Here is a 119,008-nt window from a genome sequence, read left to right on the forward strand (position 1 = left end):
AAGAGCTGTTCATTAACTTTCGTTCGTAGTTTTTGCTGATCTTCGCGGACTTTTTCGAACCCAGCGTAAGTTTCAAATTGGAGACTACTTAAGGCAGCATTTGTCTCTGTTTTCAAAATTTCTAACCCTGCATTTGTTTCTGCTTTTGAGTCTGCTAATCCTGCATCTGTTGCTATCTTTAAATTCGTTAACCCTGCATTTGTTTCAAATTTTAAATCTACTGTTTCTGTTTTTAAGTCTGCTAACCCTGCATTTGTCTACTTTACGACTATAGTGAGTTGCTTCAATACTGAAAACTCACTGTCTGACTCTTCGCCATCGTCACCTGTCACCATTTGATGAAACTTTTGCCTTTCGAGTCTTTCGCGTGGCGTCTCACCGACTTCCGTGAACAGTGCGGACGCACTTACATATATTCTTTGTGTTGGAAACTGTCCCGTTTGGTTCAAAATTACTACATTTGGTTCAACATACCGAAGTTGCTCGTCCTCTGATTGTATTTCTGACCCACTAGACCCGCCATTTGCTTGCTTTCGTGCATTCTCAGTCTGTGATACCAATCGTGAAGCTGCTACCATTCCCTCTGCACTATCTCTACGTTCCGTTTCGTGACTCGCACTCGATGCTTTTTGTTCTAGGTCTATCTTTATCTTGCCAAGATCTTCAGTTTGACCTACCTGCGACACTCTCCGTTCTTCCACCATGTCTGATCATCTCGCTAACTTCTTTCTCGAATTGCGCTTATTTACACATCGTTAGCAACACCATTCACTGTGTGTGGATTTTCAAACCCAACCCAACAACGCTGTGAATAACTTCGTGCACGCCAGCAATGTCATGCGCAAGCTACTTCTACACAATGACAAGTGTTCTTCTACTTGCTAATATAATTTTTCTACACTCTGCATCAGACATTTACTGTATTCTGTCCACTAGACATTTACATACATTGGGTAACCTCGTCATAAAGCAACATACAATTTTTTTATTTTTCTTACTAATTTGACTAATTGCCATCCAGGCAGACCAATTGCCATCCTGGCAGGGTCACCATTTGTAAGGTGCAATATTCTGTGGTTTACTTATTCTAGGATTCAAGACACTGTGTAAGTTGAAATGACATGTTTAATGTCGCAAAATTAGCACAAAAATACACACTTTTCAATGTGACAACAAAGATGTAGGTGTAGGTGAAGCGGAGGGGGGGGGGGGGGGGGGGGGGGGAATTTGTGTCTCCCAAGCCTCCAGGTGATCAGCATAACCTGTATCTTTTCAGGGTTGATGGTGATGCGCCAGCAACAGGCCCAGGTTTCTGTGTCATCCAAAACCCTTTGTAGCCTATGAAACACCAGGTCCTTCTTCGCATTATGAGTGTAAAAGGCTGTCTTGTCAGTGTGCTGTGTGGTGTGCACCAGGGGGCCTGTGGGGGTGTATGCAGTGTACAGACTGTACAAAACGGGTCCCAGGACCGATACCTGTGGCACCCCAGCACAAATACGCCTTTTGGTGGAGGTGACTGTTTCTACCTTGACAGAGAAAGTTCTGTTCATGAGATAGCTTTGGATTAGCCTGACTACGCCCCTTGGGGACCCCTGTGTGTATAACTTGTATAATAGCCAAATGGTTCAAATGGCTCTAAGCACTATGGGACTTAACATCTGAGGTCATCAGTCCCCTAGACTTAGAACTACTTAAACCTAACTAACCTAAGGACATCACACACATCCATGCCCGAGGCAGGATTCGACCTAGCGTCACGCAGGTCCAGACTGAAGCGCCTAGAACCGCTCGGCCACACCGGCCGGCGTATAATAGCTCTTTATGCAATATTGAATCGAAGGCTTTGGCTACATCAAGTAGCACTATCCCACACTAGTCTCTGCAGTTGAAGCCCCCTGCGGCTGCCTCCACCAGTCTCCATGGTCTGTTGTGGAGCTCAATGCTTCTGCCGGAATCCGAGTTGGATATCAGGCAATAGTCGCTCGTTGGTGATGTGATCTCGTATGGGTATTAGCAGGAGGAGCTCATAGAACTTGCTGAGAGTTGGCAAGGAGGAATCGGCATGTAGCGCTGCGGGAATAAGGGGTTTTTCCCTGGTTTGTGTATCACGACTACTTCCGCGAGCGATATTAGAGGCGACAGTTTCTCGTTATCACTCCCAAGCTGTACGTTTGTAAGACATCTCGTACCGTTGGAGTGCTACCCATTCTCCCACATCGACCTCTGGAATCACTGGGTTGTGGTCGGAGGACATTCTGTTGATTGTCCTTGCGGACACAAACCCTGTGTTCCTTCTAGTGACGGCTATGTCCAACACGGTCGGGCTTACCTCCATATTTTGGAAAATGTGTGGGTCGACCGGACCCCATGTTTCGAAGTGGTGATCACGCACTAGTAGTTGCAGTTTGGCTCCTGCTCTGGAGGTTACTCTATAGTTACAATCGGGGTGTTTGACACTGAAGTCGCCTCGTATTAGGAGTTTGTCTTCAATTTTCCCTGGAGCAGCTATGTCTCCCTCGTCTATCTCGTTTTGTGGGGGTCGGTAGATTGCAACAACTGTTAGGAGTCCGGTGGCAGTGGTTACTTCCACCACCACTGCTTCAATTTTATTGGTAGCTGGTAAGTATACCTGGTAGCGGGGAATCCCTCTTTTTATGTATATGGCCACTTTTCTAACTTGGGTTGGCCTGTCTTTATCGTAGCTAATGTATTTGGGAACTGTCGCTTTTTTCCCAGTTTTAGGTGGGTTTCACACATCATGCATATGTCGATGGAGAACTCCTTCATGAGTTATCTGAACTCGACCTCTTGATTAACAGTGCTGTCTGCGTTAAAGATGCACATTGTCAGGCCTTAGATATCTGCTCGCCTATCCATGATGGGGTTTTGAAACTACTGAGGAAGTCGCAGAGGGGAGCGACTGCTGGACTGCTGCCTGAAGGGAAATGAGAATCTGAGTATTCTGCCTCTGGGCCTCTCTGAATTCCTTCATCATCTCCATGACAAGGTTCATGGTCTGGACCATAATGCCTAACAACTGATCCGACGGGGTGGACTGAGTGTGGGGTTCCCTAGAACTTCCTCTGTCTTGGTGGACCTGGTCCTTGTTCTGTTTTTCCCAGTGTTGTTCTTGTGTGTGCGTCTGGTGTTGTAGTGACTGGCCTTGTTTCGATTTCTCGACATTTCCGTGGTTTTTTGGTGGTTAGGTTAGTGGTGTTTAACGTCCCGTCGACAACGAGGTCATTAGAGACTGAGCGCAAGCTCGGGTTAGGGAATGGGGAAGGAAATCGGCCGTGCCCTTTCAAAGGAACCATCCCGGCATTTGCCTGAAACGATTTAGGGAAATCACGGAAAACCTAAATCAGGATGGCCGGAGACGGGATTGAACCGTCGCCCTACCGAATGCGAGTCCAGTGGGCTAACCACTGCGCCACCTCGCTCGGTGCTTTTTGGTGGAGAAACCACTTCCATGTACGTAGCCCTTGGTGTGTTGGGCCTTGGTTTTACCCAAGTTTTGTCTGTGTGAGTTGTCCTGTATTGTCTCTGTGTGGTTTGATGGGTTGGTGGTGTCTTGTTTTCGTGTGTGGGGGAGTGGCCTTCGCACCCTTTACGTTCTGTGTCTCTTTGACGTGGACTTCAGAGCCTCGGTACACTGCTGTGTGGTTCTTCCAACACAGCGCGCACCTTATCTGCGAGTCCATGTGTTTCACTGTACAAGTCCTGGTGTCATGGAGTTTGGCGCATTTTCTGCAGCGCACGGACATTTGGCAATGGGCGGCTATGTGATACAGTCTCTGACACCCGAAACATTACACTACCTTGTTCTTGCAGCGGAGCGGCTCCGTGGTGACAGGGACCGCTAGAACAACCTTGATCTCACGCCTGTTCTGGGGTGTGTCTGGCAGAGTGACTTGGAACAATGGCCACTTACTCTCTGCCCCAGTTTTGCTCATCTGCTCAACGGTTCTTACAACAAATGCCTGGGCAGTCACGTAAATAATACCAATGCCACACGCGCCTAGGCCATCCCAACAAATCAGGACTGGAATAACACTGCTTGGAAACTAGACACAATGAGAAATACGAGAGACCAAGATTCTGGCCCCCACCAGCTTCTACTGCGACAGCATCTTCAAGGAGGCCATTGAAATCCGCGCCACGGACAATCTCCTAAACCGAGACACAGATTTTCAACTCAGCAAGGCAGGGAAATCATTACTTAGCTCCGTCAAGGAGTCACACCTCAAGCGGGCACAAGATCCTGCCACGACGGCCGCCGGGGACACTCCACGGGATTCTGCATCTTCCACCACCCGGCGCGACGCCGAGGGCGGCGCGGACCTGGGTCGGCTCCCGCAAACAGATTGTCGGCGACCGCAGCAGAAGCGCGGCCGCAATCGGATCGTCGGCGCAGGGAATCGAAGCCCGACTGACGGACATAAATAACATCGACAGTGAGTATGCTCATCCGAACGCGAGGTCACCGAATCACCCAAGAGGATAAAGGAGGGTGTAACGGAACCTATTAAAGGCTTTACTTTACCGAAGTATGCGATACCCTCCAAATTCAACCAGTTTAACGAGTATTTATGATTATAGAAAAGTTATTATGTATGTTAACAATGATTGCATAACATGTCCCCATAAACAGTCAACCTATTAAATTATACTGAATAACTGACCCACACAAAAGTTAATATCACTTGATCACTGATACACCAAATGTCATCATGTAAAAACACTAAGTTCATCTTAAATAATTAATATGAAGTACGAATAATAGTGGCCAACTTACGTATTTTGGATCTCCTTAAATAAAAATCACCCAGTTAAACCTATTTGTTCACTAGGAGCATTTTCACTCAGTATTCACGTAAACACTCCTATTTTAGACGAAAACTAATGTAATTCTTAATAATTCATGTTATTTACTTATTAATGCAAATTAGAGAAGTCAATTGACAAACTTCTAAAAAACGCCCTTTTTGTAACAAAGAATTATTCTGTCAAGTTAACAAATCTGTCTGTCATTTTAATAACCTTTTAAATTACGACACTCGATATAAATTAATAACTTTTCTGCACAAATTACGATAACAGATGTACATGTGACTTATAAACTGTATCTATTTTTAGTAGTTCTTTGACAAGATTATAAATACAAACAGCAAGAAGGGTCGGGAGCGGAGTCTGAACGTCACTTTGGTAAAGTGTATGTGTGTTATTGTTCGAGGTGGGTAAACATTGCAAAGACAATGTAAAAGACGTGTTATTTTGTGTTGTGTCATTTTCTTTGGTGGACTGTGGAATTAAGATGGCCACCAGAGTAATAAATATTTGAAGTTTAAATATTTGATGGTTTCGCTCATTATTTATCATCAAAAGCACATCAAAAACACGGGACCTCATCTTTCTACCCTTAGACAACCAGATTTAGAGCCAGCATTAGCATCGAGACACAGCAGCGAACCAGCAAGCAGCAGCGATTACAATTCATTTTAATGGCGCCAACCTAACATCAAGTGCTAACAAGCTCCGTAAATGGGAGTGAAATAGTGCGATTATGGCAATATCTACGACTAGGCGACCATTATAAGGAACAGCAGCCATGCTGCTTACCCTCCATCATAATCGTACCACTTGCCAGTCCGCTCTTTTGTGCAGTGAGTAGTGCGGACAGACTATTCCATCAAAACCACCTGATGATGGAGAATAGGTTATTCGCCGAAATATCTTGGGACTTCAACGATTGCATCCGGCTGGACACCCTAGAGCCCTGGAAACATTTCATCTGTCTTGTTGCTCCACTGTCTTTGGCTATGTTTGATCCCTTCTTGTTCCAGCCCCATATGTTGTGATGCAAGTTAATGGTGCTGAAGTTCTCTTAATGTTTTACGAAAATATGCAGTTTAAGAGGAACATCACAATGAAATGTCGTCAAAACACTTTCTTCCCTTTTCCCTAAAATCATGTTTCATCAGTTCGTTTGTGTTTTGGCTACTTTATGTATGTGTGATTTTAATTTGCGTATTTTGATTATATTTTGGTGTTACTTAGTGGATGATTGAAGGAAATACGGTTTGTAAATGTTTTAGAGAACCTTGGGACCGTGTTTCCGATCGGTAAATATTGCAGCAGTTCCTGTAAGTTCATTTTCGACATAACCCCTAGTAAATATAAATCATAGGTGAATGAAAGGCATTATTAGGCTCCAGAATGGGATTTTCACTCTGCAGCCGTGTGTGCGCTGACATGAAACTTCCTGGCAGATTAAAACTGTGTGCCGGACCAAGACAGGAACTCGCGACCTTTGCCTTTCGCGGGCAAGTGCTCTACCGTCTTTTCTTATTTTTTTTTAGTTGAGCTCATTTTTTTATGTATTGTTCGTTGAATTTGTTTGGGGCTGACGTCCGATGACACCCGTTCAGGTTCTTCATTGATCCGTTCACTCAGTTTTTTTATTACAGAGGGTAGCTAACCCTCTGACCGAACACGCTGAGCTACCGTGCCGGCAGTCCGTCGGAGCTACCCAAGCACGACTCATGCCCTGTCCTCACTCACTTCTGCCAGTACCTCGTTTCCTATCTTCCAAACTTTACAGAAGCTCTCCTGCGAAGGCAAAGGTCCCGAGTTCGAGTCTCGGTCTGGTACACAGTTTTAGTCTTCCAGGAAGTTTCATTATTAGGCTGTTAATAACATCAATTATATTTCCAAGGGTAGAATATCATGCATTGCCTATGTGCCACCCACCCCCAAAGTGGCACTTGATATAGTAAAAACATTATTGAAACTTCCTGGCAGATTAAAACTGTGTGCCGGACCTATACTCGAACTAGGGACCTTCACTTTTCGCGGGCAAGTGCTCTACCAACTGAGCTACCCAAGCACGACTCACGCCCTGTCCTCACAGCTTCACTTCTGCCAGTGCCTCGTCTCCTACCTTCCAAACTTAACAGAAGCTCTCCTGCGAAACTTGCAGAACTAGCACTCCTGAAAGAAAGGATATTGCGGAGAAATGGCTTAGCCACAGCCTGGGTGATGTTTCCAGAATGAGATTTTTCACTCTGCAGCGGAGTGTGCGCTGATATGAAACATCCTGGCAGATTAAAACTGTGTGCCGGACCGAGCGCTTGCCCACGAAAGGCAAAGGTCCCGACTTCGAGTCTCGGTCCGGCACACAGTTTTAATCTGCCAGGAAGTTTCATATCAGCGCACACTCCGCTGGAGAGTGAAAATCTCATTCCGGAAACATCACCCAGGCTGTGGCTAAGCCATGTCTCCGCAAAATCCTTTCTTTCAGGAGTGCTAGTTCTGCAAGTTTCGCAGGAGAGCTTCTGTAAAGTTTGGAAGGTAGGAGACGAGGTACTGACAGAAGTGAAGCTGTGAGGACGGGGCGTGAGTCGTGCTTGGGTAGCTCAGTTGGTAGAGCACTTGCCCGCGAAAGACAAAGGTCCCGAGTTCGAGTATTGGTCCGGCACACAGTTTTAATCTGCCAGGAAGTTTCATATCAGCGCACACTCCGCTGCAGAGTGAAAAACTCATTCTGGAAAAACATTATTGGCTGGAATACCTTCATCTGTGTTTTTTGGCAACCTGGTTCCAATCATTCTATCCGACGCATTTCCGGCGTTGATGAAGATGAGATGAAATAATTAGGGCTGGACAAACCACTAGTCCCTGAGAGAAGATCAACACTGCTACGAATAGAAACCAGGACCCTGTGATCTGGAGGAGATGTGTACCTTGCTAAGATGATAAATTATTAACAAACTTGTAAAACGATAGGCGATGTCAGTGCGTTCTATGAAACCATCAGTAACATAAATTGAGATTTAAATGACGTCAGTTTTTACGTACTTTAGATGTGGAGATATAATTGTAGCACATAATAAACTTCGTCGAACAATTTAGATGTGAAAAATATTTAGGGGAGATAACAATATGACATTTGGCATAAACACTGCATTTTTTGTAACTTAGAAGTTTTTTGCATACGTTTTGGCTTGGAAAGAACATTATGACACCTGACAAGCATCATAGGATAATTTAGGTATGAAAAATAATTAATTTGAGACTCCAGTGTGCCCTAAGACATGTGAGGCACAGAATTCGCACTTTGCAGGTTCACTAGTGCTGCTTAATCTGTAAATTCGTGGCATAAACAATGTGTGCCTGCCTGTGTGTGTGTGTGTGTGTGTGTGTGTGTGTGTGTGTGTGTGTGTGTGTGCGTGTGTGTGTGTATGTTTGTGTTTCGATCGTTGAGACACATTTGAGTACAACTAATATTTACTGCTGCTCATGGGCTACATTATGATTTCATTTTAATATTCGTTAAAATACTATGCTGTGAATGGTTGTTTCATTTTAATGTTACACTGATATGGGCTGGAGAGCGAATGGGAGGGAAATGGTGGGAAAGTAAGACTGTGACTGGAATTTGAGGATGTCACTTGTCATGTGATAGGTAGGGGGTAGGAGAGGGGTGGCCACCATCTTGCATCTTTGTGTTTATCATCACCTCCTACAACTTCAGCACCGTGAAAGCAGTGGCGATTAACGGTGGAAGCATGAACTGTGAAACTCTATAACTACCTTTTCAACATTAAAAACACACCTGTTCAATCGGTGAGAGTCATGCAAAACTTTCTTTGAACTATATGGATGACCAAGATTGAGATGAAGTTATCAACCTGGCTGACCCACAGAATATTAAGGTACGAGATGTCCACAAAATATCGGAAATCTACAGTCTTTCCTGTATGACACTCATGTAAAAGCTTCACTTTTCTTATAATTTGAGTTATTTTCATAGCCAGTAATCAGCCTTTCACGTCATGTGCAAATATCGATTGTTGGTGTGTAACTTATCATCTACGTTGCAGTAAGTGGTCTCTACAGCCAAAATCAGCCATACTCATTTATATTTTCTCACAGCTGCGACTGAATCCTACTCCACTTCATTAACAGGTGATGTAACCTTCGAAGTCCATATGCCTGCCTTAATTAATAACGTTCATCTGAAAATTCAGTTAAGACTGACATCAAATATTAAACTTACATTCACAGTCATAAAAATCGAAATGTTCTACAGTTACAGAGGAATGAGAGTCGTGGACTACATACACCAATGACATTAGGTATTTATTCTATTTAAAATGTTAAATACAACACTCATTACAGCATTTCACTGTATGTGATTGAAGAATCACTGAATCTTCTAACAGCAATATTCCAGTACTATAAAAACTATTTAGTCCAGACCTGCAGTAGAGTGGCAGAAATAAATGAAACCACAGAACGAAAAACAGACAAAACAGTTATATGTATAGGAATTCAGAGAAAAAGTTGTAGTACACAGTTTTAAGAAGCTATTGTGATTACAATAAAAGAAGCTGTGAGAACAGATGGAGATGAGAAGTTTATATTTGATGACAATTTTCGAAACGAAATTCGGAAGAAATGAAAAGGGAAAAAAACCAGAGGTAAGGCAACATAAACTGAAATATGGTAATGGAGGATAGATTAGAATTCTTCTTGTGTTTGATTATTAAGAAGAAGAATGCCACAGGATATCCACAGGAAATGAACTTTATTCGGTGCAACAGCGAACTGACTTTCATATAGTGAAAAGAAAGTAACTAATCTATTCGCCAATAATTTCCTTCGTGATTTCATCCAGTGTCTTGTTTCTCGTCTCAATAACGCGGAAGAAGATCCAAACGGTGGCGAGGAAGCAGATGCCAGAATATAGCCAGAAAGTGGCGTCAGTCCCAATGGCGCCTACCAAGTTGACAAATGTCTTTGAGACGATGAAGGCGAGTGTCCAGTTGGTGCCACCACAAATGGAGGCGGCGATACCCTTGATCTCTCCTGGGAAGATCTCCCCAATGACGACCCAGGGCAGGGGGCCGGCCCCTAGAGAGAAAAAGAGCAGGTAGAGGCACATGGACAGCAGGGGGAGCCAGCCGATGTGGTCTGCGGTCTCTGGATCGCTGTTCTTGAGGTTGAAGTACACTCCCATTAAGAGGAGGCATATGCCCATGCCACTCATGGACAGCATCATCCATATTCGCCGGCCTGCGCACTCTACCAGCACTGTAGACAAAAAGGTCGCCAGCACCTGCAACGCAAAGAGTCATCAGTATTGTCTAACACATACCTAAATGTGAACACCTAAAGCTATAGCGCAGTGCGTGGGGACGTCAGTTAGTGCAACTAACAGAAGACAGTTTACTGTAGCGAAGAAAAAATTGATATATTACAAGTACTAATAATACTGCCATCGTCTTTTAACATTTTTTACCTCATTTGGCATCCAATTAACAACATCCTGATTTAACTTCCGGTTTTTCTAGTAATTTTTCATTACATCAATGTTCTGTTGTTTTCGAACTTCTGACCAAACGGCTCTGAGCACTTAACTTCTGAGGTCATCAGTCCCCTCGAACTTAGAACTACTTAAACCTAACCAACCTAAGGACATCACACACACTCATGCCCTAGACAGGATTCGAACCTGCCACCGTAGCGGACCAGCCGCACAGTCCATGACTGCAGCGCCTTAGGCCAAACCTTTTCACTTAAATCACCTAAGTACAAAAGACAGCTCTGCCAATACACTGTCGTTTTATACCTTGTGTACGTGATACTACCGTCATCTGTATATGAGCATATTATTATCCAATTACTTTTTTCCCCTCCAGTGTACACTGCTAAACCAATCTCACCGTGAGACTGAGTGCCGCCTTGGTGGTAACGCTGTAAGGAAAGTTTATAAACGGAGCATAAACGAATTGTGAATTATTCTAACGACGATGGGGTTCGCAAATATGGAAATCCTCAGACATGAGAGACTTCCACGAAGGGCAGATGCTACGGCCCGCCTCTTCGGAACGAGCACATCGGAGACACCGAAGACAGTCGGCATCTCACGAGCTACTGTCCTGAGCGTCCATGTTGTAGCATGGTGAAACTAAGAGAAGACGACATGAAGCTTACCACAGAACGTGGTTATCGGACGCTTGCCCGCTCTGCAAATCAGGATGTGCAGCCGTCTATGCCACATTTGACGGCAGAGTACAATGCTGGGCAAGCACAAGTACAGGGTGATTACACACTACTGGCCATTAAAATTGCTACACCACGAAGATGACGTGCTACAGACGCGAAATTTAACCGACAGGAAGAAGATGATGTGATATGCAAATGATTAGCTTTTCAGAGCGTTCACACAAGGTTGGCACCGGTGGCGACACCTACAACCGATTTCTCATACACAAAGACCAGTTGACCGGCGTCGCCTGGTGAAACGTTGTTGTGATGCCTCGTTTAAGGAGGAGGAATACGTATCATCACGTTTCCGACTTTGATAATGGTCGGATTGTAGCCTATCGCGATTGAGGTTTATCGTATCACGACATTGCTGCTCGCGTTGGTCGAGATCCAAAGACTGTTAGCAGAATATGTGATCGGTGGGTTCAGGAGGGTAATACGGAACGCCGTGCTGGATCACAACGGCCTCATATCACTAGCACTCGAGATGACAGGCATCTTACCCGCGTGGCTGTAACTGATCGTGCAGCCACGTCTCCATCCCTGAATCAACAGATGGGGACGTTTGCAACACAACAACCATCTGCACGAACAGTTCGACGACGTTTGCAGCAGCATGGACTATCAGCTCGGAGACCATGGCTGCGGTTACCCTTGACGCTGCAACACAGACAGGAGCGCCTGCGATGGAGCACTCAAACGACGAACCTGGGTGCACGATTGGCAAAACATCATTTTTTCGGATGAATCCAGGTTCTGTTTACAGCATCATGATGGTCGCATCCGTGTTTGGCGACATCGCGGTGAACGCACATTGGAAGCGTATATTCGTCATTGCCATGCTGGCGTATCACCCGGCGTGATGGTATGGGTTGCCATTGGTTACACATCTCGGTCACCTCTTGTTCGCACTGACGGCACTTTGAACAGTGGTCGTTACATTTCAGATGTGTTACGACCCGTGGCTCTGCCCTTCATTCGATCCCTGCGAAACCCTACATATCAGCAGGATAATGAACGACCGCTTGCTGCAGGTCCTGTACGGGCCTTTCTGGATACAGAAAATGTTCGACTGCCACCCTGGCCAGCACATTCTCCAGATCTCTCACCAACTGAAAACGTCTGGTCAATGGTGGCCGAGCCACTGGCTCGTCACAATACGCCAGTCACTACTCTAGATGAACTGTGGTATCGTGTTGAAGCTGCATGGGCAGCTGTACCTGTACACGCCATCCAAGCTCTATTTGACTCAATGCCCAAGCGTATCAAGGCCGTTATTCCGGTCAGAGGTGGTTGATCTGGGTACTGATTTCTCAGGATGTATGCACCCAAAGGGCGTGAAAATGTAATCACACGTCAGTTCTAGTGTAATATATGTGTCCAATGAATACCCGTTTATCATCTGCAATTCTTCTTCGTTTAGCAATTTTAATGGCCAGTAGTGTAATTAAAGTTAAACTTTCAAAACGCTGTGTAAATAACACCAGTAGTCAGAATCACTTCAAATTGCAACGGAGTATTATCGGAGAAGGGGGAAAACGTATGGCAGAAAAAAAAATTGTGTGAAAATTGATCAATAAATGGCGCTGTATGTGTCAGAGTACGTAAATGAAAACACTTGCCATTCGCACGACCCATTGAAATTGGTATAAACACGCCGGGTACACGGCTTCTCCTTCTTTCGCGCCTGCAACGTTCGCCATGACTGTCCCAATGCAGGATCGAGCTCTGCTTGTAAAGTTATATTACAAGAATGATGACTGTGTACACGTAGCTCTGCAGAAGTTCCGAATGCTAAAGTGTTTGAAGGCGTTGGTCCGTTGACAGCCATGGCTCAGGAGAAAATGACTTGGAAATTCGAAAAGACGGGTTCTTTCGGTGTGCAACCTAGTAGAGGGAGGAAACGAATTGATTCGAGGTCAGTGGAAGCAGTGGCCACAGCAATGCAGGAGGAGACGAGTGGTGTGCAAACGTGTAATTGACGGAGAATTGCCCGAACGTTGGACAAACTCGTGATCACGGTGGGTAAAATCCTACGAAACATCATTGTGCCCCAGTTGCTTCCTCTTGACCTGCCAGGAAGAGAAATCTTTACCTTAGAATTTCTTGTTCGCATGGATGTGGACAAGGATTGGCCGTGGAAGATTTTGTGGACAGACGAAGCACACTTCCATCTGGCACGTTATGTCAATACACAGAACTGTCGAATATGGGCAACGGAAAATCCAAACGCAAATCAACCAGTACCACTTCATCCTGAAAAGGTCACTGTGTGATGCGGCTTTACGGCATCATTTATCATAGGGCCATATTTTTTCGAAGGGGCAGATGCTGCTGTAGTGTTACTGGTAAGCGCTATGAGCGTCTTTTGCGCAACCACGTCATTTCAGCTCTCCAACAGCGTGGATGTGTGGATGGGATCATTTTTACGCAAGATGGCGCACCTCCGCACATTGCATATGCAGTTAAGCAGCTGCTGAAGCACCATTTCGAAAATGCTAGACTTACCAGCCGCCATTTCTCTACAGCCTTGCCGTCCCGATCACTTGATTTTAATCCGTGTGACTTTTGGCTGTTGCTCTATCTGAAAGATGTTGTGTTCAGTGTTCCGATTGCACTGAAGGCACTGAAGGCACACATTGCGCAACACATAATGAGCGTGACCTCGTAGACACTTCGATCAGTTGTGGGACATGCTGTTTCTCGATTTCAACTTGTTGCAGAAAACGGTGGAGTGCAAATTGAACATGCCAGTCACACGGAAATTAATAATCCGATTAGATTTTGATTGATGATTTTTATGCGGTCTTTGTCATCAGGATAGTTAAAAACCGATGTGATTGATGCTTGTTATGCGGTGTTTGGCCTCGGTACAATTAAAAACCGACTTTTCCCATCCCATGTGATATGACCTTGCCGTGGTGCATTGGCTTACGTAACTAACATATCACACCTGTACTCCCATGCACACTGAGTAGTACAGTTTGTTTAACGTCAAACCTACACCTTAGGCATTTTTGTATGATTCATTTGTCATTTGTAGTCGACGAATATTCAATTATGCTTTCAGCGTCATCTATTGCTACATTTTGTACCTATTTATTTTTCTTCTGCCATACGTTTTCCCCCTTCTCCGGTTATATTCCTCTGGAATTTGACGTCATTCTGACCAGTGGTATTATTTCTACAGCGTTTTGAAAGTTTAACTTTAATTACAATCATCCTGTATTTCGGGCACAACGTTCAGCACAAATTGTTAAATATTGGGCTCCACAGAAAATGATCCCCACGTATTAACATATAACCTCTGACATGCATTTATTTAATGTTTTTATTGGTATCCCGTAGCTTTTTGTACGTAATTTCTTGGACAGTTTCGGTGATTAATGTTGCAATAAAGGAAATCTATTTGAGCCGCTACGTTTTGCGGACCCCCACGTGATACCCAATGCTAGCTGACACCTCGTACGGTACCGCGTCGCGCGCTAGATACGGAATATCCGCATGAACCACGCCGCGCATCTTCTGCGCATTTCACCTCCATAACTTCGCTATGCAAGATCAGCCACCGGCTGTTGACCTACCTACAAGCATGCTTATCAACCGCGTCATATTTAAGCCGTCACTATTCTGGCAACAGAGACCGGTTTCATGGTTTGCGCAGCTGGAGAGTCTGTTCATGCTTGCTCACGTAACTGCTGACGACACAAAATACAGCTACGTTGCCGCTCAGCTAAATGAGCTCATGGCTACTGAGGTGCAGGACATTTTAGCATCGCCACCGAGCACCGATCGTTAGATGTCCTTCAAGAATACCTTGATCATCCCCCTGTCGCAGTCTGAGACAAAACGGCTAGAAAAGTTACTACGTACTGGCGAGCTAGGCGACCACACTCCTCTGTAGTTACTACGCCTCCTGCGGACTCTAGTGAGCAACACCGTCAACGGCGACATATTACAGAATACCTGAAACTTCCTGGCAGATTAAAACTGTGTCCCAGACCGAGACTCGAACTCGGGACCTTTGCCTTTCGCGGGCAAGTGCTCTACCAACTGAGCTACCTAAGCACGACTCACGCCCCGTCCTCACAGCTTCAATTCCGCCAGTACCTCGTCTCCTACCTTCCAAACTTCACATAAACTTGGTAGAGCACTTGTCCGCCATAGGCAAAGGTCCCGAGTTCGAGTCTCGGTCGGGCACACAGTTTTAATCTGCCAGGTAGTTTCATATCAGCGCACACTCCGCTGTAGAGTGAAAATTTCACTCTAGATACAGAATACCTAATTTCCGTGCTTTCCATCTGATGTGTAGAAGATACTGAAGGTATGCACTGGTGATCTCGACGCGTTCGCACTGACAGCAGATCGCATTGTGGAAATGTACCCGTCCGTTTGTGTTGCAGCTGTTAGTCCACAGCCTCAAGTAGATAATACTCCAGACGCATTGCGAGCACAGATTGCTGAACTTGTTCCATCAGTCCCTGCCTTGCAGACACAGCGTTCCAGTCACCATACACATCACTATCATTCAGTGAGAATACGCAGCCGCTCACTTTCCACTGCGAAAGTCAGTTGGTACCACTCACAATTCGGTTCTGGGGGGTGGGAATGCAGTCCCACATGTGCGTGTGTCGAGACCTGTGTAAGGCTTCTTATAAGAACGACGGTTACCACTGCTTCCCTAGCCTGCCGTTCGCCTGACATGTCGCCCATCGAACGTGCCTGGGATACGGTCGGTCGGCAACTTCTTCGTTCAGGTCCTCTTGCAGCCAGCCACATATGACGCTTTGTGGACGCGGCTACAAACAGCTTAGCAGGTCACTCCCCAGCAGAATATTCAGGCGCTCTTTGATTCCATGCTACGACGTCTAGTGATTCTGATTGCAGCACTTGGTGACATTGCTCCGTACTGAATTTCCAAAGTCACGGTGCGTGTACAGATCTGTAATGCTAATCATTTGTGTTTGTGTCATGTTCCTAATCGGTAGAATAAGTTTCATTATCACGTTCTCGGTCTTGATGTTTCACTTTTTCCAAAATTAGTGTATTTCGAAAAAGACTTCAAGGAAATCGCATTGTCCATTTTACAGCTGATTCGGTTATTTTCTTAAATAAGCTCTTTAGTACATCCAGATATCAGGTTTTAGGAATATAATGACAAACATCATCGTGTTGATCTGTGCGTCATACTGTATGTCCATGTTTTAAAATGAGAATCAAAATCTGGTTTATTACTGCTTACATTATAATATTCGCTAAAGCCAATATCTGAAGATAGCAAGGATTACCGCACCATCTGTTCAACAGCTTATGTGTCCAAATAGCTGAAAACAGGCTTTAGCGAGGTAAAGGCACCAGAGAGACAGTTCTGACGTTGCGGTTGATATGGAAGCAAGACGGAAGAAAAATCAAGACTCATTCATAGGATTTGTCGACCGGGAAAATGCGTGTGACATTGTAAAGTGGTGCAAGATGTTCGGAATTGTGATGAAAATAGGGATACGTTATTGGAAAAGACGAGTAATACGCAATATATACAATGATGAAGAGGTAACAGTAAGACTGGAAAAACAAGAACGAAGTGTGCATAAAAAGTGGTGTAAGAACGAGATATAGTCTTTCACCCCTACTGCCCACTGTTCAATCTATACACCAAAGAAGCAATGACCGAAATTAAAGAATGGTTCAACAGAAGTATTAACATTCATGGTGAAAGATTATCAATCATAAGATTCGCTGATGCTATCCTTAGTAAAAGTGAAGAAGAATTACAAGATCTGTTGAATGGAACGATCAGTCTAATAAGTATAGGATATGGACTGAGAATAAATCGAAGAAAGACCAAAGTAATGACAAGTAGCAGAAATGAAAACAGCGAAAAAATTACATCAGAATTGGTGATATGAAGTAGATTAAGTCAAGGAATTCTGCTACATAGGCAGCAAACTAACCCATTACGGACGCAGCGGAGATGACATAAAAAGGAGACTAGCCCCAGAAAAAAGGGCATTCCGTACCAGGATAAGCCTACCAGTACCAAACATCGGCTTTGATATAAGACGTTGGGAGCACAGAAACGTACGGTAATGAAGCACGGACTATGTGAAAACCAGAGCAGAAGTGAATCGAAGAATTTGAGATGTGGTGCTACAGAAGAATATTGAAAGTAAGGTGGACTGATAACGGAAGGGATGAGGAGGTTCTGGAGAGAAGCGGCTAGGAACGGAATATCGGCGAATAATTTCCATGGTAATAGAGGGAGCGGCAGAGAGAAAAAAATGGAAATAGTCATTCTTGATGTTTTATTCAGCTACAATAAATCTGAACTTTGTGCTCGACCAGAATAAAAGTGGAGTACGATAGCTCGGACGGCCTGCATGATTCGATGTCGCTAGTTACAAATAATGCTTGTCTCTAAAGCACTGAGTGGTCAGCGCGTCGGTCTGTCACGCCAAGGGGCTGGGTTCAATTCCCGGCTGGGTCGGAGATTTTCTCCACTCAGGGACTGGGTGTTGTTTTGTCCTCATTATCATTTCATCATCATCAGTGGAAGGCAACGGAAAACTACCACTGGAATCACTTCCCTAGACGCTCATGCGGTGGACCTCTCTGACGAGGCTTCCCCCCTGCCGTAAGGTAGAACACAATGTTTTTTTAAAGCATTTGGCAGATTTATCAAATACTAAAAGTGGGCATTTCCTCATCATTTTTCTACACGTCATCATACTCCATCCGATCAGGCCTTGAAGGTCCAACGGTACCGAACGACCGCCGTTTCATTGCCAGCCCATAGGGGCATGTGGTCATGACACAGCCTTCTCACATACAAAGTAACAAGACATACGCCTGTGATATTTGTAAGGGATACAGGTTGTGCTTACCTGTACGACGCCGACTATGATGGCACAGTCGCTGGGGTCCATTCTGCTGCCCGCAGATACAAAGATGGACACAGAATAGAAGATAATGATGTTGATACCGGACAGTTGCTGGGAAAACTGTAGTCCCAAGCCGATGCCCAGGCAACGCCCTGCTGCGTGTGAGACGAACATATCCTTCAACTTCCCCTTACGCGCCCTTGCGTGGGCCACTGTCTGCAGGAAACCAAAAAAATGATGATTATTAAGAAACTTATGGATTAAGTTATAGACGTCGTTTCCAAGAAATCTCACATTCGTGGACAAAGTTACTATTACTACAAATTTTTAGTTTAATTTCTCGTCTGTGTTCTTTTATAAGATGGGAAGTACGAGCCGTGGCTGTGATCTGGTGGCCAAACCATACCGGTATTCACCATGAGTGATTCAAGAAAACCACGGAAAAGGGTGCTTGTTATAATAATTGATTATCACCATCAATACAAATGCCTACTGCTAGGTGTCATTACCCGCGTAAACGCTTTGAGGTCGTAAAGCACTATTGATGACCAAACGTCAGTTTGGTAACAATTTTTTTCTTAAGGTTCTCTCCTGCTTATGATACGGAAGTGCACACGGCTTGTATAAGACAATGAAAACGGTCATTACGTACTATAAGCGGACGATCTGGACATGTGTCCGCCAGAAAAAGGAGATTTGTAAAGATGGTTGTCATGAATTGAGAGATATATATGATGACTTTTGAACATTATTAAGGTAAATACATTGTTTGTTCTTTATCAAAATCTTTCATTTGCCAACTATGCCTATCAGTAGTTAGTGCCTTCAGTAGTTAGAATCTTTTATTTAGCTGGCAGTATTGGCGCCCGCTGTATTGCAGTAGTTCGAGTAACGAAGATTTATGTGAGGTAAGTGATTCATGAAAGGTATAGGTTATCGTTAGGGCCATTCTTTTGTAGGGATTTTTGAAAGTCAGATTGCGTTGCGCTAAAAATGTTGTGAGTCAATTTAGTGATGATCAGAATAAGAAAAGAGAAAACTATTTGAATACGTTGAGTTTTGCTCAGCTGTTTGAAAACCAAATAACGTAGAAGTTTACCAGCACAGTCATTCATAATTTTTCAAGGGGATATTTCAAATGCTTGTCAGAAGGATATTAAGAAAATAAAGTCTGAATGTTTGAAATTATATGAGGATTAAAGTTTTCTGACAGAGTGGATTCAGTAGAACTACAGGTAGAGGAAATACTAACATAGGAAACAGAGCAACGTCTGGTGGCTCTTGAAATACTACTGTACAGCATGCTGTTTCAGTTGACTCCGCTTTCCTCAAATGTCGTCAGTTCTTACGTTTGGTCCAGACAAACAAATTCACCAATTAGAGTTATTCACCAATTAGAGCTCTGGAATGATTTTGAGAATGTTTAGCCAAAGGCATGGTCAGAAAGAGAGAAAATTTCTTCCATAAGAAGTAATTTGTCAGGAGATGCTTTGCGATGGTCAGCTGACGCAATGATTAGATGCAAAGTTCTTTCTTAATTTTAAAGTGCATTTATTAATGAGTACTGGTCACATATCAAACAAAACGATGTTCTGAGAGAATTTTGGAGTGGTGAAAAGTTTGCTACAGGTCGTGAATCAGTAAAAGAGTTCTCTAGAAAGCGGGCCTCGCGGCTGTTACATCTGACAGAAAAGATGAAGCGGGAAATGATTATCATGGGACCAGTAGGTAAACTGTCTTGCTATTAGCAGAAAAGAATCATTTCCGCTCATAGAGGTGAGTGGAAAGATTAGCTGCTGTTGAGGAGCAGATACAGAATAATAATACGTCTTCTAGCAGTCATGTAAACAACCGAAATAATGGCAGTGCAAATGTGGATGTTAGAAGTATAGAGGTTTAGAACACACAATCTGATTTTCGTTGTCAAGGCTGTGGTAGAGGAAAATGAGATAGACAGCCACTGTGCCTTCGCAGTAGTTATTACGGCGAAAAAGAAACGTAAATAATGTGCCTTTGAGACAAGGCGGAGAGCCGAACGCTACCCTATCTGATTCCGAATCGAATAAACGCAATAGGCCGCGCTTGGGAAACTAAGTCCCGTCTATGAGGAAACTGGCGCTCACCAGGTGGAAAGACTTTAATGAGGAACGTGTTCAGCCTACAATAACTCACGCATTATAAAAACTAACATCCTGGGGTAACAGTGCGTTGTGTTCTTGATAGTGGCAGTGAAGCAAATGCTTTGTCTCATGCATTCTTTGATTCTATTTCTCAGAAGAATGAACTAACTGTCGTGAAAGTAAGTGGTTTAAGAATAAAAGTTGCTACTGGAAAAGCTTCTAGACTATTACAGCACGAACCTTTGACGCCGATTGGTATAGGTAACATAATAATCATGCACGGTTTAAGTGTGTAGACTGGTACAGATCTTTTAACGACATAGCAAGGAAAAATTTACTTTGATGAGAGCCACTTAAAATTAACTTTACTAGATTCTCGGGTGATTACAGGGACTTTCATTGCAAATTATGTGGGTACTAATAATGAAGCATGGGAACTACCTATTACAGTAATAAGGAATAAGGGATATTTGCACGCCGGCCGGAGTGGCCGAGCGGTTCTAGGCGTGCGACCGCTACGGTAGCTACGGTAGCAGGTTCGAATCCTGCCTCGGGCATGGATGTGTGTGATGTCCTTAGGTTAGTTAGGTTTAAGTAGTTCTAAGTTCTAGGGGACTGATGACCTCAGAAGTTAAGTCCCATAGTGCTCAGAGCCATTTGAACCATTTTTTGATATTTGCACGAAAATACTGAATTTGGTAATAATGTGCAAGATGCTAATGTGGAAGAGATCTTAATCCTGTAAGAAATAGAGGCTAAAGTACAATCAACAAATCAAATTTCGGTTAAAAGAGCTTTGGACAGAAAAAGACGGCTTGACTCAAAACCTTCGCCCACTAGTTTTAACATTGGTGAACTAGTGTTAGTCAAAACTAAAGAAAAAACTGAGAAAATTTCAGCGAAAGCAAATAAATCTATGCGGGATGAATCTTTATTTTTCTTTCAAGTTTCATTCTCTTCTTCTGTCCACTCTATAGCAAGTAAGGAAAACCGTTAGTTTTAGCATCTTCATAGTAAGTAATAACTTATTTCCACAAATGGCTATACCCTTATGATGAGTTGCAAGGGAGTATGAGAGGTTGTCTGCAGTAGTAAATTCTAAATGTTAAAATGGCAGTAGGTAACTTATGTGCAACAATGATAGAAAAATAATGGCAGAAGTAAATAAATAATAAATGATATCCACAAAAAGGATTAGTAGCAGTAAAATACAGATACTTTCCGCTAAGAGAAGTAATTGAAGATGAAAATTTCTAGAATCTGAAACAGTAAACTCTGCATAGATTAATAATCTTCAATTGGAAGTAAGATTGTCTATAGATAAGAAAGGGTAATAAAGTGGTGCCACTAGTGGTAAGCCAAAGCGTTTCGACATCAATTAAACGAGATGGGTGGGGGTGGTACGAATATCGCACCAAAATACACTCCTGGAAATGGAAAAAAGAACACATTGACACCGGTGTGTCAGACCCACCATACTTGCTCCGGACACTGCGAGAGGGCTGTACAAGCAATGATCACACGCACGGCACAGCGGACACACCAGGGACCGCGGTGTTGGCCGTCGAACGGCGCTAGCTGCGCAGCATTTGTGCACCGCCGCCGTCAGTGTCAGCCAGTTTGCCGTGGCATACGGAGCTCCATCGCAGTCTTTAACACTGGTAGCATGCCGCGACAGCGTGGACGTGAACCGTATGTGCAGTTGACGGACTTTGAGAGAGGGCGTATAGTGGGCATGCGGGAGGCCGGGTGGACGTACCGCCGAATTGCTCAACACGTGGGGCGTGAGGTCTCCACAGTACATCGATGTTGTCGCCAGTGGTCGGCGGAAGGTGCACGTGCCCGTCGACCTGGGACCGGACCGCAGCGACGCACGGATGCACGCCAAGACCGTAGGATCCTACGCAGTGCCGTAGGGGACCGCACCGCCACTTCCCAGCAAATTAGGGACACTGTTGCTCCTAGGGTATCGGCGAGGACCATTCGCAACCGTCTCCATGAAGCTGGGCTACGGTCCCGCACACCGTTAGGCCGTCTTCCGCTCACGCCCCAACATCGTGCAGCCCGCCTCCAGTGGTGTCGCGACAGGCGTGAATGGAGGGACGAATGGAGACGTGTCGTCTTCAGCGATGAGAGTCGCTTCTGCCTTGGTGCCAATGATGGTCGTATGCGTGTTTGGCGCCATGCAGGTGAGCGCCACAATCAGGACTGCATACGACCGAGGCACACAGGGCCAACACCCGGCATCATGGTGTGGGGAGCGATCTCCTACACTGGCCGTACACCACTGGTGATCGTCGAGGGGACACTGAATAGTGCACGGTACATCCAAACCGTCATCGAACCCATCGTTCTACCATTCCTAGACCGGCAGGGGAACTTGCTGTTCCAACAGAACAATGCACGTCCGCATGTATCTCGTGCCACCCAACGTGCTCTAGAAGGTGTAAGTCAACTACCCTGGCCAGCAAGATCTCCGGATCTGTCCCCCATTGAGCATGTTTGGGACTGGATGAAGCTTCGTCTCACGCGGTCTGCATGTCCAGCACGAACGCTGGTCCAACTGAGGCGCCAGGTGGAAATGGCATGGCAAGCCGTTCCACAGGACTACATCCAGCATCTCTACGATCGTCTCCATGGGAGAATAGCAGCCTGCATTGCTGCGAAAGGTGGATATACACTGTACTAGTGCTGACATTGTGCATGCTCTGTTGCCTGTGTCTATGTGCCTGTGGTTCTGTCAGTGTGATCATGTGATGTATCTGACCCCAGGAATGTGTCAATAAAGTTTCCCCTTCCTGGGACAATGAATTCACGGTGTTCTTATTTCAATTTCCAGGAGTGTATATGTAAATAATGAGGTGAGTAGGCTTACGAAGATAACAGGGAGAAAGAAGCGTCAGAATATATAAATAAATCAAAATAGGGAGAAACAGGAGAAATGAAGTCTGTAGGCTGACTTATATAGTAAAATGGAGGGAAAATTGATGAGGAATTCCCTCACACCTCGTGGAAAGGTTGATAATTGCGTAATTTTGCTTAAGGCAGATAGTCATTTAACAGATAAAGATTGACACATACAAACAACAATACAGGTAAGCAAATGTGTTAAGAAATGCTGATTGTAGTGTAATGTTATAATAAAAACAGCCCTTTCATTATGTGTGTCTGAAACCTAAGTAACTGCTGTTAAACAAATGACTTCTTTAGCATACTAATCCATGCAATAATGAACCATATGAAGATAGAATATATCATGGTTACTCGATTCTCTAAGTAAAGCAACAGCTAATGAAATAAATTGCAGACTATCATAAGTGCGACTATTTAAATCCTATGTTGACTTTCAGAATATGATATCTACAATTTATATACAAAAATTGAAAGTTTTGTGATTCAGGCATAATAATGAAATAAAATGTCACTATTTTGTGAAGTATCGTATTGCCAATAATCATTCTGAAAAAGTTAATAATAGTTTTCCAACTAATAAATTTTAAGAAAAATTTAAAAAATTCTTTCTAGTAACTTCTCCATGGTTATTCAAATTATGGAAGGAAAATAGAATATAGAATGTGTTTTGTTCTCCTTTAGATGTAAGCTGAGAACAGAAGCTTAGGCTATGTTACATGTTTCTCACAGACCTGGAGGCATCATGAAAGGCACCCTACAAGGTGTATTGGAGAAGGAACAGAGGAGGACACATACAACTGTGATTCCCCCCCCCCCCCAAATTCCCTTTCTGAATAGAGTATCGTGAAGAACACCGTATATAGTGACTGCCCACCCCCTGTCTTCAATGTTTTAGTGAAAGTAGTTTGCATGGACGCACACCACAGTGCCTAAGATTGAGATTAAATAAGTTGTGAAAAGCTGTGAAAGAGTAAAATGTTTTATGTGTTTCTCCTTCAGGTAAGGACTAAAATCTCTAAATCACAAAATTAATTTTGTAATAATTGAAAATTTTATTTCGTGTTTCTACGTTATTTCATTACATGATTAGTAGAAGTCCATTATGTCATGTTTTTCTGTGTATGCCCTATTTATCGTTAATTTTGTGGATTTAGTATTAAGGAAAATTTATCTAAAATCAACTTAATTTAAAAGAGGGCAGCTGTAGTAACATCAGTTGTATCTAATATTTAATTTTGTTCAAATATATTTTTTTCGCAAAAAATAGGCATGAAGTGGCGAATCAAGCGCTGTATCTTTGTGAGAGATACAGAGGAGAGTGAGTGTGCTGGAACTTACCCCAGTTAACTACTACCAACGCCACATTGTCATTATGTTCCCGTGCATAGATTACAAAGTATTGCGTCATAATCTGAGAGTGAAATTAAAAATTAAAATACCTTTTTCAAACTTTGTTAGTGTATGATGTTAACATTGTGAAGTCTCAGAATGATCTAATCAATATGTTTCGCTAAATGCGTTATTTTAAGAAAAAAATAAGTGGCGCTTAATAATGAAGATAGAAGTCTAACAATTTTTTCAGAATCTGAAAATTTATGTCACAATCAAACGTTGTGAGTTTCAAGTTGATCGGTTCAATATTTTGGTCAAAATTGGTGCTTTTACGAAAAATTGAAGACACTAAATATTAGACTCAGAAAGATGAAAATTCATATGTAGTCTCAGTTTGATATAAAACCACTAAATATGGAACAGCAATACGTTACCTCTTTTCTGAAAGCAATTTGGTTTTATTGACGATACAAATACACCATATTGTTCCCCACACTTTTGGTTACAAAACCCTATCTTTCAAGAAATCGCTCTAAGCACTATAGGATTTAACATCTGAGGTCATCAGTCCCCTAGACTTAGAACTACTTAAACCTAACTAACCTAAGGACATCACACACATCCATGCCAGAGGCAGGATTCGAACCTGCGACCGTAGCAGTCGCGCGGTTCCGGACTGAGTGCCTAGAACCGCGAGACCACCGCGGCCGGCGCTCTAATGTCTTTCACTACAGAGAATAAATTTGCTTTGACCAGTATTGTATATTATGTTTTAGATTCCTTGTGTATTGGTTAACAATGTTAGAATAAGGAATAGAGAATTTTCCATTTCTGTGTATTGTTAGTACTAGTGAAATCCGTTGCTTTAGTTTCGGACATTTTGTTTATTAATGCATATGTTGTAAGTGATTTCACTTTATTCTGAATGACGAGTACTTAATTTTAGCTTGAAAGACAGACCTTCATGTACTAACAGTGTTAGTAAAAGGAAAGTACGAGGGTGAATGTGCACCGCCATAAAGAAATTAAACGTTCATTCGCAAGAATTAGGAGAAAACTACATCTGTAAACCAAAATACTTTGAGGATGTAAATGATGAAGAAATAGCAAATTTTATAAGAAAATTTAATGGTTTGGAAGACTAGAATGGACAATAATTGCGTCTGACAGGCCTCATTACAATACCCGAGGTTCACAGAAGGCGAACAAGGAAGGACGAAGATGAAGCACACCTTCCAGAGTATAATTTGAAGTACAACGCAAGAGCGAAATGTGACGACGTTATACGATAAGTTGTTAAATGCAGAAAAGCGTTCATGGCATAACAACAAAGTGATGATTGATGAAAGTTTAGAAATGTATGAAGTTGTACAAGTTTCCTCGTGATGAAAGGTGTAAATATGGCCGTAGGCCATGGAAAATTAAGGAAGAAGTAGAAAAGGCAGTTTATGATCACACTGATCTACTTAAAGGTAGATCACAGCATTACAGCAATGAAAAGACCAAGAATTTTTACCTTCTAGAGGAACTTTCGGGGAATAAAGTGTACGAAATATTCCAGGACAAATATCCAAAACTTGACCTTTCATATGAAACGCTTAGAACAGTACTCAGCACGAAATTTAATATAGCTATTGGCATGCAAGGAGTGGTACATACTCACCCTGTGATAAATACACTGATGAGATGAAATTCTGAATGCAAGATTATCTGAAAATTTGGATTTATGACGCGAAAAAACTAAGCCTTGGTATAAACTGCTAAGATCACCAGTGACCACATGATACACAAAGTCAAAGATAAAACATTTTATTCCAGAAACAGAAATGCTCGTTTAAGAAGCCGAAATTCTAATGATACCGAGACAAATTGCATGGACTACCGCAAAACTTTATGGTTATCAGGTACTACAGTAAGTACTAATGACATCTACTACAAAAGGCAAATGCCTATTTACTTTTTCAATATTCATCAGCTTCAAAGTGCAAGTTCAGTGTTCTATACTTGCACTTAAGATACTGGAAGAAAAGCGCCGAATGAAGTTGTTTCCTTTTTAAATCACCTTGTAATAAAATTATTGAGCAGGGAATTCAAACACTTTTAAGTTTTTTGTGATTCGTGTTCAGGTCAGAATAAGAATAACTGTTCTATGTTAATTGCCTAGTGAATGAACTAAATATTTTCCCTCTTGGGGGATCTTTTTATGTAGTACGATAAGCGTATCGGGGTAATTAACATAAAGCAGTAGCAGAAGTTCCAGTGGACTGGGTGCGGATCATTGATTGAAGCCCTATGTAAACCTAAACCATTTTATGCTGCGCTGGTCAGTCAGGATTTGAAAGAAAACTGGGAATCATTTATAAAGAAAGAATATTTGAAAAAATGCTGAAAAGACCCTTTCAGAGCGGTAATCAACACAAAAAACACAGCTCTGCCTCATTCAGTATCGTGAAAATTTATAATGGAGTTTGGATTTCATAGATGGTGAGCGCTTCACAGTGACTTCAGGAGCAGCTGGCTAGAGAATATGATTACATAACGTGGTAAAATTTGAAAATATTATAAAATATTATTTAGAATATTTTTATAATAATAGTAATAATCATTTGTCTTTGCAAGTCCTCTAACAATATCGAAAGAAAAGTGTCAGGACCTCTAGATTTTGAAGGAATATTAAGGACAAGAGGAAGAGAGTTTTACACAAACCTTTTACACTAGGCTTACAATTACATATTGGGACAAAGTGATATTTTACTTTATTCTCATTACCACTTTATTACATGGCGTTAAAACATCAAAGACAAATTATTTAAAAAGAACTATCTTTATTGTTTCAAACATCGTATTTCATTACAAAATATTCTTACAGCTAATGTTTAAGAAAAAGTACACTTTTACTTGCAATATCTTCTATTCCGCTACATACAAGTGGCGCATTCGTCTTTTTTTACGCATGACTTTACTTTAAATATTACGCCAATAAAACTACTATTTTAATATTTAAGTTATCAGTTTATATTAACTTTAATGCATATAACCATCCTTCCAAACAACTTAAGTATTTATTAATTTTATCCATTAGTGCTCTTGAATTTCTCTTTCAACCTTTACTATTTCTGTCTTGAAAAACTTGTTCATGTAGGCAAAGCAATCTTTTTCTGGGCTCTTGATATGTTACAAAATTAAGGAATACCTTTTATGATGCTAGAGAGAGCTGCATAAGGTAAAACCTGTAGGGAAGACAGAGACTGGAATATATCAAACTGAGGACTGCAGGTGTTAAATCATACAGGGAGATGAAAAAGTTGGTACAGCAGAGGAAGTCGTAGCATCAGCAGCAAACGAGTCACAAGACTGACAACGATAAAACCGTAAGGTACTATCTGCGATGAAAATATGCTGTTCATATGGAGACGGAACTTTGGGCTAGCCCGAGAAATTCATTCGAATGCAACACAGTTGACCAGAATATTGTGATAAGGCCATGAAAGCCTACATTTTACTAACGTGAATGGTTAACACGAAACACAATGTGGATGATCCGTTACATAGTACGGTGAAAAGCCTGCTTACCTCGGTCATCTCAGCGAGGTCAGCATTGATATCGGCGTTGGCGCCACCACGCAGCCACCGCAGCGCCACCGTCGCGTTCTCCGTCTTGTCCTGGCTCAGCAGGAATATCGGCGACTCCGGCACGAAGAAGAAAAGCACGAAGAATAAGATGGGCGGGATGGAGCACAGCAGCGACAGCCACATCAGATTCGACCATTTACCCACCACGTAAACATACAGGATGCCTGCAGGTGGTCCACAACATGTAGCCCTCCACCCATCTTCATCAGAATACCACACTTATCTTATTATAAGGCACAGCTTTAATTTTTCCTACATAATACCACCTTTCCTACGGAGGAACTATTTTACTTTCAGAAACGTCTGTTGGTTTTATTTACCTTACTGTGAGAGGACCCGTTAAAGAATGGAGAGGACATATACCAATTATGAAAACGTGAGCCCATGCCTTTTACTGATTTCTGCCTTACTGCTATGGTATTCCTGCAAAAAATGTTTTCTCTTCTATACGTGGCTGTTCATCTATAGTACTATGTCGTTTCAAAACATTATTTGACGTAGTTACAAAAAATTTCAAAAAGTTGTTAACCAGTAGGCCCTAAATATAAAACTCTGACCAGATGCTCATATATATATATATATATATATATATATATATATATATATATATATATATATATATATGGTGTTACAAAAAGGTAAGACTAAACTTTCAGGAAACATACCTCACACACAAAGAAAGAAAATATCTTATGTGGACATGTGTCCAGAAACGCTTACTTTCCATGTTAGAGCTCATTTTATTACTTCTCATCAAATCACATTAATCATGGAATGGAAACACACGGCAACAGAACGTACCAGCGTGACTTCAAACACTTCGTTACAGGAAATGTTCAAAATGTCCTCCGTTAGCGAGGATACATGCATCCACCATCCGTCGCATGGAATCCCTGATGCGCTGATGCAGCCCTGGAGAATGGCGTATTGTATCACAGTCGTCCATAATACGAGCACGTAGAGTCTCTACATTTGGTACCGGGGTTGCGTAAACAAGAGCTTTCAAATACCCCCATTAATAAAAGTCAAGAGGGTTGAGGTCAGGAGAGCGTGGAGGCCATGGAATTGGTCCGCCTCCACCAATCCATCGGTCACCGAATCTGTTGTTGAGAAGCGTACGAACACTTCGACTGAAATGTGCAGGAGCTCCATCGTGCATGAACCACATGTTGTGTCGTACTTGTAAAGGCACATGTTCTAACAGCACAGGTAGAGTATCTCGTGTGAAATCATGATAACGTGCTCCATTGAGCGTAGGTGGAAGAACATGGGGCCCAATCAAGACATCACCAACAATGTCTGCCCAAACGTTCACAGAAAATCTGAGTTGATGACGTGATTGCACAATTGCGTGCGGATTCTCGTCAGCTCACACATGTTGATTGTGAAAATTAACATTTTGATCACGTTGGAATCAAGCATCATCCGTAAAGAGAACATGAGCTCTAACATGGAAATTATGCGTTTCCGGACACATGTCTACATAACATCTTTTCCTTATTTGTGTGTGAGGAAAGTTTCCTGAAAGTTTAGCCGTACCTTTTTGTAACACCCTGAATATATATATATATATATATATATATATATATATATATATATATATATATATATATATATGGTGGTCCTTTAATCGTGACCGGGCCAAATATCTCACAAAATAAGCGTCAAACGAAAAATCTACAACAACAAAAAAACTGCAAATAACGGGGAAAACAGAGGTGCTATGGTTGGCCCGCTAGATGACACTGCTATAGGTCAACCGCATATCAACCGCGTTTTTTAAATAGGAACCCCCATTTTTTATTACATATTCGTGTAGTACGTAAATAAATATGAATATTTTAGTTGGACCACTTTTTTCGCTTTGTGATAGATGGCGCCACAAACATATGGCTTACAATTTTAGAGGAACAGCTGGTAACAGGAAGGTTTTTTAAATTAAAATACAGAACGTAGGTACGTTTGAACATTTTATGTCGGTTGTTCCAATGTGATACATGTTACTTTGTGAACTTATCATTTCCGAGGACGCATGCTGTTACAGCGTGATTACCTGTAAATACCACATTAATGCAATAAATGCTCAAAATGATATCCGTCAACCTCAATGCATTTGGCAATACGTGTAACGACAATCCTCTCAACAGCGAGTAGTTCGCCTTCCGTAATGTTCGCACATGCATTGACAATGCATTGACGCATGTTGTCAGGCGTTGTCTGTGGATCACGATAGCAAATATCCTTCAACTTTCCCCACAGTAAGAAATCCAGGGACGTCAGATCCGGTGAACGTGCGGGCCATGGTATGGTGCTTCGACGACTAATCCACCTGTCATGAAATTGCTATTCAGTACCGCTTCAACCGCACGCGAGCTAATATGCGGGCATCCATCATGTTGGAAGTACATTGCCATTCTGCCAGGCAGTGAAACATCTTGTAGTAACAGCAGTAGAACATTACGTACGAAATCAGCATACATTGCACCATTTAGATTGCCATCGATAAAATGGGGGCCAATTATCCTTCCTCCCATAATGCCACACCATACAATAACACGCCAAGTTCGCTGATGTTCCACTTGACGCAGCCATCGTGGATTTTCCGTTGCCCAATAGTGCATATTATGCCGGTTTACGTTACCGCTGTTGGTGAATGAAGCTTCGTCGCTAAATAGAACGCGTGCAAAAAATCTGTCATCGTCTCGTAATTTCTCTTGTGCCCAGTGGCAGAACTGTACACAACGTTCAAAGTCGTCGCCATGTAATTCCTGGTGCGTAGAAATATGGTACGGGTGCAATCGATGTTGATGTAGCATTCTCAACACCGACGTTTCTGAGATTCCCGATTCTCGCGCAATTTGTCTGCTACTGATGTGCGGATTAGCCGCGAAAGCAGTTAAAACACCTACTTGGGCGTCATCATTTGTTTCAGTTCATAGTTGACGTTTCACATGTGGCTGAACACATCCTGTTTCCTTAAATAACGTAACTATCCAGCGAGCGGTCCGGACACTTGGATGAAGTCGTCCAGGATACCGAGCAGCATAAGCAGCATACATAGCACACATTGATCACAATAGCCATACATCAACACGATATCGACCTTTTCCGCAATTGGTAAACGGTCCATTTTAACACGGGTAATGTATCACAAAGCAAATACCGTCTGCACTGGCGGAATGTTACGTGATACAACGTACTTCTACGTTTGTGACTATTACAGCGCCATCTATCACAAAACGAAAAAAGTGGTCGAACTAAAACATTCATATTTCTTTACGTACTACAGGAATATGTAATAAAAATGGGGGTTCCTATTTTAAAAAACGCAGTTGATATCCGTTTGACCTATGGCAGCGCCATCTAGCCGGCTAACCATAGCGCCATATGGTTTCCCCCTTCAAGCTAGACGAGTTTCGTTCTTTGTAGTTTCTTCGTTTGATGCTTATTTCGTGAGATATTTGGCCCGGTCACTATCAATGGACCACCCTGTATTATATATATCAAAAAAAGGTTTGCATCATCCCAGTTCCCAGAACTCCCGAAGATAGACATTGACTGTGGATATTATATCACTTACAAAGTCCCTTCGACTGTTCAGAGATGTCACTAAACGACGTAAACAACCATGCATGAGGAGCGCCTATAAGACGGAGGGGGTCAGACAGCCGATCATTTTGAATCATTCCACCAGGAAGGAGGTACACGGCTCGTGTTGTCTGTAGTTCAACTATGCCTATCCAGTGAATACCCCGGTTTGATCGTGTCTGCTTTGTTACTTTGTGCCAGGAGGGGCAACCAAAGCGATGTTTTTCGGACATGGGGGAGATACAGAGAGACATGCCTAGCTCAGGCCGCCCAAGGGCTACTACAGCAGTGGATGACCACTACCTACGGATTATGGCTCGGAGAAACCCTGACGGCAACGCCATCATGTTGAAAACTGCTTTTCATGCAGCCACAGGACGTCGTATTACGACTCAAACTGTGCGCAATAGGTTGCATAATGCGCAACTTCACTCCTGACGTCCATGGAGAAGTTCGTCTTTGAAAACCACAACACCAGCGTGGTACACATGGGTCCAGCAACATACCGAATGGACCGCTTAGGATTGCCATCACGTTCTCTTCACCGATGAGTGTCACATACACCTTCAACCAGACAATCGTCGGAGCCGTGTTTGGAGGCAACCCGGTCAGGCTGAACGCCTTAGACTCACTGTCCAGCGAGTGCAGGAGGTGGAGGTTTCCTGATGTCTTCGTGTGGCATTATGTTGGGCCAACGTACGCCGCTGGTGGTCATGGAAAGCGCCGTAACGGCTGTACGATACGGGAGTGTCATCCTCCGACCGATAGCGCAACCATATCGGCAGCATATTGGCGAGGCATTCGTCTTCATGGACGATAATTCGCGCTCCATCGTGCACATTTTGTGAATGACTTCCTTCAGGATAAAGACATCGCTGGACTAGAGTGGCCAGTATGTTCACCAGACGTGAACCCTATCGAACATGCTTGGGAAAGACTGAAAAGGGCTGTTTATGTACGACGTGACCCACCAACGACACTGAGGGATCTACGCTATATCGTCGTTGAGGAGAGGGACAATCTAGACCAACAGTGCCTTGATGAACTTGTGGACAGTATGCCACGACGAATACAGGCATACATAAATAGGTGTTAGAGGTACCGGTATGTACAGTAAACTGGACCACCACCTCTGTAGGTCACGCTGTATGGAGGTACAACATGCAATGCGTGGTTTTCATGAGCAATGAAATGGGCGGAAATGATGTTTATGTTGATCTCTATTTCAGTTTTCAGTACAAGTTCCGGAACTCTCGGAACCGAGGTGATGCAAAACTTTATGTACACTACTGGCCATTAAAATTGTTCACCACGAAGATGTGCTACAGAAGCGAAATTTAACCGACAGGAAGAAGATGCTGTGATATGCGAATGCTTGGCTTTTCAGAGCATTTCAGAGCATTTACACAAGGTTGGCGCCGGTGGCGACACCTACAACGTGCTGACATGAGGAAAGTTTCCAACCGATTTCTCATACACAAACAGCAGTTGACGGCGTTGCCTGGTGAAACGTTGTTGTGATGCCTCGTGTAAGGAGGAGAAATGCGTACCATCACGTTTCCGACTTTGATAAAGGTCGGATTGTAGCCTATCGCGATTGCAGTTTATCGTATCGCGACATTGCTGCTCGCGTTGGTCGAGATCCAATAACTGTTGTCAGAATATGGAATCGGTGGGTTCAAGAGGATAATACGGAACGCTGTGATGGATTCCAACGGCCTCGTAACACTAGCAGTCGAGATGACAGGCATCTTAGCCACATGGTTGTAACGGTTCGTGCACCCACGTCTCGATCCCTGTGTCAACAGAGGGGACGTTTGCAAGACAACAACCATCTGCACGAACAGTTCGACGACGTTTGCAGCAGCGTGGACTATCAGCTCGGAGACCATGGCTGCGGTTACCCTTGACGCTGCATCACAGACAGGAGCGCCTGCGATGGTGTACTCAACGACGAACCTGGATGCACAAATGGCAAAACGTCATTTTTTCATATGAATCCAGGTTCTGTTTACAGCATCATGACGGTCGCATCCGTGTTTGGCGACATCACGGTGAACGCACGTTGGAAGCGTGTATTCGTCATCGCCATATTGGCGTATCACCCGGCGTGATGTTATGGGGTGCCATTGGTTACACGTCTCGGTCACCTCCTGTTCGAATTGACGGCACTTTGAACAGTGGACGTTACATTTCAGATGTGTTACGACCCGTGGCTCTAGCCTTCATTCGGCTCCCCGAAACCCTACATTTCAGCAGGATAATGCACGACGGCATGTTGCAGGTCCTGTACGGGCCTTTCTGGATGCAGAAAATGTTCGACTGATGCCCTGGCCAGCACATTCTCCAGATCTCTCACCAACTGAAAACGTCTGGTCAATGGTGGCCGAGCAACTGGCTCGTCACAATACGCCAGTCACTACTCTAGATGAACTGTGGTATAGTGTTGAAGCTGCATGTACAGCTGTACCTGTACACGCCATTCAAGCTTTGACTCAATGCCCAGGCGTATCACGGCCGTTATTACGGCCAGAGGTGGCTGTTCTGAGTACTGATTTCTCAGGATCTGTGCTCCCAAATTGCGTGAAAGTGTAATTATATGTCAATTCTAGTATAATATATTTGTCCAATGAATACCCGTTTATCATCTGCATTTCTTCTTGGTGTAGCAATTTTAATGGCCAGTAGTGTATATATATACTGACAGAAAAACACCAAAAAGTAATTAATGTAGAATAATGAAATTTCGAGAATACATTTAAGTGTGTAACACTGCAAGATCGCCACGCAGACACTCATGCATAATGTACTTTTGTACAGGGGCTGGATATCAGTTTGTGGTATGGAGCTCATTGCATGTTGCATTTCGTCGGTCAGTAGACTAACAGTTAATTCCGTTTGTGGGTGACGCTGAAGTTGTCGTTGGATGATGTCCCATATGTGCTCGATTTGCTGATAGATCTGGTAATGGAGCAAGCCAAGGCAACATGATGACACTCTGTAGAGAATGTTTGGTTACAGAAGGGGTATGTGAGCGAGCGGAATGCTGTTGGAAAATACCCCGCTGAAGTGCTGTTCATGAATGGCATCGCAACTAGTCGAATCAGCAGACTGACGTACAAATTTTCAGCCAGAGTGTGTGTGATATCACGAGAGTGCTCCTGCTGTCATACGAAATCGGATCCTAGACCGTAAGTCCAGGCGCAGGTCCAGTGTGCCTAGAACGGAGACAGGTTGGTTGCAGTCCCTCAGCTGGCCTCCTTTTAACCAACGCGCGACCATCACTGGCACCGAGGACAGCTGCTTTCACCAGAAAACACAACAGACCTCGACCCCCTGCCCTCTAATGAGCTACCGTTTAACACCATTGAAGTCATAAATGAAGGTGGTTTGGGGTTAGTGGAAAGCACGCTATACAGGGTGTTACAAAAAGGTACGGCTAAACTTTCAGGAAACATACCTCACACACAAAGAAAGAAAATATGTTATGTGAACATGTGTCCAGAAACGCTTACTTTCCATGTTAGAGCTCATTTTATTACTTCTCTTCAAATCACATTAATCATGGAATGGAAACACACGGCAACAGAACGTACCAGCGTGACTTCAAACACTTTGTTACAGGAAATGTTCAAAATGTTCTCCGTTACCGAGGATACATGCATCCATCCTCCGTCACATGGAATCCCTGCTGCGCTGATGCAGCCCTGGAGAATGGCGTATTGTATCACAGCCGTCCACAATACGAGCACGAAGAGTCTCTACATTTGGTACCGGGGTTGCGTAAACAAGAGCTTTCAAATGCCCCCATAAATGAAAGTCAAGAGGGTTGGGGTCAGGAGAGCGTAGAGGTCATGGAATTAGTCCGCCTCTACCAATCCATCAGTCGCCGAATCTGTTGTTGAGAAGCGTACGAACACTTCGACTGAAATGTGCAGGAGCTCCATCGTGCATGAACCACATGTTGTGTCGTACTTGTAAAGGCACATGTTCTAGCAGCACAGGTAGAGTATCCCGTATGAAATCGTGATAACGTGCTCCATTGAGCGTAGGTGGAGGAACATGGGGCCCAACCAAGACATCACGAACAATGCCTCTCCAAACGTTCATAGAAAATCTGTGTTGATAACGTGATTGCACAATTGCGTGCGGATTCTCGTCAGTCCACACATGTTGATTGTGAAAATTAACATTTTGATCACGTTGGAATGAAGCCTCATCCATAAAGAGAAAATGAGCTCTAACATGGAAATTAAGCGTTTCCGAACACATGTCAACATAACATCTTTTCCTTATTTGTGTGTGAGGAAAGTTTCCTGAAAGTTTGGCCGTTTTTTTTAACACCCTGAATATATATATATATATATATATGGTGGTCCTTTAATCGTGACCGGGCCAAATATCTCACAAAATATGCGTCAAACGAAAAAACTACAAAAAAAAAAACTACAAAGAACGAAACTTGTCCAGCTTGAACGGGGAAAACAGAGGCGCTATGGTTGACCCGCTAGATGACACTGCCATAGGTCAAACGCATATCAACCGCGTTTTTTAAATAGGAACCCATATTTTTTATTACATATTCGTGTAGTACGTAAATAAATATGAATGTTTTAGTTGGACCACTTTTTTCGCTTTGTGATAGATGGAGCCACAAACATATGGCTTACAATTTTAGAGGAACAGCTGGTAACAGGAAGGTTTTTTAAATTAAAATACAGAACGTAGGTACGTTTGAGCATTTTATGTCGGTTGTTCCAATGTGATACATGTTACTTTGCGAACTTATCATTTCTGAGGACGCATGCTGTTACAGCGTGATTACCTTATATATCACATTAATGCAATAAATGCTCAAAATGATATCCGTCAACCTCAATGCATTTGGCAATACGTGTAACGACTTTCCTCTCAACAGCGAGTAGTTCGCCTTCCGTAATGTTCGCACATGCATTGACAATGCGCTGACGCATGTTGTCAGGCGTTGTCTGTGGATCACGATAGCAAATATCCCTCAACTTTCCCCACAGTAAGAAATTCGGGGACGTCAGATCCGGTGAATGTGCGGGCCATGGTATGGTGCTTCGACGACCAATCCACCTGTCATGAAATTGCTATTCAGTACCGCTTCAACCGCACGCGAGCTACACTCCTGGAAATTGAAATAAGAACACCGTGAATTCATTGTCCCAGGAAGGGGAAACTTTATTGACACATTCCTGGGGTCAGATACATCACATGATCACACTGACAGAACCACAGGCACATAGACACAGGCAACAGAGCATGCACAATGTCGGCACTAGTACAGTGTATATCCACCTTTCGCAGCAATGCAGGCTGCTATTCTCCCATGGAGACGATCGTAGAGATGCTGGATGTAGTCCTGTGGAACGGCTTGCCATGCCATTTCCACCTGGCACCTCAGTTGGACCAGCGTTCGTGCTGGACGTGCAGACCGCGTGAGACGACGCTTCATCCAGTCCCAAACATGCTCAATGGGGGACAGATCCGGAGATCTTGCTGGCCAGGGTAGTTGACTTACACCTTCTAGAGCACGTTGGGTGGCACGGGATACATGCGGACGTGCATTGTCCTGTTGGAACAGCAAGTTCCCTTGCCGGTCTAGGAATGGTAGAACGATGGGTTCGATGACGGTTTGGATGTACCGTGCACTATTCAGTGTCCCCTCGACTATCACCAGTGGTGTACGGCCAGTGTAGGAGATCGCTCCCCACACCATGATGCCGGGTGTTGGCCCTGTGTGCCTCGGTCGTATGCAGTCCTGATTGTGGCGCTCACCTGCACGGCGCCAAACACGCATAAGACCATCATTGGCACCAAGGCAGAAGCGACTCTCATCGCTGAAGACGACACGTCTCTATTCGTCCCTCCATTCACGCCTGTTGCGACACCACTGGAGGCGGGCTGCACGATGTTGGGCCGTGAGCGGAAGACGGCCTAACGGTGTGCGGGACCGTAGCCCAGCTTCATGGAGACGGTTGCGAATGGTCCTCACCGATACCCCAGGAGCAACAGTGTCCCTAATTTGCTGGGAAGTGGCGGTGCGGTCCCCTACGGCACTGCGTAGGATCCTACGGTCTTGGCGTGCATCCGTGTGTCGCTGCGGTCCGGTCCCAGGTCGACGGGCACGTGCACCTTCCGCCGACCACTGGCGACAACATCGATGTACTGTGGAGACCTCACGCCCCACGTGTTGAGCAATTCGGCGGTACGTCCACCCGGCCTCCCGCATGCCCACTATACGCCCTCGCTCAAAGTCCGTCAACTGCACATACGGTTCACGTCCACGCTGTCGCGGTATGCTACCAGTGTTAAAAACTGCGATGGAGCTCCGTATGCCACGGCAAACTGGCTGACACTGACGGCGGCTGTGCACAAATGCTGCGCAGCTAGCGCCATTCGACGGCCAACACCGCGGTTCCTGGTGTGTCCGCTGTGCCGTGCGTGTGATCATTGCTTGTACAGCCCTCTCGCAGTGTCCGGAGCAAGTATGGTGGGTCTGACACACCGGTGTCAATGTGTTCTTTTTTCCATTTCCAGGAGTGTATGTACCGGGCATCCATCATGTTGGAAGTACATTGCCATTCTGTCTGGCAGTGAAACATCTTGTAGTAAGAGCAGTTGGAATGAAGCCTCATCCGTGAAGAGAATACTTGCACTGAAATGAGGATTGACACATTGTTGGATGAACCATTCGCAGAAGTGTACCCGTGGAGGCCAGTCAGGTGCTGATAGTGCCTGCACACGCTGTACATGGTACGGAACCAACTGGTTCTCCCGTAGCACTCTCCATACAGTGAAGTGGTCAACGTTACCTTGTACAGTAGCAACTTCTCAGACGCTGACATTAGGGTTATCGTCAACTGCACGAAGAATTGCCTCGTTCGTGGCAGGTGTCCTCGTCATTCTAGGTCATGGGCTGGAATGTTCCGTGCTCCCTAAGTCGCCGATCAATTGCTTCGAACGTCTTCCTGTCGGGACATCTTCGTTCTGGAAATCTGTCTCGATACAATGGTACCGCGCCACGGCTATTGCCCCGTGCTAATCCATACATCAAACGGGCATCTGCCAACTCCGCATTTGTAAACCTTGCACTGACTGCAAAACCACGTTCGTGATGGACACTAACCTGTTGATCCTACGTACTGATGTGCTTGATGCTAGTACTGTAGAGCAATGAGTCGCATGTCAACACAAGTATCGAAGTCAACATTTCCTTCCTTCAATTGGGCCAACTGGCGGTGAATCGAGGAAGTACAGTACATACTGACGAAACTAAAATGAGCTCTAACATGGAAATTAAGCGTTTCCGGACACATGTCCACATAACATCTTTTCTTTATTTGTGTGTGAGTAATGTTTCCTGAAAGTTTGGCCGAACGTTTTTGTAACACCCTGTAGATCATCTGGCTCGAAGCGATCCTTGAAGTAACCGATTTGTAACAATGCATTTTCTCAGTTTGGTGCCAACTACGGCTCAAATTGTTGCTACAGATGCATACAATGCGACAGAGCCATACACAGAACATGATGGTCTTTACTCTCGGTAATACCACGTGGCCGGCCAGAACCAGGCCTTTCTGTGACCGAACATTCTCGTGAACAACGCTGCCAGCAATCGTGTTTAGTGGCTACATTCCTACCAAGCCTTTCTGCAGTATCGCAGAAGGAACATCCATCTTCTTGTAGCCCTATTACACGACCTCGTTCAAACTCAGTGAAGTGTTGATAACAGCATCTTCTCGACTAATAGCAGTCCTCCACGTCCAGTCTCAAAGGTGACGAACGCTCATGACCATTACAGTCCGTATTTAAAGCAAACCTGATTTTCACGCTCATTTTGGCGCTACTAGCGCCAAATTTGAATTTCATCTTTAAGATGTAGAAACACTACTGCCAACTGTCCTTTATGTCATACAACTCCTTCTTGGTGTTGTGATTCTTTTTCCCGTTGGTGTATAAAGCGCAAGTGTCGTTAACAAAAATATCGAAAATTTCGGATGGACACAGACTACATATTTTTTAAATATATAGGGTAAATAAGTACATATGCAATACATGAAAGGCAAACGTTAATAGCAAAAATCTGGAAGTTTACTTGAAACTTTTACATGATACTTTAATAAACATCTGGATGGACATGGGAAATAAATCTTTTAATATATATATATATATGAAAGATTCACTTCCCATGTCCATATGTCCATCCAGATATTTATTAAAGTATCATGTATCACATATATACCGGGTGATCAAATTTATACTGACTTTTTGATCACCCAGTATACATAACATAGAAACAATATTAGCAAGAATCTCAAAAAGTTATTGACCGATTGACACGACATTTCATCAAGAACTCTTAAAGGTTTTATGCTAAAACCGACTGTGAAAAATAATACTGTGCTGCGAAAACGTGTGGTTTAACTTTCATTCTTGAAGTCAATTTTAACTACGATAGGAGGATATTTTAATCATTTGACGAATTGTTTCTCCCAAATATTCTTTATCCTTATACACGAAAACGTGTGGTTTAACTTTCCTTCTTGAAGTCAATTTTAACTACGATAGCAGGATATTTTAATCATTTGACGAATTGTTTCTCCCAAATATTCTTTATCCTTATACACAATGTGCTGTTTTGTTTTCTTCTTCACAGTTGGTTTTAACAGAAAACAGGAAAGTTATATTTATGGACCGCCAGCTTATGATCAGAATATTACTAAGGAATCAGTATCATCCGAAGCTTAAATCCTACCTGTTCATACATTAAAAAAAGTGTGTGAAATATTGTCGTGAAAGCTTCTCTCCTCACAGATACTGCAAGTGGGGCGATCTTTCTCATACCAACGGTCCCAACCGATGTAGCCCCCAATCAAAGCTTTGTCTGCAACAACAGAATATAAGGCTCGAGGACAGAGAGAGAGTGGGGGGGGGGGGGAGGGGGGGAGGAAGAGATGGACAGAGGGGGAAAGAGGATACAGGATACGAGCAGAGAGAGATGGGAGGAGGAGCACATGGTCAGGGAGAGGAGGGGAGAAGAAGATGGAAGTAGAGAGATGGGACAGGAGAAAATTGATAGGGGGAGGGTGAGGAGGGGGTGGACAGAGTGAAAGGGGGAGGAGCTAGATAGAGAGGGGGGGGAGAAGGAGATTGTGATGCATATCCAACTGCAATACATGTTTAGGAATTGCGAATCACTGCAGGGTTTACTAGTTCACTATAAATACGATGGCCACGCTGAGCTCTAAGTTATTCATGAACCATCTAACCCCTGAAGTTAAAATGATAGACGCCCAGATTAATCCTGGACAAGGTAAGCGCCCTAATTCGGTACGACCTTACGGTGACGACTAGCTTTGTTTTATATTCAGTTCCAAACCTAAAATATCTCAGATACCACATGCTAAGGTACATTAGGAGTGTTAATAAGCTAAATAGGTCTAACAAATTATAAAGATAAAGCGATGCTGACAGTTGATTAACGTAGGATGAACAGAAAATTAAAGAATACCATTTTTTGTTTTTTTAACTATGATGGTCCCGTTCCTATATATTGTGGAAAATGTAGACAGTTCGCTTATGGCTCAGCATTGGGATACCTTGTGCTTTCAGAGATAATCTGCTAACGAATCGGTTCCTAGCCAGTCAGGCGCTACAACTTCTCCATTAAACAGAGTAAAGAAAGATGAGTTGATTCTGGGTTGCCTTTACAGTAGAACGAACCCAGAACCGAACTGGGGTCGATAGGCTAGAGTTCCATCATGTAAGTTGTCTACTACCAAAGACAGGACGGACTGCCGTGAACCAAGATTTTCGACGCAAGTGACACTGGCTCCTTTCGAACACTGAAGTCATGGCGTCAAGTGTGACTCGAAAGTCTAAGCCCTCACACAAAGGTAATGTGAATACCAAACTAGCACTCCCTGTTCCTGAAAGCACTGAAGCCGTCAGCATTTTGCGCCTCATAATATCCCACAAGACCCGACTTCCGCTTCATCCGGAGTTCTCTTCACAACCACTCCATCCTATGTCCTCTTCCCAGCAGCCTTCAGCTAATGTCCAGCAGACGCTACGTGCCACGACTGAGTTTATTTATTTATTTAGCGTATGGCTCATAACATCACAGTAAAAATTACAGAAACAACACGATTAAAAAAGCACAGATGCATAAAGAGAACAATAAATAACAGTTGATATATAAGGACACAACCAATTGTAAATTTATTCTCACAGAAGAGCAATCACAAACAAACGTCCAGCTTAGAAAATATATAGTTGATTGCCTCTTGGGTCGCCATTAGGAAATCCTGTGGGTCACCCTCATATGCCCTTAGTGGGCATTCCTGCAAGATGTGTTTGACCGTCTGACTCTCAGCGCCACAGTCGCAAACGGCCGAAGGAAGTTTACCCCATTTGTGTAAGGAGTCGGCGCATCTCCCATAGTTGGTTCTGATGCGATTATGAGTTGACCAAACTTTGCGAGGGCAATCAAATCCTTTTGGTTTACTAAAGATGCCTCAGCAATTCCTCTGCGACGTCTAGGTTATCACCGTCGCTGGCGGCGCAGTGTACCTGTGTATTGATATTGACTTGTCTGGACAGTTTAATAAACAACAATTGATTGGTGGACCAAAAGTTTTTCGTGGACTGCGTCTGAACTTCACCTGTGATGTACAAGCAGTGTTTGGAGGCAGTATATGGCTTACGTTGGCTGTTGTTTGGGGCAATCACGCAGACTATCGTGGCCTTGAACCATTTCCAGATGCAAATATTATTACTTGGAAGACGTGGAGTATAGCTGAGACTACAGGACTGTTGACTAAACAGCCTTATGGTACTCGTGTTCCTAGTATGCCATTTGTTTTGTCTACCAGCAGAAAGAAGAAGTTGAATGCTGATGAGTACCTGTATATACGGGCGAAAGTCGGCAATGGCAATTGTAAAATAAAGATCAATGGTGACTGTATGTTGTATTATAGTAAAACTAAGGCCCGTGTGCCCATGGGCGCCGCCATGTTGGCCAAAGAGCTTAGCGCCACAGATAAAATACTCAAAGTCAGAGACCGAACGAACAATTCCTGCCACACATCACAGTGAAACAGAACGGCTGAATTTTTTGGTGGGTACTGTGTGGTCAATCCGCGGTCTGGCTCCGAAACAGTGGCGCGCAGGCCAAATCAGGATATGGGAGAAAGGGCGGGAGGATGTCATCATAGCCACCATCCAAACAGAGAGAAATTGAAAATATCGAAGCTTTTACAATGAATCTAGAGGAGTCAATGTAACGTCTCTCTGTTAAAATAAGTGGAAAACTTCGCTTTTGCCGCTGAAGCTTCATCTCGTGTACGCCGAACTCGCCGTGTAGGCCACCTAGGAATGTGTAGGTATACCGCCTGGACGTTTTTTTGGTAGATCCCTCCGGCTGTTGTGCCGAGAAGGCTAATGGAAACTCTCCGTCGCCTTCCCCAGAAAGGAACAGAAGAAAACAGTTACAGCCCATGGCCAGGCTTACAACATGTTTTTCATGTAGAGTACAGAATATGAACGGACTATTGGCTGTTGATCACATAGAGCGATATTGGGGAAATGAAATAAAATACGTGCTCCACAGAACACTTATTCTGCGCACTGGTACGAGCAGTTAGCATGTGAATCAGACAGGGTAGTCAACATGGTACTGTTACAAGTCAGACATATATCTGTTCATGTAAGATGTATGGCATTAATGAAAGTCTTTCAGCTTTATACTCCATCAACAGTCATTCAAAAATACATATACAGACGGGTCCAAAAAATGTATCCACTGTTTAAAAGTCCATAACTTGCAAACTAATTGACGGAGTTGTCTCATTTTTGGTGAAAGTGTAGTTTAAAGTCCAACTTAAAGATATCACTGTAGGTGTTCGAAATGGTCACCATTAACATCCACACAAACGATGCCGCCGAACTGCAGCACGAACTACTGACAGCAACGTGTTCAGTTGGATATTCGCACATGAATGTACGATGGATTCTCGAAGTTCATCTAATGCGCGTGGCTTTTGTCGATAAACGACGTCCTTTAGCGTTTCCCACAGGTAAAAGTCCAGAGGAGATAGGTCTGGGGAACGTATTGGATACTCCACAGCACCTCTACGGCCTATCCATCTTCATGGTAGATTTTCGTCCAGATACGCCCTAACACGATTTTGGTAGTGGGCTGGGGCACCATCTTGTTGAAAGTAAATTCTTCCGTCTCCATACAAGTCTCACATGGCAGGTAAAATGGAAGTCTGAAGCTTTTGTAGGTACACCTCACCGGTAACTGTGCCGTCAAAGAAGAATGGCCCAATCAAGCCCCGGTAAGACAATTCACACCACACATTTACTCCTGGCAAATTCACGGCTTTGTCTACATGGACGTTCGTATTTTCGGTGGCCCAGTAGATGCAATTGTGGCGAATTACTGTACCATTGAGTTTGAACTGTGGCTCATCTCTGCAAACTCTTCATCGTTGCCCACCATGTTAGTAAACCACTCGCAGTACTCCATTCTACGATCTGGGCCGTCGCTCGTTCATTGCGTGTAGCAATCGTGGGATGTAGCACTTCCACTTTGCTGTCTTCAAAATTCGCCGAACACTTCAGCGACTCACTCCAGTTACACGGGTACACTGTCTCACAGACTTCTGTGGTGAGCGAGTGAATTGTTGTAAAACACGACGGGAGTTAGCTGGACTTGTTACTGTTACAGGTCGTCCAGATCGTTGTTTGTGTACATCTTTGACACAGCGTTCGGCTTCGAATTTGTCTCGAATGCGACGAATCGTTAAACATGTCGATGGCTCTGTTTGATACTCATTTCGCCATTGCCGTTGAACTTCATTAACGTTTTCGTACTTAAAATACGACTTCAAAACTGACTTCCTTTCATCGAATGTAAGTCTTGTTCCAGCCATGTTTACTCGAGTAACTAGGTGCAACTAAATACGAAACACTGACTGTCTGGCGACTGTCATCTGACAAAACAAAACAACGCAATACAACGCTTATGTGGCGATTGCCGGAACTACAAACTATTACACTACCAAAGATGAGACAACTCCGTCAGTTAGTTTGCCAGTTATGGACTTTTAAACAGTGGATACATTTTTTAGAGCCCTCTGCATAACTCCGGCAGCACCTGGAAGATATTATACTGGAGGTGCATAAAAATAGGGAACCACCAAAAGCACAATACACTGTAGGAATACCGTTAGCGTTTAAAACAGCTTCTAGCCATCTCGGGATGGTGGCCGAGGAAGATGTGACACTTCATCCTCGTGCACACAGGACCAGTTCTGAATGACGCGAGCTGTGAGAACAGGCAGCTGGGGTCTTAGAATACAGTATCACGATTGGGGGACAAACATTGAACCATGGCATCGAACTGATCAGTCAAAATGGTCACGAACTCCTTGAATGTAACGCGATCCAGCAGAGCAGCAGTGGGGCCCATGGAATGCCACGATATGACTGTCCAAACCATCACCGAATTCTCATCAAATTTCACTCTTGGGACATAAACTCGGCCAGAAATTGGTGTGTGAAACACGATTCATCCGACAAAATCACTTTTTTCCTTTGATCCCCATTCCAGGTTGTATAGCTTCGACACCACGTTTTCCTGGTACAGGCATTTGCATTACTGAGGAGTGGTTTTGGAATTCCAGCTCATCCTGAAATTCCTTGTTTTTAGAGCTCCTTTTGGGTTGGTTTGGTGTTGTCAGGGCTGCGAGAGCGACAGCCACGTCTGCAATGACTTTTTCAACCATCGGCCTCTTATTTTTCGTCGCAGTCCTCTTCAGTGACCATCCGTCAGTATCACTCAACACATACTTCCGTCCGCGTTGTGACTTAGTGGATGATGTTTTTCTGATTTTCTCTTATACTGCATGGTCGGAAATTCCTGTTACAAACTTCAAGGACATGTAGAGAGTAGTGAGTACATAACATTCTGAATAGGAACCCATGTCCGGAAGCCGGCAGGAGTGGTCGTGCGGTTCTAGGCGCTACAGTCTGGAACCGAGCGACCGCTACGGTCGCAGGTTCGAATCCTGCCTCGGGCATGGATGTGTGTGGTGTCCTTAGGTTAGTTAGGTTTAAGTAGTTCTAAGTTCTAGGCGACTGACGACCTCAGGAGTTAAGTCGCATAGTGCTCAGAGCCATGTTCGGAAACGTATCGTTTCCGTTCTATGACAGTTTCAATGCAGATGATTATCTCATCCACACCCACGTGAGGAATGTACTTAGGCGTGACCCAGTACAGTTGTTGTAATCCATTTGAAAAGAATACTGACTCGTTCCGTTATTATTTACGCATTTGCATTACACCGTACACCTTATGCTTTACATTAGTCGACAACAATAAGAACCCAACATCTACGGCACCAGCCGCAACGTACCGATGCATTACAACAGCGACTCGATGTGACGACCACCAGCGTTGTTACACACATTCTACCTCCGAAACATGTTCTGGTACACTCTCTCCATCCCACCTGTGCAGTCCATTTAAAGAACAGGGAGGCAAATCTTGAATTAAATGTAATATGGAGAGGTGAACGTCTCGAGCATTGAAAAACGCCCGAATATCTTGGTGTCACGTTGGATCGCAAACTGACCTACAAACATCATTGTAATGCCACAAGGGAAAAAATCTCAACTAGAAACAACATCATCAGGAAACTAACCAGCGGATACTCGGGTGCAAACCCAAAAGTCCTGAGAACTTCAGCCCTTACGCTCAGCCGCGGAATACGCCGCTCCAGTATGGTCTGCATCAACACACGCGAGAAAAGTTGATGTCGTGGTGAATGAAATGGCACGGATTGTTACCGGATGCTTGAGACCAACCCCAGTGCACAAGATGTACTTAATCATGGGGATCGCACCGCCCAACATACGACGTGACATCGCTGCCGAAGCCGAAAAAACCAAGCAAGAAAAGGACATGCGACATCCTTTATATGGACACCAGCCTGCTGACCGACGGCTTTGTTCGAGGAAGAGTTTCCTGTCACGTACCCGTGCCCTGGAAGGGTCGGCTGCAGAGAATCGTTTGAAAAGGTGGGAAATAGACCTGAGAGACCCCCATAAAGATGTAAAAGAAGAACTGGCGCCTGGTGGAGACCTACCATACACAGTCTGGAGAACCCTAAACCGTACGAGGGTAGAAGTGCCAAAGTGCAAGACAAACCTGCAGCAATGGGGTTTCCTAAAAGAGAATGAGAACACACTCTGTCTGTGTGGTTCTGTCCATGATCATCAACACCTGCTTATCTGTCATATTTAGACCAGCCCTGCACAATGAATGACTTATGGGAGGCAAATGACAAAGCCATATTGGCTGCTGATTTTTGGAAGTCTGAAGTCTAGTTCCGGACACGGAAAGTAAGTAAGTACCTGGTGTCTCATTAAGGTCTTGTGCAGCGCCTAGAACTCGTGCCAGCAGATCTTCCTCTGTCTCTACAGGTGTCTCATACATTAGGCTCTTCATACGACCCCACAAGAAGTAGTCCATAGGGGCTAAATCCGTCATTTGTGGCGGCCACGCGGTTGGACCACCAAGGCCTATCCATCTTTCACCAAGCCGTCTGTTGAGATGTCCCCGGACAACGAGTGAAAAGTGAGGTGGTGCTCCATCATGCTGAAACCACATTTCCTAACGGACATTCAATGGCACAGCTTCCAAGAACGGGTCCATTACCGTCACGGCCCCTGGCTGCGATCACAACAGAGGCCAACAGCGCGTGGTTACAGTCACCGCGGTACAACCGAGCAAAGCCTAGCGGGCTGACGTCCGAGCGTCCACTGGCTACCTTCGTCGCTGCCGAGAAAATTAAGAGCGGAAGCAAACTGGCCCAGAAGGCCAACAACCAATGTATTACTGTTGATCAAGAAATTTTGTTATTCTGTTATCAAGAGCCATCCGTAGACAAACACCCACCATCCTCTTCCTTAAGCCCAGAAGAGAACCCACCTTTGAATCTGGTGACGGACAATGGAGTCTCATGGCTGTTTACACTGGTATCTGGAAAACTGTTGAAGCATCGTGGAGGACGGGCTTTCCGGAATTAAGGGTCAGCAGTGTGGAGCACCTACAGCAGCGGTCTGCCACGCAACAAAGAAGTGCCGATTTCTGTTATTTTCGTTTCGAGCCAGGTGGGTTGTCCCTTTTCCTGTCTTTTGCTGGATCACTTTTGTATTCTTTCGGTTACTTTCAAAAAATGGTTCAAATGGCTCTGAGCACTATGGGACTCAACATCTTAGGTCATAAGTCCCCTAGAACTTCGGTTACTTTCCTCTTGATTAAACTGTACTTATGGAGAAGGAACTTTCAGCTGCTAATACTATTGAATAACTTAGGGATCAGATAGAGAAATGGTACTGCTGTTTACCTCGTTCTCAGGGAAGTGAAGATGTTTTTACCTTTTTGACAATTTGGCTACAGTCACCAAATTGGGGAGGGGTTTAAGGAGCATTTACTACGCGCTGCTAGACTGAAGTTAACGGGAGATGCTAGAGTACATGTCATGTGTAATGAGAATCTGAGGGAGGCTAAAACATTTGACGATTTTTAGGAAGGGTCAATACAGAGATATCGGAAGAAGAACACGGTAAGATACTGCCGGAAACAGCTTACAAGGCTTTTTTGTAAGCAGAATTAATGGACTGAAGGTTTCGCAGACAGTATTCGTAAAATCAGTGTAGGTACCTATGAGCTCACGGATGGTGATAGGGCAAACTCGGTAATTTTGCGAGAAGCAGAGCAGAGGGTTCATAACGCATTTTTGAGGGGGCTACAACCGAAAATGTCAAGAAAGATTCATTTGGAATTTCCTAAGTATTTGAGTGAAGTAGTGTATATTGAATTTTCATTAGAGGAAGTTGAGTCATTGGGTAAGTCACCGGACGTTGTGTAGTATGGACATAATTTGTTTTCGCTGTGGACGAAGGGATTATGTACAAAAAGATTTCAGACATCAACGTTGCAGCCAATGTCAAAAATTTGGTCATTTAGCCCGGCAGTGCTGTAACAGAAATCAGCAACAGCAGAAATTTCAGTCTCAGGATAAATCTTACGCGCAGCAGTTAAACGGCGCAAGGAGCGGATTGTCCACTGTGCCACGCTCCCATGCTAAAGGTTCAGTGGCGTAGGTGGAGGGCGTGTAAATTCACTTGGTGCTGGAGTGCTGAAGTTTCAAGTGGAGGAACTTTACTTCCAAGTGGATACAGAAGTTCTTCCAATGGTAGGTACGACATTATTCTCGGACTCGACTTTCTGGTTGCACGCCACACCATAACTGACTTGGAACGGCATCGGTAGAAGAGCTGGATGGAACTTTGTTTCAACTAGGCTCTTCAACCACAATACTTTCAACATAGCAAGGTCCACTCCACGGCCAGGGGAATACCGGGTCCCTTAAGGTCAATTCGAGTTATCACGATCGAATGAAAAGAGGTTTGTGAATTTGTATGTACTGACGGTTCGAATACCACTGAAAATGATCCTAATTTCTTGGAAAGAGTGATAACGTGTGACGAATCTTGGTTTTTCACTTATGGTCCAGAAACTAAGCGCCAATTCACGCACTGGAAGGCCCAACTTCACCGAGAGCGAAAAAAACTCAAATGAGCAAATGAAGCTTCAAAGCGATGGTGGTTTTTTTCAATATTTATGGAAATGCGTACCTTCGCTGGCTTCCTGAAGGTCAAACTATTAATCAGCATTACTACCTTGAGGTTCTTGCTCAACTTCGTGAGACAGTAGGAAAAAAACGACCGGAACTGTAGAAGAACAAGTCATGGGTTCTGAATCAAGAGTACGTACTCATACCGCATTGTCTGCTAAGAGACTTCTAGCGTTGCCTGACCTAGCAGCACGTGACTTTTATCTATTCCCCAAGGTCAAATCTGCATTAAAAGGTAAAAGATTTCAATCCGTTGAAGCAGTGAAAGAAAAAGTGGCACGCGTCATCAAGGAACTCATAGCACTATTTCCATCGATGAAAAATCCGCGTGAAGAAATGTAAGGACACAGGATGGGAGTATAGTAAAGGTGACAATAAATAAATACGTTGTAGTTGTGGTGGTGGACTGGTTTTATGCAGCTCTCCATGCTACTCTATCCTGAACACACCTCTTCATCTCAGAATAACTACTGCAACCTATATCCTTCTGAATCTGCTTAGTGTATTCGTTCCTTGGCCTCCCCCCCCCCCCCCCTCCGCCACCTCAATATTTCCCTCCAGCGGTAAATGAATGATCCATTGATATCTCAGAATGTATCCCATCAACCGATCCCGCTTCAAAACAAGTCGTGACAGAAATTCCTTGTCTCCCCAGTTCTGTTCAGTACCTTCTCAGTAGTTACGTGGTCCACTCATTTAATCTTCAGCTGTCTTCTTCGGCGCGACACTTCAAAAACGTCTATTCTCTTCTTTTCTAAATTGTTTGTCGGTCGTCCGTGCTTAACACCCATATATGGCTACACTGCAGACAAACAGCTTGAGAAAAGACTTCCTCGCACTTAACTCTGTATTAGATATTAACAAATTTCTCTTCTTCTCTTTCTGCCATTGTCAGTCTATATTTTGTGTCCTCGCTCCTTCGGCCTGCATCACTTATTTTACTGCCCAAATAGCAAAACTCATCTACTACTTTCAGTGTCTCGTTTACTAATCCAATTCCCTCGGCATCACCTGACTTAATTCGACTATATTCGATTATCCTTGTTTTGTTTTTGTTGATGTTCATCTTATATCCTTCTTTCAAGGCACTGTCCATTCTGCGCGTCCAAGTTCGTTGCTGTCTTTGACAGAATTACAGTGTCGTCGGCAATCCTTGAAGTTCTTATTTCTTCTCCCTGGAATTTAACTCCTATTCCAAATTTTTCTTTTGTTTCCTTTACTGCTTGCTCAATATACAGATTGAATAACATACGGAATAGACTACAACCCTGTCTCACTCCCTTCTCAACCACTGCTTCCCTCTCATGCCCTTCGACTCATATAACTGCCATCTGTTTTCTGTACAAGTTGTAGATTGCCTTTGGCTCCCTTTAGTTTATCCCTGCCACCTTTAGAATTTGAAAGAGAGTATTTCAGTCAACATTGTCAAAAGCTTTCTCTAAGTCTACAAATGCCATAAACTTAGGTTTGTCTTTCCTTAACCTATTTGCTATGGATGTCGCAGGGTCAGTATTGCCTCATGTGTTCCTACATTTCTCCGAAATCCGAACCAATTTTCTCCGAGGTCGGCTTCTACCAGTTTTTCTATTCTTTCGTATGGAATTTGTGTTAGTATTTTGCAAGCATGACTTATTAAACTGACAGTTAGTTAATTTCAACATCTGTCAGCAGCTGCTCTCTTTGGATATGTATGTTTCTGAAATAAAATGTTTTACAGTAAATGTCGCATTATCTTAGAGCCACACTTCCTACTTCGAAATTCGATTTCCTCCTTGTCACTGGTTAAACTGATTGATACAGATTTGGATAGGCACACTAACACGCTGCCAAATGCGTCTCGTCAGACTGGACCCCTGTTTTGGATGTTGCGTATGCGACACGTGTTACAAAATTTAGGTTTACCTGAAGTGACCATGAACTGGAAAGAGACGCCTTGTGTATGTAAGTAGGTTGTTTACGTTTTTATGTTGGTAACGCCATGTAGCGCTCTATATGAAAATCAGTGACTGTGCTGTGTGCAGTCTGTGGCTGGTTTTCATTGTTGGAATTTGCTATTGTAGTGTTGGGCAGTTGGGTGTTAACAGCGCGTAGCGTTGCGCAGTTGGAGGTGAGCCGCCAGCAGTGGTGGATGTGGGGAGAGAGAAGGCGGAGTTTTTAGAGCGGATGATCTGGACGTGTATCCATCAGACACAGTAAATTTGTAAGAGTGGATGTCATGAACTGATATATATATTATGACTTTTGAACACTATTAAGGTTAACAGATTGTTTGTTCTTTATCAAAATCTTTAATTTGCTAACTATGTCTATCAGTAGTTAGTCCCTTCAGTAGATAGAATCATTTATTTGGCTGGCAGTAATGGCATTCGCTGTATTGCAGTAGTTCGAGTAACGAAGATTTTTGTGTGGTAAGTGACTCATGAAAGGTATAGGTTATTGTTAGTCAGGGCATTCTTTTGTAGGGATTTTTGAAAGTCAGATTGCGTTGCGCTAAAAAATATTGTGTGTCAGTTTAGTGTTGATCAGAATAAGCAAAGAGCAAATTGTCTGAGTACGTTCAGTTCTGCTCAGCTGTTTGAAAATCAAATATCGTAAAGACACAAGATCAAATCGATCTTCAGGCCTCCAACGAAAATACGTCAATTGCTGAGACCTGTTAAAGACGCTGTAGGTCTCAGAACACCTGGAGTTTAAGAAATACCTTGAGTGTGGCCAGAAGTACATCGGACAAACAGTGCGCACTGTGGAACAACGCAGGAAAGAACATGAGAGGTATTATCGCCTACGCTATCCAGAGAAATCTGCGTTAGCTGAGCATGCGTTAGAAAACGGTCACCACATAAAATTTGACGATACCTCTGTCGTGGCTCGCACTAACGGCTTCTGGGACAGTTTAATACAGGAAGCTATAAAAATAAAAATTACCACAAACACCCAGCTCAGCGCTGCGTGGGATCCAGCGATCGCGCAGTTGAAGAGGGCACATCGAAAGCCGACTCAAAACGTGCCCATATATGGCAATGTCACGGGCACCAGTGACGTCACAGCCGGCAGCTAGCGTATATAAGGGAGCACCAACAGCCCACTGGCAGTCATAATACTTGACAATGGCCAAGGAGTGCTTGGCCGAAAGCTCGTGTAGTTTTAACCAATTGACGCGGTTGGAAACCCGAGAACATTTTACTCAAATAACGTAAGGGGTAAACTATCAGCACAGTCATTTATAATTTTTCTAAGGGGACGTTTCAGTGTTACAAAATTTAGGTTTACCTGAGGTGACCATGAACTGGAAACAGACGCCTAGTGCGCCGCGGATTTCCTTCTCGGAGATCTCTCCAGTGTAGACAGGACAGGCTGTGCAGAAGGCGCCACCACAGAAGCCAGTGATGAAGCGGCCCACAAGCAGGACCCACGCGTCCTTGCAGAAGGAGAGAAGCATCCAGCCGAGCACGAAGGGCGGCGCCAGGCAGAGCAGAGGCAGCCTCCTGCCCACCCTGTCCAGCGTGAAGGACCCCATCACCATGGCAGCCAGTGCGCCCAGCGGCATGATCCCGCCACACCACGAGACGGTCTCTTCTGACAGCTCCAGCTCTTTCTCCAGGAGGGGGCCTGCGGGCGACGACCAGCCCAGCACGGTACCCAGACAGAAGCCGCCCAGAGTCGCTGCAGCAAACACTCAGTGTTACCTGCAAATCAACTGAACGTCCAGCTGGGTAAGAGAGCCAACAAGAACATACACTACTAGCCATTAAAATTGCTACACCACGAAGATGACGTGCTACAGACGCAAAATTTAACCGACAGGAAGAAGATCCTGTGATATGCAAATGATTAGCTTTTCAGAGCATTCACACAAGGTTGGTGCCGGTGGCGACACCTAAAACGTGCAGACATGAGGAAAGCTTCCAACTGATTTCTCATACACAAACAGCAGTTGACCGGCATTGCCTGGTGAAAGTCTGTTGTGATGCCTCGTGTAAGGAGGAGAAATGCGTACCATCACGTTTCCGACTTTGATAAATGTCGGATTGTAGCCTATCGCGATTGCGGTTTATCGCATTATGACACTGCTGCTCGCGTTGCTCGAGATCCAGTGACTGTTAGCAGAATATGGAATCGGTGGGTTCAGGAGGGTAATACGGAGCGCCGTGCTGGATCCCAACGGCCTCGTATCACTAGCAGTCGAGATCACAGACATCTTATCCGCATGGCTGTAACTGATCGTGCAGCCACGTCTCGATCCCTGAGTCAACAGATGGGACGTTTGCAAGACAACAACCATCTGCACGAACAGTTCGACGACGTTTGCAGCAGCATGGACTATCAGCTAGGAGACCATGGCAGCGGTTACCCTTGACGCTGCGTCACAGACAGGAATGCCTGCGATGGCGTGCTCAACGACAAACCTGGGTGCACGAATGGCAAAACGTCACTTTTTCGGATGAATCCAGGTTCTGTTTACAGTATCATGATGGTCGCATCCGTGTTTGGCGACATCACGGTGAACGCACATTGGAAGCGCGTATTCGTCATCGCCGTACTGGCGTATCACCCGGCCTGATGGTATGGGGTGCCATTGGTTACACGTCCCGGTCACGTCTTGTTCTCATTGACGGCACTTTGAACAGTGGACGTTACATTTCAGATGTGTTACGACCCGTGGCTCTACCCTTCATTTCGATCCCTGCGAAACCCTACATTTCAGCAGGATAATGCACGACCGCATGTTGCAGGTCCTGTACGGGCGTTTCTGGATACAGAAAATGTTCGACTGACGCCCTGGCCAGCACATTCTCCAGGTCTTTCACCACTTGGAAACGTCTGGTCAATGGTGCCCGAGCAACTGGCTCGTCACAATACGCCAGTCACTACTCTTCATGAACTGTAGTATCGTGTTGAAGCTGCATGGGCAGTTGTACCTGTACACGCCATCCGAGCTCTGTTTGACTCAATGCCCAGGCGTATCAAGGCCGTTATTACGGCCAGAGGTGGTTCTTCTGGGTACTGATTTCTCAGGATCTATGCACCCAAATTGCGTCAAAATGTAATCACATGTCATTTCTAGTATAATATATTTCTCCAATGAATACCCGTTTGTCATCTGCATTTCTTCTTGGTGTAGCAATTTTAATCGCCAGTAGTGTACATTTTGTGTCATCTATGGGACAGCAGAAAGTCTATTATCCGATCACACACCTCAGTGTTTCACCCTGGCAAGAGACTAAGTGCTCTCGTTAGATGGCTGGGCATCAAGTGATGGCCAACCAAACATGGTGCTTAGCGAGAAACTGCCTAAAGTACGGGCAGAAAATACAATGTTCCGTCTACAGGCCGTTGTAATAAACACTCATGTTAAGAAAGAACAGAACACCTCGAACAGCTGAAATAGGACGTTCATATTCACACGACATATACTTCAGAAATGATTAGCATTTCAGTGACCTCGCTTCAGCATGTATTCTGTTGCCTTGTAAGCACATTGTGCGCCACGGGCCCTGATACGTGGTGACATCCGCGCATATAACGAGCGCATGGCATCCTGTGGTATAGCCATCCATGCAACACTCACCTGGTTCCAAAATTCATCTGTGGTGGTTGGCATTGGGTCACAATGCTGCACCTGTCGTTTCACTGTATCCCATTTATTTTCGACATTTTGGGACAAGACTGGTGATCTGGCGGGCCACGGCAAAAAGCTGACATTCCATGACACGAAGAAGGCAAGCGTTCATGCAGCAGCATGTGGTCGTGCATGGTGTTGCTGAAAATTGGCACCTGGTGTGTTGCGCAGAAAGGGTATTGCCACAGCTTGCGAAATGTCATTCACATAGGTCACACTGGTCACAGTGCCTTGGACACGCACCAACTGTGATTTGTGGTTGCACCCAACAGCACCCCACACCGTTAGGCTTTGAGTTGGCGCTGTATGTCTTGTGCGAATGCAGTCACTATGATGCCATTCTCTCTGTCTGTGCCGAACCAGAATGTGGCCATCATTTTCAAACAAACATAACCTGGAATAATCCGAAGACACTATCTGATGCCATTCGTGTCCTCCGTGAGGTCACCGAGCGAGATGGCATAGTGATTAATCCACTGGAGATTAGATTAGATTAGGTTAGTTCTTCGTTCCATAGATCCGTGCTGAGGAGATAATCGTGGATGTGGAACATGTCAAATGTTTTTTAAGCTGAAATAACAATACTAATACACTCCTGGAAATTGAAATAAGAACACCGTGAATTCATTGTCCCAGGAAGGGGAAACTTTATTGACACATTCCTGGGGTCAGATACATCACATGATCACACTGACAGAACCACAGGCACATAGACACAGGCAACAGAGCATGCACAATGTCGGCACTAGTACAGTGTATATCCACCTTTCGCAGCAATGCAGGCTGCTATTCTCCCATGGAGACGATCGTAGAGATGCTGGATGTAGTCCTGTGGAACGGCTTGCCATGCCATTTCCACCTGGCGCCTCAGTTGGACCAGCGTTCGTGCTGGACGTGCAGACAGCGTGAGACGACGCTTCATCCAGTCCCAAACATGCTCAATGGGGGACAGATCTGGAGATCTTGCTGGCCAGGGTAGTTGACTTACACCTTCTAGAGCACGTTGGGTGGCACGGGATACATGCGGACGTGCATTGTCCTGTTGGAGCAGCAAGTTCCCTTGCCGGTCTAGGAATGGTAGAACGATGGGTTCGATGACGGTTTGGATGTACCGTGCACTATTCAGTGTCCCCTCGACGATCACCAGTGGTGTACGGCCAGTGTAGGAGATCGCTCCCCACACCATGATGCCGGGTGTTGGCCCTGTGTGCCTCGGTCGTATGCAGTCCTGATTGTGGCGCTCACCTGCACGGCGCCAAACACGCATACGACCATCATTGGCACCAAGGCAGAAGCGACTCTCATCGCTGAAGACGACACGTCTCCATTCGTCCCTCCATTCACGCCTGTCGCGACACCACTGGAGGCCGGCTGCACGATGTTGGGGCGTGAGCGGAAGACGGCCTAACGGTGTGCGGGACCGTAGCCCAGCTTCATGTAGACGGTTGCGAATGGTCCTCGCCGATACCCCAGGAGTAACAGTGTCACTAATTTGCTGGGAAGTGGCGGTGCGGTCCCCTACGGCACTGCGTAGGATCCTACGGTCTTGGCGTGCATCCGTGTGTCGCTGCGGTAAGGTCCCAGGTCGACGGGCACGTGCACCTTCCGCCGACCACTGGCGACAACATCGATGTACTGTGGAGACCTCACGCCCCACGTGTTGAGCAATTCGGCGGTACGTCCACCCGGCCTCCCGCATGCCCACTATACGCCCTCGCTCAAAGTCCGTCAACTGCACATACGGTTCACGTCCACGCTTTCGGGGCATGCTACCAGTGTTAAAGACTGCGATGGAGCTCCGTATGCCACGGCAAAGTGGCTGACTCTGACGGCGGCGGTGCACAAATGCTGCGCAGCTAGCGCCATTCGGCGGCCAACACCGCGGTTCCTGGTGTGTCCGCTGTGCCATGTGTGTGATCATTGCTTGTACAGCCCTCTCGCAGCGTCCGGAGCAAGTATGGTGGGTCTGACACATCGGTGTCAATGTGTTCTTTTTTCCATTTCCAGGAGTGTAGTATGAGTATATACAATACATTATTTTTTAAGCTGAAATAACTATACTACTAGTATGAGTATATACAATAAATCATTTGTTTCTTTTAAAAAATTCATCAATGGAGTAGAAGGAGTTGGCCACTAGTCAGTCTTTCAGGCTCCTTTTAAACTGATCTTTATTTGTAACTAAATTTTTTATGTTTGCTGGAAAATTATTGAAGATGAGTGTTCCTGAGTAGTGGACCCCTTTTTGAACTAAAGTAAGTGCTTTTAAGTCCTTGTGCAGATCATTTTTGTTCCTGGTATTGTATGTATGAACTGAGCTGTTTGTTGGAAAAAGAGATATATTATTTAGGACAAATTTCATTAAGGAGTAAATATACTGAGAGGCATTAGTTAGTATGCTCAGTTCTTTGAAGAGGTTTCTACAGGACGTCAGTGAATTTAGTCCACAAATAATACGTATTACACGCTTTTGGACTCTGAAAACTTTTGTTTGACTTGAAGAGTTACCCAAAAATATTATACCATATGACATTATGGAATGAAAGTAGGCAAAGTACGCAAGTTTTTCATTAGTTAGTATACTCAGTTCTTTGAAGAGGTTTCTACAGGACGTCTGTGAATTTAGTCCACAAATAATACGTATTACACGCTTTTGGACTCTGAAAACTTTTGTTTGACTTGAAGAGTTACCCAAAAATATTATACCATATGACATTATGGAATGAAAGTAGGCAAAGTACGCAAGTTTTTCATTTTTATGTCACCTATGTCTGCTAACACTCGAATTGCAACACTCTGATTCGGAAGGATGACAGTTCAATCCTGCGTCCGGCCATCCTGATTGAGGGTTTCCGTGATTTCCCTAAATCGCTTAGGGCAAATACAGGGATGGTTCCTTTGAAAGGGCACGGCCGACTTTCTTCCCCATCCTTCCCTAATCCGACGAGACCGATGACGTCGCTGTTTGGTCTCCATCCCCCAAATCAACCCAACCCAGTGACGTTCCATATGGTGGGTCTAACCCCCTCATCTCGTATAGGATACCTAAAGGATGCTCCATTCTCGGAATGCTATACAACAATTCAAGCATATTAAATTAGTAGTTTTATTTCTATAAATCAGATAGACAATACTTAACTTTAATGCACAAAGGTGTCGCAAGCGACGGGCGACGTGCAACGTAAATCCCAGTCCTTGCTATACACAATGTTCAAACAAGCAAGACTGTCACACGGTTTGTTTATCACTGCTAACTGTTCTTGTAGCACTCTCTGCTAGGCCGTGCTGTGCTCTGCGAATACGTTCCACTAATGTCCGCTACTGAGCACTAGTGTCCGCTAATGTCCGCTCGAGGCTGGCATAGGCGGCAGCTTTTATTCGCTTCTTGTAGGTGTCGCTCCTGTCGTGGCGCGGTCCTGATCAGCGCACCATTGGGGGACGTCGTTTCACCTCCGTCTCTGATCTTGCGTTCTTCGTCGTCGTTCCAGCGCCAGAACATTCCTCCCCATAAAGCGACGGACCGTCGTCTTTTAGGGAGTGCGACCACGGCGGGAGGATGCAGGATGGAGACTCACAATGTGACACCTTTCAAACTCGGCAGGTGCTGATAACTCCATCTCACACGTGTGTGGGCGCAACGTCGGGCCGGAAGCTGTGGTTGCAGGGGACGTCAAGCTTCTGGCGGTACCCCGCCATCCGGCCTGCGCTCTGGAGGAATCGTCCCCCAGAAAACGACCAGAGGGGTACGTTTCCACCTCCTGTTTCCATGAACCAGATGAAGAAGGTTGCGACTGCTGCATTGTGGGCGAGTCCAGCTCCATCGGTAGAACGAGAGAAGGCGAAGGCTCCGTCTCCATGGGATCGTCCCGCGGTGTGGTAGTGAAACCCTCTATCGTCTGCTGTGGCCGCGTTGCCCTCTGAACCCGTGAAACTGGGGGTAGAGAAACTGAAAGATCATCGTGGACACGACAGAGGCGAAGTTGATTTTTATGGCAGCGCTGTAAGCCATCGAGATCTGAAATAAGGAACATGCAAGCGCAAAGTACACGGACGATCTTGCCTCGCACCCACCGTCTGCTGTCGCTGAAAACACTCTAAAAGACAATATCATGCGACACGAAGCGATACTTGCGGCCTTCCTTCGGCACCGGATGCTAAGGAGGATGGAGCAGGTCTTCAGTGTCCGATGGCGGCGGCCGTGAAGCAATTCCGCCATTGATGGTCCATCTCGTGGGTGCGAGCGATATGAGGCCAGAAACAGTGTTTGATCCCTGGTGTGTGCGGACCAAAGTTTGGCCATCCGCTGCTTGAATGTCCTGACAAAACGTTCCGCTTCGCCGTTTGACTGTGGATGGAATAGTGCACTAGTTAGATGCCGTATGCCATTGCGTTCACAGAAGGTTTCAAATTCATTTGAAGTGAACTGTGGTCCGTTGTCTGACACTATTACTTCAGGTAAACCTTCTAGACAAAAGATCGATGGCACCTGAATTGTGCTACGTGACGTTGTCGAGTTCATTGGCACAGCAAAAGGGAAGATGCTATACGAGTCAACCACAATCAACCAGCGGGTGTTCCGAAATGGTCTCGCAAAGTCTATGTAAACATATTGCCATGGTGATTGCGACTTAGGCCAGGCAGAGAATTTCTATGGCGGAGCGGACTGATTTTCCGCACATGCGTGACACTGTGACGTCATTGTTCTATTTGGGCGTCCATACCCTACCAAGTACAATGCCGACGCGCTACCTGTTACGTACTAACAACCCCCCCTCCCCCCCCCCCCCCCCCGTGTCCATGGTGAAGTAACTGCGTAACTGTATCACTTCTCTTGTAAAGCGCCGACCGGGGTGACCGAGCGGTTCTAGGCGCTAAAGTCTGGAACCGCGAGACCGCTACGGTCGCAGGTTCGAATCCTGCCTCGGGCGTGGACGTATATGATGTCCTTAGGTTAGTTAGGTTAAAGTAGTTCTAAGTTCTAAGGGACTGATGACCTTAGATGTTAAGTCCCATAGTGCTCAGAGCCATTTGAACCTCTTTTTTTTTTTTTTCAAAGCTTTTGGGGTCAACAAACGTGATTGGCCACTGTCACTCTGAACAACAATCACACCTGTCTATACAGCGAGGCTATGCCGACGTACAAAGTATCGGCGTACTAAGGAATTCTCTATGTAATGCAAGGAACGAGGCCAAGATGTGCGAATGTAGTTGAGCAAAATGTTCAAATCTGGATCAGCTGTACAATTTTATTATAGTTCAGCGGAAAAGATTTAAGCAATTTAGAATCCTGAGCATTGATGTGACAGCAAAATGCAGCAGAAGCGTCTAAGTCTGTATCAGAACCAATCGAAAAACGTGAAAGCTCGTCCGCATTACCATGTTGAGCCGCCGGACGATACACAATCTCGTACTGGTATTGAAACAACGACGAAGCCCATCTTTGCAATTTTTGGGCAGTTCGTACAGGAACCTGTTTCGTCGAATGAAACAAGGACTGCAAAGGCTTGTGATCCGTTACTAAGTAGAATTTTCCGCCATATGGGTACTGGTGAAATTTGGTGACACCGTACACAATAGCCAAGCCTCTTCTTCAATTTGTGAGTAGTTACACTGAGCTTTGGACAACACTTTTGATGCGAAACCGATAGGTCTGTCTTTATCATCAATTCTGTGCGAAAACAATGCACCAATTCCGTAAGAGGAAGCGTCAACTTGCAATACAACTGGTTTGTCAGCATCAAAGTAAACTAAGCAGCGATCACTGAGAAATGCATCTCTAAATTTTTGTGAAGCTACCTGCCACTCATCTGTCCAGACAAAGGCGACATTCTTGAGACGCAAGCGATGCAATGGAGCTGCGATTTATGCAGCATTCGGTATTAACCAAATATAATAGTTCATTTTTCCTAAAACGTACTGCAATTCTGTGATACTGCGAGGAACTGGAAACTCTCATATGGCTAAGATATGCGACTGAAGAGGATGTACACCTTGACTGTTTATGACATAACCAAGATACTGCAAATCAGGTTTAAAAGATCACACTTGTCCAGTCTACACTTTAGTCCTGCATCAGATAATTAACGAAAAATTTTAAATATGTTCTTCAGGGGTATGACGTACTACTACAATATCGTCCAAATAGTTTGAACAGTTTGGCACTTGTGCAGTCAGCTGTTCCAAATACGGTTGGAAAATGGCGGGTGCGGAAGCACTGTCAAAAGACAAAAGCAAATATTTTTAACAAGCCCTAACGAGTATTTACTTACTACGCACACTTTTTGAGAGTCTTCATAGAGCGGTATTTGAAGATATGCGTCAAGCAAATCAATTTTTGAGAAGTAGCGTCCAGCGCCTAATTTGTCCATGAGATCATCTGGGCGTGGCAATTGATAAGTATTAATCACAGTTTGTGGGTTGACTGTAGACTTAAATACACTATATGATCAAAAGTATCCTGACACACCCAAAAGCATACGTTTTTCATATTAGGTGCATTGAGCTGCCACCTACTGCCAGGTCCATATCAGCGACCTCAGTAGTCATTAGACTCGTGAGAGTAGAATGGGGCGCTCCGCAGAACTCACGGACTTCGAACGTGATCGGGTGATCGTGTGTCACTTGTGTCATACGCCCGTGCGTGAGATTTTCACACTCCTAAACATTCCTAAGTCCACTGTTTCCGATGTAAGAGTCAAGTGGAAACGTGAAGGGAAACGTACAAATGGTTCAAATGGCTCTGAGCACTATTGGACTTAACATCTGTCCCCTAGAACTCAGAACTACTTAAACCTAACTAACCTAAGGACATCACACACATCCATTCCCGAGGCAGGATTCGAACCTGCGACCGTAGCGATTGCACGGTTCCAGACTGAAGCGCCTAGACCGCGGACACGTACAGCACAAAAGCGTACAAGCCGACCTCATCTGTTGATTGACAAAGACAGCCGACAGTTGAAGAGGGTCGTAATGTGTAATAGGCAGACATCTACCTAGACCGTCACACAGGAATTCCAAACTGCATGACGATCCACTGCAAGCACTACGACAGTTAAAAAGTTGGATTTCATGGTCGAGCGGCTGTTCATAAGCCACACATCACGTCGGTAAATGCCAAACGACGCCTCGCTTGGTGTAAGGAGCTTAAACATTGGACGATTGAACAGTGGAAAAACGTTGTGTGGATGGACGAATCACGGTATGGCGATCCGATGGCAGGGTGCGGGTGTGGAGAATTCCCGGTGAACGTCATCTGCCAGCGTGTGTAGTGCCAACAGTAAAATTCGGAGGCGGTGGTGTTATGGTGTGGTCGTGTTTTTCATGGAGGGCCCTTGCACCCCTGGTTGATTTGCGTGGTACTATCACAGAACAGGCCTACATTGATGTTTTAAGCACCTTCTTGCTTCTCACTGTTGAAGAACAATTCGGGGATGGCGACTGCATCTTTCAACATAATCGACCACCTGCTCATAATGCACGGCCTGTGGCCGAGTGGTTACACGCAATAACATCCCTGTAATGGAGCGACCTGCACAGAGTCCTGACCTGATTCTTACATAACACCGTTGGGATATTTTGGAACGCTGGATTCGTGCCAGGCCTCACCGACCGACATCGATACCTCTCCTCAGTGCAGCACTCCGTGAAGAATGGGCTGCCATTCCCCAAGAAACTTTTCAGCACCTGGTTGAACGTATGCCTGCGAGAGTGGAAGCTGTCATCAAGGCTAACAGTTGGCCAACACCATACTGAATTCCAGCATTACCGATGGAGGGCTCCACGAACTTGTAAGTCATTTTCAGCCAGGTATTCGGATACTTTTGATCACATAGTGTAGTTATTTTTGTATGCGTCTGGACTGTGGGACACTTGATGTGAATGTGGAGAGGTGACATTCCGGACGAAAATGTGTGAGTATGGGTTCCGTGCGGCGTTACAGCTAGCTGCGCGGGTCTTCAAAATGGTTTAAATGGCTCTGAGCACTATGCGACTTAACTTCTGAGGTCATCAGTCGCCTAGAACTTAGAACTAGTTAAACCTAACTAACCTAAGGACATCACACACATCCATGCCCGAGGCAGGATTCGAACCTGCGACCGTAGCGGTCGCTCGGTTCCAGACTGTAGCGCCTAGAACCGCACGGCGATAATATGAAACGAGATGCCTTTCTCTGAACCTTTTCGAAGTTCTCCGTCAATGCCATTTAGTAAGGTTCTCATACCACACAACAGTACTCTAGCAGAGGGCGGACAAGCGTAGTGTAGGTAGTGTCTTTAGTGTGTTTGTTGCAGCCTCTAAGTGTCCTGGCAATAAATGCAGTCTTTGGGGTTCGCATTCCCCACAACACTATCTGTATGGTCGTTCCATTTTAAGTTATTCGTAATTCTCATCGCCAGATATTCGTGTTACTTATAACGTAAGTGGATTCTTATCAGCACTCATATGCATATCCTCAACGCTTTAGTGTCACCTGCACTTTAACAACATCTAGATTTCTTATATAAATCATTGATCTTATGATGACTTTACTAGACGGTAAGTGACTGAATCACCTGCAAACGATCTAAGATCGTCTCCCAAATAATTTATTCAGATTACGAACAGCAGCGAGCCTTTAATACACTCCTGGAAATTGAAATAAGAACACCGTGAATTCATTGTCCCAGGAAGGGGAAACTTTATTGACACATTCCTGGGGTCAGATACATCACATGATCACACTGACAGAACCACAGGCACATAGACACAGGCAACAGAGCATGCACAATGTCGGCACTAGTACAGTGTATATCCACCTTTCGCAGCAATGCAGGCTGCTATTCTCCCATGGAGACGATCGTAGAGATGCTGGATGTAGTCCTGTGGAACGGCTTGCCATGCCATTTCCACCTGGCGCCTCAGTTGGACCAGCGTTCGTGCTGGACGTGCAGACCGCGTGAGACGACGCTTCATCCAGTCCCAAACATGCTCAATGGGGGACAGATCCGGAGATCTTGCTGGCCAGGGTAGTTGACTTACACCTTCTAGAGCACGTTGGGTAGCACGGGATACATGCGGACGTGCATTGTCCTGTTGGAACAGCAAGTTCCCTTGCCGGTCTAGGAATGGTAGAACGATGGGTTCGATGACGGTTTGGATGTACCGTGCACTATTCAGTGTCCCCTCGACGATCACCAGTGGTGTACGGCCAGTGTAGGAGATCGCTCCCCACACCATGATGCCGGGTGCTGGCTCTGTGTGCCTCGGTCGTATGCAGTCCTGATTGTGGCGCTCACCTGCACGGCGCCAAACACGCATACGACCATCATTGGCACCAAGGCAGAAGCGACTCACATCGCTGAAGACGACACGTCTCCATTCGTCCCTCCATTCACGCCTGTCGCGACACCACTGGAGGCGGGCTGCACGATGTTGGGGCGTGAGCGGAAGACGGCCTAACGGTGTGCGGGACCGTAGCCCAGCTTCATGGAGACGGTTTGCGAATGGTCCTCGCCGATACCCCAGGAGCAACAGTGTCCCTAATTTGCTGGGAAGTGGCGGTGCGGTCCCCTACGGCACTGCGTAGGATCCTAAGGTCTTGGCGTGCATCCGTGCGTCGCTGCGGTCCGGTCCCAGGTCGACGGGCACGTGCACCTTCCGCCGACCACTGGCGACAACATCGATGTACTGTGGAGACCTCACGCCCCACGTGTTGAGCAATTCGGCGGTACGTCCACCCGGCCTCCCGCATGCCCACTATACGCCCTCGCTCAAAGTCCGTCAACTGCACATACGGTTCACGTCCACGCTGTCGCGGCATGCTACCAGTGTTAAAGACTGCGATGGAGCTCCGTATGCCACGGCAAACTGGCTGACACTGACGGCGGCGGTGCACAAATGCTGCGCAGCTAGCGCCATTCGACGGCCAACACCGCGGTTCCTGGTGTGTCCGCTGTGCCGTGCGTGTGATCATTGCTTGTACAGCCCTCTCGCAGTGTCCGGAGCAAGTATGGTGGGTCTGACACACCGGTGTCAACGTGTTCTTTTTTCCATTTCCAGGAGTGTATTTCCCTGACGATCGCCAAATATCACTCCTCCTTTTCTCGATTACTCTCTGTCAGTTACTACTAACTGCGACCTTTGTGACAGGAAATCACGAATCCAGTCGCCCAATTGAGACGATACTCCATAGGAACGCAATTTGATTAGAAGTCGCTTATGAGGAACCGTATCAAAAGCCTCCTGGAAATCTAGAAATACGGAGTACGCGAAGGAACTTGCCCCCCTTCTTGCAGCGGTGTACCGTAGGTCTCTAGAAGAGCGCAGCATTCCAAAAGATTGGAAAAGGGCACAGGTCACCCACGTTTTCAAGAAGGGACGTCGAACAGATGTGCAGAACTATAGACCTATATCCTAACGTCGATCATTTGTAGAATTTTGGAACACGTATTATGTTCGAGTATAACGACTTTTCTCTCTTGCGGTAGCGTTCTCGCTTCCCAGGCCCGGGTTCCCGGGTTCGATTCCCGGCGGGGTCAGGGATTTTCTCTGCCTCGTGATGACTGGGTGTTGTGTGATGTCCTTAGGTTAGTTAGGCTTAAGTAGTTCTAAGTTCTAGGGGACTGATGACCATAGATGTTAAGTCCCATAGTGCTCAGAGCCATTTGAAGCATATTGAACGACTTTTCTGGAGGCTAGAAATCTACTCTGTAGGAATCAGCATGGGTTTCGAAAAAGACGATCGTGCGAAACCCACCTCGCGCTATTCGTCCACGAGACTCGGAGGGCCATAGACACGGGTTCCCAGGTAAATGCACTGTTTCTTGACTTACGCAAGGCGTTTGATACAGCTCCCCACAGACGTTTAATGAACAAAGTAAGAGCATATGGACTATCAAACTAATTGCGTGATTGGATTGAAGAGTTCCTAGATAACAGAACGCAGCATGTCATTCTCAATGGAGAGAAGTCTTCCGAAGTAAGAGTGATTTCAGGTGTGCCGCAGGGGAGTGTCGTAGGACCATTACTATTCACAATATATATAAATGATCTTGTGGATAACATCGAAAGTTCACTGAGGCTTTTTGAGGATGATGCTGTAGTACAGTATATCGAGAGGTTGTAACAATGGAAAATTGTACTGAAATGCAGGAGGATCTGCAACGAATTGACGCATGGCGCAGGGAATGGCAATTGAATCTCAATGTAGACAAGTGTAATGTGCTGCGAATACACAGAAAGAAAGATCCTTTATCATTAAGCTACAATATCGCAGGTCAGCAGCTGGAATCAGTTAATTCCATAAATTTTCTGGGAGTAGGCATTAGGAGTGATTTAAAATGGAATGACCATATAAAATTAATCGTCGGTAAAGCAGATGCCAGACTGAGATTCACTGGAAGATTCCTAAGGAAATGCAGTCTGAAAACAAAGGAAGTAGGTTACAGTACACTTGTTCGCCCACTGCTTGAATACTGCTCACCGGTGTGGCATCCATACCAGATACGGGGAGAGCAGCGCACTTCGTTACAGAATCATTTAGTAATCTCGAAAGCGATACGGAGATGATAGATAAACTCCAGTGGCAGACTCTGCAAGAGAGACGCTCAGTAGCTCGGTACGGACTTTCGTTGAAGTTTCGAGAACACGCCTTCACCGAGGAGTCAAGCAGTATATTGCTCCCTCCTACGTATATCTCACGAAGAGACCATGAGGATAAAATCAGAGAGGTTAGAGCCCACACAGAGGCATACCGACAATCTTTCTTTCCACGAACAATACGAGACTGGAATAGAAGGGAGAACCGATAGAGGTACTCAAGGTACCCTCCGCCACACATCGTCAGGTGGCTCGCGGAGTATGGATGTAGATGCAGATGTTGATTCTCTGTTGATAGAACTCATTACTTCACCAGTGTAAAGAGACAGTTGTATTTCACAAGAACGGTGTTTTCTCAATCCATGCTGTGAGTCAATAAGTCATTTTCTTCGAGGTACTGCTTGCAGTAGCCCGAAAATTTGAACTGGCGGAGAGCACACAGGCACTGTTCTAAACACACAGCCCGCGGAGTGATATCAGCTTGATTCTTGGACAGCATGTGATTCGCAAAGCTAAAGTAGTGCTTCCGATTCTGGCATTGCTGTCGCACGTTTTTGTGATGCTGTCTGGGGTACCATTTCAGAAGAGGCCACCTATGTTCGAAGTCAACCTGCAATAACCACTAACAGATGGCAGAAGGCAGCAGTAGCAGTGAAGGGTATACAAAGCATGTCGGGAAACTGTGGGGCCCAGGCCGGAAACAGTACGACCTTGTCATAATGAGAAAACAGAACGATTTTCTAACGTCCAAAAGAGCATGATCACTGGCTTTCAGACAGAGAGTGAAAGCATTTCCCAAACGGCTGAGTCTGTAAGCTTTTGATGTGCCACTGTGGTAAAAATATACCGAGCATGACAACAGTGGTGCACCACAGGGCACAGATGACAGAAGTGAACGGAATGTAGCGGCACCATCGCTTAGGATAAGGAAAGTTAGTTTTGTGCAGTATTCTGAGCACAAGTTACGGCCAGGTGCAGGCTGAATCGCAGTGAGTTATGCATACCAACAGTAGAATAGAGGCCACAGAGCCGTCAAATTGCTGAAAGCGTATACATAGAAATTTTGCATGTCGCAAATCACAGCCAGAAGGGACCCACTGGCCAACCTAGCGTGTTATGATTACGTGACGCGAAGTGACACATATGGCAAAACAGAGGTGCACAGCCACATATAAGTGGGTGTGGGTTTCTAACGAGATTCATTCAAGTGTGGCTGCTCTGCTGGACAGTGGGGCGTGTCAAAACACCAGCTACACGCAGCAACAGATGGGACGCAAGCGTCCAAGTCCACGGTGGGTAGTTGGTTCGACCCTCTGAGGCCGACGTGGGGTCCCTAGGCAGCCAGCCTGCAGCGGGACACTCTTTGGCTCACTACCAAGGGCAGTCTCCCGGGCTCCAACATGCACCAGTGACATCCGGGATGAGGGTCGCAGATTCAGCCACGGATCACAGGTGCTTGTTGTCGCCGCATCCTAAGCCACACTGGCGAGCGAACATGGTGCTGACCATCTTGCAGCTGTCAGTGGGCTGCTCGGCGGCTCCTCAGAGTGACACGGAGGCAACAAGGATGGGGACACTTGAGTCAGCAGCCAGCGCATCCTGACGCCAGTGGAATTCCATGGCTGGCCAAGGCTGGCTTGACACAGCATTGCATTGCACGGGCCACTGGGGCGCTTCCTCAGCATTGTGGGGCCCAGTGACGCAGACTGAGAGGAAGAGGGACACTGTAGCTGGAAACAATAAATCACGTAGAAGGCTCAAGCTAATCTTAATACGGTGCCCTCTACCTCTTCCAGCCTCATTTGGTCATCCTGATACATTCTGTGGCAGAAGTTGCCACTACAGACGGGTGCGGAGATCTGTACGGGCGAATAGACGTGCAACTGTTGCGCAACCCATCACCCAGATGAACCTAGGAGCTACCCACAGTGTCCCCTCAATGACCACTACGCAAACGTTGCTGTGCATGGACCTCCGTAGCAGGCACGTGGTTCATGCACCCAAGCTGACTGCTGTTCTTTGCGACGGAACTTACGCCAATACCGCAAATGGACATCCACTGAGTGGCGAATGGTAGCCTTTCTGTTCGCAGCATTCTCTGGGTGATGTAGTTCTGGAAGGCACAATGGATCAACACAAGTATGCACCTGTCCTTGGGGACCATGTCCAACCCTACATGCAATTTGTTTTTCCTCAGCAAGATAGCATCTACAAGTAGAACACTGCAAAGTGTCATACAGCTTGCAATGCACGTGCGTGATTCGAAGAACAGCATAATGAGTTTACAGTACTCTCTTGCCGATCAGACTCTCCGGACACTTACCCAGTCGGGAACCTGTGGACAACTTCGATCGGGCTGTTCGTGCCATGGATCCTCAACCGCGAAACCTAGCGCAGCTGGCTAAAACACTGGCGTTGGCATGGCCCCACATCCATGTCGGTAACTTTTAGAACCTCATTGACTCTCTTTCTGCACTCCTCGTAGCGATCGACACTGCAAAAGGTGGTTATTCGGGCTTTTGACGGGTGGTCACATTGATGTGACTGCTCAGTGTATACCAGTCACATCATCCCTCTGTGACGACTTTGAATTAATTATTTTATACACTATGTGATCAAAAGTATCCGGGCATGTGGCTGGAAATGACTTACAAGTTCTTGGCGCTGTCCATCAGTAAAGCCGAAATTCAGTATTGTGTTGACCCACCCTTAGCCTTGATGACAGCTTCCACTCTCGCAGGTATACGTTCAATCATGTGCTGGAAGGTTTGTTGGGGAATGGTTCAAATGGCTCTGAGCACTATGGGACTTAACTTCTGTGATCATCAGTCCCCTAGAACTTAGAACTACTTAAACCTAACTAACCTAAGGACATCACAAACATCCATGCCCGAGGCAGGATTCGAACCTGCGACCGTAGCGGTCTCGCGGTTCCAGACTGTAGCGCCTAGAACCGCTCGGCCACCCTGGCCGGCTGTTGGGGAATGACAGCCCATTCTTCACAGAGTACTGCACTGAGGGGAGGTATAGATGTCAGTCGCTGAGGCCTGGCACGAAGTCGGCGTTCCAAAACATCCCAAAGGTGTTCAGTAGGATTCAGGTCAGGACTACGTGCAGGTCAGTCCATTTCAGGGATACAATTGTCGTATAACGACTCCGCCACAGGCCGTGCATTATGATCAGGTCGATCGTGTTGAAAGATACAGCCGCCATCACCGAACTGTTCTTCAACAGTGGAAGAAGGTGCTTAAAACATCAATGTAGGCCTGTGCTATGATAGTCCCAAACAAAACAACAAGGGGTGCAAGCCCCCTCCATGAAAAATAGGACCACACCACAACATCACCGCCTCCGAATTTTGCTGTTGACACTACACACGCCGGCACATGACGTCCACCGGACATTCGCCATACCCACACCCTGCCATCGGATCGCGACATTGTGTACCATGATTCGTCACTCCACACAACGTTTTTCCACTCTTCAGTCGTCCAATGTTTACGCTCCTTACACCAAGCGAGGCGTGTTTGGCATTTACCAGCGTGATGTTTGGCTAATGCACAGCCGCTCGACCATGAAATCCAAGTTTTATCACCTCCCGCGTAACTGTCATAGTACTTGCTGTGGATCCTGATGCAGTTTGGAATTCTTATGTGATGGTCTAGATACATGTCTGCCTATTACACATTGCGACCCTATTCAACTACTGGCGGTCTCTGTCAGTCAACAGACGAGGTCGGCCTGTACGCTTTTGTGCCGTACGTGTCCCTTCACCTATCCCCTTGACTATCACATCGGGAACAGTGGACCTAGGGATACTCACGAATGTGGAAATCTCGCGTACAGACGTATGACACAAGTGACACCCAATCACCTGACCACGTTCGAAGGCCGTGAGTTCCGCAGAGCACCCCATTCTGCTCTCGCGACGTCTAATGACTGTTGAGGTCGCTGATGTGGAGTACCTGGCAGTAGGTGGCAGCACAATGCACCTAATATGAAAAACGTATGTTTTTGGGTGTTTCCGGATACTTTTGATCACATAGTGTGTTACTTAAGACCATTTCTTTTCTGTTGTAGCTGGCCTAACAGAAAAATCTGATTGGAAACGGTCTGCTGCAGTCGCTTGGTATCGTTCCAGATACTAGAACGTCAAGATGCATAGAAAATATGCCCAGTAATCAGAACAATAAAGATGGGATTCCGTTGCGAATGGACTAGCCACATGACTGCCTTACGTAGAGGGACGTTTGATTACCTCATACAGAAATGATTATGCGATTAGACTGACCACATGATTACTTTATCCGACCTTTGTTGTCATCACTTGTGATGCCTTACTTGAAATAAATAGACTTAATATTTCCGCAGTGTATCTGAAAATTATAGCACAGTACTTTCGCGTATCCGCTTCACAACCAAATTATAGTGTTAACCTGAAAAAGTGGTAACACAACGTACGTACATACCCGATAGAGCGGCGAACAGCTGAGGCAGCCTCCTCCTAATCAAAGAAGGTTTGTCCATGACTGCCACAGTGATTAACTCCTTTTTTTCACTGTCTGAAACAGATATTACACACTCCTTAAAAATCAAATCTGATGGTACAAAGAAGAAAGTTACACTTAACAAATAACAGGCCATAAGATGCTATGATGACTTCTTAACAAATGGACTATGCAATAGTTGTTCTTCAATGAACTGAGAGCAGAAAGTCTGAGTCAGTTTTCTTTTCTTTTTAATTCCAGTGTTTTCTCAGGTTTTCCGTTCTTAAAGTAGTTGTGTTACGGCCGTAGAACAGTAACTTATCGATATACGTCGAGAATAAGAAAAAATAATAAAAAATTAAGATCTCGCAAGGTTTTACATTTTCATTGAAATATTGACAACGTATGTGTGAAAACGCTACACAATTCACCAAAATCTCTCGTCTGCAACTAATTTTTTTTTTCCTCTTAACCTTTCCCTTCCTGCAGGACTCGGAACATTGTGGCCCATGGAAAGCATCTATTTGATCTCAAAAATAATTTTGTGCTATCACTATAAGACTGGTCAAAACAGTTGCCTTTTTTTCTTTTTGGAATGTGTTCTTTAATCTCATTGACAACTATATATTGACATTAACCAGTAAAAACATTTACACCACAATGTGTGTGAAAGTTATGTACAACACACTGGTTATGTACGCAAGATAAAACTTTTATGGTTACCTTATGTTTAATAATTTATGATGAACTCTAAGCAAGTAGTTAACTTGCAGATATCCAGAAGTTTGTGAAGCTGTAATGTGAATGGGATATTGTTTATACAGATTGACAAAAAATGTTTCAAATGGCTCTAAGCTCTATGGGACTTAACATCAGAGGTCATCAGTCCCCTGCACTTAGAACTACTTAAACCTAACTAACCTAAGAACATCACACACATCCATGCCCGAGGCAGGATTCGAACCTGCGACCGTAGCCCTGATGTCAACAACAGTTCAAAAAACTTCCGTTATTCATTGCTTACCTATTACGCTATCATCTATAGGGTCCTGTATCTGATGTCTGGTAAATATACACACCGAGGTGACAAAAGTTATGTTCAAAAAATGTTCGAATGTGTGTGAAATCTTATGGGACTTAACTGCTAAGGTCATCAGTCCCTAAGCTTACACACTACATGACCTAAATTATCCTAAGGACAAACACACACACCCATGCCCAAGGGAGGACTCGAACTTCTGCCGGGACCAGCCGCACAACCCATGACTGCAGCCCCAAGACCGCTCGGCTAATCCCGCGTGGCGACAAAAGTTATGAGATAGCGTTATAAAAGAGCCGGGAATTGTCGGAGCTGTCATTTCTACTCATGTGAAAACGTCTCCGACGTGGTTATGGCCGCACGATGGAAATTAACTGACTTTGAACGCCGAATAATGGTTGGAGCTAATGACATGGAACATTTCATTTCAGAAATCGACAAGGATTTCGATATTCGAAGATCAACGGTGGCAAGAGGAATACAAGGACAGTTATCCAACAGACGTTAACAGGTACTATCTCGAAATTCAAATTAACGAGAGAAACTTCAGAAGCGTTTCAAATCCATATGGGTGTTCGCCAAGAAAATGGAGTCTCCCCTCTCCTATTTAACATAATTCCGCAAAAATTTGAGAACATTTCAGAAACATCATAAAAAACATACTCCTAAACAAAACGCCACGGAAAAGATTACAGAAAAATAAAAGATCTTGAGAACGCAAGAGTGAACACGGCTAGCATATGAAGAGAATTGCAGACTCAAGGCGAGCTACGAGAGGAAATCGGCAGTCTCTGTTTCAAAGGAATCATCCCAGTATTCATCCTTATCGATTTAGAGAAACCACTAAAACACAAATATTGATAGCGGGGAACAGATTTGAACCCTGCTCCTCCGAAATGTTTTTAGATGTAGTTTTTTTTTATCTTAGGTAGGAGAATATGCTCATAAGGTTCTCGTTTTTCTTGCACGTTGCTCAAGAGAGCTTCGAGATTTATATGTCAAGCAATAAGTAATCATGGTTCGCAGTTGATGTTGGCAGTTCTTTTGAGGATCGATAGGACATTTGTATATTTACAATCGTCTATGAATGTTTTACTCGGCATTTAAATTGTTATGATAATCACTGACGAAGTGTTTCGTATTACGCTGGTGGCATCATACAGTCGTTTCTATTCATGCACGAAACTTGCAACGTGGTTTATGGGGACGATTACTTGTTTTAAAAACCGTATTGACTGTTTCTTTCGCTTATCAAAATATCCCATTATTATTTCTGGAGACCATCGGTTCCATTTTCCTGCAAGACATCATCAAGCTCTTCCACGCAAGTTTCACCACGAGCTATTTCACATCGAATGGCAACTTCTACGAACAGCTGGAAGGCGTCGCCATGGGTAATCCTCTTAGTCCAGTTGGAGACCAACTTCATCAGGGAACATTTCGAAGTACAGGCACTGGAGTTGGTACCTTTAAACCTAAGGTGCGGTACAGATAAGTCGATAACACCTTCGTTGCGTAGAGCCATGGTGAGTAGCAGCTCACAGACACTTGAACAGCCTTCATGCCAACATAAAATTTACCATGGAAGTAGAAAAGGACAAACAGCTACCCTTTTTAGATGTGCTGGTCGCAAGGGATAGTGAAAACCTGGGACACAGCGTGTACCGCAACCAGACACACACGGGCCGATACCTGTTCATACTGTGAAATCAACACATGAGCCAGTAATCAGTATGATTAATACGCTCATAACGCGAGGAAGACGAATATGTGAGCCGCAGCGCGTCAGACGCGAGGTGCAACACCTGGAAAGCGTTATGAGGTGCAATGGGCACTCCCCCAGTCATATAAGACGTGTAACAGAGTCAAACAACCGGCGAAGCGACACATTGGAAAAGAAATGTCGGGCACGGCCTTACCGCCATACTTCCCAGCGTTACGGATAAAATCGGCCGTATATTGCTCAAACACGGCGTAAAGACTATTTATAAATCGACAAAGAAGATCAAAGGGTGTATCAGATCAGCAAGGGAAGAAAGGGACCCACTTGCAATGTCGGGAATACCATGCACAAGAGGAAAAGTTTATGTTGGAATGACTGGACGAGTCCGCAGCTCGTGGTCGTGCGGTAGCGTTTCTCGCTTCCCGCCCCCGGGTTCCCGGGTTCGATTCCCGGCGGGGTCAGGGATTTTCTCTGCCCCGTGATGACTGGGTGTTGTGTGATGTCCTTAGGCTAGTTAGGTTTAAGTAGTTCTAAGTTCTAGGGGACTGATGACCATAGATGTTAAGTCCCATAGTGCTCAGAGCCATTTGAACCATTTTTTTGACTGGACGATCAATCAACACCAGGATCACTGAAAATAAGCGGCATTGCGGGTTGGGGCAGGTGGAGAAATAGGGCGTGGCAGAGCACGCGCTGTGTGATGCCGACCACACTGTAAAATTCGCCGTCACGGAAGTTCTGACTGTAGATGGTTCAAATGGCTCTGAGCACTATGGGACTTAACTTCTGAGGTCATCAGTCCCGTAGAAATTAGAACTACTAAAACCTAACTAACCTAAGGAAATCCCACAGATCCATGCCCGAGGCAGGATTCGAACCTGCGACCGCAGCGGTCGCGCGGCTCTAGACTGTAGCGCCTAGAACCGCTCGGCCACTACGGGCGGCCCTGACTGTAGAGCTGTATGAGCTATTGCACCCGCTTGTTCAGAGAAACTATAGAAATACACAAACATGACAACAGCTTCAAGAAGAAAGCCTCAAGGTGAACGAATCCTGGACCCGTTGCAAGTAGCAAGAGGAAACCTCAACGGAATTTATCACAGAAAAGCCCTTGGACATTGGCGCGCTAGGTACATACAGTCTGCGGCCGAGAGCTCGACTCCAGTCTACCACCAGCAATGGAGGGTGAAGCTTTGACAATGCCAGCCACTCCTGCTAGCAAAACGTCAGGAATATCATCAGACAAACTTTAGCCAAAGAACCCGAGGAAGAAGCCATCGGGTAGTTTGTCATTTACAACTTTGTCCAGTTTTAGTAGTTTTGTTTCACCGATATGGAGAAAAATATGTGTTACAAAGTTCGACAGTTTGGTGAGATTTATTTTTCAGGCCTTCCTAAAATCCAAAAAAATTATTGCAACAAAATAAGAACTAAGAAAGCAACTGGCTTGAATTAAGGAAGGTAATTAAATAAACCTGTCACACACTTATTAACGTATCTGTTCAGTGGAAGCGTATGAGAAAGTAAACCAGATCACAACAAGTACATTTAACACAATGTTCTCTAAGAAAGGTAAGTACATCAAACTGATGCACAATTACTTGCAATTTTAGTAGTATGCGAGGAAACAAAATAATAACATATTTAATACAATATTCCTAGCAAATGTATGCTATATTTAGAAATAATAATAATAATGGAAACCAAACAACGTCTTTTTTTTAATAAACCGCCCACGAATGTTCCTGTTTTAATTAAAGAGAGTTGTTTCCTACCGCTTTAATCTATCGAAATAACTGTTTTCCTCTTTCCAATGGCTGATGAAAATGATAGTAAAATTTAACTCTTTCACTGAATAGTCGGTATGGTTGGTTGGTTGGTTTGGGGAAGGAGACCAGACAGCGTGGTCATCGGTCTCATCGGAATAGGGAAGGATGGGGAAGGAAATCGGCCGTGCCCTTTCAGAGGAACCATCCCGGCATTTGCCTGGAGTGATTTATGGAAATCACGGAAAACCTAAATCAGGATGGCCGGACGCGGGATTGAACCGTCGTCCTTCCGAATGCGAGTCCAGTGTCTAACCACTGCGCCACCTCGCTCGGTGAATAGTCAGTATATATAACTTCTTTATATCGACATGCATTGTCAGTCAGCTATTCAGAGTTCTAGGAAGTGGAATAACGTTTCCAACAAAATCACAAACACGTTTATCCCTCTACAAACAAAATAGCTCTGTGATCGTCTTAGATGTAATGCACGCGCTTGTAACTTCCATCATTAATGATATCACTATGCCAGAACACGCTACCGCAGAGCTATCTGTTGAATTGTAAACCGGGTTGCAGAATTTAACAATAAAATGCTCAAGTGCACTTTGTCATAAAGTAACGCCTTAGTCGCAAAACAGGCCACTTTTAAGCTACTATGTTCCATTTATTTACGGTAAATAGCATTTTAATTCGTACTGTCTGCCTTTACAATTGTTGAACTTGTTTTTAGGATACATGATTCGTTTCCTTTCCGAGAAATGTGTTCTTAAAACATGTCTTTGGCCATAATAGCTGTAATACGGATTATTTTTTCCCATTGCAGTAAATTCTCGTAATAGAAGCAGTGTATCGCCGATGCTACTATGTCAGAGTCGTCCTGTTGTTTACGTCGTTTGTCGTATGTTCTCTGCTTCATTGGTGAAACACAATGGCTAATAATGCAGTTTTATCTTTACCCCGCATGAAGTGAATTCACTGCAACATTCGCAAGTAATACAAATTATGCAGAATATGGGTACATCTAAAACAAGTTACTATCACGTGAACCTATTGTGATTCGTCAGGTTTATGATATGATCTCGTCTTCATCCAACCTGAAAAAGTACTTATGAGAATGTTACCGATGCTGGGAAACCCACATTTTAACGTAAGGTCTCGATTTGAACTCGCTCCTTCTCATATGCACAAATTGCTGGAATATAGGTTTAGGAGTTAGTAACAAACTTTGAAATAATACAATCGCTATCTCAAGGAGCGTAATGCTGATCCTTGTCTAGTTTCCAGCTACCGGGAACTGTTTGTTACCTAAAGAGTCGCTTATGAATTAGTTCAGGGGCAACTTCGTTTGTATATCTCAGACTACTGGTTATTACAAATGCCGTGAAGGAGAGATACATTTCTTATAGCACAGCTGCATGCTAGCATTGTAGCTGTACTTCGTCACAATGGAGCAGACTATACAATGAGATGTACATATCGAATGACTGTGGAAGTTGTTATTTCTTCTTAACGCCGAAAACAGTGCGCTAAAAGATTCTTTCTAAACTGCAGGCTATTGCTGCGTCGTGTACTACTGCACACAGTAATTGTATTAGGCTCAACGTAGGAAAAGACATTCGTCAACAAAGACAAATAAACTGAATGAAAGACCAGCTTGTTAAAAGTTGTCTCATACTTACGTTATGTTCTGCTGGTGTAGAACTGGTATCCCAGCAAGTCACCAAGGTACGATTATAGCTCTTTTTTAATCTTCAGTTTACAATTAACCGTTAGTCGTTTTGTAGTCTAAAATGACGATAATTCTTTTACTCTCCCCACTTTCACCAAGGCATTCGTTGTTAAAGATAAAAGAAACGAGAAGCATGAGATACAGGGTGCTTTAAAACAGATTATTCTGTAGTATTAGTGAAGCTTCGTCGATGGCATCATCAGTTTGGCCAAACACTGTTTTAAAACCTCCTCCTCAAGTGCGCTGGGGCAAATGATTTAAAAACTTTTCCTCTTGCACAATTCTGGGCAGTTCTTGAAAAATTACAAACATTTGCTGACCCCCTTCATTTGTCACGGAACTACGAATCGAAATGTCAAAGATATACACAATGCTACGATGCGTTCGTTGATAGTCGTCTGTTCTACCGCGAGCTAATGTCCTCACTTATTCAAGATCGGCGTTTAAATCAAACGCTACCTTCCACACTGTATCTAAGATATGATAGCTGCAAAATCGCTAGTTCGCATAGTAATTCTATTAATTCAGAGAAATGAAGATGGCGTTAGTTACAATATTCTTGTGCGTTATATTGCGCGATAAATGAAATTGTAAAATATTCCTATGTTTAGTACTAAATCACTTATGCCTCAAAGTGTTGTATGGAAATTTGCACAAAGAGTTATACTCTCTAAAATTCTCATATAATACGCTTCTCATGCAATGCATCGGAAATTACTACTGATAATTACACTCATGAGGCTGATTTAGTCACTATGAAATAACTTACAGACATTCGTTGTTGTAATCAGTTAACTAATAGGGATGTAAGACCTATTAGGATAAAAAAACCGCCGGCCGTGTGGTTCAAGGCGCTACAGTCTGGAACCGCGCGACCGCTACGGTCGCAGGTTCGAATCCTGCCTCGGGCATGGGTGTGTGCGATGTCCTCAGGTTAGTTAGGTTTAAGTAGTTCTAAGTTCTAGGGGACTGATTACCTCAGAAGTTAAGTCCCATAGTGCTCAGAGCCATTTTAACCATTTATTTGATAAAAAAAACCCTATGAAATAAATTGAATTATGTGACTAATGTAGGACAACGTACAGCGCAAGAAGATCCAACTGCGTGTGTGGAGAGGGTGTTTGGAATAAGGCCGTGAGAGCGTGAGATTTTTTTTGTGTTCTCTTTTTCAGTACTTCTATTTTAACATGTCACGCAGAATTTGTCAATCTTTGATCTCTTTTTAAATTTAAAATATTTACTTAAGACGCAAGAGTTATTCGGAATTTATTAAAATATTCAGACCACATGTTAATAAAATTAGTGACTGTCTACATAATCGACAAAAGAAGGCTATCTGCCCACTGTGATTATTCTCGCCAGATGGAGTGGCAGGGAAAAATTATTGCTATTGCAGTAACATAATATTCAGTTAAAAGTATTATACCTATTTTCGAGCAATCTGAAGATAATTTGTAAACACCCGTCTCCTTAAATAAACTGATTTGTTACTTGGAGTGGAAGAACAAACGCCTTACGGCAGCTGTAGATTGCTCTTGTAAATAAGCCGTGCAGTATTCGCTCGAGGTCTCAACTGCCAACGTTTCCCGCGAAAATTAATAGTGATTATAAACTCTGTAAAAAATTAGTACAATAGAGACAGATGGTATTTTCAAGACGAAAAAACAGTAAAAAGTCTAAATTGAAGCCCATTGTGGTCAGTAGACTAATAAAAATACGTGTGTGTGAATATACTTTCTGATATGCTTATCTGAACACGAACGTCAAACGATCTGTAAGTGTATTTTAACCAATCACCGACGGTAAATTCTAGTAATTTTCTAAGTACTTTTAAGATCGTCAACAGCTTCCTCCGAATTTCTTAGAAATCATATTTGTAGTCTCTTTTTAGAGAATTCATTGTGGCAATCATCGTACACGCTGAATTTACTAGCTGAATAACCAGCGTTGCCCGAGTGTATCTCTATTCCAATTCTGTTAGTTCATTTCCTCCTTCCCCTACCTTTGTCCACTTCCTCCGCTCTCATTTATGTCCATCTCCTACTCCTCTCTCACAGTCCATTCCTCGACCCCCACACTCTACTCATCTCCTTCTTCCCCTGTTACATCCGTCTCTCGCTCTGTCCATCTGCTTCTCCCCATTATCTCTATCCCACTTCTCCTCCCCTCTCTGTCCGTGTGTTCCTATCCCTCTACCCATCTCCTCCTCCTCCTCCCTCTGAGTCCATCCCTCCTGCCCTTTTATCTCTCCCCCATTCCTCTTCTTCCCTCTTCTCCCTCTCTCCGTTCATCTCCTCCTCTTCCTTTCTTTGTCCATCTACTCCTCTCTCTCCCTCTCTCTCTCTCTCTTTCTTTCTCACTCTCTCTCTCTCTCTCTCTCTCTCTCTCTCTCTCTCTCTCTCACACACACACACACACACATACACACACACACACACACACACACACACTCCCTCTCTCTCTCTCTCCCTCTCTCTCTCCACCTCCTCTTCCCTTATTCTGTTTATTTCCTCCTCCTACTCTCTCTGTCCATCTTGTCCTCCACCCTCTCCCATCTCTCAGACTGTCTCCTCTTCCCCTCTCTCTCTGCCATCTCCTTCGCTTCTCTTTCTCTGTCCATTTCCCTCTCCCCATCAGTATGTCCACCTCCTCCTCCCCTATCTGTGTCCATGTCTTTCTTTCCCCTCTCTGCGTGACAATCTCTTCCTTTCCTTCCTCTCTCCATGTCATCAGCCCCACACCAACGAGAGTCTACTGCTTCTTACCGCCACTGCACTTTTCTCCAGATAGTGAGTAACATTTTCACCAAGTATAGGAGAAATCGATCCAGGGACTCAGGAGGAGATTTTTACCTGCCGCTTTGCAGAGTATACACACGTCACATATATATTTGTGAACGTATTTCACCTGTATCTGTAGCTAACTTGGCTCGTGTATCCTGAATTATGGTATCTATAACGATACAATTTCGCAAAAACTTCCAGTGTTGTACGTGAATACTATTTACGAAATGCTTTGCAGAGCATAAACACGTCACATATATATCTGTACACATATTTCACCTGCATCTGTAGCTAATTTGGCTCTGCAGTTTTATTTTTAGTAGATCAATCTCTATGAATTCGTGTATCCCGAATTATGTGTTCTACAACGATGTAATTTCGCAGAAACATCGAGTGGTGTACGTGGATACTGTCTACGAGATGCTTAGCGAATAGAATTGGTAGTGAAGAAATAATAAATTAAAACTTCATGTGTAATGGAGTGTGTATGACGTCATATCTCCTGAACTATGTGTCGCACAACGATACATTTTTGCAGGTACGTTTAGTGATGTAGGGGAATACTGTCCGCAAAATGTGAGTGAATAAAGTTATTAGTAAAGAAGCAATAAATTAGAGAATCCTGCAGGATGTGGAATTTTTTCATAAATCTCAGCGTTTATGATGTTGCCTATTCTGAATTCTGTGTCGTCCAGTGACGTACTTTTGTAGATACATTCAGCAACACATGCGAACACCGTCTATGAAATTTGTTAGGTATAGAAATAGTAGCAGAGAAATAATAAATTTAAACGTCAAGCACGAGGCCCCAGTTTTTCACACAGTTCACTGTTTATGAAGTCATATCTCCTGAATGATGAATCGTATAATGATATAATTTTCTAGGTACATTTAGGAATATAAATGAGTACTATCCGCAAAATGCATGGTGAATACTGTCGCTACTAAAGTGGTAATAAATTAAATCGTCATGCATGATGCGATAGTTTTTCTCGAATGTCAGTGCTTGCGACTTCATATCTCCAGAACTATGTGTTTTAGAGTAATATAATTTTATAAGTACATTCAGTGGCATATGTGGATACTGTTTGCAAAATTTGTTGCCAATGCACTGATGAGCCAAAGCATTAAGACAACCTGCTTCATAACTTCTTGGTCTATCGATGGAACGCAATACGTCACTGATTCTGAGTATCATGGATTCGACAATTTGTTGGTAGGTTTGTGGAGGTATGCCGCACCAGATGTTCACGCACAAGTCATGTAACTTCCCTAAACAGAGGGCGGGAATTCGTGTACCCGGTGATGGCGCTTGATAGTTACCCGTACGGGTTCCTTTGGATTCACATCAAGCGAATTTGGTGGCGAAAACGTCAACGTAAGTACACTGTCTTAGTCATGGTGTATACACGGACAAGGAAAAAAAACTCCCGGATTTTTCCCGGATTCCCGGTTAAAAATACACTTTCTCCCAGATGAAAACACTTTTTCCGTGTTATTAAGTGACTGTATATTTGCCCTCGGAACTGTAAAACTTATCAATCCTTTGAATGGTCATGTTTTTATACATGGGCATAGATTTTCCCGGCAGTTTAGAAAACTAAACCCAGGGAAGAAAACTCTTTTTGGAAACATTTTTGATGTGCAGTAGCATGTACGCTGCATATTTTCGTATTACGAAAGTATAAATTCGAATTCCACCAAACCCCGCATGTTACTTTCCGAACCACTGTAATCGAGATTGCGATGCGCTTTTGTAAGCCAGTCATAGCTCGTGTCACGTGATACCGCCAGCCGATGACAGTGGATATTCAGGCCACAGGACACGTGATGTACTCAGCTAATAGCAACATCACTTCCGTAGCGCGGATACACAAACAGGAAAAGTTAATGTTTTAAATTAATGTACATAGTGTTGCTACAAGAAAAGCAAAGCTTTCACATATAATACTGGTCTCTAAGATTAATAAGCTGCAAGAGAAGCTAAGCTTTCATATATAATGTTGATATTTTTTGCACGTGTTAAACTTTAAGGTATACCACACAAATGGGCCAGTAAAATTTTTAGCTGAGTCCAGTGACTTGTCCTCAAAGTTTTCCACAAATAAATTAGCTACTGCAGAGGAGAGAGAGCTTCCCGTAGCACTACATCAATTTGCTCATAATGACGACATGAATGTCTGATCTGGGCTCGAAATACTACTAAATGGCTCGTCATCAAACGCTCTGTGATTTAAGAAATTCATCGTACATTCTCGCACATAGTTCAACTTGCGTAAAAGGGAATTTACTGTGAGAGTAACGCTTTTCAAACCACCATTCGCAATATTTTCTCGCGACCTGTTAGAAATAGGTTCATTTCAGTAGTCGTCAGAGAGTGCCAGATAACAGGCGCCACCGCGCTTTGGCAGCTGCTATGACTCAGGAAGCCCGTATGTTCGCACACGTAAAACATTAAAAGATCTTACATTATGTCACAAAAGAAGAAAGACATCAGAGGATACTCCAAGAGCATCAGAATTTCGTGAACCCTGCTAAAATGGCACATTTAAAGCGCATACTTAAGTGCACATTCGTATGTCCAGATTCGTAATGAAGTAGACCTCGACCTGACATTAAGCTTTTGAGAGTGGGTTTCGGGATGTAAATTTTCTTGGAGTACCAGTACTGTATTAACACATTTTCGATTCTTTATTATGGTATAATGCCATACGTGCTAGAAGATGAAAACGTGCACTTGAAATGCACCGAGCAGTTGAAATTAGTCAATAGAGTGGAGCTGAACACTTTGTTTCAAACACGTTTACTGCCTCAACGTAAACGATTAATAAAAGCCAAATTTCTTTAGCAAATCGACAAAAATAACTTCATTGTTCTACAAGGCGATTAATGCATGGCTGTCAGAAAAGTGGAAATCCCGCCCTCCCCCCCCCCCCCCCCTCCCCTAGAGCGTTTGAGATACGACGTCAAAAATTAAAAAATCGAATTTTCAAATATGTGTTCATTTTGTAGCGCACATCTTTCTGAAGAGTCTGATACATAAAACATATATGTTCGAGAAATGTAAGACATGTTATCTGGTCTTAAGTGTGCCAGAGTGCAGTGCCACCCCTCTTCACTCAGCATTCTTCTATTGCGCGTCACTGTATTTCGCTCCGTGGGATTGAAACGTGTATATTCTGCACTGGATGCCATCAAACTATATTCAGGACAGTGGAAATTATGTCCTGTGGTGTCCCTCCTGCTCCCAGTCGCCCGGTTTAACATCCTGCCCCTATTTCTTTTTTTTTTTTTTTAAAAAAACCCTCTCGCAAGTATTTGTAATCGGGAGAACAAGAACTCTTTACAAAATTTGCACTCTTTATTGCCTGTTAGCTGATAACTTTCTGTTTCTGGGGACATAAAATTAAATATATGATACATAAAACAAGTAAAGACAACAGACAAGCAATGCAGCACACTTTTCTTCAATCTTTAGCTGCTAGCATTGTTTTCTCTCTAATCTTGCTACAGCTTTACACGGCGTGCTTTCTGCGAAAGAATCTATTACCTCATCACAGTTCGTCAAACGTTTTGCTACATGAAAAATCGAAATATCGTTGTCTAATACTGCGTAAGCTGTTAATACAAGTAGTACCCAAGACTGGTGTGATTTCTCGGTCTGATTACGTCTATTTTGTTACTATCTGCTAAATAAAACAAAATAGGCCTTTCTAACACTGCAGAAATTGTAGCACACGCCAAATAAACGAGACTTGGCACAAATGGTCATTTTTATAACACGACAGAATATAATTCACGAAGACCAACATAAAATGCCTATTAGGCTTACTACAAGAAAATAGCTTCATTTAAGAAAATAGTTTCACATTTCATTCATACGCTCCAGTTTTTCGAGCATGAGATCGAAAAATAGTAGTACGAGATTTTAATACAAATATGGAATCGTCATATACGTCCCTAATTTGTGTGATGTCCCTGTTTCTTCTCCTTCCTCGTTCTAACAAACAATCTCGTCATGACCAATTCCGTAACTATTCCTGCCTTTGTCAAAACTCATTCGCCGGTTAACTTCACTAACCCTACCGCAATCACCGGATTAGTTATCCCTGATTATTCTCCGGTTAGGCGTTGTTATGTTCATACAAACCATTTTCCGCGCTACTTCCAGAATAGAACTTAAGGGGGTGCTAGACGGGGACTGTACAACTGGCCCTTACTAGTGTAGCGATCTGGCCAAACATTTTCTGACAAAATTTCATTTTCCTGGATACACCGAGAAGATAATACGTAATCTTTCTTACCTGCTATTCCTGTTAGTCGTTTATTTCCACTCTGGTAGTCTGAATCTATGGATTTCCCTAGTAATTATAACACCGCTGATCATTATCAGACCCAAACACCGGCCGCGGTGGCCTAGCGGTTCTAGGCGCTCAGTCCGGAACCGCGCGACTGCTACGGTCGCAGGTTCGAATCCTGCCTCGGGCATAGATGTGTGTGATGTTCTTAGGTTAGTTAGGTTTAAGTAGTTCTAAGTTCTAGGGGACTGATGACCAAAGATGTTAAGTCCCATAGTGCTCAGAGCCATTTGAACCATTTGAAGACCCAAACAACCAAATAACCAGACAGCGATTGGCGTTCACTCGTTCGGCTTTACTCCGCTCAGCTTGTATAGCACGGTCCCCTTTTGCCTGCACGAAAGTTTACTTCTAGATGCGACGAGGATTCCCCTGACAGAGACATCACGTTCACTATGCACGCATTCCAAAATCAACTTAGGAATTTTTTTTAACAATGGGACCAAACTGCTGGTGTCTTCAGTCCCTAGGCTTACGCACTACTTAATCTAAGTTACGCTAAGAACAGCACATACACCCCAACTTCAGAGTGTGTTCAAAAACCAACAGGGATGCGCATCAAAATCATATGAGTAATCGATAGACCAACGTGCGCTGGATGCTAGGCGCTTTGTGAAACTACGTTTTTACTCCTCAAGAATATGAATTTGGTGCCCCCCCCCCCTCCTCACAGATCCGGGTCCGCTGTGCATGCGTGAATCTGGCAGCTTGGGCGCTGCAGCACAATATTCCCCGGTTGCATCTAGCTGCTTACTGCGACTGCTTACACAGCAGCAGCCACATTTCTGTAGCCAGAAACGGGAGAAAGACTACTCATACGCCATTCAACTGCGCATGAGCCCGCTCGTAACTGCCGAAAGGAATCTAACGTAAACAGTTGTGATGTCACGCTCATCGGAGGCAATTTGTTGTTATGAAGCACTGCATAGCTTTCCTAAAACCTTTGACACATTTTGCTGTTGGCAAACGCTTGTATGAGCACTGTGTTTTGTTGTTGTATATGACATATTTCCTTTGTAATTTATGTTTTATTTTCGTTTTTCTTCCTCGTTCACGTTTTATTGTTGCAGTATTATTCTGCAGTAGCGGGATACAGTAATAGCCTTTGTTAGAGTATCGATTCTTACCAGGGAAAATCACAAAAATTTAACTGAAAACTAAACGAAAAATTCCCGGAATTCAAAAAAATTCCCGGGTTTTTTCCCGGTTTTCTCCCAGATGAAAAAATTCCCGGGTTTCTCCCGGATCTCCTGGTTGTCCCGTGTGGTATACACCCTGTACTCCTCGAACGAAACGGTTCTGACTTTGAGACACTGAAAATTATCCTAGAGGAAGATGACATCGCCGGCGGGGAAGTGATCAAGCACGAACGGGTGCAGGTGGTCCATAGACGTTAGCGTGTCTTTGATTACTACTACAGGTCACACGCAAGACCACCAGAATGTCTCCGATAGCATAATGCTGCTGCCGGCAGCATGCGTTCTTGGCCCGATGCAAATTTCGAACCTCCGTTTGAGTGTATGACAGAGTTTTTGGAGACGGCCCTCGACCTACCAACGAGGCGACACGTTTCAATTGATCCAAGGTCCAATCTCGACGATCCTGTGGCCACTGCAGTCATAATCGACGATGTCGTTGGGGTAACATGTGAATACGTAGCGGTCGTCTGCTGAGGAGCCCTGCGCTCAACACTGAACGACGAACGGTGTGCTCCGAAACAATTGTACGTGCACCAGCATTGTGCCATTTCGGACAGAGATGCCACAGATGTCCACTTACACTGCTTTACACAGAAGGCAAGCCTCCAAATCACACGTTCTGCGAAGAGTCGTGAACTTCTAACCACTTATCGCCCACTGATTGCATCACTGTCGTTCTACCACTTTCCACAGGTACCCACAACAGTAGCACATGAACATTCCATAGCAAGGCCGTTTTCGAGATACTCGCTCATAGGCTCTGGATAATAATAATATCGCCTTTGTCAAATTTATGTCAGCAGATTTCCCAATTTACGGCCCGTGTCGTCGCTAGAATGATTCCCCATCCACCTTTGATCCACTAACATACTTTCCTTACCTTGTCACATTCCGCAACGTCACCAAGCGGATTCATACTTCGCGATGGTCGGAGATCATAATGTTTTGGCTTGTCAGTGTAGATTTAGTAGCAGAGAACTTGCAAGTTTAAATGTGACGCACAATGCGGCAGTTTTGCTGTATGAACTGCAAAAATGTAGTTAGCGATAATTTTTTTCCTTTCATCAATCTATGGTGGTGTCAACGATGATAAGTTTCTTAAAGGCTTGAAATTATCTGTAAATTTTGTTGGATGTCACTAAGTGCACTCATTCTCAAATATGGGATGAATGAACTATGCGAATTCGCACATTGTGAGCTACACTACTTTTTCACTCTCACCCCCGCTCCTATTATAAGTATGTGGTTCTTACCACCTCAGCGATTCTTTCCATGCAGTAAGTGGTATGCGTACCAAGTTTCGTTGAATTTGGTCCAGTGGTTTGAGAGGAGATGTGGAACATACATACACACATACACTCACTGCAGAAAAGAATTATTACACCGTTATACAGATTTACAACTCACTCAAAATTTCTTTTTGCAACAATGCATAACTTCCTTAACTTTATGTTCTGGCTTACGGCAGGTCTTGTCATGGGGGAAGCCTCGTCAGAGAGGTCCACCGCACGAGCGTCTAGGGAAGTGATTCCAGTGGTGGTTTCCTGTTGCCTTCCACTGATGATGATGAAATGATAATGAGGACAACACAACACACAGTCCCTGAGTTGATAAAAATCTCCGACCTAGCCGGGAATCGAACCCGGGCCCCTCGTCGTTACATACCGCCGCGCTGACCGCTCAGCTATCTTTTTTTTTTTTTTTTTTTTGAACAAACGGAGAGTACATATATATATATATACACACAAAGCAAAAGTTCTTCAAGGTACCAGTTAAACATATGCAAATGAGTGTTAGGTAAACAAATTATTAGAATAACATGAAATACAACAAATTAGAACATATCCTGTTTTCCTTTTTTTTTTTTTGTTTTTGTTTAAAAATTTGTATTGAACAAACTAAAAGTACATATATATTCACTATGCAAGAGTTCTTCAAGGTACCATTTAAAAATATACAAATGACTGTTAGTTAAAACAAAAAAAATATTAAAAAAGAAAAACATTAAATACAACAAAATATAACATATTCTGTCTTCTTCCTTTGTTTAAAAAAAAAATTGTGTTTGTTTTTGGTCGATGCATGAGAACGTGGATAAGGGTGTTGCATCATGTGACAGGTAGGCATGGTACACGCCAACTTTGAGGGGGGTCAAGGAAGACGCTGCGGAGATAACCGGCAAAAGTTTGTCGGTAAGACGGTTTTCGGGTGAGGGTGCTATGCGCGGTCACAACTTTGTACCAGAAGTCAAGGACTGTATGCGGACCACTCCGAAAGAGATATTCTAAAGCCTGTCCTCGAAACCAGATTAGGGTATGGTGCTTAGCAAGAGGGTAGTGAAATGTCTGGGGCAACAACAGGAAATCCGGGGTTACCGTCGTTGGCGGGGTACGGAGGTAAAAGCCCACGATTCGTTGGATGAGGAGCCATACGTTTTGTTTCAGGGGGCACGTAAGACGGTGCTCGTCGGTGTCTTCGAGCTGACAGTCAGGGCAGAGTGGGGAGGTGGCCAGTCCTATGCGATAAAGTCGACTATTAGTCGGGAATTTTCCATAGACTAAAACATACCAGAGTGCAGACACAGACGACGGTAAAAAGGGTGCATGCACACACCCCCAAACCGTGCGCCAGTTAATGTCAGGATGCTGTAGCACCATGGGGTCGCAAGGGCTGGACAGCATAAACAAACGATAATAATCTTTTGTACGGGGAGGACGGGTGACTGGAAGATCGGCCCGAACGTAGCTGAGGTCTATGAAACAATTGGCGACGTAGTACAATAATGGAGAAATAGGTGCCACATTGATCGGTGGATCGAGAGAAGCTGGTCGGAGGATATCTAAGAGACAGGACCGGCCCCTGCCAGTGCCGCAACAGAGTGTGGACAAAGAGTGCAGAAGAGCGTGCCCGCACGTTGATGAGTCCGAGGCCACCTTTTGCAGGAGGCAGTGTTAGAGTGTTGTAGCGGACTTTGAAAAGTGCCCCTGCTGACACGAAATATCCAAAGGCTGATTGGATGTGGCGGCCAAGGAGTAACGGCATTGGGAGGATCTGGGCGACGTGTACCAGTTTAGGGGCGACATAGATGTTGACATAGGACACACGTTGGAGTTGGTTCAAGTTACGGTGCACTTGACCGCGGACATGGTGCCGAATCGACTGCAAAAGCCGCCGGTAAGCCAGGGCCACTGTGCGGTGTGTGGAGCTCGTAAATTCGATACCCAAGTAACGAAGGGTGGCACTAACTGGGAGTGGGGTCGGCACCATAGGCGGGAGGCCGCGCCCAATGTGCATCATAGTCGATTTACGGACATTAAGAATGCTACCAGAAAGACGTCCATACTGGTGGATCCATTGGATGGCGTCATTGAGTTCCGTGGAGGAGCAGGTGAGAAAGAGGAGATCGTCCGCATAAGCCCTACAGTGAAAGGTGTGGTCACGCAAAGTGAGGCCCTGCAGTCTAGAGGTAAGTCCAGTGATGAGGGGCTCAAGTGCAATGGCATATATAGTAAAGTAGACATAGGGCATCCTTGACGCACAGAGCGGCGTATAGGAATCGGTCCTACAAGCCTCCCATTGACTTGTACCATCGAGACCGCGGGAAGGAGTAACCGGCGAATGGCATCGACAAAAAGCAATGGGAACCCCATACGTGTCGCCACCATGAGGAGGAATGGGTGTCGAACGCGATCAAAGGCACTCGTGAAATCGACGGACACCAGTGCTGCACGAAGGCGACAAACCGACGCCAGTGCAATGAGGTCACGGCATTTTCCTAGGGCTGTTTGTAAGGTGGCCCCACAACCACGTGCAGTCTGCTCAGGTGAAAGGACCGTAGGTAAGACGGTGCGTATGCGCGCTGCTAAGAGGCGTGCATAGATTTTATAGTCTGCATTCAGTAGTGTAAGGGGGCGATATGCAGAGACATGAGACCCTCCCTTCGGTTTAGGCACAGGTAGAAGAATGCCAGTGACGAATTCAGGTGGAATTGGGAAGGACGGAGTAAAAAGTTCCTGAATCATTTCCGTCCAGCGAGGAAGCATTAACGTGGTGAACGCCCGGTAAAACTCCACTGGGAGACCATCTGGTCCGGGTGATTTGTTCTTGGCCCCTTTGTTGATCGCATCTACCACCTCTTCTGCGGTGATTGCAGACATCATGGACGTTGACTCCGCTACGGTGAGGGTCCGATCAGGGGAAGGACGGAGATCATCAGGAATGGGCGTCGCCATCGGTTCATCATCATAAAATTGGCGATAATGTTCAGCAAAGGCGGACACGACCGCCGCCTGTGTTGTGTGGTGAACACCATCGGAGGTCGTGATGTTGGGGACGAAAATCCGACGTCAACGACTATGGTCGGATGCGGCATGGATTGTGGATGGGGTTTCGTCGCGGAGGAGGTCTTGTCGTCGGGAACGCACCACGACACCATGCAGTCGTGCACGTTGAAGAGAGAGGAGACGAGCTTTAGTACGTTGTCGTTCCCTGTGGGTGTCAGGTGATGGAGGGAGCGCATCGAGCTCACGGAGGACGGCGTAGTGAAAATTTGTGGTGTCTCGATGCCATGCTGCGGCTTCCTTGCCACATTGTATGAAGGCCTTTCTGATCGCAGGTTTGGCACATTTGAGCCACCAATGGAACGTGGATGTGTACTGCGGAAGGCGTCTTTCGCAAGACGCCCATGTAGTGGCAATACATTGTCGGCAGTGTGGATCATTAAGGAGGAAGGTATTAAGCTTCCAGTAACCTCTGCTGCGCCACACTGACTGAGGTGGCAGAGCCAGGCAGCAAATGACGGCGCAATGGTCCGAAAATGCAAGGGGCCATCGTTCAGCTTGGGCGACTTCATTGCCGAGGTGAGCAGAGACATAAAACCGGTCCAGTCTGCTCGCAGAATGTGCTGTATAATGCGTAAAACCGGGGGTATTGCCATGAATTTTCTCCCAAACGTCCACTAGACGAAAATCTTCGATTAAGGTGAGCAGCGCCGGGCATGGCGAATAACCAGGCACTTGGTCCTGCGGATGGAGGACACAGTTGAAATCGCCTCCCATGATAAGGCGATCATAGCGTCCAGAAAACAGGGGCGCCACGTCATGTCCGAAGAAAGTGGACCGCTGCCGACGGTTCGTGGAGCCAGACGGAGCGTAGATATTGATGACGCGCGTGTCGAAGATGGTAACAGCCATGCCTCTTCCACAGGGAAGGATTGTTGTGTCCGTGGGTGGGATTCCTTCGCGTATGTAGAAAGCCACTCCACTCCCTGATTGATCACATGTGGACGTGTATGAGTCGTAGCCGTAGACTGGTGGTAGTGTGGCAACGCGTACTTCCTGAAGAAGGGCGACGTCGACGTCAGAGGCCCGAAGCATGTCACATAGGAGTTGCAGCTTGGGCGCAGTGCCGATCATGTTGATGTTCAGTGTGGCAAACCGGTATGTTTGTTTCAGTGGTGGTGGACGCGCATCTACCATCACCAAGGGAAGTAAGAGGAGGGCACCGACAGGAAGTCCCGTCCCATCAGCTACAATGCCTCGCTTTTGATGTTAACAGGCAGTCTCGTCCGGCGGAGGGAACTCATCCGGAGGAGGGGGGGTACCTTCCTCAATGTCGTCGGCCCATGCTCCTGTGCCGTGGGTCTGTCCAATGTCCATGGGAATTGCGTCGTGGTGAGAGAGATCTGGAGTTGTCGGCGGGGAGACAGGCGTCTCAACCGGCGCACCGATCGTTACATTGTGCGTGGCGACCTCCATGGTATCCCGTCCTGCGAAACGTCTTGTTCATCTTGAAAGTTGTCCGCCGACCTCTGTGTGGAAATGTCGGCTGGCTGGGTGTCGTCGTCGTCCTCGCGGATGGCGACGCTTTGAGAGCCCGTGGGTGAACGACGACGGCGTTTGCGCCTACGTGGCGAGCGTTGTTTGCGCACGTCTTCCTCAGTGGGACCGGGCGACGGACTGGATGAAACTGTAGACGTGGCGAGAGCCGCTGCGTAAGTGACCGGTAGGGCGGTCATCGTGGGTGTGACGGACGCTTCCGCGAGGCGCTTCAGCTCGGAATCGCGCGGCTGCTGCGGTCGCAGGTTCGAATCCTGCCCGGGCATGGATGTGTGTGATGTCCTTAGGTTAGTTAGGTTTAAGTAGTTCTAGGTTCCAGGGGACTGATGACCTCAGATGTTAAGTCCCATAGTGCTCAGAGCCATTTCAACCGTTTTAAGTTATTCGTGATTGTAATCCATAAGTATTTAGCTGAATTCATAGCCTTTAGATATGCGTGATTAATCTTATAACAGAAATTTAGAGGATTCCTTTTAGTTCTCATGTGAATAACATCACACTTATTATTTAGAGTCAATTGCCCAGGCTGCTCTGATTGTCACCTAAGTCTTTTATATAGATCAGGAACAGCAAAGCGCTTGTAGCACTTTCTCTGGGAACGCCAGATGTTAGATCTGTGTTACTCGATGACTTTCCGACAGTCACTACGAACTGCGATTTTTCTGACAGGAAACCACGAATCGAGCCACATAACTGACTCCCTTCGGTCTCTGTAGAGGGTAAATACGAAGTCACACTTCACGTAGAGCATGTTTCACGTCATTTGATGTCCAGGATGAAGCTGCTATTAGCAAGTTGTTGAGCAAAACGCCGAGGTGGATTTCTGCAACGATGTCTGTTTGTTGCCGAAGTTGATAAAACCATTTTTTCCCTATTAGAAACCTTCCAGATACAAACGAAAAAAGAAAAGGAAACTGTAGAAAATCGAGGAAAGAATGGGACTGGAACAGACAGTAAAAAGCCTAACAAAGGAAATGAAAAAGAAAAAATATTTCAATTCAGGTTGTCTGTACTATTGTATAACTGATAGTAGAATGTGAGTTGGGGTGTAAATCATGCTGCATACTGTTGATTTATTTGTCCATTGTCATACATTACTCTGGTAGCTAAAATTAGTTAACGAGTTAAAATTTCATTCGTTGAGTCAGTTCAGACGAGAGAGGTGAAGGAAATTCTTCATCCTCTTCTATCAGATATAAGGTCAAGAATTTACGAAAGTCGTTTCTGTCTTATTAAGCAACTTACTGAAGCTGCAGTTATGTTCCGTTAATCGCTACCAACCTTTGTTTTCTGCGTGTTTGGAAATAGTTGGAATATTTACAAATCTCACATACATTGAGGGATTTATTGAATGTGATATATGGTTATAAATAATTTGTCGTTTTCTCACGAAATATTCAAGTAATTTTGACGATGGCTACTTCAGCTATTTCCCATTCTCCAGTTTCCCAAACACGTATCATGGAGTGACGAATGAAGATATTATGAACAGCGTCAAGTCATTTCTGTTAGTGAATTTTCATTGTTTGATGAGTAGATTCCATTTAACGTAATTAAACTTACACAGATCGTGCAAACGCTTTTTCATGTTGGATAAAGCGATAAAAGTGACTACTGTACTATAATTACCCCATTACACATAGTTATAATGATTTCTCTGTGAGAATTTTCGAGCTGTGGCGTACTGGGGACGGGACGTTCAGCGAGAAACACAAGCAAACGGAACCCTGTAGATATGGGACAAGTGGTCTGAGAATCGGCAGGGGGCTGCTGAGGTAAAAGCAGATAGGGGCAGTACACATTATTTATTTATTTTACTTTTTAAATAAATAAATAAATAGTGTGTAGGACCGTACACGTAGCAAAGCAGTGGACCGGATGCGGGGGCAGTGGCGCTCATGGGCCACAGTTAGTCAATCTTGAACAGAGAAAGGTGCGCTGAAAGCTTTATGTCTGCAGTCTGCAACAGGGAATTCGGTGAAGCAGGGGACTGCAATCGCGACTGTGTCAAAAGAACATTCGGGAAGGTGAGCATCTCTTGGCCGTCCTAATATATAGCAAAGCAGAACTCTAAACAACTGAAACTTGACATTGCTGCAAGCTTTCGCCAGGGACTCGAACCCGGGATCTCCTGCTTACATGGCAGACGCTCTATCCATCTGAGCCACCGCAGGCACAGAGGATAGTGCGACTGCAGGGACTTATCCTTTGCACGCTCCCCGTGAGACCCACATTCCCAACTTAATGTCCACATACTAACTTCGTAGTGCCCCTGTGCATTACTCGCTGCAGACAATCTTACCGAGTCCCGTAAGAGTTTTGGCAATACATGTGCATCTGCACAGAAGAAGAAGGTCAATGGCCGGTTAGCCTTAACTATATGAAGATGGTATCTTTTCTTTCGGACATGTCAGAAAGAACAGATACCGTCTTCATATAGTTAAGGCTAACCGGCCATTGACCTTCTTCTTCTGTGCGGATGCACACGAATGGCCCAAACTCTTACGGGACTCGGTAAGGTTGTCTGCCGCGAGTAATGAGTGTAATGGGCAGGGGCACTACGAATGTAGTGTGTGGACGTTAAGCTGGGAATGTGGGTCTCACGGGGAGAGTGCAAGGGATAAGTCCCTGCAGTCACACAATCCTCTGTGCCCTCGGTGGCTCAGATGGATAGAGAGTCTGTTATGTAAGCAAGAGATCCCGGGTTCGAGTCCCGGTCGGGGTACACATTTTCAACTGTCCCTGGTGCTGTATATCAACACCTGTTGACAGCGTATGGTCTTGATTTAACTATCATTTCAATTGGATAAAGATCCGGCGATGTTGCTGCCCAAGATAGTGTTTGGCATGCACGAACAGAAGAATTAGAAAATCTCATCGTGTGCGGGTGGCAATTATCTTGCTGAAACCTAAGCCCCGGATGGTCTGCCATGAAGGGCAACAAAAAAGGACATAGAATATCGTCAACATAACACTGCGCTATGAGAATGCCGTGGATGACAACCAAACGGGTCCTGCTATGGAATAAAATGGCATCCCAGTCCATCATTCCTGGCTGTCGGGTCGTATGCCAGGCGACAGTTAGTTTGCTATCCCACTTCTGTCCAATGAGATTACATGCCGGAGACGCGTCTGGAGACGCTGCGGACAGCTGTGGGATACCAAACTGACTGTCGCCCGCCATACTGTCCGAAAACAAGGAGTAATAGTCTGGGATGCCATTTATTTTCATAGCAGAACTCCTTTAGTTGGCATCCCCAGCACCGTTACAGCACGCAGGAACGTCGACGATATTCTAAGCCCCGGTTTGTTGCCCTCTATGGAAAGCTATCATGGGCTTATATTTCAGCATGATAATTCCCGCCCGCACACAGTGAGAGTTTGTATCGCTTGTCTTCGTGCTTGCCCAATCCTTCCTTTGCCAGCAAGTTCATCCGATCTCTCCCCAACTGAGAAAATTTGGAGCATTGTGGGCATGGCCCCTACTACCATCTGAAGATTCTGACGATCTAACGATCCAATTGGATGGAACTTGGTACGATATCTGTCAAGAGTACACCTAACAACCCTATCAACTAGTGATAAGACGCATAGCTGCTTGCATAAGGGCTAAACTTGCTCAATTTGTGAAGCTCATTCTCTTAGTAAAGCATCTAATTTTCATTTGTTTCTTTGTAGACAAAGATCACACTACGGTTTTCCGTACCATTCGGATAAGTCCTTCGTGGGGAGTTTGTTTTTTTGTGACATACAGTGTACTACACTGATCAGTCAGAATATTACAGCCAGCTACCTAATAGCCGGTATTTCCACCTTCAGCAAGGATAACAGGGGCGACGCATCAAGCCATGGAAGAACTGAGGCATTAGTAGGTCGCTGGAGGGAGTTGGCACCACATCTGTACACACAAGTCATCTAATTACCGTATATTCCGGGGAAGAGGACGATGAGCTCTCACGCAACGTTCAATCACATCCTGGATGTGTTCGATCGGGTTCAGATATGGCGAGTCGCGGGGTCAGCGCATCAATTGTAGGTCGCCACTGTGTTTCTCGAACCACTCCATCACACTCTTAGCTCTGTGACATGCCGCATAATCTTGTTGAAAAATGCCACTGCCGTCGGGACACATGATCATCATGAAGGGGTTTACGTGGTCTGCTACCAGCATATTGCACATTAGGGGCCAATACTGAATGAATTTATTAGTATAAAATATGATTTTTATTTTTTCACTTGATGTTCGTCAGTGCCTTCTGCCTGGCGGTAAGTTGCAGCGTCTCAGTCACGTTGCCCAGAACCGGATAGAAACACCCTGAAACTCACGTGTTGAACCATCAGCAGCTAAACTCACATGTTGCTCACGAGGTAACGTTATCGAACTACGCGTCTTACTACCTCACCGACCAATAGGGAGGCTTGGTGGTGGTCAAGGACGGGGGGGGGGGGCGGGGGGGGGGGGGGTGGAACCGCGGCTAGCTGCCGGAAGCGGACACATCGTTCGCTCTCTTCTGCTGGCAGCTTCCAAACCGACCAGATGCCCTCCTCACCTGCTTTCTTGGGCGCCTGCCCATTCAGTCTCGGCGGCTTCTCCAGGCCTCCCGTTTTTTACGGTATTAAAACTTCATACAGTTTAAATTATTCTTTATTCTTCACCTCAACGGGTGCCTACTCCTTTCCCCTCCTGGTCAATCTCTGAGCATTAACAGTGGGATACTCCTTGGCGTCACGGAGCCTTGCACGAGCTCCATTGGACTCATGGATGCCCACGTGAGTATTTCCCAGAGCATAATGGAGCCGCCACCAGCACGTGTCCTTCCCGCAGTAAAGGTGTCAAGGAGCTGTTCCCCTGTAAGACGACTGATTCGCGCCCTCTCATTGTCGTGATGATGAAGGTATCGGGTTTCATCAGACCATGCAGCGCTCTGTCACTGCGCCAACGACCAGTTCCGATGATCACGTGACCATCCCAGTCGTAAATGCCGACGTCGTAGTGTAAACATTGGCACATGCATGGGTCGTCCGGAGGTGCATCATTAAGAGTTTTTGGTGCACTGTGTGGTTGGACACACTTCTACTCTGCCCACATTAAAGTCTGATGTTAGTTCCGGCACTTTTCACGGCCCAGCCAAGACATCTGACATCTGTAAGGAGGTGTGGTCGCTCAACCCGACGACGTCTGGACGTGGTTTCCCTTGGTTTCGCTACGTGTCGAAGACACTCACCACAGCACTCCTCGAACGCCCGAGAAGTCGTGCACTTTCCAAAATTCTCGTGTCAATCCGCGGGGCCAACACAATCTGCCCTCCGTCAAACTCAGATCGCGCTCCTTCCCCATACTATGGACAGCACGCTCGCTAATACTGCGTGCACCGTGCATGTGTCTGACTAGCAGTCATTCCTCGCCAGGTGACGCTGCTATCACCTGGACGTGTTTGTGTTGATAGGAGGTCGATGGTCATACTGTTCCATCTGATCAGTGACACTATCCTGTTGATTAAATTTGTCCGTTCCAGTACTTCAATTATAATTAACCTTTATACAATATTTTCAAATAGTAATAGTATATCACTATTCAAGTCTCAAGTTGATGCACTGACTGCTCGAGAAATTCAGATTTGTTTCTCGATACACTGACATGACATCGTACACATACCACAGGAGTGCTCTGTCTAAACGCTTGACTGTCAATTTGCCGTAAAACGACTTCTAACGTCGAAAGTGCGAGCTACACTATAAAGTATTTTGGGACATTCATTTTCGTTTCAGACTTTTTTGTAGTTGAAATACGAAGCCCTTATGTGATCAGAATTCGTTTTCGAGTTAGTGACGAATATGAAGAATGAATCTTAAAACTGTAAATAATGAAACACTTACAAGGATTGGACAAAAATATGAGAACACCGGGAGAAATGCAAGCCTGAAGGTTGCACTGTTGTATTTGGTCACGAACGGCACCTGTGCAACGTCATTATCATGGTGTAAGGGTCAGTCGTCATCAGAACTGTATTCTGTGAAGTTGTGAGTGCATTTTGTCGGAGACAAGTGAATTCTAACGTGGGCGAATTGTTGATGCTCGTATGGTGGGTCTTTCTGTTATCGAGGGAGCGGAAGTGTTCCGTGTTACGAGGGGCGCCGTATGGAAAATTTATATCGCTTACAGAGAAAGCGGGCGAACTCACAACACGGATGAAATTGTGTGTAGAATGGTCGTCAGAGACGGGCACTGAACAGGACTGTAATGAAACATAAGAGGACGACATTTTCAAAACTAATTGCAGCACTGAATGTTGCGAACCCCGTTAGGACCAAAACAGCACGAAGGGGCAACCATGAGCAGAGAATTTCAGGGCGATCTGGAATACCAAAACCACTCATTAGTGAGTCAAACGTCCGTAACAGGAAAACGTGGCACCGAAGCCATAAAATCGGGACTATGGAGCAATGGAAGAAACTTATTTGGTCGGACGAGTCTTCTTGCTCACTGTTTCCAATTCTTGGCGGAGCTTATACCCCGAACGTGAAACGTGGCGGATATTCGGTGACGATGTGGGCAGACATACCGTGGTAGTCCATGAACCCCATGATTAGTCTGCAAAGTCACCTTACTGCCGAAGATTATGTTACACTTTCAGCTGATCTGGTTCATCCCATGGGACACTGTTTGTTTCCCAATGCTGCTCCAGGAACAGTGGTAGCAGATCCCCTTGAAAGCCATACAGGACTTTTGTTTATCCATTTAGAGACGCATGGAAGCTGTTTAGAGTGGCAACGGGTTTCCTACACCGTTTGGGCCTGGTAATGTGTAGTGTTTTTGAAGTGTCCGTATTTTTGTCCAACCTCTGTATGTACCTGTATGTAATGTGGAGTAAACAGGTAGTGGATTATGTATGAATGAAGTAATATCTGTACAGTTTTTCTTCACATATACTAAAATATTGATATTTAAATTCTGTATGAGTTTCTGCGAGCCTATGAAAGATCTGGCTCACAAAATATCCGACAGCAGACACCTGAAAACAAAATACGATTTAAAATTGCTTTGCAACATCCTTATTTCAAAATTGAGAAAAAAAGTACTGGCGATTATTTGTGGAAGTAAGAAGTTCCACACATACCTGCACAGCATGGAACTTCAGCATAACAACCCGACTTCACTGTTTGACCTCTGGTCTAAGCCTCCTGAGAATACGGCGTAATGTATACACTGATCGACGATATTTCAAGGTTACTATCTTATGGTACGCACTATTGTTTCACTGCTCAAAATGCCAACGTCGACATTTACCTACAAACCCAGATATTGATTTCGTCCTGCAGGAAGCAGTATAGTTTGGGATTGGTGGCTCTATGCGCCGTATATTGGATGAGTTCTCCATCACACATCCCGCAAAGCAGCCCAAGCCACATGGCAAGATCTGATGCTTCACCAGATTATGTCATCGACACAATATAGGTAGCCCGATCACCAGCTTCACACAGCAGACGGTGGCTTCTGTCATCACCAGATCGAGAGTGTAGTAACCCGCCCAATCGTCTAATATGGGGTGCCTAGGAATCTGTTTTCTCGGATCGCTAGGCAACAATTCCAGCAAATCATATTAATGGAGTTTATTACAGAAAGTTGAATTGACAATACTTAACTTTACGTATTCACAAAAGTGTGTCGCAAGCAAATGGCGACAGACAAATAATCAATGCCCTTCGGTGTATACAATTTCAATGCAGTCAAAACAAAACAGTTCATAAGTCTCTGCTATGGCGTTCATATGGTGGCTCGTTGTCCACTGCCGGCCGCGGCTGGGCGGCGCGGCGCTTACATTCTCTTCGTGTAGATGCCGCTTCAGTCGTGGTGTCTTCCTAGTCAGCGTACTATTGTCTGACGTCATCTCAGAGCCCTCTCTGCTGTAAAGTTCCTCGGCGACGTGTCGGCTCTTGTCGTTTCGCCGGAACAGAAAGAGATGTTAGACTGCTCTTATCCAAAGGTGATGCGGAATGCATGGTCACTTTCCCACCGACGCTCTAACCCTACAGCCTCGAGATGCTGCACCAATCATACTGTGGGATGTCACACACAAAGGTGTTGTCTAAGTATCACTGACTGTGACACTGAACAATCTGGATCTGCCACGCTTGCGCCCAGAATCAGACAGCACTTGCACAGAGTTTTTCGGCATGGTCTAAACCAGAGTACCCTCAGAGCTGGTGAACCACTTTACTGCAACCATTTCAGGGAACAGCTGGCTGTTGGTGGCATATCCTCTCCCATTTTTCATCCGTGACCTGGATATCAACAACCACCAGACGGACTGTGAAGCGAGCCCTCTCCATTATTATTTATACTAAAGAGGTCACAAACGTTATAGTATTCTACAATGGTCTGCAGTTCACATTATCAGAGTTTCAGCAATTTTACCAGAGCAACAGCATACAGCAGCTGATCACTGCCCCAATCCTCCAGGAGCCCACTTCCTCTGGAGAGACCGAGCGAGATTGGCACACTGGATGTGCTTTCGAAAGAACGGCGGTTCAAATCCGCTTCCAGCCATCGAGATTTAGGTTTCCTGTAATTTCCCTAAATCGCTCCAGGCAAATGGCGGGTGGTTCCATTGAAAGGGCACACTTGATTTTCTTCTACGTCCTTGAAACAATCCGAGCTTGAGCGTGTCCTCTGTTTCTAATGACGTCGATGCGGTCGGAACGTTAAACCGTAATCGCCCTTCCTTCCATTTACTTCTGAGATAGAGTGGTTGGTGAGAAAGTTCAAGACGTGAGTGATTAATTGTAATACGACGCGGGTCGCAATAGGAGAGGAAGTCCTGACAAGCTGACTCGCCACTTGCTGATCAACCTTGGTGAACAACAGCAGACTGGCAGAACTGCTACATGGATGCAAACGCTGCTCTCGATTTCGTCATCCTGACCAGCGATCCTAGAACGCAAATATCGGCCAATATGATCATGCGGGCTTCCACATCTGGACCCACGTGTTCTGTTGTACTCCTCGGTGAGCCTTGAGTGTCGTTGTTGGAATCACATTTGGCCGCGCCACGGCTGAGAGTATAGACCCCTAACAATCCAAGCACAGCGCTCACAGAGCTGCCAACCACTAATGTTACAGCTTGTTTGTCATCCATTGTAGGCGGTCCTCTCTGCCCTCACCAAATGTTTATATGCCCTCCGTCTGTGTCATAGTTCTTCAGCATGATGGCCAGCAGAGGTGTGCCTCGATCGTGTATGGACCCCAGTAAAAACGGACACAGATCTTTTAGTCAAAGCTGATCCAGGGCCCATATCAGTGGAAGCAATCATGTCGCCTCAATTCCCTGATACCCTTGGCAGGGATACCAGCACCTCTCCGTTCCATCGTGCCACAGGTCCAAAATCATGAGCCAGACATTATCAGCCCAAGTTCTGGTTAAATGGATGAGGGATCTTTATATCACCACTGAACAGGGATATCGAAAAGCACTCGGTTGTCGGCATAGATATTGTGAGCTTGTCGACTCACACAAGCAGTACTTGTTGCACTTACCAGTATTCCACTTGGCATGTCAAATAGGCAGAGTCAGTTCCGTTAGATAATCAAGTGCAAACACGATTAGCTCGGATCACTGTCTTTTATGAAGTTTAGTAGTTCGCATCATTACTATCTGGCAATAACAACTCATTTTGTGTGTTTGGACCAGTCATTCGATATTGTTGTATGTTTTACGCTAGATCGCAGCGATGTTGGAACTATATTCCCTGTCGTAGCAATCTTAGTATTGTTATTTCGGTATGCATAGGAATGATTATTAGAGTCCAACACCGTGTTGACAGAAGGGTCATTGCAGTTTCCCCAGCAGTGATCTTAAGACGTATGTACAAACCACGCAAATTCTACATTTGTATGGCCGGCCGTGGTGGCCGAGCGGTTCTAGGTGCACCAGTCTGGAACCGCGCGACCGCTACGGTCGCGGGTTGGAATCGTGCCTCGGGCATGGATGTGTGTGATGTTTTTAGGTTGATTAGGTTTAAGTAGTTCTAAGTTCTAGGGGACTGATGACCTCAGAAGTTAAGTCCCATAGTACCAGAGCCATTTTCTATTATTTTGTATGGCTCCACTATGTTTGAGTTGCTAATTTCAGTCTCAGGATGCGCACTTATTGAATTCTTATGAACTTATAGCACTGGTAAGTTGACTCGTAAGAAACTCTAAATTGTTTGTCTTGGAAACTACCCTCCAGTACTTAAAAAAGTCATGTCCGTTATTTATAATCGTTTAGGAACACGCTGAATTTTTGCTTTCACCACTAGAACTACATTGCCTGTTGGCATAGATTGAACAGTTACAAATCTTTTGTCCTTTCGATCTTCATTCTGATTTTGTTAGTTCCTACAGCTGTTATTAGAAATGACAGAGCTCATGGACAATACGGACATACTTTACTTAATTGGGAAAAATGATTATATTCTCATTTTAAGTTGTCAGTTTCTAACACTGCATTAAAACATTGGAACATGAAGTGCAATAGCAGCTCTTACTCAATCAAGCTTAATTATTATAATATTCAAGACGACTAGATCTAGTAGTTTTTCCATCTGTCGACAGCAGTACTTAGAGATCTGTCGACGGAGGGTTGCAGTTAGTGTAGAACATTGTCCCATCGCAGCTTTGCATGAGTGGCACTGAGTATCTACAGCTGCATGATTTTGTCTGGCGTAGCGATAGTTTTGTTTACAGGCCACTCTCCAGAATAATGATTAAACTTTAAAGAACAGCGCAAGATAACTGAATATCATCACTTTCACGTAACTTATACGATTTAAGCAGTGCATGCCATTGGTGCTGCTGTATCGGCTGCCATCCCGGCGGTCGAACTTTGAAACACGCACGCCGCCAGTTACGCGGCCGCGTTTCGCTACCGCCGTCAGCACTGCAAGAAGGCGCAGGGATGAACGACTACGCCGCTGCCAATGAGAGGCAAGCATTCCCTCTTCGGAGTTCAAGTGGCGGATGTACTTAAGTTGGAACATCCATAAACTGTACCCTTTTGTGTGTTTGTCAGTTAAATAACTGTTACAGACTTTCATAGTGGCCAACAGGGCTCGACACTTTTAGAGTAGACATCGTATAGAAGAGTGACAGATTTATAAATCTTGTGTATCTGTATATTTTTCTACATTAAAGTCCACTGTTTGCAGCTGACGCTGCAACAAAGTTATGTATTATTTTTACTGTTTGATATTAGGTGTAGGATAAATTTATATCTGAATTCAGTGTTCATGAACGGCATCTGTTCCTCGCTCCTGTATCCACTAACAAGGCAAACTCCCCATTGCACCCCCCGCCCACCTTCCCCCCCCCCACCCCCAGTATTAGTGGTAAGGCGGCCCAGTGGACAGACCGTGAAACACTGAACACAGATCAAGCATGAAAACAGGAAGAAGGTATACTGCACTGTGAAAAAAATCGAAAGAGAAACAGTGAAAGGACCAAGAACTAGACGTACAATACAGAGCAGCCTGAAACAACAACGGCGTCGTGGTTAAGTGATCGTGATGTTGGACTGCTAACCTCCGAGCCCTGTCAAAACCTCCCTCGAGCAATTTCTTTTTCTTTCCGCTGTTTGCTGTATTCAAATTTGTGTTTTCAACAGCGAAGTCTAAGCTAGGGACCTATAATGACAGTTGATTTTGCACAACTCCTCTATTATCAGTCAAAAGGATGAGGCTTTCGAACGCGAACCACAAACGATTGACGACAAGACGACAAGTCAGCCGAATTCTCTGCCGGAAAACACGTCTGGTGTGTCATACACGGCACTAGTGACAGTACGTGTGTCATTTGAGAGGAATCTCTTATCGACGCACCTAATTTGCACGCCTGGTAAGTGAGTGAGATATGCCACCTTTCCCGATATAGGTGTTCGTATGAATGTGAAAGTGATCACTGTCAAGGAAATGATGGAAACATAACAGTTTGTCACATAAGGTGCAACAATGAACGCAACTGTTTCATAATCACGCAATTACTCTGTGCTCTGTCAAAACATAAGTTTTCAACGTTTTAGAAGTTACGTTCCATTTTGGAAGTTATGACTCTTGAATTCCTTTGCTGTAACATAGTTCACAAACATTTATTCGATGTTTTCGTTTCTGTGAGACGTCTGTTTGGTATTTCGCCTGCTCTCGCTATTCATCACATTTACTTACGACGATAACGTATTCTTACCACATGACTCATATTCTATAACCAATGTACGTATGACAGCTCCCAAGACTACAGAAAGAGAACAAACATTTCAGTGATGGGACGGACAGTTCATAATGCTGTGAAAAAGAAATAGTAGGAGGCAGTTTTGGAGACGGTTCGCACACTTGGCAGTCCAATACTGTTACCGCTTTTTTAATCTCATTTTGTCCGTAATTGTTACTTTCATTTGTTTGCGGCTGACGGCCCACAACGTCCGTTGAGGTTCAATGTTGGGCTATTGCCGCCATTTATTTTATTACAGTGGGCACTTAACCATCTCACCGCGCACGCTGAGCTACCGTGTCGACTGTTAACCACGAAGCCGTTGTTGTGTAGCCTGCTCTTTATTGCACTTCCTGTTCTTGGGCCGTTAATTGTTCCTATTTAGCTTTTTTTTCACAGCTCCTGTTTTCATGCTTGATCTGTGTTCGGTTTTTGACTGGTTATCCACTGGGCCATCTCATTACTAAATCTGAGGGGGATGTAATGGGGAGTTTCTCCTATAAGAACTACACAGCGTGCGTAGAAGACATTACAGTTGCGACATGTCGTAGCAGTGATGGGAGCTGTCATAGTGGGGAGACCGTTCGCCCGTAGAGCCACTTCGGTGTGAGCTGCGACCCACCGTCATTCGAGCCCAGCTACAGCGCCAGTACATATGGTGCGATCTACCCAAACAGAACGGACTTCGCAATTGGCCAATGTCACTTGCCCACTGCCCTACTCCGACCAGTTTGGTGCGAGCTACATTTTGTGTGCAACCTTCTCCCACGTTTCCCTTGACATCTCTTAAACATTAACTCTATGCCAAAAATCTGTTTATCGCCGTAATATCTGACACGTCCTGCACCACAAATCATTTATGAAGTTGGCTGTAGCTGGTGCCAGCTTCCTGGTAGTCGTATCTCAGGCCAGCCTAGCACTTCAGTCAGGCACCTTCATGCCTGCCCCCTGTACCTTCACATACAAATAGAAATATGCGGTGGGGGAAGGAGGGGATGTTTGACCTTTAACCGCTAAGGTCGGAAATTTTAAGGCTAAGTGCGTTGAGCAGCCCTGGGAACTCCAGAACAAGAAAAGCGTATTTTGTCTGGCAATGATTTTTTGTTCTTATTTCGGGATGTATACGTAATCGAAGACGTATAAGTAAACAAACTTTTTCACTTACCATCAATTTAGAAACAAAGTAAAGCGCAAAACGTGAAACTAAAGAGATTACAAAAACAAATGTATTTCTGTTGTATCTGTTATCCTAAGAAAAATTTGATAAATAAAAACTTTTTTGTCTAATACACACTGGATAAGATATTAACTATAAGATAAGAGCATACATTTACTTCTATAATAAAACTGTAAAATATTGACGACGGTCGAAGCAAGCACGTAAAAAGAGGTAATATTTGGCAGTCTTGCAGATTTGCAAGGCATTGAGCACACCATTTTCACATTCAGTAGCCTGCATGACCTCTTCGTCATCCGACTCTTAGCCAGAAAGCTCGCTTGCTGTTTCGTGTTTACTTTGGATAGCGTTTTCGATGGTAGTGTTTGGTCGAGCGGTTCTAGGCACTTCAGTTCGGAACCACGTGGCTGCTACGGTCGCAGGTTCGAATCCTGCCTCGGGCATGGGTGTATGTGATGTCCTCAGGTTGTTAGGTTTAAGTAGTTCTAAGTCTAGGGGACTGATGACCTCAGATATTAAGTCCCATAGTGCTTAGAGCCATGTGAACCATGCCATGGTAGTGTCTTTCTCGGGATAGTCACCTTGATCTGAAAAGTCAGCATCACATTCCTCAATCCATCTTAGCACACTTTCATCATAGTTAGGATCTGTAAGATTAACTTTTTTTGGATTCACTGACATATTCACTAAACTCAAAATATCACAGTAATCTGGAGGGCTCTAAATTGTTTACAATGCTTGTCTTGATAACAAATTGCAGTCGCCTGAGCACGCAACGTTGCTCCCGACCATAAAAAGGTAAGGTGAACAGGCTATGCTCCCTGATCAAAAAATACGAAAGTTACTACAACTTCATACTTTCATCGAGTTCCAGCGACGCCGTAGTGATGGTTACGTGTTGATTTACATAAAATATATTGATAATTCAAAAAAATTCTGACATTCACCGGTGGATGACTATGGTATCGTTTTCACTGGAGTGGGAGAACTTGTTGATCACGGCTCAACCGATATGCACGAAAAATGTATAAACCTTCCTCGTAAACTATTAGTGAAAACTGTACCAGAACTGCTACAGTAGTTCCTTAGAGTATCACAAACATACAGACAGAAACTGCGATGGCCGACTTTAATTTATATGTGCATAGATAAAGAAAGGTAGGAGAACTTGATAGATAGGAAGATATTGAACTTCGAACCATTATTCAATATTTTTTTCCACAGTAGTTATTGATGTAATAATGTACACAGCTCCTGCAACTGATAATCGTGTATTTGAGGTAAAGGAATCTTCCTTTAACCTGATGTAAAGTTCATCCATGACTTGATGGTGCTAGATCGAAAGTGATTGTTCACGAATAATAATAATAATAATTTCGTGTGGCTCAACTGCCTGGTAGTTCAGATGGACGCCATTTCGGCAGTTTACATGTTCCTGATTTGATCTACCCCTGTAATCGTACCAGCGAAAGGGGACCTAAGTTTAACGTGGAGCCTGAACCACATCCCGTTCTTGGCAAATCTTCACATTATTCAGGATTCTAGGCTATGTGAAAGGCAGCCTGAAAAATTTTCGAAGTCCGACCAGGATTTCATCTCGCGACCTCTCGCTTTCAAGGTATGCAGTTTGCCACTTTTTGTCTTTAGAAAAGCTTGTTCCTTCTGATAGCTCTGTCAGTCTGTGCTGACTAGCAGCATTTCTATTTTAAAAATAACCCTGAACAGATCGTACTACCAGTGAATACGAAAGAAAAACAGTGATAAAAAATGAAGTCCCTTTTTCGTTGTGTAACTTAAGCTATTTCTTCTTTGTATTAACTAAAAGTTTCTAATTAATATACTGACCGAAAAAATACCAACACCGAAAGGAGTTGTGCGAAATAAAATGAAGTTGGCAGGAGTGTTTCTACATCCGAAAGGTGACGACTGTTCAAATTCCGCGCCAGCTGCGTAAGAGTGGCACTAGTAGCACCACTATGAGGTTGCGCATCAGGTTTGCTTTAAATACGTGCTTCAAGGGTTGTGAGCGTGTATACCTTCATCCTGGCCAACCCTGATCCAAAATTCCTCGATGCCCGCACCCTCACCCTTGAAATCCGGAAGTACATCCTCAGTGCACCCATCACCCAACTTATCACTCGCAAAGACTCTGTTCTTATCAAGTCCTCCTCTCCCTCTTTCCATACTGATTTCCTCCTGTACCTTTCCTGCATCACCTTTGGCCCCCATTCAACCCTCACCCCTATCCATACATCCTCCTCTCCTAATCAGCCCCAACACCCCCGTCGTCCACCAACCCTCACGGCCGTGATCACAAAACTCAGCCCTGTCGTCACGGAGGCTGAGGTGTTGGCGGAACTGAACGCCCACCCCGCCCTGGAAATCTGCTCGGCCCACTGTATTCACAACTCCTCTGGCCCTACTTTCCTCAAACGTATATTTACAGAGTCCGCCCCCTCCATCGACCACCTCCTCACACAGGGAGCCCTGATTTTCAACCGCCACCACGCTGTTGACCCATCCTGTTACCCTCCTCAATCCTACTGCTGCCAGCACTGTCTCCTGTACAACGACCACCTCACCCTAAACTGCAAGAACTCCCCACCTGCACCCATTGTAAAGCCTCCCAATTCCTTAAACAGTGTCCCAACCTCGCCTCCCCACCTTCCTGCAACATCTGCAACGAACCTCACTTCACCTATTCCTCCAAATGCAAAGCCAAACCCCCTCCCACCAACCCTGAGCTCACTGTCCCCGTTCGCCCCATCGACCTGCCCATCCACCCCAACAATTCCCTCCGCCCTTCCCCTACAGCAGAAGACATCATCCGGTTCCTCACCATCGTCCTGCAGAACATCCACCCCTTCCAGCGCCCCCACACACTCTAGCAGATTTCCCTTGCTGCCCGCTTTGTTTTCCACTTAAACACCTACACCACCTACTCCCAGAACCAGGCCCACTTTACCTTCACCCACCTCGACTCTCTTGTTTAAGTCCCTCTCTCCTCATCCCGCTTCCTTCCCACCCCCGACCTCCTGGTGCATCACCATTATCGTCTCCTCTATCTCAACATTCACTCCCTCCCTGCCAACAAATACCTCTTCATGCATACCCTATCCCAGCACCAGGTTGACTCCTTCATCCTTAATGAAACCTTCCCCCAACCCCACCATGTTGTCCACACCTCCCCGTATCTCCTTCACTGCACTGACAATCCCCTTCCCCTAGCCTGAGGTGGGGTTCCTATAGGCCACCTCAAGCATATCCCTGTCTGGCCACAACCCCTCCTCAATGACTTGACTGAACACCTTCTCCTCAGCATATTTCTTCCCTCCCTCACCATCACCTGTGCCACTATATCCACCCCACAGCTCCTCTCCCCTTTGACTTCATTTCCCATGTTGACCGTACCTTCTCCACCTATGTGATCGCTGCTGACCTCAACATCCACACCCATGACCCTGCCACCCTTCAGCGGTGGCATCAGTTCCTTGCCACCCTCCATGGTGACCTTGTTCCTCTCCCACAGCACACCCATCCTGGATGTAACTCCACCCCCGATGTTATCCTCACTTCCCCCAACCTTCTTGGTCTAATCGCTGTTGATGTCCTCGATCCTGTTGGTAGTGACCATCTCCCAGTCCTTCTTAGATCTCCTCTGCCTGTCCCATCCCTGCAGTCACCCACCCAGCTGCCCCTCCAAAGTCTGTCCATGACTACTGCCATGCCGATTGGGATACCTACCAGGAATCCATTGCCTTAAAGGTCGAAAGACACTCCCTCACATTTCACCACCCTGCTGACATCACCCATGCCTCTTCCTTCCCTCAGAAGACCATCATTGATGCTGTGGAGGCTCATGTTCCTACCAAACTCATCCACCCTCACCGCCCTACTCCTCCTCCATAGGCCGTCCTTCTTCTGAGTGAATCCCGCAGGCTCTACTGCTCCTTCCTCCACACTCGTGACTGGGATACACTCATCCATCACTGGCAATTACAGCAACCCATCCGGAACCTCCTTACAGCAACCTGTGGAAGATTTCCCGTGTCATGCTGTTCCCTAAACCCAACAAACTCCCCTCTGATACCTCTTCCTATCGTCCCATCAGCCTCACCTCCGAGTTCAGTAAGGTCTTTGAGACAATCCTCTCTCACCATATTCACCGCCACCTTAACCAGCACCACCTCCTTCCCCTTACCCAATGTGGCTTCCGGCCTTCCTTCCCCGCTGACGACCAGCTCCTTAACCTTATCAATCTTCTTTCCCTCCAACTTAGCTCCCGTTGCTCCGCTATCTTTGTTTCCCTTGACCTCCAGAATGCCTATGACCGTGTCTGGCATCCTAGGCTCCTCTTCAAACTCCAGACCTATGGTCTCCCCATCAACTTCGTCCGTCTCATTTCTTCCTTCCTCTCCCATCGTCCCTCCTATGTGACTATCCACGATTCCAACTGCCATACTTCCTATCCCTCTGCCAGCATGCCCCAAGGCTCCATCCTTTCCCCTCTCCTCTATTTCCTGTACACTGCAGATATGCCCAAACCTCCCCCACCTGTTCATCTCCTCCAGTTTGCTGATGACACCGCCTTTCTAGCCCTTTATCCTACCCTTCAACGGTCCCAACATACCCTCCAAACCCAACTTGACCAATTCATCACTTGTTGCTACTAGTGGTTCCTCCGTATCAACCCCTCCCAGGCGATCATCATAGGCTGCACCATCTGATCCTTCCGTCTCCATGATTTCTATCTCACCATTTATGGCCATCCTATCCACCTCACTCCTACCCTCAAATACCTTGACCTCATGCTCGACCGCGACCGCACCTGGACTCCCCATCTCCTTACCATCCAACACAAAACTCACAACAGACTCCGCCTTCTGAAAGTCCTGTCTGGCTGGACATGGGGTCTGCATCCTTCCACCAACCTCACACCTACAAATCCTTGATCCGCCCCATCCTCTGTTATGCCAGCATAGCTTGGATTTCTGCCCCTCCCAGGTTCTATAAATCCTCAAACGCCATGTGCTCCACCTCGCCTTCCATATCGACCTTCCATCCCCCATGTACATCCTCTACATCTACATCTACATGATTACTCTGCAATTCACATTTACGTGCTTGGCAGAGGGTTCATTGAACCACAATCATACTACCTCCATACCATTCCACTCCCGAACAGCGTGTGGGAAAAACGAACACCTAAACCTTTCTGTTCGAGCTCTGATTTGTCTTATTTTATTTTGATGATCATTCCTACCTATGTAGGTTGGGCTCAAAAAATATTTTCGCATTCGGAACAGAAAGTTGGTGACTGAAATTTCGTAAATAGATCTCACCGCAACGAAAAACGTCTTTGCTTTAATGACTTCCATCCCAACTCGCGTACCATATCTGCCACACTCTCTCCCCTATTACGTGATAATACCAAACGAGCTGCCCTTTTTTGCACCCTTTCGATGTCCTCCGACAATCCCACCGGGTAAGGATCCCACACTGCGCAGCAATATTCTAACAGACGACGTAGTGTAAGCTGTCTCTTTAGTGGACTTGTTGCATCTTCTAAGTGTCCTGCCAATGAAACGCAACCTTTGGCTCGCCTTCCCCACAATATTATCTATGTGGTCTTTCCAACTGAAGTTGTTCGTAATTTTTACACCCAGGTACTTAGTTGAATTGACAGCCTTGAGAATTGTACTATCTATCGAGTACTCGAATTCCAACGGAATTCTTTTGGAACTCATGTGGATCACCTCACACTTTTCGTTCTTTAGCGTCAACTGCCACCTGTCACACCATACAGCAATCTTTTCTACATCGCTTTGAAACTGATACTGGTCTTCAGATGATCTTACTAGACGGTAAATTACAGCATCATCTGCGAACAACCTAAGATAACTGCTCAGATTGTCACCCATGTCATTTATATAGATCAGAAACAGCAGAGGTCCCAGGACGCTTCCCTGGGGAACACCTGATATCACTCGAGTTTTACTCGATAATTTGCCGTCTATTACTACGAACTGCGACCTTCGTGACAGGAAATCACGAATCCAGTCGCACAACTGAGACGATACCCCATAACGGTGTTAAAAGCTTTCCGGAAATCTAGAAATACGGAATCAACTTGAGATCCGCTGTCGATAGCGGCCATTACTTCGTGCGAATAAAGGGCTAGCTGCGTTGCACAAGAACGATGTTTTCTGAAACCATGCTGAATACGTATCAATAGGTTGCTCCCTTCGAGGTGATTCATAATGTTTGAATATAGAGTATGCTCCAAAACCCTACTGCAAACCGACGTCAATGATATAGGTCTGTAGTTCGATGGATTACTCCTACTACCCTTCTTAAACAATGGTGCGACCTGCGCCATTTTCCAGTCTGTAGGTACAGATCTATCGGTGAGCGAGCGGTTGTATATGATTGCTAAGTAGGGAGCTATTGTATCAGCGTAATCTGAAAGGAACCTAATCGGTATACAATCTGGACCAGAAGACTTGCCCGTATCAAGCGATTTGAGTTGCTTCGCAACCCCTAAGGTACCTACTTCTAAGAAACTCATGCTAGCAGCTGTTCGTGTTTCAAATTCTGGAATATTCCATTCGTCTTCCCTGGTGAAGGAATTTCGGAAAACTGTGTTCAATAACTCCGCTTTAGCGGCACAGTCGTCGGTAACAGTACCATCGGCACTGCGCAGCGATGATATTGACTGCGTCTTGCTGCTTGTGTACTTTACATACGACCAGAATTTCTTCAGATTTTCTGCCAAATTTCGAGACAATGTTTCGTTGTGGAACCTATTAAAGGCATCTCGCATTGACGTCCGTGCCAAATTTCGCGTGTCTGTAAATTTTAGCCAATCTTCGGGATTTCGCGTTCTTCTGAACTTCTCATGCTTTTTCCGTTGCCTTTGTAACAGCGTTCGGATGTGTTTCGTGTACCATGGAGGATCAGTTCCATCTCTTACCAATTTATGAGGTATGAATCTCTCAATTGCTGTTGCTACTATATCTTTGAATTTGAGCCACATCTCTTCTACATTTGCATAGTCAGTTCGGAAGGAATGGAGATTGTCTCTTCGGAAGGCTTCTAGTGACACTTTATCCGCTTTTTTAAATAAAATTATTTTGCGTTTGTTTCTGGTGGATTTGGAAGAAACGGTATTGAGCCTAGCTATAACGACCTCATCACCTTCCCCCACCTTCTCCTTTTCCTTGAACACATCCACACACTATATATTATCCACCACATTGATCCCCCTCACCCCCTGATGTCTCCCTTCCTCTCCACCCCCAGCTCATTGCTGCACCTTTACCATTGTGTCCCACACTGTCTCCATCTCCACACCCTCAGCCTCCTTTCCCAACGCAGCTTCCACCATCTACCCCTCCCAGATGATGAGCTTTGCCCTGACATCTAGCCTTCATACCAACTCTAACCCCATCTTCGTCCTGCCTCCTACTCAGGGCTCCCTCTCCTCCCCCTCCCTTCTCCTAAGCGGCTTTCCCCTCATACTCCCCCTCCCTCTTTTGTGCTCCCCTTCAGTGTCTCTGCACTCCCTCGTACCTTGTCTTCCCTCTTCATCTGCTGCCCCACCAGTCTCCTGCCTCTTAGTGTACCTGCTGATGCCCCTACTCTTTTCATCCTGCCGCCTCCCCTGCTGCCCATGGTCTCCCCTCCTTTTCCATCCTCTCCAACCTCTCTCTCGGCTGGTTCCACTTGGCAGTTTTATTCTTCCTCATGTGTGCTCCAAGTGGGTTTTAAGTGTTTTGTTCTGGAGTGTTTTTAATACTGTGGCCGACTTTTAACTTGTACATGTGCCTTCAGTGGCTCTTTGTGTTTTAAGAATCGCCAACTGTGTTTTTTAACTTTATTTCGACGTTTTTAATTGTCCCCCATGAATGTCTCCATGTCAATGTATTTTTACCTCCATTATCTCTCCTTACTCTGTTTTATGTACCCCTTTTTTATCGCCTTATATGTAACATTTTATTCCTGCCATAGTTGTCATGTCACTCAGCTGAAGAGCGGCGGATTGTGCCACTGAGAGCCCTCCCCTGCCCATATTGGGCAGGGGAATGAAATCACAATAAAGAAAAAAAGGCGAGTGTTAATTACCTTTGAGATTGGGCTTAGTGAGTTGATGTTAGTCAAGAATGCGTTTAAGACGATGAAGTCGGCATTATCTACACCTCACTTACAACTAGGTCATGCAATAGAGGTACGAGAAGAAGGATATTCCTCCTGCGATATTGCTGAAAGACTTGGTAGGAATGAAGACACCGTTCATGACTGCTGGTAGCATTGGTCAAGAGAATGTAGGGTCGCAAGAAGACCAGGCACTGGACTGCCACATGGCACTACCGAGAAGAAAGACTATTGTGTTCACTGTATGGATCTGGAGCATTGTACTGTATCTGCAGCAGCAATCTGAGCAGCAGTTGGCACCTCAGTGACACAAATCGGTCACTTCAAGGGCAGCTCCAAGCCAGACGCCCTGTAGTGTGCATTCCACTGACCAAAACCACTACTATTTGCGACTTCAGTAGTGTCAACCAAGAGCTCGTTGGAGGGCACGGTAGTGGTCTGTTGTGTTTTCTGATAAAAGATGGCTCTGCCTCGTGCCTGTATTGGCCGTATGTTGGTTAGAAGGAGGTCAGTTGAAGAGCTGCAGCAAACCTGTCTGCGTGCTATACGCACTGGACCTATACACGGAGCGCTGAGGTCTGGGGTGCGATTTCGTATAACAGCACGAACACTCTCATAAATATCCCATGCACCTTAACTGGAAAACTGTACGACAGGCTGGTGATTCGACCTGGTGTCCTACCATTCATGAACAGCATTCCAGAAGGTGTTTCCCAACAGGATAACGCTCACCCACATACTGCTGTGGTAATCTAACATTCTCTACATATTGTCAATGTGTTGTCTTGGCCTGCTTGATCACCAGATCAGCCTCCAATCGAGCAAGTATGGGACATCATTGGATGACATCTCCAGCATCACCCACAACCAGGATTAGCCATCCCTTTATTGACCGACCAAGTACAATAGGGATGGAGCTCCATCCCAAAAACCGACGTGTGGCACCTGTAGGATACAATGCACGGAAGTTTGCATGCTAGCACTCAACTTTCTGGAGGTTAAACCTATTATTAATACACCAACATTTCACATTTGCAGTGGCTCACATTAACATGTGATCTTACAACGTTAATCACTAAAATATATTACCTAGATCAATGTATTCTCGAACTTTTATTACTCTACAGTAATTATTACTTGCTATTGGAATTTTTTCCGCCAGAGTATATGGAAAATGACTCATTCAGGAAAGCAGCACAAATGAGATCTTTCTAAAGATGACAAAAAGAAGAAACTTCTTTCTACGAATGCTAGTTTAAAAGTTTAATTCTTTTAAAGAAAAATAAAAGAATAAAATATCATTGACACTTGTAGTGCGTCGTAGTCCTTCTTTTATTATTTTTTTATCTTACCACCATTCTTCCACACGTATATCTTGAAATCTATGGTGGTGTCAGAGTCAGGTACATAGTGTTGTTCTTTCTCTTTACGAAGTAAAGTGTTTGATGTCTGCACAGGATGTTAACTGTTTTGATCGCAGCTATAGATCTTGAAATGAATGCCATTTTCTCTCTGTCAGTTATTTATATTCCCTCCAAATTGTTATAACTGTGTCGACCAGACTGCAACATTGGCAAAGGTTTACTTGATTCACCCGCATTTCGTTTATTTGCTCGTTGTTGTTAAAGATCTTGTTGACTGACTTGTATAAAGTAATTACTACATCAGAATTTATGCCATTTATACAAATTTTGAGCCAAACAGCAGCCTAGTCTACATTTTTGAATTGGCTGTTTTATTTCTTCATTCACATTTCTTTCTTTCATGCACAGTAGCTCTGGAGTTCAACTGTCTTGACCTTGTGATTTTTTTTTTCCAGTCCATCTGTGGCATACAGCAAACCAGTGCTTAACAATATTCGTTGAAAACAGTCTTGGTTGCAATTTTTTTTTATTTTTCAACTACGCGTTTCACTTTATTTAGTCATCTTATGTTGATCTACATAGAAAACAGAGAACAAATACATCTATTTAAGAATCGCGATCGCGTTGTGCAGACTTGGATAACCTAAAAGCGTGTGTAAACAGATGAAATACTGAAAGAGCAAATACCTTAATTTGGTATTTTTAGAACGATCCTTTATACAGTGTAGCCAAAGGGCATCGTCGTATACATCAGGCCAACATAGCCTTCGTTAAATAACTAATAATTTTACTTGTATTTTATAAAAAAAGAGTTTTCTTGTTAGGTAGAAGTTTTAGCTCCGAATGACGCTGTATTGCGTGTTATAGGGGCCGGGGGGGGGGGGGGGGGGCGCTCTTCATTTGAAATTACGCTCCTGTCTTTTTAATGTTCTCGTTCTAGTGATATATGATACGTAAAATCTGTTTAAGTACTGCATATGTGTGTTGTATTATACACCCTACTTTCTCATTTTAAATTTGCCGCCTTCTTTTGTATTTTAGGATAAGTTATTTCACAGGTGTTGCTACTATCAATTCAATCTTATTAATGTTTTACGTGCATTAAATTTATAAAGCTTTGGTGGCTATGTATATCCAGTTTACCATCACTCATTCTTACCAGCAGCATGGAGGCAGCGCCAACTATTGAAGTGATTCTGTATTAGATGTCAGTACTAGCACACGACGCTATTGCGCATTATGCTTACTACTTGAGCCCCATCTTATTCTATTACTCGCTCCTGTGAACGGGAACGCGTTATGCGGGTCTTGGAGTCACTCACGTCCATCTAGGAAGTTAAGGCCTTATCAAAAGGCTTCGGCAATATGATTGCATTTTTGAGTGTCCGATCACTGGTGAATTCTCTTATCTGTTTTTACTATTCTGAATGTCTAGTTTTTAATGAGTTTAACGAAGGCGACGTTGGCCTGATGTATTTGACGATGCCCTTTGGCTACACTATCTAAAGGATCGTTCTAAGAAATACCAAATTAAGGTATTTGCTCTTTCAGTATTTGATCTGTTTACACATGCTTTTAGGTTATTCAAGTCTGCACAACGCGATCGCGATTCTTCAATAGATGTATTTGTTCTCTGTTTTCTATGTAGATCAACCTGAAGATGCCTAAATAAGGTGAAACCCGTAGTTGAAAAATAAATAACTGAAGTTGCAACAAAGTCTGTTTTCAATCAAAACCTTATTAATTCAATGGTCAAACAACTTATTTCAATATAAACCGCCCTCGTGTGTTGGAGGCGAAAGTTTTTCAGTTTTTCACACGTCCATAGGACGTCGAAGACTTTCAGGATCGACGTTTTTAAAAAGTCTGCTTCTAATGCTGTCTGGAGGTGCTTGTGTCATAGTCACTGTCCTTTTAACAAGAGAGCAGATTATTTATTTGCTATATCGATCAGTCCTTAAGTCCCATTTCTGGGATGTAGAGCGGCTACTTTGTTTTTACTTGAAACACTTCTTGCAATTTTTGTTCAGTATTATAAGCTTTAAGGAGGACGCACGAGTTTACGTATTTAATACTCTGCTCCTTGTTCATGCCGCGTGATAAACACGTTATTACGGGTCTTTGTACTTTTTCTGATGATTCTTTCAAGTTTATATTGGCCACATTTATCGTGCGTGCTGTTAGGGTCATCCCAAGTGTCTCGTGCTGTATGGATGATTGTGCCTAGACAGCGTTATGTGGTCGAAGGCCTTCAGATTTCTAATTATGCTAAGAAGTCTTCTTTCATGAGGATTCCATACAAAAAGATCTCCTGTTGTCCAGAAGAAGCAACTTTTCTAACTTTGACATGCCACCAATTTTAAAAAAAATTAATTTTAAGGGAATGTCCCCCGTGGCTCTGATTATTTACCTTTGCAGTTATTGTAATACAGGCAACAGTGACTAACAGTGAAGAACAGTAAGCTGCTGCCTACATGGCAGTACCGTTAAGCGTCAGGACTATTGTCTCAGGATAGTCACCATGGTGCTGGGTGCTCCTTGGCAGTTGTGGAATCGGAAATGCAGCCAAATCCTCATTATACTTCAATTAGCTAGACTCATACATCAGCTGAGAATGACACCTCCGGGGCATGCGATGACCCCAATCAGCAGTGCCCACCACAGCACAACACTGGGCAATGTGCTGGAAGTGCACAGATGCCAGTAGACAAAGTCGCCATCCAAGCGACCTTGTGGAGTGTGGTCACGTTGGCATTCCACTGACAGCGAGGTGCAAAAGTGCTGGACACTGGCTGGCAGCACGGATGCGGGTCATGGCAGGGCACAGACCGCAAACCCAAAACCCGCTGCGTATGCCCAAGAGCCAGTTGACAGTCTGGAAAAGACCCCTAGATGGAGGGCTCCCACTTGAAACATTTCGCTCACCGTAAGCATCAGGTCTAGGAGCGGCCCATACACACATACCTAGCAGAGGTGGCAGCTAGTTGTAGATATGACTGGCGTTGAGAAGTTCTTGCTGTAGCTAGCAGTTGAAGACAGATACTGCTAGACCAGAGTGGCCAGTATTTATACTCACTCGACTCTGTTGTATTATGACAAAACGCTGCTTCCAGTCACATAGGAGGGCAGAAACAGCGCAATATGAGGTAACCCAGCTTGCAACTGTGCCGAGCTGATATTTTGCACCATAGCCCTGTAGCATTATTCCGGCCGTCACAACTATCTTCGAAAGTTGCATGACGAAGGATTGATATTCATTCTGAACGTAAGGAAGTGAAAAGTTTCAAGAATACGAATGGCGTTGTAATGTACAATGAATGTGCAGCAGAGACAAACTGGAGTTCTGGATTACGAGTAGCAAGTATTGTATTAAACGAAAAGAGACTTTTAACAGGACCAATAACTCGAGACGTATTTAAGGACCAGAAATGCTGACTGTATAGAAGGAACTGCGCTTAGATTAGATTAGTACTTGTTCCATAGATCATGAATACGGCACTTCATAATGATGTGGAACGTGTCAGGTTAATAAAATGTGTCTATACAAGATATTACATTAGACAAAATATTACATGACACTCATTTTTTCTTTTTTTTTTTTTTTTGTGGAGGTTGGGAAATTACCGACTTACTATATCCAAAAATTCATCTAATGAGTAGAAGGAGTTGCCATTAAGAAATTCTTTTAATTTCCTTTTAAATGCTATATGGCTATCTGTCAGACTTTTGATGCTATTAGGTAAGAGACCAAAGACTTTTGTGGCAGCATAATTCACCCCTTTCTGAGCCAAAGTTAGATTTAACCTTGAGTAGTGATGATCATCCTTTCTCCTAGTGTTGTAGCCATGTACACTGCTATTACTTTTGAATTCGTTCGGATCGTTAATAACAAATTTCATAAGTGAATATATATATTGTGAGGCTACAGTGAAGATTTCTAGCTCTTTAAATAAGTGTCTGCAGGATGATCTTGGATGAGCTCCAGCAATTATTCTGATTACACGCTTTTGTGCAGTGAACACTCTTTTACTCAGTGATGAGTTACCCCAGAAAATGATGCCATACGAAAGCAGAGAATGAAAATAGGCGTGGTAAGCTAATTTACTCAGATGTATATCGCCAAAATTTGCAATGGCCCTAATAGCATAAGTAGCTGAACTCAAACGTTTCAGCAGATCCTCAGTGTGTTTTTTCCAGTTCAGCCCCTCATCAATGCATACACCTAGAAATTTTGAACATTCTACATTAGCTACAGATTTCTGATCGAAGTCTATATTTATTAATGAGGTCATTCCATTTACTGTGTGGAACTGTATATACTGTGTTTTGTCAAAGTTTAATGAGAGCCCATTTGCAGAAAACCACATAATGATTTTCTGAAAAACATCGTTTACAATTTCACCAGTCAATTCTTGTCTGTCGGGTGTGATAGCTATACTTGTATCATCGTCAAAAAGTACCAGCTTTGCATCTTCGTGAATATTGAATTGCAAGTCATTAATATATATTAAGAACAGCAGAGGCACCAAGACCGAACCTAGCGGCACCCCAGTCTTGATTGTTCCCCAGTTTGAGAAATTACCAGTTTTTTGCATATTATGTGAACTGTAATTTGAAACTGTCACATTTAATTAATGAATTAGCAAATAAGAAAACAAAATGCACAAACTATTAATTTACTGGATGAAAATATA

At 44.7% G+C, this 119,008-nt stretch overlaps 1 protein-coding gene and 1 non-coding gene across 2 annotated transcripts; both read right to left on the bottom strand.

The window, feature by feature from the left end:
- Window positions 1–9,643: 9,643 nt before the first annotated feature.
- LOC126474684 (facilitated trehalose transporter Tret1-like) lies at window positions 9,644–91,297 on the bottom strand. The gene is made up of 7 exons (XM_050102163.1): window positions 91,144–91,297; window positions 70,924–71,016; window positions 52,525–52,917; window positions 47,271–47,390; window positions 27,869–28,128; window positions 17,934–18,146; window positions 9,644–10,120 (listed from the first exon to the last, which is right to left on the bottom strand). Exons 1-7 carry the CDS (start codon window positions 91,295–91,297, stop codon window positions 9,644–9,646), a joined length of 1,710 nt encoding a protein of 569 aa, XP_049958120.1.
- Window positions 15,046–15,120, bottom strand: Trnas-cga (transfer RNA serine (anticodon CGA)). The gene has a single exon. It is a non-coding gene; the product is annotated as a tRNA-Ser (tRNA).
- Window positions 91,298–119,008: the final 27,711 nt, after the last annotated feature.

Source organism: Schistocerca serialis, chromosome 4, assembly GCF_023864345.2.
Source record: "Schistocerca serialis cubense isolate TAMUIC-IGC-003099 chromosome 4, iqSchSeri2.2, whole genome shotgun sequence".
NCBI lineage: Eukaryota > Metazoa > Arthropoda > Insecta > Orthoptera > Acrididae > Schistocerca > Schistocerca serialis.

Coding starts and splice junctions, on each gene's coding strand:
- LOC126474684 (XM_050102163.1), bottom strand. CDS start 91,297: ATGGAGGTCGCCACGCACAATGTAACGATCGGTGCGCCGGTTGAGACG. Junction 71,017..91,143: donor GGCCGACGACATTGAGGAAG/GTACCCCCCCTC, acceptor TATCTGTTTCAG/ACAGTGAAAAAAAGGAGTTA. Junction 10,121..17,933: donor TCATAGTCGGCGTCGTACAG/GTAAGCACAACC, acceptor TTTGCGTTGCAG/GTGCTGGCGACCTTTTTGTC.